Here is a 144,179-nt window from a genome sequence, read left to right as displayed (position 1 = left end):
GTGGTGCTTCATTGTTCATTTAAAGAAGGAATTAAACTGTTGACTGCTATGGAAGGAACAACAAAATACTGAGCTACTTAGAAAAAAATTGAACTACCTACCAAGTGGTATTTATCTATTTAAAAAAATCATTAAATTGGCAATTTACAAAGAAACATATTGATGAGTCAGAGCAAAATTTTATTTTAAAATGGCCCTCTAAAAGATTTAGTCCTCTGCACCACAATCTTTTTTCCTCTAAAATTATTTTAACATGAAATATCTCTCTCTTTCTCTCACACACACACGAAAATCAGCCATCACATTAAATCGCTGAATTATTTTCTACTGAGTAAAGCTAATACTTGTTCCTTCCCAGCCACTCCAGTGGCTAAAGATAACTTTTCCACTGTTCTGTGTAAGTGATGACAGTATTGGAAAGTTGTTTTCCAATGAAGCTTTTTCAAGAACAACCATTATAATTGCCTGATGTTGGAGCTAGCCTTTTATGCCACTTTATAACAAGACAACTTGCACAAAGCCCCGTTTCCTCTTTTTAATATGTCCACACAGAAGAGAGAGGTTTGGTGTATCCAGGTTATCATTGGTTTAATTAGCATGCACAGTGGTGTTAATAGCACTGTACTACTGTCTTTAAGAATGATAACAACATGGTGATAGCAGAGACCTCAGTACAGAAGAAGAAACCCAGAGTCTCATGTGTGCTTCTATAGGTCATGCTAAGTGGAGTCAGCCATAGTTTCTCCCATTCTGCTATTCCTGCTGACAAGATTAAATCTAGCATAAATAGCTACTGCTTATTCATGCTGCAATCACGCCTTCATTTATTGTACAGAGAGACCTAAAGGCTCTAGCTTAAAAAAATAATTACTTCTGCAATTCATAGTAACAAAAGTGATTAGCTCATGTGTCAAGGTGAATTATCCGCTAACAAAAAAAAGCCAACATCATATAATTAGCAATAATAGTATGAAATTAGGAAATAATAATGTGAAGGACTTTTAAAACAAGGCTAGAACAGGCAGTAAAAATTGCTTAAACAAACTACCAACATCTGTTCTACTTCATGAATTGGCTAGGTTGGGACCCCCTGTGTCTATTACAACCCTAAAACTTATAAAGTAATACTAATATACTCCAAATCAAATGAATATTTATAAACATTGAAGGGAGTCAAAGCTATTGAGACACAAATAACAGCTTAGAAGCTGAGAGCATGTTTGATTTTGCACAGAAATGGATCCCTTTTGGAACGGGTGAGAAGCTTATAGGCAAGATTATAACACAGTGTGCATACTTAGAGAAAAGAAAGAATTTTACAGGTTTTCTATGATTTATTAGTTACTTTGTAAACACTGTAATGAAAATGTATCTAGTGAGATGTTTTGTGAGTTTTATCAATCTTTGTTACAAATTATTAGATTTTTTAGAATAATATCCATGCCTCAGATATTCTATAATTAAATTAGTTCCATTAGTTAAATTTTGTACATAAATTGAATTTGAGAAATTATGAGTCAGTTGTCATGAAACAGTTTTTGATAACCACTGTATTAAGTGATTACAGTCACCAGATTCAGGTAACTCAGATGTGAACCTTTTGAGATGCGAGCAGTAGCTCCACAAAATACTGTCTTCTCTTGTAACTAGCTTGGATGGAAGTATTTTGCTAGACTGAATCAGCAGTATAAGACAGTCAGCTTGCTTGCCTAGCACTTTTATTTGCCCACCTGGCTTTACCCTTTAAATTACCTGCTTACAGGGCTGTTGCCACATTAAAGGTTCCCCTGTGGGGTCTAAGGTTGTTCTTTCCCAGAAAGCAGCACAGCTGGGTGGAAGTAGAAAGAGCCAAGAGGGGTCAGCGTGAAAAAATTGATGGTTTTCAGCCTTGTCCTTCCTACTGGTACCAGTTTTGCAACATTTTCTCCCAGAACAAATAGTATAGTGAAAAATGAAGCCTAGAGGCAGCCTTACACTTCAGGTGATTAGCATGGATGCTGTGTCACAGCTACTTTTTAACTGGCCAACATACTCCAGGTGCTCAGTTGACAATATTTGAGATCCAAAATCATTAGAGGCACTGATTGTTTCCAAGACTGCTGGCTCACAAACTAAGATGTGAGGTGTACTTTTTGTTGTGATCTCAAAGATAAATTCAGTTGCAGAAAAGGGTCTTGCAACCAGAAATGGGAAGATACAACTAGACATGCAAGAATTGAAACCACAAGGAGATGATTTCAAAAACTGCTTTGTTACACTGTACAGCATTTCTCACTTGCACTGGCACCATCTTGCTGTGCTCCTTGGGTGTTCATCCCCACTGAACCTGTTTAACTGCATACTCATTCTCTGTCTTTGGGAAAGGTAGAAGTTTTCCTCCCATATATTTTTGGCTGTGTTTCCCACAGTTCCCATAGCCTTACATTCACCTATATAACCACAGTACACTTTATTGTCAAGAGTAAAAACAGTCTGTAGAGGGCTATCTGGTGAAAGGTTGGCATCTTCTCCATTTCCCTGCATCCCTAGGTTCAAAAGCATCAATAGTGTGGAAAGGAGGAACCGGTTTCACCTCTTGTTCACCAATTTTGATAAAGCCAGCAACAACCTTTTCTTCCTTCAGAAACAGAGTGACTTTAGGACAACCCTGAAAAGCCTTTGATTGCTGTGGAAACTCCTTGAGCAACTTTCAGCACCTAGTTATAATCCACTGACTGCAGCATGTAGGTTTGCAAGGAAAAGGAAATTCACTAGTTATTTCTTTCCAGACTTAAAGGGGAGTTTGTCTTTTATATTTTACTTTCTGGAAGAAGAACGTCCCTGTTACAGTAGCGAGCTGTGCAGGCTTGCAAAACCTGTGTGTGCATTGAAAGCCCTTGCAGGGATTGGCAGTGGTACCCAAGCAGAGGGAACCTGCACATCTGTCTCTCCACCTCCTGTTGCTGCTGCAGCCAGGCACACACTGATTCGTTCAAATTACAGCAGACTATCAGCAGTGAGCCACTAATGGGATAATTTACCTCCCCCTTCATTCACCTGATATTCATAGCAGAAGCAGACAGTGAGACAATGTGGTGAAAATAAGATGAAAAAAGAAAAGCAAAGCAGAAACAGGTAAGCAAATGAAAAGTGAAATCATGACTGAGGAAAAGACTGACTCCTCTAGTATGTGTACCAAAACTTCTGATATATTTGCTGGGCTTCTGAGAGTATCAGAAGGGTATGTTGTTCCTAATTCAAACATCATTCTGAGGCTGTTCGTTTTCATATTTAGTCATATCACAGCAAAGCTAAAAGGGTGTCAATCACACTTGGTACATCTGACTGGGAGAGCGCTCTCTTCACAGCTGCATCTGGCAGAATACACTCATTTATTATATTTTTAGTAAGGCATGCTATCTTGTTCATGTGTGAGAAACTGTAATGCATCTTTCACATTTAAAGTGCCCTCTGAAGCTTTCTGCCTCTCAACCTCCTGCCTACTTTCACTGTTACTACTAAATTTTTTATATTGTCTTGAGCATCTCTGAAAGAATTGCAAATTCCAGATACAACATGATTAATTTAGCACTGACGTCTCCTACAATATAGTGTACAGCCGTCCATCCTGCTTCAGCACAACTATGTCTTATCTCAGCTCTTAGTGAAAAACTAAATTACGGCAAAGGCTGAAGTCACTCATGTGTGCTACTTTTAAAATTAATTTTTACTGACAGCACCACAGAGTCAAAAGCACGTAGTCGCATTATGAAAGCCAGAACAGAGATTAAAATATATGTGTATTTTTGTTATTCCAGGAAAGAGTCTTTTGCTCTTTCTACATTAGTCATTTTCCCAGAGGACTCCACATTCCTCCTTATTTGGGGAGTAAAAGTCAAAATATCAGTCATCTTCCCATTTGCTAAGGATTTCTGCTTCTTATTGTGTCTAACTCCTTATACTCACCATCTTCTTCGCAAGATGCAAGTGAAGTTTTATGAAGGGCAGTTTGGGTGAGGGACACGAAGGACAGTTCTGAGAAACTAACTTTTTACAGTGTCTCATTTTCAATGTATTATTTGAGAGGACTCTTCCTTGGTTTTTAAAAGCTTAAAAGTATTCAGTTCCATGTACTTAAAACAATTTTCCACCCTAAATCTTTAGAACTCTTAATGTTCAGAATTGAATTTTTTTAACCAATTTTTACTTTCTTTTCATCTTTTTGACTATTGAGAATACAATACTTCTCTCATCTTGACCTATAGCAAGTTTTTTGTTGTATGGCAAATCCCAATTCTGTATTTGTCTGGCTTTATTTTCTTTTTCTCTCCCTGGTATTGTCAGGAGCTGCTTTTCACCTTGTGATGCAGAGGTGAAAACGGAAGGAAAGAACAGTGGGGAAAGCAATGTTTTCTGTGCTGGAGCTGCTTCCCCAAACCTACACATCACTGTTCAAGCTGGTATGAAGTGCAGCAGAGGCAGGCTCTGCTATTCTTTGTTTACTACTCTCTGAAGTGGGGTGAACTATGTTGACTATTTTCCAGATCACCAGCGAGGTTTAGTTGATGCTTCTGAATCAGATCAAAGATGAAGAGAACGGGGACAAGCTCAGCAGCAGCCTTGCTCATCCAGCATTCCCTTTTAAAGCAACTAACATTAGGCAATAGCCTGACTTTTCTCACAGTGACCATACTTACAACAAGCCTTTGCAATAACTGAAGTGTGTCTCTTCCAGGATGCTACAGCAAGAACAGACCCTTTGAAAATATGTTTGAAAGCACAGAGTGATGTGCCATCAAGCTGAGCTCCTCACAATATGTGTATCAAAGGGAGCCGTTAGAACAGCAAGACTGTTGTGATGGCTTAACATAACTGCACAGACTCCCCACGCTGCAATTGCACTTGTTGAGGGACATTAAGAATTGTAACTAAAGGTAGCCCAGCATAGGAGACTGTGTATGACTCTGCTGCAGGAAAGGACTTTTAGGAAAAACTTAAGGTGTCAGAATGGTTTTGATGAATAAGAGTATCATTCTATATAATATCTAGAAAACTAGTTATAAACAAGGATTTATAATGGATCAGAAACTAGACATGACTGAAAACACACTTTTAGAAAGGCAAATTTCACAATTTAATAGGAGAATATCTTTCAAGACACATGAATTTCTTTCTGCTCTTGACAGCCTTGACAAGATCTCCACTGTAAACTTTGTCCTGTTTTGGGAAACTATATTTCAAGGCAAATGTGGGTTAAAGCAAGAAGTACAGCGATTTACAAGAATGATGAGAGATTTAGAAAGCTTTTTTAGCTCTTATAATTGGGATTGTTCAGTCTAAAAACAGTAGTTCAAGGGGGAATATGGTACAAATTTCCAGGCACATTAGAATTTACTCCCATAAATTTCTTTTCAAAGAGGGAAAAAAACCCTACCTTTTTCACATTCATGTGACTAGGAAAAGGAATGCACTGAAATTAGGAAAAATAGAATCGTGTTGCATAACAGAAGAAACTTTTAATAGTAAGGGATTTTGAAGCACTGGGATAGTCTGTGCATCAATTAAGGATTATTTCTCATTGTAGAGTATGTCAGAGAAACAGTAAACAGAAGAGATGTGAACAGAACTGATACCATACTGCAACAGTACAATGGACAAGATAACTCTCTAGGACCTTTTTCCGTCTACTTTTTATTATCTTAACAACAGTCCATGAGACAGACTGTGAAAGTTAGGTGATAAGGTTTAATATCCTGTCATGCCTCTTCCAATAGGTGTATGGACAGGTGAAAAGTGACTGGAAAGTCTACTGACAGAAAGCTTATAATGGTATTTTGGATGAGATTCTTTTGCACACATTTTGTGTGAAATGCACATCAGATTATCTCCCTGCCTCTAAGGGATAAAAAGATTATCCCAAGAACAGATGTTTTTGCCATGTATTTGAACCATAAGACATCAGGTAGCACATGCAGAGGAGCACATATCAGTAACAAAGCCCTCCATTTTTTTTAGGAAGCTTTGAACAAGAAAACACAGGTAGCTTGAAGCAATCAAGAGCCTAAAAGCCCTGTTCTTGTAAAATGCTTTTCTAGTAGGTGCCCATCCTGGCACAGCACTTGGACTTATGCTGCACTCCACGTATGGATGTCTTCCAGACCTAGACATTAAGGAAGGAAACAACTCGAGCCAGAGTTAATAGGGATAAAACCTCGTGTTATGTAGGCATGGGGCAAGAGGTGCAAAATTCACATGTTAATCTGACAACTGCAATGTATCAGGAGTACAGAGAAATCAAAACATAAGACAGAAGAACATTTTGAAAGAAGCATGAAATTTTTACTAATTAAACTTTGGGAATTCCCTGAATGACAGTACCTTTGAGAGCTGTCTCAGTGGAAGACTAAAAAACACATATTACAGAGAAAACTCACCAAAACAGAACATCAGAGCTCTTATTGAAGTAGTTCTATTAAAATGATATCTGGAAAGTATAGCTTTATCTTGTGGACTTTTTTTCTTCTATTAGCAATTATCCACGAAAATGTATCAGATTGTTTTGTAATTTTGCCAAGATATTACCAACACTATTTAGGAGCCTAATTATTCAAATGCAGTAAATTTAAAAAAATAGTCTGAGCTTCTTATTAGCTCATTAGGCCATATTTTACGCCTACTTGATTAAGACTCAGAGGCATGATCAAGTGTTTTGCCTATGGGAAGAAATTTGTTATTGTGGTTAGGATTTAGGAGACGGATGTGGTTTAACCCAGCTGGCAACTCAGCACTATACAGCCCCTCACTCACTCCCCACAGTGGGATGGGGGAGAAGATCAGAAAAGTATAAGTGAGAAAGCTTATGGTCTGAGATAAAGACAGTTTAATAGGTAAAGCAAAAGCCACACACGCAAGCAAAGCAAAGAATTCATTCACCACTGCCCATGGGCAAGCAGGTGTTCGGCCATTCCCAGGAAAGCCAGGCTCCATCATGTATAACAGTTACTTGGGAAGACAAATGCCATCACTCTGGACGTCCCATCCCCCCCCCCCTTCCTTCTTCCCTAGCTTATATGCTGATCATGACATCATATGGTCCAGGATATCCCTTTGGTCAGTTGGGATCAGCTGTCCCAGCTGTGCCCCCTCCCAGCTTCTTGTGCACCCCCCCAGCCTGCTCCTGGTGGGGTGTGTGAGGAGCAGAAAAGGCCTTGGCTCTGTGTGAGCGCTGCTCAGCAATAACAAAGACATCCCTGTGTTACCAACTCCGTTTCCAGCACAAATCCAAAACACAGCCCCTTAGTAGCTACTATGACGAAATTTAACTGTATCCCAGCAAAGAGATCTGTTTCAGTTCTTAATTCTTACTGTCCATTTGGTGGTAAAATTAAGAAATGCATAATGAAACTCAAGGGCCCACACTTAACTTTTACGTGCCTGAGGGGTCATTTTTCATGAGGAAACAGACATGCATAATTACTTTGGATGAGTGTGTTGCTGCAGCAATTATAGTTTCCATGTAGGATGTGTAACTACTGGGAAGAAGGGAAGGTATTTAAAAAAACTAAATCATAGCAAAATTAATAGGATAAGGGTGAACGACAGATTTTTTAGTCTGCCAAATAAGTGGGTAAAAAGAGACATTCAAGAAAATAAAAAAACCTTTAATTTTTCTTCAGGCTAAAACACAAAACCAAGAAATTTCCTTTCAGGTAGACTTGAAAGGATTTTTTGACTGAAAAGATTCAAATTAAGAAACCAAAATAATTCATCTTAAAAACACTGAAGCAAAAAATTTTCACTCCATAATTTATTTACTAACTGCCTCATTTTTCTATATATTTGCATCACAACTATTTGCCAAATTCACAAGGAGCTATGCTGTATATTGAACTACATTTTTTACTAGTGTTTTGCAAAGCCACAAATTAAGGTAACTTATTCCTAGATTTCTGGCCATATATTTGTTAACACTAGTGTGCACAGTTCTCATTACCTCATAAAAAAACAACTTTGTCAATCAATTTCCTTGCAAAGACTAGCTTTAAATATAGCTCCCCTGGAATTCAGTAAGGCTTAGAGTCTACGTCACTTCACCATTTTAGTAATTTGTCCTCTAACCTCTTACTCCTACACACACCTGTATGTACAGATTTCTCTATACTTCATGCATTATAGATAAATTAATGTTAAAGCAGCACATGAAAAAGCAAAAATAAGAGGAAGTTCCGAGATTTAACTGTCATATTTGAGCTTTAAAAGTAATGAAATACACAAATGAGAGGAAACTGCTACCACAAGCACCTCTTAACTTCTAGGGTGCCAGATCATTTTTAACTAGCTCTCTACAACCCCCTGCCCGTGTTCTCATTCTTCTCCCCAGGTAAACAACTACATGAGAGAAGTAGCAGTGCTTTACCCACCAAGTCTGTGATTTCACAAACTCTAAAGAAAATATTATAAACGACAAATTGTCTAGAGTGAATTAAGAATAGTATTTGCACATTTTTCTGCTTGGCTGAGCTCATATTGTTTCCTTGGGAATAAGCTATCAGTTTTTAACGTTTCCTTTGCCTTATTCCCCTAGCACAGCTTCACTCATCTTTTACATTTTCTGCCGTTTTTTCTCCATGAGAAAGAGGTGCAAGTTAATTTTGCTCTAGGGATAGATGTATGTGTAAGAAGCAAAATTTCCAAATTTCCAGTCAATGACTGGAGGCAAACAAAGGATCCTCTTTGTCCCCAGATTAAGGGACTGTTACATGCAGAGTGATGCTTTCTAGCTCTTGGTGTTTGCACCTGAAGCCTATCATGTAAAATATTGGCATCACATAGGTTGGTTGAAAGAGAAAGCTCTGCATCACTCCCCCAGCCTTCACTTGAATCCATGAAGAAATTCTGCAGTGCCCACAGAAATTGGGGTGCTGCTTCTTTCACAATGTTTATCTTCTCCTCCATAGTGCTATTACAACACATTGTACTGTAGCTCAGCAAAAACTGTTTGGTACCTCCTAAATTTCCAGAATCCTTTCACTTATGTTTTCCTTTCCCCTAATAATGGTTGTTTTGGAGGATAGAGGCACAGAGCAAAAGGTGGCAGAAACACACAGTTTGGAGGAGGGAGTGTCTTGTTACTGCAGCATGCAGGGATGTATTATTCTTTCTTAAGTGTAATATTCTGCAAAGAGCAAGGATCACATCACTCGGGAAGGCCATGACACCTTTTTGCTCTTCTGCTTCTCTCCTTATATACTTTACTAAGATTTCTCCTTTGTGGCTGATTCCTACGACCAGTGCAGCAAGGTTGTTTCCCCAAGTTCCTCCTGTCTGTACATCTTTTGTCTGGGACTGGGGATGCAAGGGTCTGCAGTCTTTTGGCCTCTTTCCCCATTCAGTGAGTCTGTTCTCACACCAGCAAAAGTATCAGCATTTTCAGGCCCAGGATAGGCAGCAGAGATATCAAGGCAGGGCCACATCAGGTCTCAGCATACTTCTAGCACAGCAAAGTGTAGAGGATGACTTTTTTGGTTGAATTTCAATCACAGGGACTGTGACTCTCACGCAAGACACCATCCCTCCATCTGAGCAACTGGAAAATAGTACACAGAGATGATTTTGCTCAGCTCATATTTTAAAAATGAGCCTGTATGTAATAGCTTTCAACTTGCTGCTGGAGGAAATGCAGGGGCCCCGAGTGGATAGGAAGGAGAAATTAAAACCACAGACTGTAGGCGCTGTGCCAGGAGAGGGTGGCCTTTCTCAGCACAGGTCCATTATCATGGCAGCAGGCTCTGAAAGCCCTCATTTCACTCCAAGCAGTAAAACATCAAGTATGGTTTGACTTTAAGGACTTCTTCACTCTGTCCTGTGCTGCAGGAATAGTCTGTGTCTTTTCACCATCTAGCAGATGCTGTGGTTTAAGGATTTTGGCCAACAGTCCTTGCGAGAAGCACGTGCTAGAATAGCAATCACCTCGTTCCCAAGTGACCTCCCCTTGTAGGTCACAAGCTACTCCACATTTCTTGCCCCAGAAATCTTCAACTCTGTAATAGGACCTGTGTGACACTAATAAAACCTCAAAAAAAATCTAATAAAACCCCCTGTGCTCTAAAAAGTTTGCCATTCAGGCTAATGACAATGCAACAGATGGAGGGAAAAGTTACACATAAGAATGATGCCAAAATGGAGCTTGCCCCATATCCACTGTAACAAACGGGCATTTCTCTGCAGGCAGCCCAGAAAGAAGCTCCACAAGCTTGAGATGGTGTAACTGTAAATGCCAATGGAAAATTTTCCATGCCTTTCAATGGGAGATGCAAGAAAAGCATAGAAATATGAATGTGACATTCAGGTTAGGGAGGAGTATAGGATGGGCATTCAGTGCTGCTCCCTCTGAAGTTGTGGTGTTGACCAAACAAAACTACACAGTGTTAAACCTGACAATTTGTCTATTAACATACCCCAAAAAAAACTTAAGGAAGAAATCAAGAGAAAAATAAGAATATTCCCATCACTTAAAACTGACACTACAAGGTACTTTCTGTAAGAATAATGGTTTGCTGAAGTACAATTATTAATTTTGCATTGTTATGTGCCTTTTTAAGAGAAAAAGAAACCCATGTGTGTCTGATGAGCAAAGAAAGCCACTTCCGTAACTGCAGACATGGAATGGTACTTTCAGTACAGTTACTACCAGATGTAAAACCAGGTGTGGTGCACAGTGGGAGGGTTACAGCAGTTAGAGTAATATGTAGTGTTTAATTTTTTAAGAAAAGTTTGTGCATTTCAAAGTGCTTTATAGTGGCTGATGTGATATATAAAGGAAATTATTTGTTTAAAATTGTCTGTGGCAAGATGATGTAGAGAATATGTGGAGGTGTCTATGAGCAGCCAGCTTTTCACAGCTCTCCCATGAAAAGATCTAGCAACCCAGAGTTTTCTATATATTCATTTAGCTTTGGCACCAAAGGTAGGTTCTCCTTGTGGAGCTTTCACCTACATTTTTTTTGTACAGACTAGATAGGGAAGCAGGACTTCAGGGGAATAGAATTTCCCTGAGCATGGACAATTGAGATGCAAATCAGGCATCCCAGTTCAGCCAGAGAGATGGGGTCCCGTCCTTTGCCTCCTGCAGCGTGCATACAACAGTTCTTGAGCTATCGCTGCCAGGTGCGGCAAGAAGCAGGGGACTAACACCTACTGACTGCCCCACCTCAGTCAACCCAAATGCCTGTGCTGGCAGCCTGCTGATTCTCCTGATTTGAGGAAGTTTTCCAAAGCCTGTTTCTACAGTTCAGCAGAAATCCCAGTCTAGCACTATAGCTAAATTAAATTTCTTTCCCTTTCTTGCCCTTACAAGCCAATTACAACACTATTCAAACACCACTTAAGCATCACGTTATACTTCTGAGGCAGCTAGTCGTCATTCCTTGTGTCAGGTGATTCGTGAAGGAACAGATGGATCAGCTGTCTAATATTTCTCACCGAGAGTGACAAAGTTATTAGACTCAACAGTTCCAACCATGCTGCTGTCATTATTGAGCATCTTCATTCCTGTCCTCCTATCACTCGTACCACTTGGCTGTGTCTCATGCATCAAGTAACTATTGACTTTATAGTCTTACTCCACAAGTACACACACAGTTTTTCTTTGTGCATAACAAAAGTTTCCAAGACCAAAGTAGCCCTGATAAGGCCAAGCTTGACTCTCCCTATGGCTTACTGGATACCCATGATCCCCTCATGGAAGAGATGTCCTGAACACCCAACAATGGGAAAACCTTCAAAGGTGGTTACATTTAGCAAACCATCTGAATTCAAACATACTATCCCCTTCTCTAGTAAACCGGGCTATTTATTTTTAAGAAATCCTAATAGGTCAGATCAGGTAATTAATTTTTAATAAAAATTATTATTATGCTTGCAAAGGAAAACTTGAAGAGCTAAGACTGAAGGCTAACAAGCCATGAAGAAAAAACAAAAAAGCACCTTTTTTGTAAGAAAAAACCCTCATGATCTATATGCCTGTGTTACAGTTTTATTTGCTTGCAATACTCAGACTTGCTAGCACAATTTCACGATCATTTCTCATGCTAATTCCTAATTAGATTAAACAGAGGACAAAGTAGCTTGCCTTGCTGCTGTTGCAGTCCTGAATGAAGTCACACCAACGTCCTCTCCAGAAGAGGTACTGATCATCCTCAGTTCCTTTCCCAAGAGCTGAAGTTCAAACTTGCTAGCATGTTTCTAGACCAGGTCCTAATTTCTAGGAAAATTTGAAAATGTCTGGATGTTACAGTAGATCTCCTGTATTTTTTTGTGTGCATTTTCATCTGTATAAGTCAATTGATTTCAGGCAACCCAAGTATGAGTAAGATTAAGGTGTGGCCTTTTGTATATGGCAATAATTGTAGAGTAGTAAAAAATATCTATCCTCAATTTACAATACAGGGATAGAAACAAAAAAAGCTAAGCAAATTATTATTTTAAATGTAAACTACTTTAACATTATTATACGATATCAGACATTGCAGCTTAGCAAACAGTGTGAGTCCACTGTGACTTTTTACTTCAGAGTGATCCCCCACAAACTTTTTCCCTTTTTATCTTTAAATTGTTAAAGAGATTCTTCAGAGTTCTACGTACTTTCCCTGCCGTTTTCTATCTGTGAAGCATGCCATGAGTGGTCATAATTTTACCCTAGAATACCAGGTCCTGCTGCAGCAACCAAGGCAGAATTATTTCAGAACATGTTATTACTATATTCTAGAAATATTTTGATGACCAAGCATCTTTCAGAATACTGTTTTGCAGGGGGAGATAATCACAACACCTTAGGCTATTTTTGGAAATAAAACACCGCCAATGACCAGGTGGCTTTAGAAGATAATCTTTGGAAAGTCCTCCCGGAATTTAATGTTCTGGGTCAGAAATCAAATCAACAAATAAAATATACGCGAGTCTTAAACCTTATTCTTCTAGGGAATCTTAACATTGCAGCTGTTTTTAGTTCTGGCTCAGCAGAATTGATTTGAAACTAAATGTTTCGTTTGCTTTTGTCAGTATTGCTTTTGCAGTGACAATAGGTATTTGATTTCAACTGCCTTTTCCCTTGTTCTTTCATGAATACCTGTCACAAGTAACTCCCCAGGTCCTTTGTTTATCTGTCTTCTCCCGATTACTGTAATGCTACATTTAGATTTTAAATGATCACCTTCCAAGCAGAGGTCAGCAGCAAAACAGAGCTTTTAATTTTCTTCTAAGATCTTTATCACTTCTTTACAAGTCAGAACTGGACGTCTTCATAAGGAATGTGCTATCTCTCACAGAAGTCATGGACTGCACATAGAGTTAGTGAGTGAAGCACTTAAGCCTATTATTAAAATCATGTAATGTGATCTGGATAATAGTCTCTTTCAGTTTCATTTTCTGTGACAAAGAAATATCTTTCAGTCTTCACTTTCAAGCTGGTTTTGCCCCAGTTTCACCAGAAGAACTCCATCCGTGCACTCTGCATCAGCAGGTGGGTCGAGTTTGCTACTAAACTAAACATTTTAAATTGAGACCCTATCTTTTCCTCCTTAGCTTCTGCCCATCACTCAATCACAAATTAAAGTGGCCACAAAAGATAGTCAAACATTTAACATATGGCTATATTTCCTCTATTTAATGCAAAAAAAATCACAAGGCAACTGTTCTTAAAAAGTCTGAATTTCTACATCTGGTTAGAGTCTCAATAGACAACAATAGAGTTCAATTGATAAAAGAGTATTTACCTGAGTGTTTAACTTCACAGGCTCATTAATCAAATAGGACAAACTTCATTCAACAAACAGGTGTTTAATTGAATAGGTTTTTTCATCCATCCAATTTATGTTAAAATACCCTGTGCTAATTAGTTCACAGTTACTCCCAAGCTGATTTACAATCAATTCATGTTCTTCACAAACATTGCCAATGTTTTTATTTGACAAGTATGCAACAAAGAAAGAAACTACAGTATTTTAAACTGACTCAAGTTATTGCCAGGATACTGTAAATGTTGAAGCAAAATACTAATCACATAATGACCAAAGAGAGCAAGAACAAGTGGAGCAAACGACACTGCTTTGTTTGCAGGGCTGGGGGGGAGGGGAACATCCTGCTGCATTGATCCCTCTCTGATACCATGCAGACTTTGTAGCGGGGGGCAAGGAAATGAGTTTAAGTGGTCTATGAGAAGAAAGGGAATCAAAAGGGATTTTGAGATCAAAGACAAACACAATAGTAGTCTTCAGTACATAAGTCTTGAACCAGCTTTGAAAGGACAGGCAGTATTGTGGAAGGCCCTGGAAAGGCTGAACCTTAGCAATCAAAGGACAAGTAAAAAAACTTGGTAGGTATATAAGGAGCACATAAAGTGACTAGCTTGTAGACACTTACATTAGAGGCAGGAGTCCTCATGGACAGATTTCCTGGCACCTTCTCCAAACACCCAGCTTGCAAAGTCCATTCTTTCTTCTTGGTTGTGGGAAGGTTCTAGGTTCTCTGCTGTGAAAAGACTCTCAGTGATGGGATATCTCTCCTGTCTCAGTTTTTAAAGGAAAGTCAATCAGCTGCTAAGAGAAAGGCCAGGTGCTATTGTGTTCTGGTTTTGAGGGCTGCATGGGTGGGCATTGTTAACTTACTGAAAATTATTTCCTGCTGAACACTGAATGAAACTCCCAGTACTTTCTTTCAAATTGGTTTTCAGCACAAGCATGTGGGAAGCAACTATTAAGTTACATGGTGATAACCTGATTGTAGATTTTTTACCAGTACTGTATTTTTGGACCTTTATTCCTTTTGTTTTTTAAGATGTCAGCCAGTGATTTAAACATGGTAGAAAAATCTATAGACAGAGAATTAATCAATTTCCTAATTGTGGGAATGCCACCAGAATCCCAGAGACATAACAAGTACCCTTAGAGGTGAATGAGCATAACAACTACATACTGAAGCGTAGTGTGCAAAAAATAAGGAATTTGAAAGCTTGTGTGGTGGGTGGGGAGGAGATAGAACACCAGAATGAGTGGGCTTTAACTTTTAGCTTGGTTTTAATTCAATTATTATGCTTTAAATATACCACAAGCAATCACTTTGAGATGTCAGCTGTCTTAGGATGTTATGTGAGCAGAGAAGGGAAACCATGTTTCTAATAACAGCTTCACCTTAAGCTATTTGGGACCCTGATCTTCAAGAATGAACATACATGATGAGGACTTCTGAACAGTAAAACGGAGTATAAAACTGAGAGACATTGTTGTATGATACTAAAGTCCTCAGCTTAACACAGGCTTTTGGAGCTGCTTTTTCAGCTCTGTAAATAAGAAATTATCTATGCCAAGAGGCAAGGAGACAAGTCTTCTTTTCAAAGGAGCAGATGGCAGAAGCATCGGAGGCATCCTACTTCTTTCTTCTTCTATGCAAATAAATATATTTTAAAATGCTGAACCTGATATGAAGTTTACTTCAATAATTAATGTAAGTGGTATGCACTTGGAGTCTAGGAATTCCCATCACTTCTGGGCAGTGTCCACAGAGAGATCTTGAAACAGAAGAATCCTGTGCCCTTCGAACTGTCACAGATTTTTTTCATACAGAATACATTCATCAGCGTATTTGTGGAGATGCTAGAAAAATGTACAATGTAAAAACAACTAAAAAAGTGTAAAAGCAACCTGTTTTATTTTGAAACCTAAGAATCCCCTCATATCTTGGCTGCTGCTTTTTCTGCCTTCTAACCCAGCTGCTCTTTGATCTGTCTCTTCCTAAGTGGATAAATATATTTTAAATTATTGCTAGCCCCAGGGAAATTGAACTGGTGTTAGATAGTAAGGAGATGCTTTTAGGAAATGTCACTAACATAGGTGGTGAAAATGGCAAGAAACTGTTGAGGACTGCAACAGCTCAGCTATCTCTGAACTGAACTTAGGGCTGAAATAAATTAGTGCAACATTCAGTGTCTTCTCTGGGATATTCAGCCACTGAAGGTCTCTGAAATTTTCTAACTGTGCCTTCTTCTCATTAGGAATCAAAGAAAAGGAACTTCCAGGGGGGCAGTTTCTCCTGTACGCAACTTTTGGTTTGAAATACATAGGCTTACCAAAGCCAATGTCTATAGAAATGTAGATTTGGAACTGTGTTCTTTACTGCCTTCTCATATCTGTAAAACAGTAACAAGCTACAACCATTCTAATCTGTTGACTAATCATGTCAATTGGGCCAGTTATACCTAATTAGTGCGAAAGTTTGAGTATAAAAGAGGTTGAACACCTCCTTGGGTTGGAGGTAGGGGGACATTTTCAGTGGCCTATGTTGGGACTTTATCCACCATGTTACAAACATTAAGAGTGGATTTCTGGTCTCTGTAGAGTGATGAAGATCTCCAGAATTGAAAGCCTAGGTAGCTTACATGGTTAAAAGGGGGACTAATGTTTCTGAAAACCAATTAAAGTACCACAAATTAGGACATGATTCCTCTGTGTCAACCACAGAGGGACCTAAAGCATCTCTGTGGATGAAATTAGTGAATCATGACAACGTCTGGAACAGCCTAGAGGTAATTTTCAGGTATGGGCAAATTGAAGGATGTCCTGAACACATCTCGCAGAGGCACCTTCACTTTCTGGGGTGCAGAAAGCTGTGGGTAGATGCCTGTCAGTGTGGAGATAGGAGGTTCTACACATCTACACAAAATTTAGTAGTTAGTGAGGCTTCACAGAAAATAGCCTTGCGTGTCCTGCTTTGGTTGTTGATTATAGAAGTGACCAGCTCAGTACTTCTTGTAGAGGTCACTTGCTTATCAAGCTACAGTCTCTCTGGTTTTGGTCTCCTCATGTACCTTTGTAAATCCTATATGTCTTTCTGCACAAGAATCAGGGGAAACAGTAAAGGTGCATTCATGTAGGGTGACATCCTTCTTGTCCTGCAGTTGTATGTAACCTGATGAGTGAGGTATATTCCTGGTATGCAGAAACAAGGCTTAAAAATCAGTCAGTCTGAGAAAATCCCCAGTATAAGAATAAAAAGTGGACACTGCCCTTGATTACGCTCTTTGAGATCAACACAGTGCTATTTCAGTAATTTAGACAGAATCTGATTAGACTGAATAAATCAAACCCTGTAAGGCGAAGTTCACCTGTCCCCAGGTGCAGACATTACTGAGCAGGCATAATAAACTTTGATCCAGTGCCTAGGAAATATCATGGCCTGTGGCGTGAGCTCTGACTCATTTTCAGAGGTACTCAGAGGGCTGGATGTGTATGGGACAAGCCAGTCAACTCTTTTCTGAGACTCACAGGACATGATTCATCTAACTTAATTTTAGATACCTAAAATGTAAATGATAACATCTAAGCCAGACACTGTAGGCTTCCTTTATAGATAATCGAGAAAGAAATAGGCACCTGTAGAGTTCAGTAATTCCGGCGTAGTTTAGATATCCACTCTGTGATAAGCTGACTCACACAGTCACTCAGGCTGCTGCTCTGCACTGGGGAGACTGACCTGATGCAGGCATCTGCACTGAGCAGCTGAAGGCACTTTAAATTTTCTGCCATGCCATGTAACCAACACAACTGAGAAAAAGTTTAGGCTGTGTTTAGATTTGCTTATGCTTCTCACTGTCCTCAAGTTTGTTATGCATTTTAAAGTTTAGCAGCCAAGGCAACTCAAGGCAGGGAATAAGCCAAGACTGCAGCTGGCCTTGCTTTTTAGGGAGCCATTAGCAGGACAGCACCGTGTTCTTATCTCCCATAGATGCCCATATTTTAGCGAGTTTTCCCAAATGCCATCCACTGCTATCTGTTTATTTCTGACTTGTTCAGATGCCAAAACACACAGCTTTCTCTACTTTTCGTTATATTGAACAGTTATGCAAAATATGCAGTAAAATTTCTGTGTCTTTTAGGGAAAAAGTTTGGTTAAATAAAAGACATTTGAGTTTAGAAACAACGTGGCTTTAATATCTTACTGAGCTTAGGTGACTAACAAAGTTAAATCATCTCACTTTCTGTAACTGAAAAACATTCAGTGACTAAAATCATACCCAGCCAGCTGGAAGCCACCTGGAACAGGTGTCCATCTATGGATTAGTTAGGTGTGGCTTTCAGCCTTAACTGTGAATCAAGCTTATGCCTTTGGATCAGTTGTATATTGACTTACAGATGCAATCCCTGCGCCTCAGAAATGGAATGGAATTTCTGAACTGGATGCAAAACACCTTCACTTGAAGGTCGTTGCTTCCCATAAGCTCTCTGGGAAGACAAAACTCTTCCTTTGTGGTATGGCCTATACACCTATCCCAATGCTTACAGGGGAAAAATAATGCAAGGGAGAGAAAATGGAGTTTGGGGGTAGGAATTTTTTAACTTTCTTTCCAAAATTTCGATTTTTTTCAAATAAGCTCATTGGATCTTAGCGTAAGGAAAGAAGGGAATAGATCCCAAATTTGAAATCTGTCAAAGCTGAAAGAGGGTTTTCATATTGAATTCAATGGACGGTTATGGTCAATCACAAATTACATCGGCTGTCCCAGTCCCAAAGGTCTGTCTCACAGCAGTTTGCACTGGAGCTTCCTCTCTGACTCTTTCTAACATTTCTAATAAACTAACACCTTTATTTTCTCATGGGAAACAGAAACCTTTGGTTAAAATACCCTTGATGATTCCTGTAAATTCATACAAAACCAGGCATTGTATGAATTACAGCATTTACTCCAATCTGCAAACTGATAGAATTTTGGAGATGTGTGGTTTTGATCAAATCAACTCCATATGCTGAACAATGCTGCCACTTCAGCAAAAAAGTGATATTGAGAAAAAAAATAATGCTAATTAGTTCATAATCTCCTCTTGCCATTTATTGTTTGGATTTGTCTGACGAATTAGCAAACTTTTCTGATACACCTTCCAATCACTACATTTGTGGTTGGTTAAAGAACTACGTGCGTATGAATAATGTATGATGATAAGGCAACACATTTTCTTTCATTCTGCAATGCTTTAGCAGCACAAATCCTGCTAAACCTTGACAGGAATGTATTACCAGTTTGTTTTGCAGGTATGTAGTTACTCAGTGAACAAATGAATACATATTGTAAATTAAGCATTTAAGCTTAATTGCACAAAAGTGGCTTTTATTTATGATATATGCTTGTAATATAAGTTACAGAGGTTATCTCTAACATATTTTATTAGCAGTTTGAAGTTGAAAGAGGAAATTATAATATTGCAGTGTTATCAGAAATGTATCTGCATAGGGTTAAAACCCCAAAAATTAAGCTCTTGAAGTTCTGACACAGGTAACAATAATTTTATACATACAATCCCAAAATGTGCTTTTTATTGTCAATAAAATATAACAATCCTTTGATATATAGGATTTATTATAGAAAATCATGTGCGGCTTTTTCTGTTTCTTACAAGAATTGAGACACTAAGCTTTTATTTCCTTGTTTCTTTAATAACATTTTGCAATTTTTTCAACGATATGTAAAAAGTCTTAAAACTATCTTAAATATAAGGTGAAAAACAGTGTTCATTTTTCATTCAGTTCTGCCATTAGTTATAAACCCCCCTATTTTCCCTGTAGGAAAAGATCACATAGATCGAGGCTGGCAGTGTGCAGGACTGTTCATTTGGTATATGAAATGTTTTATGATATAGACAGCTATGCCTCCATTCTGGAGAACTGCTATATCTTTTTGTAGGTATCTCGTTCATGCATAAAAATGAATTATTTATTTCTCTTTTAAAGCTTATTTTGGCTATCTGAAGAGCTTTCTACTGATCCATCAAGTCCTTCACCAATTTTCTAGAAAATGGATGTGGCTGGTGGTGATTCATCTTGCACGGAATAATTAACTGACATTTTCAAATGATGATCAATCTAAAGTCATATGATTGGGATTATTTGCTTAAAACATTATTTCACTTACTAGTGGCATGTGTGGTTTCTGTTATTATTTTGATATGTAGTGAAAGAATGCTTGAAATAAAGATAGCTGGAGCTGCCTGTTACAGAAAACAGGGAAAAGACCCGTATTCTGTTTGAAACCACAGGATGGTTTCACTGAGTTCATGCAATGGACTCCTGGCCATAATTAAACAGCATGTGGAATTCATAAGCTCACAAAGCTCCCCTCACAAAGCCATTGCCCTAAAATATGTAGTCTTAAATATCTTTAACGAAATCCTCAGAGCAACAAGTAACTCCCACTCCCTACAAGTGGATTATTACAGTCTTCACAGCCTTGTGGAAGTTTTAATTGAAGGGCACTACTTAAAGGGATGGTGTGGGATGACTCTAAGGTAAGATTGATCAGTACAGGCAGAATTTTATTACAAGTGTCAATTAGATTGAAAAGTGTTATAAAAAAGATCATTTGCATAGCTTTAGGGGACAAGGAGACACATTATTCTGAAATCTCCTTTGCTGATTGTTTAGTGATTCTCTAAGGGTAACAGGGAGGAAATATTCCCTCCTGCAAGTGGAGACAGTAGCCACTTTCTGACTGGCTTTGATTTAAAGCTTGTTAATGAGATATGTGCAGCTAATTAAGAGCAGGGAGAATTTAGCTATCTACCACAGTGGAGAACAGCATTTATCAGAGAGGATTAGACTACTGCCCTATGGAAGTTCTGTGCTGTGCCACCAGAAACAATTCAATTCCAGTGCTGCGGAGAAGGGCAATACAGCAAATGGCTAAAGCTGGTTGAAGATACGTTTTTCCCCCTAGAAAAATAAGGTTGCACTGGCAATGCATTCTTTTCATGAAAAACCTTATTTTTGTTAATTCAACACAGTAAGGGCAAACTCTTCCTTTTCACTCTTCTTTCCTTTGGAGAGAAGGGACAAATTAGCAGACGGAAAGCCTTGGGTGTTGCAACTACATCTTTTTTGATGCTTGAGATAGATCGTGGGAGTGTCTATAATAGCACTTAGTTGGGAGCAGAGTCATCCTTCTGAAATAAACCGTCCTGCAGTACCACACTTCCCATACTTTTGTTTCCATCACAGAAATGGAAACGTGATCACAGAATGGAGTGTGCATGAATCAGATTTCAGATTGAAACATGTCTGAAAGATGTACTCCAGGCAGGCAGCTGGTCTGCTCCAGTTGCTAGTGAGCATCCAGGCCCTGGACCAGTCTAGAAGTAATCCAAAATAAAAAGCTGTAGTAATAATAATGTTGGGATCTCAACATCAACTGTTCCGCTCTAGCTCTCTCATCTTTTTGGGCTGCACTGCTTGCTAATGTAGATATAGTATACGTGTCTCTCCGCACAGCATTGTCACTCCTGATGTGTTTCATAACCATGCAGCCAGTAGTGCACCATGACTTGCCCTGTGGCACTGAAGACACACCTGCACTGACCTCACACATTGGACCCAGGTCTTATAGAGGGTCTACTCTGTGTGGCACGGTGAAGGCCAAGTGAGATACACCACAGCACCTGCACAGATAGTAGATGCCTGTGTTTAGGCAATGCAATCCTGCTCACCAGCTGGGAATTCATCTCCAGGTTGTACACACTCAGCCTTCAGTATATAAACATAGGCGTGTGTACATAAGCTTGTTGGTTTTATTCCATTAAAGTCAATGGAAATAGATGACCTAAACATAGTGCCATTTTGAGATGTCCTGTGCACTTACCTGGCCTCCAGGTCACCTGTCCCACCAGCTACTACAGTGTAGGTATCACACATACCATAGAATAACTTAAGATGCTGAATCTCACCTTGATACAACACAGTCAGTGGAGCCTAGAGGGCCACCTAGTTCCCCTGAAAGTAGATGTAGAACACAGTTCAGTTGCCCAGACATAGGCAGTTGCTGTATAAGATACCTTAAGGTATAAAATCAACTGCACAGGGATGGTAGCTCTGACACAGGACTTATGGAAGACTCACAGCCTTCTGCAGCAGTGCACCAAGGTGAGAGACCCTAAAGTGGCTGAGATGAGGCAAGATGCCTGTGTTTAGCAATGGCCTCAGACAGAGCAGCACACTGTGGAAATGAGGATAATGCATTTTGTCATTTGCTCTGTCACTTCCCTCCTCCATATCATCCAATATTTTTTTTTTATCTTTGGGAAAAGTAATGAATATGCATTGCCAGGTAGAAATAGTGTGAAAGTGAACTATTTTGCAAAAAAAATTTACAAGAAAATATCAGATTTCTGCCTTCAGGTCTTTCTCTTCCTGTGCCTTTTCCAACAGATAAGTTCACAGCAAGACTGAAAAGTATGGTAAGAAAAAGTATGTTGCTCAGTATTGTGCGACACTGGAACTTTGCTGTGCAAGGGAAGTCTAGGCACATCTCATATTTCCTAGTCTGGAATATGCATATCGTCTCCAGGTTGTATTTCGTCTGCAGATCAGTTATAGTGTTCTTCAGGGAGATGAGTTCACTTTCTTGAGAGAAATTACAACTAGAGATCTACCTTAGAACTTTTACAATACCATGTATATTCACCTATTTACTTCATTTCAGATTTTATTTTATTAATTTTTAAGTGGGCAGATTTCAGGTTTTGGTAAATACATTGTTTGTCACAAGAAACTTTTATTATTAATATCCGCAGGTTTTAAATTGCACTTTTGGTTACTTAGCTAAACTCATACAGTAATTTCTTTGTCAAGTGAACTGAAACTCTAAAACTACATAAAAAAAATAAATTGAGAGAAATCAGAAATACTTCAGGTAGCAGAGGGACACAGTCATAAAGTGTGCTATTGCTACATACAGATCTCTCTTTTCTGCCTTTTCTAGCTAGTAAACTTACGGGTGTTAAAGCTGTTCTTGGTATTCATCCCTTAGTGCATCACTTTGCACTTTGTGCAATTAATTTTTAAACCATTTTCTTTACTGCAGTCTCCAGAGTTGTTTACTTGTTTATATAAAATATTGCAACATTTCTTTTTACTGATGTGTAATGCAACTTCATGTCACCAGCAAATGTCATTTCAGCACAGCTATATTGCTTGCCTAACTCAGACATTAAAATGTTAAATAAGTTTGATCTCAGATTTTTAGGAAAGCCCACTAAGAGCTTCCTTCCAGTCCTATAAAACTCTTTGTAACACAATCCCTTGAGCTGGCTGTATTTTATCAAATATATAATTTTTTTTTGTCTCTGTGAAAACTTACTCTTCCATCACATTTTCCCCTAGTAATGGACATATACAAAAATCAGTAGGTACTCAACAATATTTCCCCCTCTTAAGAAGCAGGAATTTATTTTGCTCTTCTCTCAAGCACGGTAACTCTTTCACTTTGACAGATTGATGAAAAATATTGTTTTGATGGCATAGCTTGTTTAGGTATCTTGTCAGCTCAGCGTGACTTGCTAGTGGTCAGACTAAACGTGCAGTTCTGAGAAACTATAATTCAGTTACACAAATTCATTTGCTGTTGTTTTTGAACATTGGCTAGGATGTAACATAGAGATTAGTGTTCAGTTTTGAGGATGTGGAAATGTGTGCCTCTGTGCATGGAAATAAGCTTTCGAATCACAGAATCGTGAAATCATAAAAACGTTGGTTGGAAGATCATCTCAGTCAACCTCCTGCTTGAAGCAGGACTATGGTCAATGCTGCGTTAGGTCAGATGTGCCTCTAGTTGGTGGTGGATACAATTTCTCATGCATTTGCTTGAGTGCTTTAACGTTCAAGGAAAGCAAAAACAAATGGGTCACGAGTAAGGGTGATGTAAAATTCAGATTTGCATTTGAATGAATATTCGCAGATCTCTTTCATATTATTCCCTCGGGCCATGAAAAGTACAGGCACAGATTACTGAGAACTCTTTAGACTGACTGATTGATATGGTTTGTATTTGCCATGTAAATGTATAATGTTTAATACTGTATCTATACAAATATAATGCTGATTGACAAACTTGCCCAGAAACAGTCATCTCCTAGGAGAAGGAAGTCATTAACATTTTAAAAAGCAAAATCCTAAAGGAAGACTGTTCAGACACTGCAAAGGAAGGTGGTACTTTGAAATGTGCAAAGGTATGAGCAGTCAATATTAAGGATTCCTTTGTTTTTATTGGAACAAAAATTCAAGGATTTTTTTTTTCAATAAAAGAAACACTTGATATGCAAACTAGAAGAATTCAAAAAGGATTGAGGAATAATTAATTTTATGATATATATTGGAACATAAAAACAGAATTCTAAATTGCATATTTAAATTTTAAAAAATGAGAAGATGTACAACATGTTAACGAAGCCTTTAGCATTTGAGCTCCACAGAGAACTATAAAGGGGAAGGACACTAGCTCTGAATATAGCCTACTTGCTCACAAGTTTCCAGAGAGCAATCCTCTAAGTCAAACAATATGCTGCTGTTCAGGGGAAAAAAGCACCATTTATTAGTTACATTTTTTTTTTTTTTTTTTTTTTTTACTCGGGTAACTTACAGCACATGAGTAAGATATCAATTGAGATAGTTACCATTTATCGTGGTGCCCTGCCTTGAAGAGTGAGAAGGTGGTTTCTATTTTAATGAGCAATTGTAAAGGAGGATGTAAGTTCACACAGCATCAGGGAGAGAATTGCTGATGACATGAGCAAGAAGTATAATGAGTTTTCTTTTTATCAACAGAATTTGCTGTATCTTCCAGATTCCTTTTCAGTCCCTGTGCACCCTCTTGTCAGAAAGGGTCCCTACACATTTCTTGATATCCTCTATCTACTTTGCCTCTGTTGATCCCTTATATCACTCTCTTACTTTGGCTTTTTGATTCCCTTCCACCTTCGTCTTTTCACTGTTTCTCTTTCCACTCATTCCTTCCTCTCCTGCCTGCTATAATGGGAGACGTCTTCTCAAAGGACAGTCAAGACATCATAAATTTTAAAACAGTGGGGTCTGTGACCATCTTTTCTAGGTTCTTGTTGAAAAAACCCAAAACAAAACAAAAGGCCAGCCTGACTGTTTTGATCAACTATATAGAATATTTTCATCTTCTTCAAAATACTGAGAAAGGATGACCAAGAGCATATGAAAAGCCATGTTTGATTCTATCTTCTGGATGATCATGAAAACCTATAACTCACTGTCATGGTTTAACCCCAGCCAACAACTAAGTACAACACAGAGAACTGGAAAAAAACAGGTAAAACCCACAGGTTGAGGTAAAAACAGTTTAATAATTGAAATGAAGTAAAAATGATGATGATGATAACAACAACAACAACAGCAGCAATAGTAAGAATGAAGAGGAGAGGGAGAAAGGGGAATGAAACCTAAGAGAAAAAAACCAAGTGACACACAACCCAACCGCTCACCACCTGCTGACCGGTGCCCAGCTGTTCCCCAAGCAGTGATCTGTGCCTTCCAGCCAACTCCCCTCAGTTCATATACTGAGCATGACATTCTATGGTATGGAATATCCCTCTGGCTAGTTCAGGTCAGCTGTTTTTGTTCTTCTCCCTCCCAGCTTCTTGTGCACCTCCTCACTGGCAAAGCATGGGAAAGTCCTTGACTGAGAGCAAGCACTACTTATCAACAACTAAAACATCAGTGTGTTATCAACATTATTCTTGTACTAAATTCAAAACACAGCCCTGCACCAGCTGCTAGGAAGAAAACTGACTCTATCCCAGCTGAAACCAGGAGTCTCAGCTATCGTTTACTGCAAGCCTTTAAAATTGCAACTTTGTGAGGCTGCAGAAGTTGGTTTCTCACTTTGCTGCAGCACATCTGAACCAGGACATGAACGCTGTGGGGCAGACCTGCAATGTATTAAACTGACTTGCTTCCTATTAACATTGTGAATGAAGAGCTCCCTGTGTGATTCCTGAGCCACGGGATGACTCACTGAAACTTGCTTTCTGCTGGAAGGGGACTTGATGATGCCTGCAAGATCCAATTCCTTTCCAGAAGCAGGAGGTGGTCCTGTGAGCCTCCCACACTAGCCCTCTGCAGGCTTGCATACAACAAGGTAACGTAGACTATATTTGAAGGCAAGCTGTCATCCTTGTAGTTCACTTGTGCCTAACCAAAAGTTGAAATGCACCAACCTGGGGAACTAGAAATGGAATTTCTAGAAGACAACTTCACCTCTTTTTCTCTCTAGGCCCTATAGCACTAGGTTTTCTGCCTCATTTCCAGTGTAATCAGTGTGATGACTTACAAATAAGACTGATAATTTCGCTTCTCAGTCTTGCCTGAGAGTCAATAAGTTTCCTGAAATCACAGCTGTCTTATCAGGAGGTCAAGTCACTGAAGGTGCAATTCTGTGTCATGATTCCTCCAGTGGCAGGGGAGGTTTCAGGGCCAGTCTATTTGCTCTTCTCCCCCACTTGCTACAAGTTATTGCATATGCAGCAGCACTTGTTCAACTGCTTGTGCAGTCATGACCTAAAACTGGTCACTGTAGTAATCCCATGTTTTACACGCCTCCCAAAAACAAGGGGGAAGATGCCAGAGACGATTTCTCAGCAATGGTGATGAGCACATGCATTCGATATTATTTGATACAATATTCTATGCCTAATGTACCAACAGATCTTGCCAGGTGCCTGCTCGTTCCAGGCTCTCACAGATACTTATTGTAAGTTTTCTGCCCCATTCCTGCTTATTCCTTCAGCCTCCCCCATCCCATTTATTTGCCCTTTCTCCCTGTTATCCTTTCATCTGATTTTAACCCACATACAGCCTCTCCTTGAATTTCAGGTCCTCCACTTTCTTGGGGAAACTAGGAACTTTTTGTGCCCTGATCTTCTCTTCGGCCATACGTGCAAGGCTGGCACTAGGGAAAAAGCAGGCAAATTGTTTTCCTGTAGGCATGGCTGAACTCTCAAAGGCAAATGAAACTTCTTCTGCCACCTGGAGATTGGTCCTTGACAGCTGGAAGCACTCCTCATATCTTGCATATGGCACACTTTTTATAGTGACATTTATTGTTATATGTAGAGCAGTTCGTAAGGATGCAAATCAGTGAAATATCCCATTGGTTTAAGGAAGTCAGAGCTCCTCAAAGGTCTGTAGGCAGGAACACGAAGTGTTTCCCAAGGCAATTTGAGCTTGGCTCCCCGTCCACTGGAGGCAGCTGGACTCTTTCCATAGGTCTACGATCAGTTGTGGCTGAGGACAAACCTTTGTTTCTCTTGGTCCATCTGCTCTGTTTATAAATACAATTACAGATGCAGTGGGGTAGTCCTGCCGTGTTTGATCACTCACTGCAAACACAGGTATTTTAAATGTGTGGCTGAAAGATACTAATCCCGTAGCAGGTCATCTTGTTTATTGTGATACACAATTATGAAAAGTTAAAAGAAATTAAAAAGTGAAGCTGCTGTTTATTCTGCAATAATGAATTGCTTAGAGAGAGAAGTATTCTTAGGAACTATTTCCTACAAGAAGCTTAGTATAGCAGCTCTAATTTTGCTTGATGTGAATTACACACACAACCATAGATATATCCAGAATATTTTAAATACAAAGTGAATACTGATTAAAATATGAAATCCATTGCTTCTTCCTTGCAGTTTCAGTCACTCACATAATCAAATTCCAAGATCTGTGTTTTTAATAGTACTGTGGCTTTTATCTCAGTCCCTCCCTCAGTGTATTGGTATTATAAATGGTTTTTAACCAGAAGATCTTAATAGATGTCATTGAATTTTGCAGAAAAATAAATTAATTTTTACCTGATTTAAGTGAGCTTTTGGTGAGTTTTATCTGTTGTGTGCAGAATACACATTTGTTTGTATTCTAGAATCATGACATTTTATAAGGTTGAAAAGTGCATAAAATTTAAATTAGTTTTTTAAAGGACAAGTTGATTTTGCATTTTTGCTTGCTGCCTTAGAATATTGTGCTCATTTCTGTGAGGCAGATATTCAAACAGCTCTTCCCTAATAAGGTAAAAGTTGTAGAAAACATGCATTTGAGATTTTGTAATTAAGTACTCAATTTGAGCACACTTACAAATGCCAGAGGTAATGATTCGTTGAAGTTTATTGTTCATAGTAATCTTTTCATACTACAAAAAAGGCAAGTAATACTGTGACCAAACAAAATTAGAACCATAAATCAGATTAGCCCTTTGCTTAGTTTTTCACCAAACCACCAGTTCAATAAATCACTCTGCATGGCCTATACATTATGCTTACTGCTTTTCCTGTATCTACATCAGCACTACAGTGTGCCATAAAATGTTATTTGATATATGCAAAGCGAGTCAATGGATATTGTAAAAAGAAAAAAAAAAAAAAAAAGAGAGAGAATTCCTCTTTAATTAAATGCAGTACTGTTTCCAGAGGATATCTGGTTGGAGAATACAAACTGGCTGTAGCCGTGAAGCAGGAGCATGTGGTAAACTTCTGCAGCATTGTGCTCCTACAGACATGGTCAGTGACTGGCTGCTATCCTGTTTTGAAATGTGAATGTTAAATTGTGTGATTCCTTTAGGTACACCTGAAATGACAGATCTACATTTTCTTTTGAAGTTTTGTATATGTGGTATGTTCCTATCTCTCGCTAGTGGAGCTGGTCCATGACTGTACTCCCTCTCTTCCATTCAGCAGTCTTTCACCAATGAGCAGCACACTTGCATTTCCCCCAGCCTTGCAACATAGTCTTGCACAAATTCCCACATGTTCCAGTTCACACCTTTTGCCAAAACGCAGTAAGTCTGAGCATGCATTTTCATGGTATGGTCTAGAGACAGCAGGAGTGTGAGTCAGCCTGACTCACAACATTCAGAGAGCTTAAGTGGTACTGGAAGTAGTGTTATTGCATTCAAAAGCAAGGAAAATCTGCTTTCTATTCCCTGTGCTTCTAACAGTGAAAAAACTGCAAAGACCTCAAATTTGACTGGCGATAAGGAGAGTTGATAAATGAGTGCTGAGTGTCTTTTAACCATCCCAAGGTAATAGTAATGGATAAACAAATAAAAATTGGTCCTTGATGCATTGTTGATTAGATCCCTTGTCTTCTGACTCTGTTTCTATGCTTTTTATGTTATCTATTCAGTATCTGTCTCTAAACAGTTGGAAACAGTAGTAGACACAACCTAAGTACAAACTGGAACGGCGAGCACCTTGGTGTTTTCAATTAACATTCCTATCTTTTGAAGCTGAGACATTAAAACTGCTTAGCACAGAATATTTTTTTATATGTACTGGTTTTTATGTGAAAATACATTTCTGCTGAAATCAAAACTCTTCTTGGGAAGTGTTTCTGGCATAACTTTGGTTGGAAAGGTACCAAGGTAGAGCTTGAGACTATAAGGTAGCTAAGTACTTGCAGGCTAGCTAATATTAGTGATATTAGCTATAGTTCACTATTAGCTATCAGTACTATCCATAATAGTGGTAAATTGTTTATCTAGATCAAAGGAGATCCTTATTCTGCATTTGTCAAAACACAGACATACATGGTGATTTTGCATGTCTTAGCTTAAGGTTTTTGGATTACAGAGAACTTTGTCTCATGTGCTTTTTGTGAATAGATCTAGTTTTCATTCTGCATACAATTTTTAATCAAATAATCCTAGAAATACCTGACAAAATGCAGCCTGTGTTTTCCTGTAAACTTTATCTGTAAAGTGCGCCAAAAAAGAGGCATAATAGATAGTAATGAAAAATGAAAAATATTTTCCTTCTTTCTGATAAGCCTTTTGATTACTGAAGATATTTATAACTGGAGATTAGAGTATCAAACAGCTCGAATACCTTCTTTTTCACAAGATGTGTTTAACTACACTACTTTGTTAACTACACCAGTTTTATAACTAAGCTGCACAGCTTCTCCCTGAACCAGTCAGTAGTGTCCCCTTTCTCTTGCAGATGAGGTAGCCCAGAACCCATTCACTCTTGGCTCGGTTCTGGCTGGGAACAGAAGCCAAGCCTGTGAAACAGCTGACCTGTGTGTCATGGGGAGTCACGTTGCCTTCAGTTGGGCATGCTAAATCTTGGTACTATTGATAACTTTTTCTTTTTTAACCATTAGATTTCAGAGAGTCCAAAGTGAAGCCTGAACATATTTTTCTATCTTGCAGTAGCTTCCCATAAATCAATCACTTAAAGGCTACATAAGCAAAAACGACAGCTGTCCTCTGGTATTCTTTGCTGAAGTGGAAAAGCTGAACCTATCAACAAGTCATCACTTGTATTACATTATTTCAACCTTTGTAATATAATACATAATATAAATGCTTATTTATAAGACACTTAGTTGGTGCTTACTTGGGCAACTTGTATTCGTTGACAAATAGTGATTCATCCAAACTGATTTTTGTAGTCCCTTAGTACCTTTGTGACCAGAAGGTGACTCAGTCCATTTGAGATTTGAAATTAATCTTTTTTAAAGAGATATCACTTGGTCACTCTTCAGGACACAAATTTGCTGGCATAGGTTTTGTGTGCTAAAGTCACTGCCATGATTGAGATGTTTGCCACAATGCTGCTCTGTACACAGATTCACCAGGGATGTCAATCTCACTCCTTTCTCTAGTGCTAAACTTTTGCTTTAAAAATCAGGGGTTCATATGCAGGTTATTTCTTAATATAGTATAGTATTTAATAATATTATACACTGAGAGCCTCAAAGTATGTGAGCTATGAAACTAGCAACTCTCTCTCTCTCTCTCTCTCTCTCCTCTTGCTTCTCCCTCCTCTCTGTTCCTCGGCTGCTCTCTCTTCACTGGCTCTCAACCACTTAACAGAACCAGCCACAGCTGCACCTTATCTACATCAGGCAACCCGCCGCCCCTGAAGCCAGCCCACAGCTGTATGTTATCAATGTTAATTAACCCACAGCTGTATGTTATCAATGTTAATTAACCCAGCTTCATGCCTCTGCAGTACCATATAGCAGATTTTTAGTAGCATTTTATTTAGCTAGTATTATAATTAACTTCTTGATTTTTTCATGTATTTATATAAGGCAAAAGACTATCAATTATATATTCCCAAGGAAAAAAAATAACGTGAATATTGTTAGTGAAATAATTTTAAAAACATGAGATCTTGTTGTCTAATATTACCTAGATTCTCAGGTACTTGATTTTATCTCTCAGTCAGCCAACATGAGCCAAAAAGTGGCCTAAAGGCTTAGATGTTCCAGTGGTTACTCCAGCACAATCTAATCTGTGACCTCTATCACTTTGGGTTTTTTAATGTCCTTATAAAAACATAGTACATTTAAGTATGCTTAAAGTGCTACTGGCTATAATTAAAGTTCTGTCAGCCTTTCTATTATAAATCCCTCTTTTCAAGGTTTAATATCTCAGCGGTTTCAATTCCCACTGGGCTAAACTTGATACAGAAGCTGTCAGCACGAATGCAAAACCCTCCTACCTTCAAAAATATTTTCAATTCATAATGTTGCTATTTTTTATTGAGTCCTACAGTCTCCAAAAGTATTTCTGATTAGCTCTCCTCCCAAAGTCTCTCACACTATCTTTCCTCATCTTACATAAATCAAGAAATAAATGTCTCCTAACTTCCAAATACAGAAATACACTGACGGAGTTTCCTTTTTCCTTATTCTCAGCTACAGGTTGAGTGCAGCTTCTACACATATTGAAAACTGCCGACCTTAGGTTAGATCCTCAGACTCTTCCGGACTGCATCTGCTAGGATGTGGAAAGCAAAAGTTAATTACCTTGGCCATAATGCAGTGTACCTTGTCTCTAACTTTCCCATCTTTATTTCTTAACACTGGACCACATTCACTAAATCTTTGATTAGAGAGAAGTAGGTGACTTTTGGAGAAGTTAGCAGATACCCTGTTTAATGAATATCCTCAGTCTGGGGATGAGTCTAGAGCTGCTCAGTACCACTCTGCCTGACCATCTTCTACTTCAGTAATGCAAGTTTTATTTCTAGATAAGAAGGAGAATGACCATTCTGGGTCTCCAGTATTAGGAAAATAATATCTTTAAAGCTGAAGACTCATGTACCTTGGAACTGGCCTAAACCAGAAAGAAAATAATTGTCAGTGCTTTGATGGTCTTTTAATTTTATTGACGGCCACATTTCAAGTTGTTATGGAGTATTACAGAAAAAAGTATTGGTGTTTCCCCTATTTCTTTCCAAAGAAATGTGTTCATTCTCTTTTAGGTTCACCCACCTATACAGACTCTCAAACAAGTGACACCTTAATCAAAAAATATTTTGTTAGGACTTCTTGATCTTTCTCATTCTGGGTCTATTATTATTATATACCTGAACAGCAACTCCACTTTACCCCTCTCTCCTCCTCCCCTCTAGGCTTGTGACCATGGCAAATTTCTGGAAGTAGAGGCTATTTATGGGACAAAAGACCTCAGAAGAAGGACAGTGGTCATCCCATTTTGGGTAACTGCTTAAACTTTGGGCTGCTACAAGAAAGGACCATCTGGTGGTCAAAATGAAGGAGGTCATTTCAGGGTTTGGAGCTCAGTTTCACAATCAAAAAGAATAGCTTAATCCGCGACATAGGTATCACATATTCAGATTTTGAAACATATTATTTTTGTTGAGTGTTTACAATTGGCTGCCCTTGGCATGCCTTGAGGCATGAGTCCTGCTGCTCTGAACCCCATTCTAAGCAGCATGTCCAGACACACACTGATGCACAAGAATTCATGGCTATCTGCACAAACTTAAGTTTTAACACTGAAGAAAAAAAAAACACCTCTTGGCACAAATCTATATATGCGCATACATATACTTGTGAATACTCCTTGATATACAGATACATATTTATATACATACACTTTGAAATATACTTTGCCTTTGAGTTTGTTTACACTGTGGCAGATTGGAAAAGGGAAAACTGAGATATTGTCAAAATAACTCAGATACTACTGTTTTATCAGCAAAAGCAGGAAAAAAAATGACAAGCTGTTCAACACTGAAGCTCTCTGTCAGGTCTGAAATAGATGCCAGTGCTAAATACCACCTGGGAACAAAGGAGATGGCTATTTTGGTTCCTTATTAGCATCCTCACTTCTCTACAGAAGCCACCTGCTTTTTCTTTCATGTTTGTCGTGGGTTAATCCTGGATAACAGCCAAACTCCCACCCAGCTGCTCACTCACTCTGCCTCCTCTGTAGGACAGGGGAGAACACAGGATGAGAAACCTTGTGGGTTGAGTTGAAAAATGAGACATTGCTTCCCAGTTACTGTTGTGGGCAAAACGGACTCAACTTGGGGATATTTAAGTTACTGTAAAATACAGTGTTTGAGTAGTGGGAAACAAGACAAACATTAAAGTAAAACCCTTCCTTCCCCCTTTCCCAGGTTCAACTTCACTCCTGACTCCCCTACCCACCTCCCTGTGCAGCACAGGGGGCTGGGGAGTGCAGGGAGATTGCGGTCAGTATGTAGCAGCTTGTGTCTGCCAGTCCTTCCCTCCAACACTTTTCCTCTGCTCCAGCTTGGGCTTTCCACAGGCTGCAGTTATTTCCTTCCTACAAGCCTTTCCTTTCCTCATGTCTCTGTGCCACTGCAGGCACAATGCTTGCAGAACCCAAGAACTCCAGACTTCTTGGAAAAGTGCTTCTAGCTTCTAGCATGCAGCAACAACACCTATCTATGACATTCCCGTTACCATGCAGTTTTAAGCAGGAACCAAGACAACCATGATGGAGTAAAACAACACAAATACCTTTCTTATACACCACAAGGTGCAGACATGCATTGTTATTGCTACAGTTAGGTTTCTAATGCAAACTGATTTACAGATTAAAAAATGGGCAATTGATTTTACTCTGCTTAACCTGGTTATGGTTTCATTAACACATATAGCTGGAAAGAGCCATATTTCAATTGAAAATTGTAATTTAGGTAGAGATGCATTGAGAAATCTTTGAGAAGGGATCGTTTTCTAAATGCTTGGGCAAAATATATGTGGCAAATAAATTATGTATTTTCACACATAAAAGCAAAATGTCAGTGGAAGCGTTCAAAAAGTCTACACAATGACCTATATGTAACTAGAATTACTCTTAACACTAAACCTTTAATACTGCAACATGGGTTACCCTGTCAGTTTAGTCCTTTATCTGCTTTGGCTAGAAAGCATTGAGCGCTCTAAGCATGTAAGTGGAATGTATCAATAGTGATGTAAGGACTTAACAGTCTAAGTAATAGCTCTGTTTGCAAAGGGAATAAAGACATCAGTGGGGAGTGGTCTATAGCTCTACTCTGAACTGACTCATCCTCTGGGATTTCACTTTTCTCGCTGTCACTTTCTGTATTATTTTTTTAATTACTGTGACATTAAATAACACAACAAATAGCAAGAATTACAAAGAAAGTAATCGGATATGCTTTTGTCATGTTATCATGTTTCTTTTTTTGTGACTGTTAGATCTGATAAGTACCCACAACTTTGTCTAAAACTATAGACTGAAATGAAAAGACTGCTTCTTTGCAAAACTGCTTCACTGCAAATCAGGATATCTGATGCCCTTTTTACAAATTATAAGTCACGGGCCAAAATCAAGTATGTAGTATGTAGTAGTATACATTATCTTTTTGAAAAATGATAGGATATTTGGTTGGAAGCCAAAGATACTAGACATTCCTGAGTAAGAATTGCAACACTAGCCTTATACGTGGAGCTCAAATTAGCTAGGGAGTAGCAGTGGTAAGAGAAAAAGATGCAAGAGTTGAAAAGATGTATGCACCATAAAATAGTAAGGAGTAAAAATGAGTCAGAGAGACGGTCAGGACAGTTAGAACTAACCCTTCATAAATCTCAAATAAAATATGCAATCAAGAAAAGTTCAGTGTCCTACTTTTGTGAAAGAAAAGTTGAATGCAAAGTGTTGCTTTTGGTCTCGTTTGAGTACAGCCCAGTGCCAGAATACATAGGCACTTTGTCTGCTCAGAAGCCTCCAGCTGTTGTGCTTTTCAGTTTGGTTCACTTGAGCTCTTTTGTCATTCAGGTGCACTGCCTTATTGAACTAAATCCCCATGTATCTGAAGTCACTGAAAAGAGGCTACATTTGTAGGCAGTCTAACTGTGCTTGTTATTGTTTGTGACTTGAAGTGGGTTCATAAGATGGTGGAATAAAATATTAATGAAAATGTGTTGGAAATGTGTTAAAGCAACCATTTCTGAAATATCTGAAAAGAGAGCTTTTTTTTCTTTTTTTTTTTTTGAGGGGAATGAAGCACTTCATTTTTAGTTTTGAAATATATTTATATACATATAAATATAAATACACACACAAACAAGTGCAGCTCCTTCTAAACAGTGATACTTTTTAATGTATCCATAGAAATCCAGCTACAATCACTGAACTTTATTTTAAACTATCTCATTTTATTTACTGGAAAGATTAATTTTCTGGTCTGCAAATAATTTAATAAGTATCATAATATGTGGTAGGAAAGTGCTGTACCAAACACACTGGATTTTTGTAAATCTCTTTCATATTGGCAAGATCTAACAAAGATGCATACTCCTATTACAGGGTTTACACAATGATAAATATTTTTAGATTGATTTCAGCAGAAGTACTCAGAGACAACTCTTGCATGAGTCTCGAGAGGATCTAGTTTAGCATTAATTTTGTACAAATGAAAAAATACAACAAATGTAATAAAATTTGAGCATTTAATCTGTTTACCTTTTAACCTTTATGAAATAGTAGACCTTGCATTTTCAGGGTAATAAATGATTTGCAGGAATTCTTCCCTAATGTAAATCTAAGGGGGTTTTGCTTCTAACAATTGATTCTACTTTAGTAATTTTGAATCTCTCTCAAACAAATGATGGAAAGAGGAGTAACATGAAGGAAAATGATCGAATGATTACACAAAGATTATTGTGCAACTAGTTTTTCTATGACTTGCAAATATAAATGTGTTAAACTAGAATAATGCACATCAAAGGGCCCTAGAGCTCATCTCTATCTAGCTTTCTTGTTTCAGCTCAGCTCTAAAAATTTGTCTCCTATAAGATAAAATACACAGTAAGGTAGGCACATGCCAGCTCATATAAAAGCTAGCAGGAGAAGCTCTTGTTTTGTTTTGTGGTGCTTTCGGATTTGAATGAAGTTAGCTGGTATCCAGTAAATGTGATATTTCTCCCATACTGTCTCTTCTCCTATCTGTGTTTTCACAGTGCAATCTTCATTTACTAGAAAATACAGCAGAAAGTTGTTTTGGCGGAAGCAGGCGATGAGGCCAAGAATTTCTATTTTGAGCTTGGATCTGAACTTAGATGTGTTCCCTAGTTCACCTCGTATCCACATTATTAAATGCTTTAACCAAGGTTGTGTAATGCATGTCTGGGCTCTCAGCACCCTTAGGAGCTGAGAAAAGCTAGAGTAAAGCTACAGTTGTTAACTTTATTCTTTCTGTAGCATAACTAGATCAACGTGAAGTCATGGGCTCTGTTCTTTTAAGAAATGGAACAAAGAATAAAGTTTTCAGTTCTCCTCTGGGACAGCTTTTGAGTTGTTGGGGACAGATGAATTAGCATTCAACAGCTGAGGTAAAGTTATCAGCTGAGATTGTTTGCTTTATCAGAGCTCTTCACTGAGCTGTGCCTTTTCCGTGGGCACATACGATCAGTGTGTAAAGGACATCGATGCACCTCATCCCCTTTGATGTTTTGGTATCTGTACTTTAGATTTGGCTGAAGAGGCCCTGATGTTATAACAGTCCTATAAGTAAGTGTGAGACATTAAAGCATGAGCTTATATTGTCTGTATAGAAATTTATGGTGATTAGGATTTCTATAGGGAATACAGTTTGTAGAACTGTGCTTCTAATGTTTCATTTCCACCTGCTAATCCTGTGTGGTGTAGGAAGCTCAAATAGTGCTCTGCTTGATTCCCATGTAAGTTGAAAGGTGCTCTTAAATCTTACAATCATGCATGGTTTCCATATAATTGTTTACATTGGGTTTATCACCATGTTGGCACAGAGTGTGTCCAGAAGACCACTGTGCTGATAATTCTAGATCAGATATTTAGTAGTTACGAAGGTTTTTGAAAGGTTCCAGATAAGACATGGTAAGAGATAATAAACTGAAAATACAACAGTCTTCCCATATCCTCTGAAGGCAATTTGATTTTTCAAATTATGTTTGTGGTAACATTGAAAGCATAAAGAGACTGATGCGGTTTAACACTGTTGCTAGAAATCATAAATGATTTTTGATGTTCAGACTCTGTGGGAAAGAATCAGTCAACTTGTTTTGTTTGCCATAAGGTCATGGTAAAGTGTTGTAAGGCTCACAAAATTAAATATAGCAGTGAATAAGCAACGGAGTAATTTCTTCTGTGCTTCCAGAAATTAAAAATGGTTTCTTTTCACCAGCCTAATTTTTACCGTCCATCTGTTCACTTGAATGTGTCTCTGACAGACAGTGCTTCATAGCTTCATAGTGCTGCATTTTTCTGAGATGCTCAAGGAAACTGCAGCTGCAATTTTTATTGTAAACTGCAGTGAAGCGCAAGTATTGGGTTACTAATGAAACTGCACACAATTTGCTAAGGTGTAAAGAGGCAAGAAGCACAAGTAAATGTGAAGTTTTCTGGACACAAAGTCTCTCTTCCTGAGTTAATTAAGAGAGTAATAAAAGCATGAGAACATGTTTTAAACAGGAAGCAAAGGAAAACCATAAAAGTTCAAAGGAAAAAAAAGACATATTATCAGCAGTAAGAGATGAAAGGGCTCAGGACACTTTTTTAACCAGGTAAACTCTTTATAGAGCCGAACCAGCTTTCACTGCACAAAAATTTTCTGAAGGCAGAAGATATTTCTCCCTAAACCAAAAGATAGAGTTCTCCATGTGATATTTACATTTCACGATACTGTTGGACTCTAGGGTGCAACAGAAACAAGGATCTTATGAAAAGCTGAACACATATCATGAAGTAAAATCCCAGATGTAAATTTGTTTTTCAGTTAGGAAAATCACAGAAACGTTCTGTCATACAACATGACTGAACAATTTTGCATTGCATTTCACATAAGAATAAATAAAAGATCTAGTAGTATGAGGTGTCTGATAGTTTTTTGCCAAAATATTTTGCAACTCCTTTCAACTTTTGTCCTAGTTGCCGGCTGGGGTTCAATCACGACAAGTTTATATTAAATGCTTATGTTCTGTTGCTATTAATTACCCATGGTCTGAAAATTAGGAAAAATATGTTATCAGCATAAAATTCCTTATCCTCTGAAAATCAGAACAATAACTAACATATGGTGCCTTGAATACTGATCTTTCATCATATCCTACTGCAAAACCTTGGTGTCTCACATGAGCTCTCTGATTCCTGTTTCTCTAGACCGATAGATCTTCCTCAGAGAAAGCAGCAGTAGACAGAAGGATTCGGGTGCTTTTTCATATATATTTTTTAATTATTATTATTTAATGTTCTTACCTCACACTTGCTACAATTTTGAGACTATGAGTACAAAAGCAAATTATCACAGTGTTAGTAAGTGTGATTATAACACATCCACTTTTCCATGATGCATGGCTTACATACATTCTTTGACTCGTATAAGTAAGCAGTGAGGTGCTACACCTTTAGCTTGGTGAGCTGTGCTTACTGTTGAGTAAAGTTACAAACACATGAAGTTACCATGAGGTAGCTGGTGCATCGACAAACGTTTGCATCCTAGTATTTCTCATTGGTTCATTACGTGTGTGCACACACACTAGAGAGATTTCTGCCACTGCTCATTTCAAACTGACTAACCAGTCAAAGATTCAGGATCTTTCAGGTTCTTTCAGGTTGTTCTTGTTGAGGTGATTAATCTTAGAGCCATATTTTTCCTTATCACAATTCTATTCATTTGATTTCCTACATGGAAAGAAACAGCAAACTGCAGCTCATAACTTTAAATTTATTTTGGCTAACAACCTCCAAAAAGATTTCTCTGTAGGCTTTTTCTCCTAGGGTTTTCCCACACTCTCTGGACCCATGATCCATTTCAGCATGCTTCTTTCAGCCTCTGAATCAATCCCTTTGTGTCTGCTTCAACATGTGAATCCCAGCAGGCCTGGTGACATGGACTGTAGGCAGATACGAGAGGGGGAAGCAATCAGTGACATGAATCTGTCTCTAGCAGCTGTTTTCAATGAAGATGAGTCTTCATGACCCCAAAATGTCAGAGAAAGAGCAGGTCAGTGGAGAGGCTACCGGCTCGTTTAGCCCCATGGCTTGACTAAAATGCTGTGCAGATGTTTCCCTGACCCAGAGACAGGCATATCCACTGCCGCGGGGATGCTGCAGCAGCAGTATGTGTTAGCCATGGACTGCTGAGGGGTCTGTGGGCTTAGTGAGGGCAGAGTGAATTTCTTTCACTTGCTGGTGGCTTGAAAAGCCACTGTGCAGGCCTAAGGAGAATAGGCGTTTTGCATTTAAAAAACAGGGAAGGAATTATGAGTTTTAGCATACTTTTGACCATTCTGTTCAAAATGAGTTAATTAAACTCCAGAGATGAGGAAGACCTATTGAAACATTGGGAACATTGACCTTTTCCTTTGACTGTCACCTTATTTAAATAATTCCAGGTTTAATTAACTGACTTGGAATGAATTGATAAAGGGTTACTGTCACTTACAATTTCTCCTTTTTGAAATCCACCAGTTCTGTGCAATTGCTGTAGCATCCTATGTTCACACTAATTATTAAAGAGAATAGTTTTAAAAGTTGGATTTTTACTTTTAAATATCTAATAATTGGCTTATAAATACAACCTGAAACATTTAATAGGATAAATCATACATAACATATACATAAACACACATATACATACAAATATATGATGGTCTCTAACATTTATCTACATCAGTCATTCTTAAAAAGTTAGGTTTTTTCCTGAAGTTTTCCATAAATATACAGATAAGGTGTTGTCATTGGTATTTTTTCTCATGATTTATAATGAAGTCCCAGCTTCTCGAGCCAGGTAAGAATCCTAGCTCAAGATCTTGTGAGTTGAGAAGTACCTTTAAAATACCTGAAACAAGAATTCATTTATGTTGATCAAGATAGTTTTTATGCTGAGGTTACAACTTCATCAGAAAAAAAGGAGTGGTTTTCATTTTAACTTTCCTATTCTAATATGCTCACAGTAGTCTTTAGCTGGGAAGCCAAGCAATGACTGAGAAATGGGAAATTAATTTCTCTTGGACAGGTGGGGGAATATCTTTCCAGAACACATGAATGATGCAGCCTTGAGATATCGTACTCTGAGACAGGCACACCTCTGCTGGCAAAAAAACCTCTAGGGTAGTGGTAGCAGCACAATTACACTTCTTCTAGTTTAATATAGTTCACTTTCTTATTGAGAGACTGTAAAGTGCTGTTAAGCTGGTTTCATTGGTATAAATAACATTCACAAGCCAACTGTTCACAGGTAGGGATCCTGGTATTGTACAATGCCAAAGTGCTCATACTGCAGATTTGGCCTAAGGTACCAAACTAAGCAATACATCATTAAGTCATCTGTTACTGAAATCCACAGTAGCAACTCTGTGGAGTGCCTTAGTCTGAATCTCTAAGGTCAAGCAGCATCTTCATTTTGTGAGTCATAGATGGGATCATCACGAAAGATGTATCTAGAGGCAACACCCAAAAAATCCAAAGCTTGTAGCTACTGCTAAAGATGGATGGTCCATTTAGAGTAAAGTCCTGTGGCCTTTTGCGAAAATGTACGGCACACACCTCTCCCCATATTAATGGTAGACATACTCTTGGGATGCCTGTTAACTCAAGGAGGTTGAAGGTTGCAAAAATGGTTCTTATCCATATACAAGACATGTACAGAAAGCCAGATCTGAATGTGTCATATCTATTACATTTTCACGGAGTGTACTGCTTGTGTAGTGATGTGAACTGGGCCCTTTCAAGACAAATTCAACAGAAAGCACTCTATACGTCTTTCTGTGCTTCATCTGAGCTGCTATAAAAAAATAGGACCTCTCCCTGGCCCTAGAGCCAAGTGGCATCAACTGGACATCACATCAGCTGCTGCAAGAGATATCAGAGCTGGATGTCACTCACAGTGCTCAGAGCTAGCACCCTTCAGAACAGACTGACCATGTCCACATTATACAGCTCTTGGCTCCTCATGATGCCCCTTGGGCCATAAACCAGAATATTTGTTTACGTATTGATTTATTTTCAGTACAGGGCACCAGAGTTACTGTGAAGGCTGTGCTGCAGCCCACAGACAAAATGAAAGTGAGGAGCATGAAACTGAGGGTAAGTGGGACACACCGGGGTGTCAGAAAGTGCAAAGCCTGCTAAAATATTGTGGTAGGAAGATAAAGGGAATTAAACAGATCCAGCCTTGTCCAAGTTGCCCTTTGAGGTTTATTTCTAGAGTAAACTATTCCCCAAATTGTGGTTAGAAGACAATTACTCTGAGTAGTTGAAAACACATCTGGAAGGCATGTGACAGCATGGGCAGCTAGGGCTGAGTGCCCCTGTCCCTCTGTTCTGGGCCCTTTTTTGTTCAGCTGTACTGGCAAAGCTTACCAGCCCAGTAGTCAAGATTTCCAAAATCCTTTAAACAATCCTCCTCACTTTCTTTCCTTTTCTTGCTCTCTTTGAACATATGTATATGATTATGTGTACATACATATATGTTTAATACTATATATAAGTAATACCATATATGTGCATACAATTACATATGTATGTGTTGATGTATATGCATGCATATGTGTGTAATTTGCTAGATTACTTTGAACTGTCAAATAAAGGTGCTTGTGTTTATTATTCATGACTCAGAAAGGCAAAGAAATAGCCTAAGGAAGAGCAAAGAGAAATTCAGAGCTTACGGAAAACACATCTCAATTTTATAGATGGGGATTTCAAAACATACTACTTGCTTTATAGTATATCCATATCATGGACCATCAATTACAATAGTCAGGAAAGTGATACTGCAGCTTAATGACATAGCACATTATTATCTGACCTAAAGAGCTGTGAGACATAACCTCCATCAAACCTGCTATTATTATCACTTTGTAGTTTCTGATCACGCAGAATGGATTCTCTGCCTCCTTGTATAACTTGCAGGGATTATTTTGTAATTTTCTGGTGTCATTTGCTGTACCTCATCATTTGCCTGATGAAAGAAAACAGAAAACCAACTTCATTAAACAGTAAATAAAACTCAGGATGAAGACAAAACATCTAGCATGATGGCTGGTAATTAGTTTCTTGTTACAAATGCATGTTTTGAAAGAATGGCTTAATGGTTAGGGTTTGGGTTGGGGTTTTGGGGTTTTTTTTCCACTTTCTCTCTAATATTTTTCTCGATGTGAATACTGATGGGGTTTGAGGTTATAAGAACTTCCATTCTGCATCTTTGGACAGCATTGCAAATAATATTCTGTTTTATTCTTTGCTGCAGTGCTTAGCGCCTTTCGTGGCAATGCATTCAGAGAATGTGTTTATGTACAGTACAGATTAAGTCCTGATCGTGACAGGGATTTATGACTCTTGGAATGGGATGTAGTTGCCTAAATATAGGTGTTCAATAGCATACTATGTGCACAAGGTGTCTTTCTTGACCTCCACACACTAGTCTTATAGGTCCTATGTCATGTTTGATAGCTTAGGTGCCTATCTTGACCACTTGAAATAGCAGACTGCTGGTTTTTGGTTCCTAATCACTCCTCATGAGTATACCTCCTCATTCTTAAAATGAGGAAAGTAAAGCTTCTTCCTTAATGCAATGTTATATACAAAGCTCTGACCTACTTGGAACAAAAGGAGCTGTGCTGGACAGTGAGATCAGCTGCCTCACAAGTCTGAACTCAAAGAGGAGATCCCCTGGCTATTAATAGCTGCATTACGAAGTCCACCTGAGTTGGCCAGAATCATGGGAGATCAGCTGCAATATTAGCTGACAGCCAAACTGCACAGATTAATTGTAAAATTGTGAAACGAAGAGAAAGATAGTACTGGAGTTAATTCTGCCATGAAGATACATTCACGACTGGCCGGTGCTGATTCCTTTTCAAGCAGACCTACACTGAAGGTTTGGGAAAGAGCAGACTATTCATTCCCATGTCCTTGACTCCGGTGTCAAACCTCTTCTTCTGTTCTTATGTCTCTTCCCTCTGCCCCAAGGGTAGTAAGACATTTCAGCATTTTCAGCTGTATTTTATGATTGTCTCTTCCTTGCTACAAACCAAAGTGTTCAAAGGCACAGCAGCAGGCAAAAGGCTGCAGGAAAGCACAATACCTGAAGCAGCTGCAGTGCTGTTAAAGCTGTACAAAACTTTGCTTTTTGGGTTTGACAGAAAAAATGAGGACTCTAAAATGTTATTTTCGGTCTGTATTGTATCACATTTATATATACTCCATTTTTCCTGGCCAGAGGAACCTCTTTGCTGCAGTACTTTTTCTCAAATTGAAGTAGTACATACATCTATAAATAAAGGGTTTAGATAATTTTAAGGAAGATCTTCACTCTCAGATGCTTCTTGGACAGGAACAGCACTGCCAGCAGGAGATGAGATTCCCAATGGGTTCCTGGTGACCTGCCCTCATTAACCAAGTCATAAAATACTGTGATGGGGGGATCAGAGTCTCTCCTGCAGAGACAGTTCTGTTCTGATGACTAATTAGTCATTCACCAGGAGGGAGCTGAGGCACCCAGCCTTCCGCGCAAGCATCCCAAGAATTAGGCTGGTATGTTCATTCTTATTCTTTTGGATCCCCCAGTCAAACTGTTGGTAAACAGGATCCTTTCTCTGCAAAAATTTTCTTTCTGGGTTTTTACTCATCCTTTCACCCTTTTAAAAGGATACAAATTATATTTTTACATTCATCAACCAGTACATAGGTAACAGATTCCTTAGATTACAAAAATAAGTGACTTTAACTTTCATTGCACTCATCAGTGCATTATTATTACTATTACTATTATTATTATTGATACCATTTTTACTATTGTTTATATTTGCACCAAGTTAATTTCATCTCAGGAATAAGTATGAGAAGACTAAGGCCCAAAGCTTTCCAATGAACTTTAATGATGCTGTATAATTTTTGCCTATTTTGTGGCCATCTTGTTCCAATTCTTTATGTAAGAACTGTCAGTGCCTGCTGTGCTCCCGTTGGCAGCTTGCTTATATAAGTCCTAACTTCTATAGAAGCTCCTAAGTAGCCTGATAGAGTTTTCATATGCTTGATCTTCAACCAAAATCCTTTTTTTTTTTATTGTGATCTCTTTACTTCTGATCAAGCTGAGCAGTGAGTGAGATAAGGAAGTTCTCCTTTTTCCTCCTGGGTGACCTGTATTCCACTTTTGCAGGAACTTGGGTGATTTTTTTTTATTTTGTCAGGAAGAGGTATTCTTCCACTGTTACTTGGCACTGGCATGCACTGGGTCACACAGCAGTGACTGCTGGTGTGCATTAGGCAGTACACAGAACTAGTTAAACTGGATGACTCTGGGGTTTAGTAGATCAATTGCCATTTTCATTTGGGACAGCACTTGAAATCCTAATGAGAATAACAACACTTGTAATTAGAAGTCTACAAAATCTTCTAAAATAATCACTTAAATTTAAAATGTAAATCCGGCTGTAATTAATTAGTCTATTTAGAATAAAGCTTTCTAATTAACAAATGTAAATTGGGAATTTTCTGTAGATTTCATAAGGACAAAAGTATTTCTCCTGGGAGCTGAAAGGAGACGTTTCCATGTGAATGCATATTAAACCCTGGTGGCTCACACCTCTGCACAAGCCTGTGGCAGTAAGAGGGGCTGTCTGTGAGGGGGTCGTATTAACACCAGAGTCATAGGGATTTTCTGAAGACCTGTAATACAAAATTTTACTTTTTAAATAGGAATGTTTTGAACTAAAGGTTATGTTTTTCAAACCTGAAAAACTGACAGACCTAAAACTGAGTTCCCTGATAAAGGTACAACATCCTGAAGTAATACTGAGTTGAACTCTGATCAGAACAGATGACTGGCCATCACCTTTCTACTGAATCCAGTGATCGATTATAGAAGTTTTAAAAAACCAAAACATCCTCAGGAAATTTAAACTTTTGAAATCAGATTTCATTACACATCAGGATCACAGACAGAATAAGACCTAACAAACCCAAAGTGATTTTGGAAGTTAGTACATACCAGAACCCTGAAATTCTACTTGGAGTTTAATATATATTTATATTTCTTTTTCTATTGAATCCTATTTAAATCTTCCAGTCACATTTCAGATACAGTGAGTCAGTGGTTACCCTGTTTCATTCCAACACAGACAGGACAATTGAATCTGCAGGCTGCCAAGGTATACGCTACATGGCTGAGAAGCAGGGTAAATTATGTGTAGCTCCATGCTGCCATGGCCAGCATAGAAGCAATGGACTGGTCAGTACAGTCAATGTTCATCTCCTACATACAATCAGCTGAACAGCTTTTCAGATTCCTCTGACTGTGACTTGGTCCCAGCTGACCTCAATAAGAGCTTAAATACCCAACTCTCATTGAAAACATGCCTTTTAGATACCTAAACGTGTCTAAATGTAGATGTCAGGATCTGCAGCCACATCCCAGTATCTCTGACTGTCCATGAAATAATGCCAACATGAGAAAGATACAAAGCCCTAAATCTCCAAACTGAAATACATATGAAAAGTTTTCCTCCTATGGGTTTTAGCATCAGTATGAGTGCTTCGTTCCTGCAGATGTTTATGATTGAACAATTTAGGAAAAAAGAGGGGAAAAGGGAAGAAGAGAGGGAAGAAGAGAGGGAAGAAGGAAGAGGCGGGGAGAGAGAATGCCAACAAAATTTTTTCAACTAGTATGATGATTATGCACTATCTATGATGATAATACTGTTCTGGTTGGGTTGCCATGTGTCATTTAATAAATACTTTTCCCTGTTCATTTGAGTTAGTCAGCAGCTGCCTTTCAGATTCAGATAATGATTCCCAGTTGTTACTGGCTAGAAACCAATTAAAACAGTTCTATAGATATAGTGGTACATCCCCCATTATTGTTACCCTTAGTTCTGGCATGTCAGCCTGCTAATTAATACATAGCTTTAAAGTTGTATTATCCTAGTGATTCCAGCATGGTATAATAAATAGATACACATCAGGCAGAGAGGTCAAAAAAGGTAAATGAAAGCATCTTTCATTGAAGAAAATGCGTGTAAGTTTGAATATGGGCCTCATTTTAGCTCTTTCAAGCAGATGGACATTTTTGCTTTTCCTTGTACAATGGGAACATACCACAATATTTCTTATATTATGTCCAACAGTATAGTTTTTGTCTCGTGACTGAATGCTATTGCAGGGGTCTTACGTTAATTCTTTAAAAATAAGTCACAATGTAGAAAATATTACTCATTTTAAATATTGTTTAATTGGGGCTTCTGCAGTGTAAGAAATTTAGTTTGAACATATTGGAAGTATGATTGTAGTGTGTCTGCAAGCCTCAAAAATTCCCACACGAAAAGCAAAGATTAATTGCACAGTATTTACACCTTTTCATTGATAACTAACACTATAAAACTGTATAAATTGCAATTTGTTTCTTTTTCCCACAATCCTGTTGGCATTTAAGGGATGTTCCTCAATTAGTTGAACTGTGTTTCCTCTTGCTTGCTAAGCACTTTTGGTCAAACAAGGAATGGCAGAGGTCCACAATTAGATCAAAAGATCAATCCTAATGTACCATTTTCTCCTCACCCTCCTGCTTTAATAAAGTGGCTGCAGTTCTCCAGGGGACAACTCAAAATCCGAGTACTGATATTTCTAAATTAGCTGAGTCTGTGACCTTGCTAGTAATTGTGTTAGTTTATCAATGTTCAACACAATTTATTACTCTCCAATATGTACCAAAACGTTTATCTCTCAACACTAACAATATTAAAAATCTAAACAATCTGTTGAGAAACAAAGGACTATTCAATTAAAAAAATGCATAATGAAGTGGAAAACACTGCATTGATGGGTAAGAGGATTAATCTAGTAACTAGTCATAAGCGAAATAAGAAAAAGTAGTATTTATGCTTTATTACATTTAGGGCACTTTTTAAATCTCAAACAATCAGATCATTTAAATAAAACCTTTCTTTTTCTTTCATTCGTTCTTTCTTTCTTTTTTTTTCTTTTCTTTTTCTTTTAAAACCAGGAATGAGCTACAGCTTTTATATATCACTGAAAATATTACCCAGGCTCCAATGAGAAAAATGAAGACTGATAAAATCTTATCTAAGCATTTAAAAGTCATTTGGACACATTGATCAAAACTCACTCTGAAATTAAACATATTAAATTTAGATGGAGGAAAAAAGGCATTAAGTTGATGGAACCCAATTTTTGTATGAAGCAAACAAATGGCATCATTTCACCAACCTTCTCATCTTGATCACATTGCTATGCATTATTTAAAATATGCACTTGATTTGGGTAGTTAATAAGCTATCTGTAAACTTGGAGTAAATTTGATTGTGGGCAGTGCTCTTCTAGTTCCTACAGAAAGGTTATTGATTTGGTTTTATTTATGTGAGTTGTGAGTTTGTGGCATGGTGCCACCAACCATGAATCTGTGTAACTATCTCTGCTCATGGTGAGATAAGAACAATAAAGAGCAGAAATGCACAGAGTGTATGTGATCTTTTAAATGATGCCATTCACTTAGAGCTATCAGCAGCTCAGCAATTCTGTTCACCAGTAGCAAGCATACACAATTCTGCTGTTATGGGCATTGAATCTCCTTTCTTTTGGGGGTTTCAACTGAACCCCCACATCAAACAGAAGAAAACAGCTAAAATTTGCCCTAATACACAGTTAAAATGGTGGAAAGAGACAATGTGGTATTCTAATTTCTAAGTAAAGAAATGCTGGTTGTCCTGAAAACTTTCAAACTTCTGCATTCCTCTTAACATCAGTCATCTTTATTTACTTTGATAAGTACTTTGACCAGCACTTTGTCTTTTTAGGTTCACTGGGGCTATGCTGGCATTAGAAGTGTGGAACAATAGGGGCAGACACACAGGGAAAAATGTTGCAAGTGACTACCTGCAGCAACATCCACACATTTTGGGGTAGAAGGTGACTTTGGACTAGCTCTGTTCTCATCCTGAGAGTTGCCCGCCTCAGCTGTCAAAAGGTGGTTCCTGAAGAACAGCTTGGGGTTCAGCTCCATCTGAAAAATATGTGGTTCCCTGAGGCCACACCACAGTATGAACCAAGACAAGTGAGGATGACCAGGGAGTTCACTTCAACAACACATTCCTGATCTGACCTAAAAGAGTATCACAGCCAATGAAACCTCGTAAGAGATGAGTTTTGCTAAATATTACCATGAAATCCCTCAAACCCACTTTGAATGAAAATGTAAACCATGTACCATGTAAACTTTCCAAAGAACAAAGACGTTTTTTTGCAGTCTTCCTGATGTTTTCACAGGAAACCCAACATCTGAAGAATGTTTTAAAAGTGGTATTTTATCTATGTATTTATTATCAGATTGAAGACCAGGTTCATAGAACGAGGGTAACAGTTCTCCATATTCACACAAAATCATAGAATCATTTAGGCTGGAAAAGACCTTTAAGATCATCGACTCCAACTGTTAACGTGGCACTCTCAAGTCCACAACTAAACCATGTCCCTAAGTGCCACATCTACATGTCTCTTAAATTCCTCCAAGGACGGTGACTCCACCACTTCCCTGGGCAGCCTGTTCCAGTGCTTGACAACTGATTGTGTACTTGCCTATTTCTGCCAGAAATTGCAGGGAGAAAAGTGTGATAAGGAGCAATGGTGGACATACATGCCAGTTTTGAGTTTTACTGTCAACTCAGATAGATCTGAATCCACTTCCAAACCATTTAGTAAAAATATATATTTTAGTTGTAATGGCATAGGACTAATCTGTAAAATGAAATTAACATCAGCTAACTTTAGGTTTCTAAGATGGGCAGCATGAGCTGAACCCCAGAGGTGCTCATTTCCCTTAATGGACTGTAACACGATCCTATATGATTGGTTTAGATGTCAATAAATAGATTTTAAATAATGAGATGAATCCTATACTACAGGGAAGTGGGAGAACCTTCACAACAGGCATGGTTATTCTTACCTATAATGTGTTGCCTCAGAGCTTTTTGTGTTCATCAGTTCAAATACATGTTCTTCGTTACTCATACTATTTGAAAATGGAATTTATTTTGGAGAATACTGATTTTTTTAATATGTAGCTTTATTATATAAATAAAATTTGTGCAATTCCAGGGTGCTTCAATATATTGTTTTACACGTGTACTAGGGAAAATCCTTATTTTTACTCAGAATCCTTATATTTACTCAGTATGTATCTTATTTCTGTGACTGAAAATAATTTCTTAGTCTAGAACTTCACCTGTTAACAGTGTGGCACACAGCCTCCTTCATGCATCGTCTGTTTCTGCTGCATCATGTTGCTCTGGCTTAAGATCAGGGTTTTTCTCTGCTGTTTGGAGTCTGTTGGTCACCTTAGGTTGCTGTGAATGGATATAATAGGACATGACACATTTGAGACACATGACATTTCAGAAACACACTGAATTCGTATGTGTTGTGGTATTTTTTTAAGATAAAAGCCTTATGCTCTGTTTTTTCAAACTATTATTTACTTGCATTGCCATTCTTACTGATCTTAGAATCACAGAAGTGTTTGAGTTGGAAGGGACTTTAAAGATCACCTAGTTCCAACACCCCTGCCATGGGCAAGGACAGATTTCACTAGATCATGTTGCTCAAAGCCCCATCCAACCTGATTTTGAACACTTCCAGGAAAGGGACATCCTCAACTTCTCTGGGCAACCTGTTCCAGTGTCTCACCACCCTCACAGTAAAGAATTTCTTCCCAATATCTAATCTAAATCTACCCTCTTTCAGCTTAAAGCCATTCCCCCTTATCCTGTCAGCACATGTCCTTGTAAAAAGTCCCTCTCCACCTTTCCTGTAGGCCCCCTTTAGGTGCTGGCAGGCTGCTATAAGGTCTCCCCGGAGCCTTCTCTTCTCCAGGCTGAACAATCCCAACTCTCTCAGCCTATCTTTATGGGAGAGGTGCTCTGGCCCTCTGAACATCTCAAACCTGAAATTCTGGAAGGAAAACCTAAGATTATTTTTGAAGGCTAACAGTAGCCTATGGCTACTCCTCCACTCCTTTCCTCCATTTTGCAATCCATGCAGAGCAACAGATCTCTTTGAAGGCGATACAGACAAGGAACTCGGATATCCCTGTGTCCCTCCTTCATCTTCTCCGCTCCACTGTGCATGACTGGAAAAGTTCTGGTTATCCCTGACAGACATTGGAGAGGATTGATTGTGTTCATTGTGTCCCCAGTCAGCATTTCAGTCGTGGATTGATAGATTTTGGGATGCTATGTATTGTGAATCACTTAATCACAGGTGCTAGTTCTGTGTTTCCCTCTGGTCCTTGTCTGCAAGAATCACAGTTTCTCTCATTACCCTCCACTCATGTCAGATCTTCTGGATGTGGCTCATTGAGACTTAAATGTATTTCAGATTTCACAGCTGGATTTGCTGAAAGCATGTAGTGGGGGGATGACTTGGAAGTCAATAACAGTTTCACAGTTGACTTCACTTGAAAGAGAGCTCAAGCCAAAGCTCAGTGCTGTTGAAAACTGTACCGTACATGTTTCAGTTCCCCTACTCTTTCTTCATGAACTTAATTTTTAAAACAGTTTTCCTTCTTCCTCTGGGAAGACACTATCTACTATCTCCACGAAACATTATAACAAAACAATTTAAAAAATAATGATGCCTGTGTCCTTTTATAACCACTTCAGTTTATAAATGATTTCTGCTATCTCTTGAAGTCTGTACTGTCTCATAATGTCTTGTCATTGGTTTATTTCATTACTTCCCTGAGTGTATAACAATATATATTAATATAATGAAATTCATACTTTGGAGTGCTGACTACTGAGCTATTTGGAAATCAAACCAATATGCAATCTTAATGAATCAGGTATTTAAGAAAAATCCTTGATACATGAAAATACCAGTGCAAGATTCATCTACATGGTTTCTAACATCAGACTAAAAGCAAGAAGACATGCAACATTCATTTTCTTCTCATAGAACTAAAAGCACAATAATGGTACTTCAGTGGCATTAGTGATTAAATTAATACTGGCTGGAAGTAGTGTTACTTTTTGCGTTAACTAATAAATAGCTAAACATAGTTCAGGTACATTCACATTCCTTCCATCCCAAAGAAAATGTTATGTCATAGCCTTTAAGTTTGTTTTATTGGTCTCCTGAGACACAGTAGGAAGAGCCTGAACACTGCCTGAGCCAAAGTGCCTGGGAAATCCTGCAGGTAAGTGCTCTGTGCTGCTGTCTGCTGCTCAAATGGTGGAATGAGACTGAAACAGCAGAGTTCATGCTTGTGGTGACTACACAAGCTTCTCTCCTCCTCAACCCCCTGGCAGCTCTTGCCCCATGATTAAGCTGTTAAATTTCAGATAATGTTTTTGATGTGGAGGTTACAGCTGTTACTATTTAACTGAAAAGTAATTGGATTAATTACCTAATATATTTGAAACTTAACAAATTACTTAACATATTTGAGTAGCTCACCACAGCTGAACCTGTCTGAAGTCTGGGTGGCAAAACCAAGGCCAGGGAAGGACCAAAGTTCTTTGACAGGCTGGGGGGCTGTGTGCTCGCTTCAGGCTCAATGTGCCCACAGGACTCAACCTCCTGCACTATGCTGACGTCTGGCATCTGGCACCTTCGTGACACAGGACACAAATTTTTCACTGAATTGGAAGAGACGAGCTGAAAGACCCAAAGTCGAACTTCCCTTTTATTCAGTTCAAAGTCACCATGCCAGATAGAAGGGTTCAGCCTGAGCAGAGAGGCAGCTTTACCTTGCCCCAGGTGGGAACACAGACTCAGATCTAATGGATGAAATCACTGAGGCTTTTGGACTGGTCCAGGCTAAGAAAGAAATGGTATAGGTTATGGCAGAGTTTCTCTTAAACAGAATTAGGCAACATTCCCCCTCCTTGAAATGGAGATGAACCTATCTGAGAGGATTCGTGAGCTCTAGGGCTTCACTATGTCCCAAGACCAAAATCTGAGATACACGTGTGAATGTAAAAGGAAGATGAATAGGCCTGAGGTGCCAAGCGCGGTGGCTGAAGATCTGTTTATAGTCCAGTTGTCTATGTATCTGTCAGAACAGATCCATTGTCCAGTTCACCCATTATTTTCCAGATACTGCTTTTAAATGCAGCCTTTGTGCAGGAGGTTCACCTTTTTATTTCTATAAATTTAAGAAAAATCCTTGATACATGAAAAATCCTTGATACATGCTGGTTCAAATGCCCAACTACAGGATCTGTTATCTACTCCCTAGTCCAGTGACTTTATACTTATATATAAAATATGAGGTAGGACAATCTGAAGAGGTCAAACTGAAAGAAAATATCTGAAAATATGCCATACCAGTGCATACAGTGCTCCCTTAGAAAGGAGGGGGAGTTTGGATTAAAATTACTGCTTCTGGTCAGAGGAAGAATATGAATTTGACCATCCCTGAACTACAGAATAGGTTAGTATCATTTAAGCTTGGTTTTCTTTCAAAATGACCAATTTGTTGCTTCAGCCAAATTGAGAGCTCAGGATTATAAATAAGGAATAGAAATAGATCTCTCTCTTCACCTTAGAATTAAGCATGAATTTTTCATGACTGATGCATCCTTCAGTATTTCCTCTTAACTGTTTTAGTTCTCCCCCTTTTTCATGCAACAGTCTTCCTCAAATTTCCCCTTAAACTCTGTATTTGGAGCAGAGCAGTCAAAATCAGTGGTGCAAATATCAACAGGTGCAAATGCTGACAGGTGCCTAGATGTCAGACTTAGCTCCTACATTATTATTATTTTTCAGATGGAGAGTGGGATTCAACAAAACTTTTAGCAACCAAAACGCTGTCAAGGCAAAATACAGGAACTCTAGGAGGAATCTCTGTTCAGAAGACAAAATCTTACCCATTACTGTGATGATCAAACTTTTCATAAGTGGTCACTAAACAAGAGATTTCAAATGGAGTTATAACTTCCCCACCCCCACCGCCCCTCCCTGATGTCCTATCTGAGCCGTTATGCAACAGGTTGCAGTAAGGCTGGAAACTCCCAGTCACTTCTGTGACAACTGGAGCTGTACTTTGGGCCTGTCCAACACCAAAATGCCAAGCCCTCAGGAAAAAAAAATAAATCAAATAATTGTGCATCTCTGACCGGCCCATTCAAATCAGGAGAAATTTGAACCTAAGATTTTTTTGTTTCATTCCTTTTCTGTCTCTGAAATGGGAGCGTGAATGGGGTCTTCTTATAAGGGCATTGTGAGGTGGCATTCATTAACATTTGATGACAATAGTGATGGAAAACATGACGACAATGATAGCTCTACCCTTAAAAAAGTGTTTGAAACATGAAAAGCAATTTTTTAAACTCATTTTTAGCCCATTGCTACATTCAGGAAAGTTCGATATCCTTAACATGCATCCATTTGCTGAAATGTGTTATTGAAGGGTGTTACGAGCAGTTGCTGTGCTCCACTCAAGAAGAGGTGGCAATTTGGCATCATAGAGTTACGTCAGAGAAGAGTGATAGATTGTAATTGCTTCATGTTTGCCTTTGTGTTTCGATACCATCAGGTGAGAGGTGTTGGTGGTGGGCGCAGCATAGCTGTCATTAAATATAACCAGGCTGAATGCTTGATGAAGTGTGGGGTGGTAGCTGAAGAAAAGCTAAAGCAGACTAAGCATGTGGAGGCAGACCTTTAAAAACAGTCTTGATGTAAATGAGGAGAGGCTTTGTTAGCAGATCAGCAGATTGCAGAACTGTTCAATCCCCAAACAGTTTGCAAGGAAAGCATTTCATGCTATGCTACTGTAGCATGATAATTTTTAACCTATGGTTTTATAGCTGAAGCTGTGATATTATGTGTGTATATATGTACTCATACAGGCAAACCTTGTGTAAAGAGATTAATGGAAACAACAATAAATATGTTTTCAACATCATGCAGCTGGCAAAAAATGAGGATTGTATCCAGAAATGCATTAGGTCTACACAAATAGATTAATTTTTGGAGCATTTATTGTTATTATTATTATTGTTATTATTTTTATTTCTAAGCCTTGCGAGACTTCACATTCTTTCAGATAAAAACATGCGTATCAGCTTTGCAGTTTGATTGCCTTATGGGCATAAAGCTTTGCATATTTACTGCCCATGAATCATACAAGTATGTGAAATCCAGTGAAGATTCAATTTTTCCTGCTAGATGCACCTCTAGCCGTTTAATTAAAATATGTATTATTAATAAAACTAGATTTAAGTCATATTTTTTACTGAATATGACTGAAACATTAAGGGCAAATTGTTTCATACTTTCATAGTAATTTGCTTTTAATGTTTTGTGCCTTAATCAAGGTAATCCTAGGATAAGGTTTGTAGTGCTTGTGACTTCATGATGTTTAAGTTACTGAAAACAGATTTAAGAGTCTTCCAAGACAAAGTCACATTTACTTATGAAATTAGCTCCAAATCTCTGCTGTATAGGGAACCCTAAGTAACAGCAAAATGCAATAAAACATACCTATTTAGAAAACTGTGCTTGGTGCACAGATTGCAGTCTATTATTAAATTAATTTTCACTAAATATGAGTCAGGTTATTGCTTTATTCCAACCACTGTGAAGCCTTCAGATATCACAGCTACCCTGTTCACCTAACTGTTCTACCATTTCATGGAAAATTTCCCTGGCTCTCCTGTAGTGTATTGTACATAGCAATAGTGATAGCTGCGGTGTAACTCATTTACACATACCTCTTGGTAAGGGATCAATAATACTCTGATTCATCTTATCTTGCTTACCATTTAATTCTGCATACGTCTGGCTTTGTCTAATGAAGCTTTTGGTTGTAACATGCTTATTAATTACTGTTAAGAAATATTTTCATTTTTAATTTTAACCCTTGAGTTATATCATAAACCTAATGGAAGTGTGAACAGTGGGAATTTGAGAGGATATCTTCCCTGAGAAGGCTGTAAAATGTAATTTAAACAAATCACTCAATTGCGATAAAGAAATCATCTAGATATGAAAGTCTTAAGTGTATTTGTCAATCAAAAGCAGTGATTAAGTGAATAAGGGGAAGAATTTATATATTTTATATTCAATTAACTCTTTTTTTTTGTCCTGTGAAAGATCACCATATCCCTCTGCACAAGTCTGTTGGAAACCATGGTTTATTATTTCACTGCGTATTGCTCAAATTAATACACATCAGTAAGTTTCCTTGACATTACAGGTGTACATAACACTTTGACAGCTGAGAAAAAACACAGGGAAATCTGCGAGAGGTCTCCAGAGAGGAAACTACAGCTCTGTCATGAGACCAACCTCCAGAGAACTCATGAAAACGATGAGAGATAAGATTCCCATTTCATCTTAATTTAGCACCAAATGTTAATACTATTGGGAAAACAAAAGTAAATGTTTGCGGCAAAAATACAACCAATTTTTAGAAGTCAAGTACAGGAAAATCCTTTGTATTCTGAAGTATGCCTTTGTCACACAGATATCTGCATATAGAAAGTACACCTTATACTTTTCATATATTAATGTGTTGCTGATTTTCATAATTACTGTCTTTACTATGACCATTTAAAGGTCATTTGACAACATGGGATATGCCAAATAAAAATAACATATATTAGTATAAGAAATAAAAATAATTTTAAAAATCTTGACTAATGACTTTTACTAAAAGCACAGTTTGCTAAAATATCCACTTAGTAAAATCAGAACAAAATGACACATGCATTTTCTTTTTCTTTGCCTACTTGGTTTTTGAACCTTCAAGAGTCTCAAAGTTTTCTATACAAATGTATAATTAGGAGAATATTTATTTTTAGAAAAGGAAAATCAAGATTTCCATCTAATGACTTCTGAAACTGGGACTTTAAGAAAAACTGTCATGAGAATGACAATAACATTTTAAGAACAGCAATGCTGGCCTGGCTGCCAGATCTCTGGTTGAACACTTATTTCCATAAAGGAAAAGAGAGTATGCACTCTATATAGATGAAATATTATAAAATTACAGGTACCACAAAGACAAAATGTATTCAGGAGTACCAATTTGATTTGTTATTGGCAAATTGTTCTTTCCTCTGGGGAGCAACACAGTAAAAAAGCAAGACACAGTCTTGGAAATTTAAAACTGTGATGCAAATTCATCATAATCAGAAGTGGTATTATAATGATACATAGCTGCTATATAACTGTATAGCTGTGTACACTGTTATCTTAACATTACCAAAACACATTTGACATATTTTGTAAAATAATAATACTGACATGTTCTCTCAACTGAATTGTTTATAATAATATACAGATAATCTGTTACTTTTGCATTATATACTGCATAAATACCATACCCACTACATAAATTTCATAAATAATATTCTGAAATACATACTCTAAATTCAGAAGACATTTAGTTTGTCATATTTGTCTTTTCTGGTTTGTTTGAATGATTAAGTTGATCTCTCATGAATGCTAGAGGACGGTGAAAGTTAAACTCACATGCCTAACACCTTTTAGGAAATTTTAAAATAAATCTTTCATAAACATTCATTTCAGAAATTTGTTCTCATACAGTTTTGCAAAGAAAACTCCTGTTCCGTTTTTACTTCTTATTGTAAAAACTAGTCTTTAAAATGGAGTTATTTGCTTAGAGTACAGAAATGACATATTCCTCATTCACCAATCACCCCTGAAAACCTGCATTGCTGTTTTAGTAGTAGTAAATAAATTCAAAATTGGATCAACTGACAAATACTTGTGATATGTTTGAGAACGTTGGTTAAACAAACAAATAAAAAAGTTAAATTCATTATATACATTGTTTTGTAATGAATTATTCATCTAAGCCTACTTTGTACCTGATTTGTCATTGTTTGAATTAGTGTAGGAACTTCAGACCTTTGGTGCAAAGCAGTAAAAATGTTATTTTTATCCAATGCAGCCTTGAAAATGCAAAGGAGTAAGAGAGATATCCATGACATTAAAATAATTTATGCCATTGCAGTCACACCTATCAGACAATGATTTTCTTTTCTATTGATTTCTTGCACTGGTTTAGAAGAGGTATTTCAGTTGTCCCTGCAGTCCACATTTTCCATTGCCAAATATGCATAAGAATTTTATCTCTTATATCAAGATTTTTCCCTAGCAGTAGAACTGAAAATACAATGCTATTCTACTGAATATGAGTAAGGCACAATTATGAAGTCAAATTAGTGTTTATAACATAATGCATTGATTTCGCCTATTGATTTTGTTCCAGATTTTGGAAATTCTTTCATCTCAGCACTGCTATTTTACAACAGATCTTATTGCTATGGTCCTGTTTTCTGGTGCAAGTATGATATGTGAAAGAACAGATCCTACTTATCTGTGTAATTAGTCATTCTGTTATCTGGAACCTTAGAACAAATGAACTCTTAAAGTTTAGTTTTCTGATTAAAGGTATGTGCACAGTATATTTCACCTTTAATACGACTGTCAGATCAGCAAATCTGTTTAATACTTGCTGTTTTCCCCCTTAATAATACTCCAATGCTACTGTAAAGAAAACTCATGTTTGAAGTTTAATTTCTGTTTCTACAGTATTTAACCTAACTACATGGGAAAATGTTATTAGGAGCTACCACAGCAAAGAATAACTGAAAATACTAAAATGGCACTGATGTATGTGAATAATGATGAGTACTTCCCCAAATGTTATTTATTTTTTAATATCTGTTAATAGCTGATATAGAAGGTGAGCGACAGTCGGACAGACAGACAGCAAGTTCAGTTTGGCAAAAGAACTTGGACAGGATTCATCTAACCAACCACAGATACCTGCACCTGAAAAGTTCTTCCTAGAGCCAATGGAAAGAAAGAAAAAAGACACTTCCAGCGTGAGATTCATTTCATCCTAAAGTAGATATCTAGCTTAGGTCAGATGAGAAATAGCCTAGAATAACTCAGACACTTCTTTGTAAACACCTACATAGTTGACACGTAGAGCCAGATGGAAACAATATCCTCCCTTCTGTTCATCAGGATAGTAAAAATGTCTTTATTTCATTAAATGTTTTTATATATCCTCTTTCACCCTGAAAAAGAGAAAATCAGTCAGTTTCTCTCACCACAGTCATTCACCTCTGGAAAGGTAAGAAAGAGCGGCTGCAGAGAAAGTCTTTGCTGGGACTGAGAAAAGTCTGTCTTATGAAGGAGGAGCAGATCTCTCCTGTGGTTTGTTTTTGCTGCAATAGTCCCTGCAGCTCGTTTCCCTTTAAGCAGTGCACTGTTTAGAGGACCGACCGCACCACTAAGTTGGCTGGCCAGAGGGATTATACCATAGGTCGCAGGGGTAAAGTGGTATTGGTTATTCACGTTTAGCAAATGGAAGGCATTTGCCTGTTGCTAAAGAGGTGTCTGCTGTTTTTACTGATCACAATGGTATTGGCACGTAGTGCACAAATCAATACACACACTATTCCTCCTTGTACAGCAAATTTTATTGCACTGCTGGTATTTTTGACCTCTTGGAGTGAACTCAATGCTTTTGGTGGGCCCATGGGGCAAGCGTATTTGTAAAGTGCTTCACTAATTCACTGTGGGAACAACTTTCTGCTCTAATAGAACATACTTTTAGTAAAATCAAAGAGTCTCCACTCCAAACATACACACATAAAAGAAAACATATTGTTCCGTCAATAATGGAACTAATGAGTTTATTTTCCATTGGATTGTCTCCTGTGTACCCCATACCTTTCTACTACAATAATCTTCTGTCCAGGTGACACTTTCACCATAACACCTTATCTGTCCCTCATACCATGACAGCTCTAGAATGATCTCAGGTGCTCACCTTGCCCAGCCCACTCACCAAAGTACTCTGTGAATTATCTCACAACCCCTGCTGCAGAGCAGAAGATAGCATCCCTGAGCTGTTTGTCTGAAGCGCACATTCATGCTTGTTCACTGACCAAAAAGTAAAGTATGTGAGGCTTTGCCTGTTCCTTTGTTGGAGGATTCCTCCATTATATCTACCTCTTCTTTCCCACTGTGTGAAAAACATATTCTTTGCATGTTTTTTACATATTTGGACTTAGATTCAAATGTCAGAGGCCAACTGAAGGGCAAATTTTAGATGAATATCTAATTTAGAGAGTCCTCCTGGGAAAACAGACAGGGCAATGGGACAGAGCTCTGGGACATTTGTCTGGTTACCACCTTTTCATCTTTTCTTACCATTCTTTTCTGTAGAACTTCTTCAGCACCTATATCTTCCCCGTTGCTGACTCAAGAGGAACAGCTTTCCATGGGCTAACAGACCATATGATGGTTTACTCTTAAGACACTGAGTACAACAATTTCAAGAACTAGTCACTAGGGCTATACTTGTCTTTATTTAGGCTGTAGCATCATGGAATCTCCATGAAGTCAAGCATGTTCATTGATGGGATTTGTCTGATCAGAGATAGGTATCTACCACAGAGATACATGCATATGAGATAGTCACTGTAGGCTTCCCATATGTGGAAATAAATCAGCGTAATTAGTTTTATTCTAATGCCAGCAATGAAACTTATTGATGTATGCCATGGTTTAACCCCAGCTGGTAACTAAGTACCATGCAGCCGCTTGCTCATTCCCCCCTCACCCACAGGGATGGGGAGGAGAATTGGAAAGCCAAAACACAGCACTGCACTAGCTGCTAAGAAAATTAACTCCATCCCAGCCGAAACCAGGACATGTATGAAGGCCTGAAAGTACCTTTTATATACTACTGACTCTGAAGCACCTCTATAAGTCACTTATAAATTAAGATGGCATGACTTCAAACCTGAATGCCTCCAGTTCTTGGATAGGCAGCCTAAACTGAGCCTGAGCCACATGAATTTCATTTGTCTTTGTAGCAGGTGACACTGGGGAACTCTTAGGAAGAAACCCCAGCCAATTTTTCTGACCAGTATTGGTGAGGTACCATCTCTGACCTCGAAAACACTAGTGAGAAGCAGAATCACAGAATTGCACAATCATTTAGGTTGGAAGGGAGCTCACAAGAACATCTAGTCCAAACCCCCTGCTCAAACAGGGTCACTTAGACCAGGTCGCTCAAGACTGTGTCCAGTCAGGTTGTGAGTGTCTTTACAGATGGATACTTCACAACATCCCTGGGGAACCTGTGCCAGTGTTCGACCATCCTTACAGTAAAGAAGTGCTTTCTTGCATTCTCACATATCTGTCTCACAATTCTGTCTGTCAAATGAAACTAAGAAAAACAGTTCTACTTCATAGGCTTTAAAGGCTTTGTGAGTTAATTCAGAACTATAATAATGGTAATTGATATACATATATAGAAATATATACATTTAAATATATCTGAAATGTATATGAATAAACATACATATACAATCTACCTCTTTAGGTGTCATGGTTTACATATATTATCTTAGAAAACTTCGTCCTACTTTAAATCTCAAAGACCAATACTTAGCTTAGCTTAGCTTAAGTGAAACCCAGGCCTTCCTGTATTTCTCTGAAAGTGATTAAAATGCATGTAAAATATTTCCTGTTGATAAACTGTATCCAAAATGACTAAGTATTTAGGATCTAAGGTACCACAGAGAATGAGTATTTGATAACTGAGCTGACACTGTCCAAAATACATATAATATTGCAAATGAAGATCATTAGCAGCTCTGTTTTGAATCTATGCAAATTGTCTTGTATCAATGTACTGTAATGAACTACTCAGCACTGACTGTCACATAGTTCCGCATATTTAACCATATTATGTCTCCCATTTTGATCCCGATCCTTTTTTGATCCCTTTATTTGGGGCTTGTGAGTCTATGTTTGGAGTACAGGTATTGCTTGGCAGAGTCAAGGAAAAGGCACATCAAAGGAAATTCCGGTTACTTATAAGGAAGAAATTCTTCACTATGAGCTTGTGTAATCTGCGTCCTTGGAGATACTCAAAACTTGCCTGGAAAAGAGCCATGAGTAACCTGCTGTAACTTTAAAGCTGGCAGTGCTCTGAGAGAGGGGCTGGGCTAGATAACTTGTAGTGGTACTGTAAATATAAATTATTCTGTGAATTTATACAGGGGAAGGAAGGAATTAGGGACAAAATACATCCCCATCCTCCCTTGTTTTCACCTGCTTCAAATTCTCTTGATTCCCTTCCAGTACAAAGGCAGCTGTTTCCAGTGCAAGTGCGCAGGTAAAGGGCTTCATGCAACAGGAATGGTCCTGGCTGAGAGGTATGGCCGGGTGTAGCAGAACTTTTGCCCTCTAACAGGGTCGTAGGAACCCCAACAAATAGGTCAGTAGCTTATGTTACTGCTGGCTTCCAGATTAAGCCTATGCAGATACTGTTGATAGTGGTACCCTGGCAACCCCTTGGCCCTTTGCAAGCACAATGGTTTATGGCAACAAATTGAGCTGTGAATTTTATCAGCTAGTCCTAAATAACTTTGCTATAAGAAATCTCCAACCACCCAAGAAAGACTATAGAAAGCAGTGGAGAATACAGAAATAAATGTGTATGTACATATATATATATTTAACTATATATCTGTACCCAACTAAAGATGAAGGCTGGAGTCCACACAGGTGAGTGGACTGCCCAGACTAATGCTGGACAAAACCCTTGCTTGACCATTTGTGACAGTACTGAGCTGAAGTTTCTGTCTTGCAATACTTCTTTGAAAGCAAGAGAAAGAAAAACGCTCAGTAAAGGAAGGATGACAACTACAGCATTTGATCTGCAGACTCTGGGCTAGCAGACCTCATAGAAGATTTTAGCACTGTTCAGTTATCTCTGATTAGTCTTACAGGAGAACTGATGTGGTCACAATGGTCAGGGAGAAATAGGTACTCTAAATGTCCTTGTGTCTCTGCTGCAGCGTGCAGCATAGATCATAACAGTTATAACATGCTATGTTAACGTGTACTATGTTAGTACATCCTAAATGTTAATTAATTAGAAGAAAAGAAAGAAAACAAAGAAATTTTAATCTGAGAAAATTATTTTTTTTCTAGGGGAAATACAAACAAGCAGCAGACATCTGTTTATTATTGGTTCAATGGTTCAGAATTTGCTGCTGAAGAGATGACATTAATAGAATTCCCTGGGACAAGGAAACTTACATTGTCATTGAATCCATGCGTTGTTGCAGAAAAACAGATGCGCAAACAGCTAAGGGTGAGGGAAACGGTTCTGTGACTCCAAAAAAGAAAGAAAAAATGATAGTTCCAAGTCTTTAGATGTCCATTCAGAGGCTGGCCATATGTCACATTAACATGTGACTGTAACAGGTTGCTTTAATAGTGCAAAGAACGAGGTGCGCCTCCTTCCTAAGGATTTTTCTGTGTTCACTGGGTCCTGAGCATCCTCTGCCACGGTTTCTAGATTTCCTGTTCTTCATGTGGCCACAATTTATGGTGTTTCCAGGAATAATTTGTACCAAAGATGTGTCCAGCCCACTTTGATACTCTGGTAATCTGCCAATAGATGAAGGTTTGATTCTATTAGTCACTGCAAACATTGCAGCAGTCACACGTTAGTGTTACCGCGCTCATGTCTGGACCAAATAGCTGCAGCCATAAAGCCTTTACTTTTCATTGTATTTGGTCATGTCTGACGTTTGCGGGTTTTTGCTTTCCCCATTGTAGCTAAGTATTACTCAAAATTAAATTAACTTTGCGGTTGGTTGGTTGTTTTATTTTTAGAATAACCACAGTAGAAATTCCTTTCCTGTTAGATGTGTTGATATGCAAAACTGATGACTATAAGGTCGTCTGCTCTTTTGAGGTCATCGGAGCCTCCAAACCAAGAAAGCAGGGGTTCAGTTCTGCAAAATGTGGGAAATGGCTCACTTCCAGATAATTTTATATTCATCACAGGAATGTTTAAAGCCTTCCCTGCTGAATAAGCCCTTATATCCAGTTGTGTCACTGGATATAGCACTGATCTGCAGTCCAGGCCAGGATTCCCATCTTCAAGGAGATTAAATTTCCTCCCACAAGAGTGCAGGGACCATTGAACATTGAACATATGGACATTCCAACATTTTGGTCTTCTTTTGTTTTCCTCCATTACGAGGTGTAAACACAGGCATAAAACCCCCTAAAGTTATTTTCAAATAAAAATTCTGAAAACTGAGAGGGTTCACTGCCGCAGTGGAAATACATCAGGTTAAGGCCATTTTTAGATTCCTCACAGCAACAGCTGGACAGCCTTTAAAATAAATAAATAGAAAGTTGTCCTAAAAAGAGAATTTTAAGTATAAAATCATCACTTTGTTATCAGAGAATGGCAAATCCCACTAGCAAATGCCCAGCTTTATATTTCTTTAATAGTTAGAAGTACTGCAAAGCCTGAACTGGGTCAAACTGCTTTTAACCTGGCTGAAAAAATCTAAGGATGGGATTGTTCAATTCTATCAATTCTTCATTTCCTATTACCAGAAATCCTGTTTGGGGGTTTCAATATATGAAAGGTAAAAAGATCAGAAGGCAACACAGAAGCAGGTAAATATTGACAGATCCAAAGCACATAACAGTGTCCTACTGAGAGTAAAAACAACTGCCTCTGCTGCTCAGGGACCAAGTCAATCCTATGGATGGGAGCTGTCAGGGTAAAACTTTTGCTGTTTTCTCATTTTTTGCTGTATAAATGTGTCCCTTCTATTAGATTTCTTTATCCCTTTTAGCCTTTCTAAACGACAATTAAGTCTGCCTACCCTATCAATAGCAGGTAATTTATTTGTTTCTACAGTTTAGCCTGACCTTCATTGATTTTATTGGAGTAATTTGCTGGAAATGATTTTTTAATGTTAGATTTATTACAGAGCACTTCATTGTCCGATAAATGAAGTAAATTGTATTTTACAAGTAGCAAAATGAAAGAACTGCTGAAATTTGAATGAGTTTTTTACAAGCGTATTAGCTCAAAAGGTCCCTTATGCATCTCTTGTATGGACCTCAGTCTGCAGACAAGAGATTTTATTCTGGGCTTGTGTATGCTAGTTTCCCTAACACACAATCCTGAACTGCACAGAAACAGACCTGGTTTCTGTGAGAAGCAGTACTGTAGGGTCACTGGCCATCCATGGTGAGGGACTGTGCCCTCCCTGCTCATCCTGACTTGTGCTGTGTGCACTCTCATTCAATTCAATGGGGCTGATACTCCGTAAGAGGAAACATGTTGAAAATGATCCTTTTACTTCGTTGACGTATTACTCTTTTTATTGTCTGTATTCCTCAGTTTTAAAACCTCTTGCTTGCTCTGTTTTAACCAGCTGCAGTTGGGAGCAGGATTTGTGACTTGCTCACCTTTCAGATCTGTTTTCTGTAGTGGTTCAATTGCTCTGCATAGAGACACTGCAAACTGTCCTGGACAACAGTAAGTTGTGAATGACCACTTCTATGTCTCAGCATAGCTTTAGGTCAGATTCTCACCTGAGTATGACAGAGACATAACTTTCCACTGCATTCAGATTAAAACAACAGGATTTGTTATGTTGTGTGTACTTAATCTTTCAAGCCTTTTTGTGCACACAAAGTGTTGCCACACTATTCTATACCAAGCAAAGTTCATTTTCAGAAGCTTCCTCTGAGGCACTGGATCTCTGTGCTGTCTCAATAAGGGCTCTGCCTTCAAGGCATGATTGCAGCCTTGCAGGATGATGAGCAATACTGGCATATCCTGCACTCCTGCATAACACCTTCCTCCCACTACCATCATTGCATTGTGGAGCTAACATATAACATTTGCTGCCACTGTGGTGTTCATGCCACTTGAGTAATATCGGTGTACACACAGTTTTTATCTGCCCTTTCTACTTAAATTGCAAGATCTTCAGCACATGGATTATCTGCTATTTTCTATCTGTGAATGCTTAAAACACTGGACACACTTAGAAAGTGAAGGAACACCTCTCACTTTTTTTGTGCGCACCCTACCATAATACATGATCAACAACAGGAATAACATTAATAACAATAATAATACAGTAAGAAAAACTGCAATTATAATGGCTTGCATGAACAGGGAAGGCATCCCTTTGCTAAATTTACACGGTTTTGTTTGTTTGTAAGTTCACATTTTTTCAGGGCAGATGGCAAAAGTTAGAGTTGTAAAAGCTGTATTTAGACACCTAAATAAAAATGTTACGACTGTCAAAGTCACCATTCATGTTAAGAGAACCCACTGTTCAGATGCCACTTAGTCAGGGTACTGAGTGCCCTAACCACTAATTTTTCTGCAATGGCCAAAGATGCCATTAACAGTTTAAATGGCTCTTTAGGCAGGTGCCTCTGAGACCCTTATGTGGCACTTCAGAAGAGGGATTCCTCTATGTACCATACTACACCTTCTTTGTTCACCTGTCTCTGAAGCCAGTGTAATTCCCCTCAAATGAGAAACCGATGGGCAATCATTTTACAGAAAGAAATCAAATCAAATGGGTTGCAACTGAGGGAAATGCTGTGCTAGTGAGAGCTGGTGTTTCTCTGTGCTTCTACAAAGGAGTGCATGAAAAATTAAATCTTGGGTTTCAATTGAGAATAAGGGATTCAGGTCTGTGCTGTTCTCTATCTGAGCAAGGACTGTGAAACAGCATCCCAACGGAATGTGTTAATCATTGGAGTGACAAAAGTGTTCCTAATGTAGGAAAGGAAAACCAGCTGGTTTTTTGGATGTCTTGGTGCTCTGGGCATGCATGCCTCAGTTTAAGTGACTGATCTCCATGTGCTCCTTTGCACTTCTCCCCAAGATAGATTGGACATCTTTCTACTTACATGTCTTCAGAGGATCCTTGGTGTGAGTACCTAACTGCCCGTGTGCCTCCTACCTGGCTGCCTGACCCATAAAACTCAACTTATTTCCAACATCCTGGTCTGCTGGTCTATTGATCTATCTAGAAGCAACGTGCGCTCGGTACTTTTGAAAATAAAGTGACTAAAATGTTAAGTCTGACTTTAGTATAACTTTTGGCACCTAGATCTGAATGGTTTTAGGTTTTGTGGGTATTCGTAGGCAAGTCATACCAAAAACCCCACAACCGTATGAGGAATAGCTGTGCAATAGGCAGTCTCTTTTGTTATTTAAACAGCATTTTAAGTAACTTCCACAAAATATATGCCAGTGGTCTCACTTTATTTCATACTGTGTATTTTTTGAAGATTACACCAGCATGTGAAGCAAAACTTAAAAATACAAACCCATGAAAAATGTTTGAATACAAAACCTAGAGTGCTTTCCTTTTAAATTTCCTAGCTTGTTTCTTGTCTCTGTTTCTGCCACCATTATTGATATAAGGAATCCATCAACATATTTTTATGGATGATTAAGAAAGGCTGACCTTTCCTTTGCAGGTACAAATAGGTAGTTATTCAGAGGCTGTAAATGAATGACAAGATAATTCTATCCATTTAATATTGAAGTGATGTTGATAGTATCATTCTTCTCATGTTTGAAACGGGAAAGTACAGAGACCTTTCTCCCTCACTCTGTTCTGCTTTATGTGATGGATTTTCTCTCTGACTAATCGCTGTCACATTAACCTGCACTATTTCATCCTTCAGAGCTGTCAAGATAATGACGATAATCGAAGTGGCTCATTGTAGGTAAAGGAAATTATATGAGCAAAGTAATATCATAAAACAGTGTTTAAATATTTTAATTTCATTTGTCAGGGCTGCCCCAACACTTCATTACACATATAACCATCTCTCATCAGTAGAATTAGTGCATTATTCATTACTGTTAATTATTTTCACATAATGGCTGCCCTGATATATTTAACCTCCACATTATATCTCAGATAATGGGCCTGTAAAATTGAATTGTGTGAAGAGCGGAGTTCTAAAGCTCATTTGCAGAACATCAAAGAACAAAGAAGAGGAAAAGAATTCTAAATGGGACATTTCACCCAGCTGGGGCCAAACATTTGTTTCTGTCTGATTTGCATACAGAAAATAGGTGGTTCAGAAGTGGTTTAACATTGTACATGCTGTCTGCTCCTATTACATAGCCAATTAGAATTTGTTAATGTCCCGAGTGTTTGCGACAACTTACCAGCCAATCTATTGTCTGAATGGCAGTGAGCTGGAGAGTTAACAGAAGAAAGTAGACCTTTATGAAGGACAGACCATGGAATCATATGGCATATTAAGATGTCACCTGTGGTTAATACTTCTTTTGACAAACGTCTGTATTGTAGAAATAAATTAACAAAACCTGCTGCTCAGGACTGAGAAGATCCAAGTCTGTGAAATTCCAATAGCGCTCTATTAATTACTTGGGTTTCCCTGGACCAAATTTTCTGATTCTGTCTGTCATGTAGGATGTGAAAATGGTGAAGGAGGAGAATGCAGCATCCTGAACAAGACACTGTGTACAGCAAGCTGTGTCAGTGGACCTGGTGGACTCAATCCCACCAAGCACGTAAATAATGCATAGTCACCCAGCTATCTCCAGTGGTGATTTGCTGTGCTGGGGCTGGTGTATTTGCACTGATATTTCAGAGGATAGGAAATGTGAGACTTCTTTTCTCTGCTTTGCCAGGTGCTTTGAATATGTACCGCAATAAAACAAAGTCAGTAAAGGTATGGGACTTTGGTGTGATTTAGCTTTTGAGGAACCAGCTGAATTACTAGAAATAACTTCAGCTCTAAGTAGCAGTTTAAAGTCCACTGTATGGACCACTCCAACAGCATGGATTTAACTGAATAGACACATATTTTTTTTTCCATTTGGAGGCTTATCCATTATTTACAGATTTCAGTGGACCTGAAAAGACATTGAAATAAAACACTTAACGGAAAGAACATTTATCAACAGTTCAACATGTTATAAGGACTACAGCCAGGTCAGTAAAAACCAGACTTTTTAAACAGATGTGGAAATTTTCTTAAAACTTTAGTCTCGGAGTGTTCTCTGTAAGGTCCCCTGTAGCTATATGAAACATTTTTTACTTTTGTCAAAATTTCATAGAACAGCTTTTCTGATATTCACACACAATATATATCTTTGTTCTGTTTCACATCTACAGTACATTTTATGGATATTTTAAAAAAATGCTTCAGACCTCTCTCAACTATTCTGTAGGAATAACTTCTGGCTGATGATGGGACTATGAGCTCAGAGGTGACTCAGCCAATCAGAAGTCAAAAAATGTTTAATGAGTAGCAACACAATTCACTCGAGGTCATTAACATACTTTAGTCTTATTGGCTAAAAAGTCATATTTCAGAGGAATGATAAATGTCTTTTTGCTAAGTGGCAGTAGGGTTTTGGCCATATCATTAAATATTTATACAACATATACATAAATCTTCCTTCACTTGGCATCATCTGGGATTCATTTGGAAGAGACCCATTTATTTCACTTTGTAATGTTTTAAGTTTGTTGCAGGCTTCAGCCTCAGCATCCAAACTCTAGATATAAAGTAGTTAGAAAGAAAAGGAAAACCACATTTGCATGGGCCCGGTTTAGAAAGACAAGTCTTCTCTCCTTAATCTTTCCATTTTCAGAGTATACTTTTCATGCATTACAGTAATTTATATGTTAGAGAAGCTGTGTGAACAAAACCTGATTATGGTCTCTGCTTTCTAAACCATTTTTTATTTCATAGGATATTTTCAGGGTGCCATGGAATATGGATAAAAAGAAACACCAGAGAAACCACTAAATGAGCGAAGTAATTTCTCCATATCTAAACAGATTATATGGACTTTTGTCCAAGACATGAGGCATACTTGGGTTTCTCACAGGCATTCATTTGGGTACTCCCAAATAAGAATAGACTGATAGGAGTAGTCTGTCTTTCTACTCCTGCCCTGTCAGAATTTTTTCTTTCCTGAAGCAGCTACTACTAGGTGGTTAAATGTGTCTTCTATCTGAATTTCACTCCAAGAAAAATCTCAGTTTCAAAGCCCTCTACTCAGATTAACTTTTCTCCGTGTTCCCTGTATGCTGTATTGATGAGACAAATACTTAAGTCTTGACAGAAATGCAACTCTGTGATAGGAGAACCCTGCTGTACTATGCTATTTATCTTTTGACTGGAAAAAAACCCTAAGGGGTGGATGACAAAATCCAAGGAAATCCTTAAAAAGGGGAAGATGCCTCAAGAAATATACAGGTCAACAGAACTAAAATAACCTGTGATTTTTGTCTACAATGTCTTTGTATCCTGGATACCCATCACGTACCAGCTTCTTCTCAGTAGTATAGCGGAGCACAAGTAAGAGACTGAGCTTTTCCTCTATAGCAAAATGAATATAAAGCCAAGGATGAAAAATGATGGCATCAAGAGTGCTCTTTAGGCTTGCTGATATGCTATAAATGATTAGTTTCAAGAAGGGCCAGGTCTGCTGGTTGTTGAGGTGTGTTGCATAAAGCCCAGTGGTCTCAATGTTTTTAGAAGTGAGATAATCTTTTTCTCTGGAGGTGGAGTTATTAGGAAATTTTGCATTGTTGAGAGTAATACACAAGTGTGACACATCACAATTGCTAGCAAAAGTTAATCTTACAATAATATTTTTCCTATCATACATACTGATGTATATGCACACACATACACACACACAAAAAAAACAACCCCAAGGTTGCTGTTTTTGTTATATTGTGTTGAAATTTAGATACTAATTGAGGAGAAAGAAGTGTGACTGGGATGTAAAGGGTACAGGATTTCAGTTGTTGCCTGGGGAATATTTCCTTCCAGTTAATGCTGCTGAAGGATGGCTATCTGTTTTGAAATCTGTGCTTCCAAAGTCAAGGATTACAAGGTCATATTAGACACTAAGGAAGACACTCTACTGTGTTTCAACTCCATAACTATTAGCTTTTACATGTTGGCAGCCTCAGGTAGGATTCTTGTTATAACATAAGCTAACATTATTTCAGAACTATACTTTGCCTAAGACATGCTGTTTGCAAGAAAGATCCACGGTTTTACAAGGGCCTATCACTTTGAATGTAGTTAAGTGTGCTAAATATTTTGAAAGTATAAATCAGCTCTTTCAGAATAATGAGTATATGCAAATATGTTATGCACCAGAAAACAGGAACTATTGTATAGACTTCTACTACTACTTGGATAAGTTATGTCCTTTGAATATTTGCAGAATACTGCAAAACTTTTTGTAAAGGGTTTCTAAGAAGCAGGTGCCAGTGTACATTTAAAAGCAAGGACTAGAATTGCATTTGAGTGGTGATGATATGTGTCACCTCATGTAGTGGAGATTTTTTAACTAGTTTTCAGTAGAATACAATTTTTCTGAGATGGACATCAGAATTTTTGCATAAAGTCCTAGATACTCCTTCCAGTGTCTGTCTATATATATGTCTGTCCAATCTTTTTGTCATCACTACAAGATATTTTTGCAAATTCCTCTTTTTCTGTGATGGATTAGTGAGTTATAAAAATATGTGTGGAATAATTGAATGCATAGATTTTGTAGTTGGCTATACTATATATGGCATACTATTAATGAAACGACCCAGAAGAAGGGTCTGAACATAGGAAACTGTTGTGTTAGAGATGGACATCTCAAGGCCCTGTGGCCCTATGGCAACAGCATTCTGCTGCTAGAGGCTAAATCCTCCTCTTCACATTGCACACTCAGCAGGTAAAATGCATAAGCAGCACTGAGAGAAGGTATAATGATCCTCAAATACATCCAAGAAAGTGAACAACAGAGTCAGGCTCCCTCCAGATGTTTGTCTCTTCTATACCCCTATTTACACAGGACCTCAGCTACCACAGGAAGAGTTCACAGCAGATCCCACAGGTGGCCTGCCCTGTTCTCAAGCTGTTCATCTCACTGAGGCCCCACCAAGCCATAGTCTGCAGCTTTGAACCTTTTCCTGAGTAAGTCCTATCATCATGTGCCAATCATACAAAAGAAAGGCAGCACAATGAGTATGGTTTAGTTTCCTGAGTATTATGCAAAGAAAAGATCCAGAATTAATTACACTATTTCCAGAGGGGGACAGGAGTCTGGATATAGTCTAAACTGGACCCAGAGCGCAGAACTCTCCCAGTCTATTCAACATAGCAGGAATGGAGCTGCAGGTGCTCTACACTCCCAGGCTGTGTGATCTACGTTAGCTGTTTCTGTTAGTCAGTGTGCATCCTGTCACAAAACCAAGATTTGTGAAGTTGTTACATGTAGAGGAATGAAGCTGGGTTAATTAACATTGATAACACACAGCTGTGGGCTGGCTTCAGGGGAGGTGGGTTGGCTGATGTAGATAAGGTGCAGCTGTGGCTGCTTCTGTTAAGTGGTTGAGAGGCAATGGAGAGAGAGCAGCCGAGGAAGAAGCAGAGGGAGGAAGAAGCAAGAGGAGAGAGACTGTGTGCACCCTGGATGAGGAGGTACTAGAAGAAAGCAGCAGAGGGACTGGTGTGAAGAGTATGATGGTATGTGATGGTAAAAGACCTTGTTGTAGCTGGCTACTTTGGAGAGTGCTGTGACAGTTACAGGCTCATGTCTGCCAATTGTTAATCACAAGGACAATTATTGTGACCAAATTTCTTCCTCAGAGGAAGGGGACAAACTTCAAATATGACAGAGAAGTGAGATTGTTCTTCAAACTTTACATTTCAGTGTAGTGAAGACCATACTTACTACAGATCTTTCAAAATCCAGTTGAAAGAAACCTATCACTCCTATCTCTTCTAAACAAAGACTTTCAGAACAGGAAAATCGTAGAGAATTTTGTATCAGATACCTTGAAAACCACATAGAAAAAAAAGAAATCTTCAGGGGATGGCTCTGCTTTGTAACCTGAGAAAACCTAAAGAGGTTCAGAGCCAGTAGTAAATGTGCAACCTCTAAATGTCATCTGGAACTCAAAAAATCTTTTAACTATCATTTAAAGGGCCTGGTAGAAACATTTTAAAATTATATTTCTGTTTTATTTTTCTCCAAGAAAAGCCTTAGCAATTCTATTATCTTCCCACGTTTCAATTGCAAATTTAGGTAAGGAACAAATTACCTCACTGAGGCACGTTAATTCAGATTGCATATAGCTCTCAGATTGTTTTAAACAATAAGGTTTATATAATTTAAGATAAGGAGTGTACTGTGTATTCCTGAGGTACACGTACATCCTTCCTGTTACATGCACATCCTACTAACTGTCCAGACAAAAGATGTCCTAAGGCTACCTCTTCAGACAGTGAAGTACTTGCTGACAGCTCTGGGCTTTAAGACAAATTAAAATAAGCCAATTTTTCAGTCTCTAGGTCTAATAAGGCTTCTGGCTTTCAGTTCTGTCAATGACTATGAGTAAAGTTCCCTGACAAGAGAGAAGACAGGGTGTTTAGTTTTCTGATGAGGGTGATTTTAAGGTAAAGACCGATTCTGCAATTCTTATTTCAGCTCTCATCAGTAAGAATCTCCTATCATTAGAAAAGCAGGAACAAAACGTTTTCAAGTCCTACTGCTCCATTCCGACTGTTCAGCTCCCTTTTCACTACTGCTCTGTGGGCTGAGTGTTATTTGAGGGCGTGATGAGCGCCTAAATATATATATAACATAGCTCTTGGGTCTCTCAGAGTTTAATTTGGTGACATCTATGTGTAGTTGTATTTATCACACACAAATTTCATACGTGTTCTTTTACACTGTGTCTGTTTTGTTCAGAGCTTCAAAATATTACTTCAAGTTCGTGTTCTTCCAGTGATGCACATCCTCATGCCCTCAGCCACTCACACGTTCATTCCTGAATGCTTCCATTTTAGAAGTTGTAGGCTGCTAAGTCATCAAACCAAAGAACCCTGTAAGCAACTGGGACAAAACTACACTTGAAGTCTGGAAAAGTAATTGAGAAAAAGATTATATTTTTCTTTTGGTGCCAGAGCTGTTTACATTATTTTTTTATATTACTGAAAATTTGCATATAACTTGTAACAGAACTTAAGATGGAATTTGCTCCTCGTTTTTTAATGCCCTGAAAAGCACAGAAACTAAATTTAGACTTTGCACAACACATAGAAAACTTATTTTTTAGGACAAAGAATAAAATTTCCAATGAGGACATAATGCAACCATTTAATGATGTACATAGTACAGTAGATCAAAGATCAAGTCTTAATTTAGAAGTTGGTGAATGGCTTGTTATGATATTTCAAATTAATAATGAAAAAAAAAAAAAACAAAGAAATGAGAAGGTGCTCATGAGAAATGAAAAATTATCACCTGCAGAAGCTTGTTATTGTCTATGAGGAAGAAAGAAAAAAGTGCATAAAAATGTAGAGCTAATTTTTATGGAAAATATTAAAACTATGTTCATTTATAATTTTCAAATCATTACCTGCCAAATTGTGAGGTTAATTCCTTCCTTGGTACAGATGCTTAAAATACAGATAGTGATCGAGTATGTGTGTGTGTGTGTGTCATGGCTGGTATGAACAAATTATCGAAGGTAGTCAATAAATTCCTAGAATCATCTTTAAAATACAATGGAATAACAAGTTTTGCAAATATTTGGTTAGTTTTTTTTTTCCCTAAAAGTACCTTTCCAGATTTTCAGGTTTCATTCTTGTATGGGATCCAATGAGAAACCATGTGGCTTATTTTCACATTAGTGAAGGTCCCCTCTCTACAAACAGTGCTGGCCAACAAAGAGGGCAGGCAATGATCACCCATCCTCTGACAGATTAAAGGCATGTCTATATTGTTATTTTAGGCTGGATTGCCAGTGCATTTATGGAGCAAATTTTCCAGTCATTCCCACGTATCATGCTTTGGTTCACTTTGCCAAAAAATCTCAGAGAACGTGAGCTGGGTTCTTCTTGGATGAAACAAACCTGAAGTTTTGAAAGTGGTCTGAGATAACCCTTGAAACATGCAGTATGGATGTCAAGGTCTCAGTGATGTTTCATCCTACAAACCTGTTCCTGTAGTTCTTGCTAAACAGAGGGAGCAGAAGCCAATTTGCACTATAGATCTGTACCATGAAGATTTAGGTTTGCACGTAGACCAAGTGGGAAACCTCATGCAAAATTAAGTTAGATAATTATGGTGAAAATGTAGCTGAAGAATTTAGAATGCAATGTAAAAGACAGAAAGCTTCGCCTTTCTTTTGTAACTAACTGAAAAAGGGAATGCTTTTATGGTAACTTTAATCAGTGTTTTCCTATCTTCACTGGCTATGGCTCTATATTCTGTACAGCTTTCTTGATTTCTGAAAACTCTTCCCTGATATCATCTTTTTTGATTCTCCACCAGCTTCTGTACAAAGGGTAAAGGTCTCACCCTTAGATGTTCCTTATGCTCACTCATCCAGTAACAAACTGGTGCACACTTCTAAACATCCATGAGAAAAATTATTGTCTATTTCTTTCTTGCTATATAACTGGTTTTTAGTAATTTAAAATGTTTGTGGTTGTAATACAAACACATACACGTATGAATTTTTAAATTGGTTTTACAGACAGCAGATTGGACTTAAAGAATTCTGCAAAAATTGCTGAGGAAAACCAAACCAAGAGGATAATTTTTTACAAGTTAATTTTCTTGTCAGAAAATCCATACATTTTTGTGTTCAGTCCTGTCCCTTGGTATAGAACTTTTATGAGGAGAAAAATCTTCCCATCAACTCTACCGCTGTAGAGAGATCCTGGTTTGGGAAACTACTCATATTCAGAAAAGCATCAAGATAATTTCACATCTGCAAAAATTAAGACTATATTTATATACCTGATTTTGTTGTTAGTGATCTCATTTAATAGGGTTAGGTCTTCAAGTCAGACAAGCTGTATTACAATATGTTCCTAATAGCTCCATACATTTATGGAGCTTCATAAATTGTTTTTAAGTAAAGCAGGCCTAAATAATTCAAGCATTGCCATGAACATTAATATTGGCAAGATCAGTAAAAGCATCTCTCTTTAACAAAGTGTCAGTGGAAACCATATTTGTTGCAAATTTTGTTGATCTGAGAATAAAAGAAAAATGAATTGCAGATGTTTAGCAGATGTGTCTCTCATATAAGGTGCAGCAAGAGTAAGTTCCTCTTTCAAGTACGGTAGCAATCCAGCAATATTCCCTCACTTCAGCCTATACGGGCTTGAATTCGTATGAAAATCATCTTTGTGAGTGTGACAAGAGGGTATAATTCTAAATTTAAATATATCCTCTATTTATAATCTCCCTTGTTTCATTGTCCCATAGGGCACTGCAATAGTGATTTATTTTCGTTACACTTTTTTGACCTAAGAATAACCTCTGTTGTAAATCATAGCCTCTGTGGGTATATGGATGCCAAGGAAGCTGGCTTGCACAAAGTCATACATTTGATGAGTGACAGGAACAAAACTCTTCTTTGTCTATCATGTGCTTTAAAAAGCATTAAATAATGCTTCTTTTAATGTCGAGTTACATCACATGGAGGTCAGCGATGTACCCAGGTATATCGTCTACAGTTCAAGCCCAGTCTATAAGCAAGTATTTAGAGAAGCAGACATCCTTAAAGAGATGCTTGAGTTACCTGTATGGTCAAAGAAGCACGTGCTTTCGAAGCCCTCCATAGGGAGATCCTGTCTGCACATGACAGCTGTCTAAACACCAGTACCGCAGCCACCACCAGTACCAGAAGCTGCATAGTGGCAAACTCTTTTAGTAGTTCCTCTAACTGGCCAGTTTTTCTTGACAGCTTAAAAACAAGTCTTGGATTCGTAGCATACAGAGAACTATCATTTCCTCACCTCATGCATACAACTAGAGATTAATATTCTCTGACAAGAGAAGTACCAGGCAAACTGCTTTCCCTACCCTCCTGCCCTGTGCCTCACACCCCTTATTGCTATTAACAATATTAGACGTGCTCTAGGTGGCTCTACAGGAGTAATATCAGAGAAAATTGAATGCAAAACTTTTTATTTTCCTGAACAACTTCATTTTGGAATTGATTCCTTTGGTGTAAGAAGTCTGCACTTGCTGAATTGTCTTATGTCTTCCAGCTGATGGAGCACACAGGAAGAAGGCATAAAATTTGTAGGGCTTTAATTGAATTACAAATTTTAATGTGAGGATATTACGTGTGGTTTTTCTCTTTTTTTCAGAAGGAGACACACTGACTATGGTATGCTGCATGGTGAAGGAAAATAAGTTGTTTCTAGCTCAGTTTTGTGTGAGTGTATGGAGAGCTTTGTTTTTCATTCTTTGACAAGAGCTTCTATTTCAGCAGGTAGCCATTAGTTCAGTACTTTTAGGCTTAAATTCAAATATTTACATGGTTAATGTGACATAGAAGCAGCTATTTTATTTAAAAAACTGAATACTAATAAACCAGTGTTGTTTTCTGAAAGATTTGATACTAAAATTTTGATAAAGAGATTCATTCTAAAAATGTCCTGATCAGCCTCTGATACATAGAGCATTTAATAGGTAAAATGTATTTGCATGTGGACAAATAGGAACATCAGTCAATTCCAAATGGATATCTTGCCTCAGAAGTCATCAAAGATTTTGGCTCTGATCCTGGGAAATCCTTCCACTCACCCTGTTTCCTTCATCCTATAATGTCATGTTCCCTGTTAAACTTTTCCCTACTTGTTAGTCATTGCTGACAGCAACACTGGTGGTAGACAAAACTCCTGAGTTTGTTGCCACAGCATGCTTCGCTGTTCTGCTGCTAGACATTTAACATAACCCATACAACCCACTTCTCCATGTGTGGATGTCCCGGCATGTGCAACATGCACTGTGCTGTGCCATTCCCCATTTGCAATGTTGAGTTTGGAAGTGCCCTCAGGGTTTCTCTGAATTATCCACTTCTGGCTATGTCTCTTACTTTATTGACATGGCATCACCATGCCAATAAAGCTACATATGGCCCCTTGGTGTGTCTTTCTACAAAATGTAGAATAGACTAGACTAGAGTGTTTAAGTCAGAAGGGACCTACAGTGATCATCTAGTCCAACTGCCTGACCATTGCAGGGCTGACCAAAAATTAAAACATATTATTAAGAGCATTGCCCAAATACCTCTTAAACAGTGATAGTCTTGTGGCATCGACTGCCTCTCTAGGAAGCCTGTTCCAGTGTCTGACCACCGTGTTGGTAAAGAAATGCTTCCGAATGTCCAGTCTGAACCCCTTCTGGTGCAGCTTTGAACCATTCCCATGCATCCTAGATACCCAGGAGAAGAGCTCAGCACCTCCCTCCCCACTCCCCCTCCTCAGGAAGCTGCAGAGAACAATGAGGTCACCCCTCGGACTCCTTTTCTCCAAACTATACAAGCCCAAAGCCCTTAGCCACTCCCCATGGGACATGTCTTTCAGCCCTTCACCAGCTTTGTTGCTCTCCTCTGGACACATTCAAGGACTTTCACATCCTTCTTATATTGTGGGGCCCAGAAATGCACACAGCACACCAGGTGAGGCTGCACCAGCGCTGAACACAGCAGGATAATCACCTCTCTGACCGGCTGGTTGTGCTCTGTTTGATGCACCCCAGGATGTGGTTTGCCTCCTTGGCTGCCAGGGCACACTGCTGGCTCGCACTGAGCCTGCTGTCGACCAGCACCCCCAGACCCCTTTCTTCAGCCACCTCTCCCCCAGTTTATACTTGTACCCAGCGTTACTCCACCCTAGGTGCAGAATCTGGCATGTCAACTTGTTGAATTTCATCTCATTAACCATTACCCTATGTTCCAATCTATCTAGATCCCTCTGCAAGGCCTCCTGTTGCTCAAGAGAGTCAACAGCACCTCCCAGTCTGAGATCATCAGCAAGTTTACTAGGGGTGCATTCAACTCCTGCATCCAGATCATTGATAAATATATTGAACAGGACCAGCCCTAAAACTGAACCCTGAGGAACTGCTGGTGACCAGTCCCCAGCCAGATGTAGCCCCATTCACTGCAACTCTTTGAGCTCTGCCCTTCAGCCAGTACTTCACCCAGCGCACCATAAACCCACTCATCCCACAGCTGGACAACCTGGCCAGAAGAATGCTGTGAGGGACAGTATCAAAGCCTTAATAAAATCCAGAACAACTACATCCACCGCCATCCCTTCACCCACTAGGTGGGTGACCTTATCATAGAAGGGTATCAAAGTAGTTGAACAGGCTTTTCCTTTTGTGAACCCGTGTTGACTATGCCTGGTAATTGCCTTATTCTTTAAATGCTTTTCAGTAGTACCCAGTAAAATCTCCATAATTTTTTCCAGGAACTGAAGTTACGCTAGTAGGTCTGTAGTTCCCTGGGTCTTCCTTCATGCCCTTTTTGTAGGTTGGAATAACATTGGCTAGCTTCCAGTCAGCAGGGACCTGCCCAGACTCTGAAGGTCTTTGGTAGATGATTGAGAAGGGTCCTACCGTAATATCCACTAGTTCCTTCAGCACTTTGGGATGAATCCCATCAGGCCCCATGGACCTGTGAATATTCAGCTGATACAGCTGGTCCTTTCCAATTTCAGTGTCCAGAAATGGAAAGTCACTGCTCTCACACTTGTGGTCATACTGACCAAGCTCAGTGTGATTTGATCACCAGCCCCCATTTATTTATAGTCCGATGCCATTTGTGTCCCTTGTCAGTCACCACACAGCCACAGCTAACACCTGAGCAGCATACCCTAACTCCCACCTTGCTGCAAAAGCAGACCTACTCTGCTACACTGGTTTCAAAGAAGCTCTAGCAATACCAAAAGCCATATGCAGAACCATATAGGCCAAGAAAGGCTGAACAGATTAGTTTTTATTTGAATGCAGAATTCCCCATAGAAACTTGCTACCCCATTGCACCCATTGCTCCACATCCACTTTCTCCTCCTCTCTGAGTTGCAACAATTAACTAAGACAGTTGTCCTTGTAGCATACCCTGATTAGTCTGGTCCATGAACATGAAAGAAACACTGTACAGAGATACTTTGTACATGAAAGTACATGTACAAATGTATGGTGCATTTGTATGTATGTGCATACATGTACGTACATACATACATGTATGTACCATACAAATGTATGGTACATGTACATGAAAGTACATGTACAAATGGGGTGCTACCCCATCGCACCCATTGCTCCACATCCACTTTCTCCTCCTCTCTGAGCTGCAACAAGTAACTAACTCAGTTATCCTTGTAGCATGCCCTGATTAGTCTGGTCCATGAACATGAAAGATACACTGTACAGGATTGTTGATTGCCCTGTGGGAACAGGGAGCATGGAACATGCTTGGGTCCATGTCCCACAACACAGACATCTCTCAGCCCTGGCACCTGCTGATTTCTGCCATGTTCTGGTAGAAAATTGGCTCAAGCTCCTGCAGGTCAACAGGCTAGCTGGGAAGGTCCCGCACCTGGGCTCCTGAGGTGATATTTCTTTGTGTGGAGTGCTGCCTTCTGAGAAAGAGTTTCTCTTTGCTTTCTCCTCTCTCTTCTCTGTGGCGTGAACAGGCAAGCCAATTCAAGGTTGAAGGCGACAAATTGTACATGTAGGATTGGCACTAGTCTCACACTGGACCTAACTGGCTGCGCCGTGTGGCTATTTTGTGTGTGGGTGGACATTGATGCTGGCTCCCCGAGGGGTGCCCAGCAGAGTGGTGCTTCCAGATCAGAACTCCCCCTGCCTGCTGTATAGTCATCCTCTTCCTACAAAAGGATTTTGCAGTTATCTCAGACTTCAACCTCATCTTCCCTTCTTGGGAGGACTGAGCTTGGGCTCGAGAAGTACGAAATGATTCCTGTCTAAGTTTATCTGGCTTAAATATTGCAAGTAAATGTCACCATTGAAAAGGATACCACCATGCTGAGCTGAGAATTTGGACTTCAGAATAATCTGAGCATTACTTCCCTGGTGCTTGGAGTTGTTTGGAATCAAAGACTTCCAGAACAAAGAGATGATTTTGGGCCATATTCAGCACTTTGGAAATAAAATGTGCAATACTGGTATGTGCCTTGCCTCGAGATGCAGTGCTGGTACTGAAGAGAATGTATGGCTTCTTAAAGTCACCCTGCCACGCACACACAGAGAACAGACAGGCACCCTGAAGTCTCTTTCCAAGAGTGGCTTCTCTGGAAGAAAACATTGAAGGTACTGGAGCTAAAAAAAGTAGATTAAGTCTCCCCAGAAAATAAAATCTATGTATTTGGGAAAAAAGAACAAATCCCACTTCTCCATCACAACTTTTACCATTTATATTTGTATGTAGTATACATATGATATATGAATATGTAAAAAGCATATTTGTATTTTTTATTTATATATGAGTGTATGCATATGGTAAAAGTCATGATAGTGAAGTAGGATTTATTCTTTCTTGCCAAATAGACAGAGATATAGATATATGGTAAAATAAAATAATTCTAAAATATTTGCTGATTGGAAAGAAGGAGAAGGAGAAATAATACATCTTCTATATATGCTTGATAATACTGGGAGGTACTCAGATTGGAGTGATAGGGGCTGTATAAGTGACACCAATGAATAAATTATACTTACACATAAAATGATGGGAATTTGGAATACATTGTTAAAGTAGTTTGGGAAATCACTGAACAATTTGTGTGAGTTGCTTTGCGTTCTGCCACTGGAGCCATCTGTCTGTTGAATGACAGCTTTTCTGGTAAACATAAACTATGTTGCTAGTGCAAATGTATGTGCTAACAATGAAAGTAAATGTCTTCAACAGAATAGATTCTATTCCCTTTAAATTCATATCACTCGTGGCCCTATTATCATTGCAAAGCAAAAATACCCGTCACATTTCAATACTTACATGGCAGAATTCTTTATTTATGTAATTGTTAGACATCACTTGAGTCTTTCTGAACTAAGTAAATGATGTCATGATTAAGATAAGAATATCTTCAAATTCACAACCGACTGAAACTTTAACTCCTTGCTGATGCATGAGTTCATCCTGAAAAACTAAGTATGGAGATAATCCCTAATTTGAAATATATATGATATGAAATACATATTTTGCAGGCTTATTCTATTAATTAGTCTGTTTAACTTTTTCACTTGCCTTTAGTACTACCAATAAGAGTTCAATGCACTTAGTCAGTCCTTGAGTTCTAGGTTCTTACGGATCTGTGTAATTAATAATACATTATTTGTAGTAAAATCAATTTGATAAATTATGTTTGATCATTGCCTTTCTACACAGCTGGTTTTAAAACGGTTTGTAATTTTACAGAAGTGTGTACCTTTAATACTGAATCTTTAAAAGTGTTTTGAAAACAATTGTAACTTCATCGGTATTTCACAAACTATATTCATCTACAATTTTGTCATTATTTATTTATCCATACCACTATGTGATCATGCACTGATAACACTGTTGTTTTCTCAGGTGAAAGACTATTACACTGACAATAAACAAGAGCAAAGAGTAAAAAGTATAATTCTTCTAAAGAGAAGGAATTTGTATCATAGAGGAAGGCTGGCAGGTTTTCAGATGTTTTTGGATATTTAAAATAGTTATCTTCAATTTGTCAGATCTTTCTTCAGTACCGGTAAAATAATCCACTATGACCTAATATCTGATTTTTTTATATATTATTATTGCCATTTGATAGGTTTCCAGGTTTAGCTGATAGTAATTGTTAGAAATCCCCTCTATTTGAAACCAGATGTCCATCATTACCTTCTTCAAAGCCTTGTTCAAAGTGCAATGAATTTAAGGAAAACGGTAAAATGATCCTAGAGCAAAGTACTGCACAGCTGTAACGAGGGGTTACCTGCATGTCAGTGACTCAGCATGACTGATGCCGGGTACCTGTTGATTTCCAGGGATGAACACAACATCAGACAGTGAGCCAGTATTTGTTACCTACCTGACATCAATCCCAGTACTTCCCAAGCTGCTTTACAGCTTAAAATGCTGTGTATTAAGGTTCACATTCTCAAGGGAAAATGAAGTACTCACATGCCTTTTTCAAGTGTCTAAATCTAACATGGGAAAACAGTGGCAACAATGACACTCAAACCTGCTCCTAAAAGCATAGAAATCTGAAATTTCTGTAGCTGGATGCGTAAGCTTAAGTCTTGGCACTGTTATGCTGTATTGGTCCCCTTCTTTCAGCCTCTTATTTAGGTCCTTCTGGGAGTCATAAAACAAGAGCTTGCTTGCATGAAGTGCAGGAATAGGCAGCTAAGCCTCTGCCCTCTCCACACATACATACAGGAGAAGGAAATTTTTCTACCTTTTCCCCTCATAGCTTTGCCATTAGGATAGTCTAGTAGGATTCGGGCTGTCCTGTTGCAGAGGATGCTGTCATGTCAGAAAGCAGATGAAGACGGATGTTTAGACGAGTGGTTAGGAAACTCAGGTAGAAGGCTGTACTGGTTCCCCCTCTGTGTGGAGGACTGTTTGTTTTACACAAAGTGAAACAGCTTAACAAGAAGACTGAGAGCTTCCAGATTCAGTATAACTGTTGTTAGCTGATGAAAGCATTCTTCATGCAGGTGGGAGACATGGTTTATGGTCCCTCAGGCAGAGATGGCGGGAACTTAATGCAGTGCCGTTAATGCTCGAGTCACTCAGGAGCTGGTCCCAAAGGGTATTGAGGCATTCAAGTAACTTAGCCAAAGATAATACCTACAAGAGGAGAAAAGACACCATCAAAGACTAAGACTTTCTGGTTTTCTGACAAAAGGGGTTGAGGAAGCTACTGGGTTAGAGCTCATGGATGATGGGAAATGTCAGTCTTCCTAAGTCCACAATTGTTCTGGATTTAATGCTGACCTTCTTTTATTATTTTCCCTCTTTTAAGAGATTGAATTTGAGAATGTGGTTTGGACCCATCTTCCTCTCTACCTTCAATTCACTGACATTTTAAATAGGTCTTAAATGTTGACTCTGAAGAAAAATTTTCTCATAGAATATATCCCAGTTCTCTGTTCTAGTCCATCTACCCTTGCTTTATTTTCCACAAAGCAGGGCCGTAAACTTGGTTAGCCTTACACTTTGTTTTCTCCAGGACCATGTTGGTTTACAGCAGGTATACCAAAACTGAAGAAGGGAACTATGGGAAACTCCAATTTGTTATTTATTTATAAACTTGACATTACATATTATGCAAAATTAAAATCTCAAGCTTGTTCTTGCCCCAGTTATTTTGAGAACAGTCTCTTCAGAGCTTTAACAGCCCTTTGCCATAGATGGCACAAATGTATGCACTTCTCAACTGCCGAAATGTTTTCACTTTTGGCTGTGGCACTAATTCATTAATTTTATTTATCAGCTCATTCTAATAGAGGGGAATTCAGCACCTGAGCTGGTTAAGTTTCAGAGGAGGCACTGTGCAGTACTTTTTCGCATCTGAGGTATGGCTGTAACAGACATGGGAAGAAAGGATGGGGGCATGAAGCACCACGAGGCACAGGTTTGTGTTTAACTGTGCAGTCATCCTTCAATCTTACATTTATTATGGCTAAGTGTAGGGCAGCCCTAGTTCAGACATTGGCAGATGTCACCTACAGAGGAAGCAAAAAGTAAAATAAGGATGGAACTACTGGAAGAATATTTGACTCTGGCAGGAGAGTGGTTTTCCATTTGATAATTACAGGTACAAGTGCTAACCTAGCAAACTGCCATAATTTAGTTTCTACTAAATTGACCTTCCTTCTGGACTTTGCCAGAAGGCTTGATTCATTAAAGCTCATTGAGTTATTAGAAGTATTCAGCTGAAAATTACTACAGGAGTACAAAATATTCATGGCAGGCTGAATCATACCTTCAAAAGTGAACCCTAGTAACTCAGAAGAGATTCAGTCCAGCTCTTCTCGTCCATAAGTGTGTATGTCGGACTTCTGTGTTGGAGGGCCTAGAAATATCTTGTAAGAATTTTTGCTGTTTAATTCTGAGGATATTTTTGATGCCTAAATTATTTTCTCTTCCTACTTAAAGTAAGTTTCAACTTCAGTAGTTTACCATAAACCGAGCAGAATGTCTTGTACTTTCTTTAATCATTAGACTCAAAGATTGCTCTACAGAAATGATTCCTTTTAAGCTTTCATAAACATTTACTGTAGAATCTCACTTCTTAAAAATATCTAAGCATATCGCTGCATGTGGCTCTACATTCTTATTAAATCAAGTGTGTCGTCTTGTGCTACTGCCACCTCAGAGATACAGGAGACAGTGCTCTGGAATTGCCAAGGGACGTAAGAATGTGGCCATTATATTTTCTACAGGATGTTAAATGATTAATATTTGTAAATTAATGCATTTAAATTATATGTGCATGAGACACTCCATGTCTTGCAAATACATCTGAGAGACCCATTTGAAAAAAAATGCACCTGACAACTTCTCTTTTGCTATTGGAGTCTATTTGGGCTGGTCAAGCGAAAAAGAAACAGTGGCATGTAAGAATTATAATATACAAGATATAGCGTATTTCTGGGCAATTATAACATGCCTAGGAAGGTGTTGCAAGGCATAAGGCTGAAAGGCCAAATGACTTTACCCACTTGAGAAATGCAATAATTCCCTGGAAATGCACCGCCTGGAGTATATTATTACTGTTATGAAATAGAATTCATGAATAGAAAGAAGGAAAATGGTGAGGAGGAGGACAGGCCTATCCGTGCATGTACCAGCTAGTATTAAAGTGGGTATGACATCAGTCACAGCCAATCAAACAGGCGCAGTAATGTCCAAAGTACTACAGACATTTCATAATTAAGTAATGAGACATGACAGGGTGTGAATTGTGCTGTATTAATTCTCGCCGAGTGTGTTGTTGTAAGGCAAGTAAATGAAGGCTGGATGCCATCGGTGCAGCCAACTGTGAATTAATCCTTTCCCATTCTCAAAATGGAACCTCTTATTGTGGTTTTATAAAATGTTAATTTCTAAAATATTTATATTGTTAATTAAATGATGAGTTTCTAAGCCATGACGGCAATCAGAACCGCTACTCTTGACTCAGATCCCCCATAGTCAGTCAAACCAGCTGTTTTCTATTGTCCATTTGCTAATGTATTCTAATATCCTGCCTTCTAATGCCTACTGTCATATCTGCATTCATCTGCATATAAGAAGCGTCTAGATATGCCAGTAATGGTTAGTGAAGTCCTTTGAGCATATAAAGTGCTATGGAAGTGCTAAATATGGCTTTTGTTTACTATTCAAAGAAAACACTAATGTAGTGGGGGATGCTGTGCATGTCCCTTGTCAGTCAGGACTTTGTTCTGTTCACTGTGATTGGGAGCAGTGTTTTTTAATACTAAAAATAAAGCTTTTGGGGTTTGTGCCTTTGCAAAATTAGGGCATTCATTTTTCTTTGTTAGTAAGTGACTCCCAGTCAGACCCCACTTAAAATATCAGTTTTCTATAGTATTTCTTTATGGTACTCTACACTGGTCATTAATTTAGTATAGACCATTTTTTTGGTGATATGAGACTGGCTCAGGGACCTAGTGCTGCTGCTTTACATTTCCAGTAAAGGTTTTGGCTTTGGTTTCAATACGAAACAATTCACACTTGGTAAGCTCATGGAATCTACATTCCTGAACGGGCTGAAGAAGATTTATCACTAGACCAGGGGCCCTCAAACTATGTCCCGCGGGCCGGATACGGCCCCCCAGGGTCCTCAATCCGCCCCCCCATATTTACAGAATCCCCCGTCCCCCCCGTTCCCCCCCCCCCCCGCCAGGGGTTGGGGAGGAAACCAAGCAGCCGCAGATGACTGCCTGCCACTTCATCCGCGCGCCGGCCCCCTGTTTAAAAAGTTTGAGGACCCCTGCACTAGAGGCATCCTTAAAAGTACAGCATGGTTGGTTGCTATATAAAATCATTTAAAAAGATGCCTAGGCAAGCAAGGAAATCCACCTGGGCGTTTGTCTGTGATTGCTGTTCTGCTGTTACAGCTAGAAACGCTCATTAGCTTTAAAAATCCCTGGAGTGCTACTGAAGGGGCAGAGGTGGCACTGTGACATTAATGCATGGGGCTGGATGTCACTGTGACCTGTGAAATGTCCACACCACAAACTGTCAGGGCTAGAGATTACTAACAGTGAGAAAACCTGAAACTTCATTTCTGCAGAGAAATTGCAGAGATGAGTTTCAGGATGTTTGTTTTGGAGATCCACATGAAGGTAAAAACACCTAGGCAATGTCACCAGAACACTGCACCAGCTAGCCAATAGATGACATGCTTTTCTGATCCTAACACCAGTTATTTAGTTTCATGAGCAAAGATATGAAGAAGTTTCTTTGCTGAACATTAAGCAAACGTACTATTTCAAAATGTTAATAGAAATAACATTTCTACATGTCGTTCATTCCCAAGACCTTCGTACACTTAATTTGTCTTTGATAGTCATTTTTGGAGAGATCAATTAATTTAATAGCATGTAGTAATCCAAATACATAATCAAAACTGGAAACAACAAAAGGTATTGTCCATATTTGAAACTGCCCATGTAATTACAGGTAGAAAAACTGTAATTACCTTGACTGGAATTGTTATTCATTATTGACATCATCACAGGATTTGAGCCAGGTCATTTATCAATGATGTTCCTGCAGAGAGAAGAAATATTATTCTTATTATTGTATATTGTAATCACACACTTGACATGCAGTACTTGGCTCCTAGCATTTTACAAAGTCTAGATTTATTTGTACTTTGAAAGAAAAATGTTTTCTTTTTCTCCCAGACACCTTTTAACTTTCTTTCCAAAATCAAAAGATGATTGAAATTTTAGAAGTGCCTCATTCTGAATGGTGTTGAGAGCTGTCCTTGGAGTAAGGAACACAGCAGTGTTCAGGTAAACGTTCAGTAGTACATCATATTGAAAATTATATATTACGTGTATATAAATGTACAAACATGTCCATACACAACCCAAAGATATATAGATAATGTTATTAAAATAAAAGGATATATTACACTAATTTTTTTGAGTAACTCTTCTCAGCCCAGCGTGTTGCAGGACCTGCCTTCATCTACTCACTTTGCAAGAGCAGGGAGCAATTCTGTCTGGAATCAGACAGTCATGAATCAAGGCAATGTGGGAATTCTCAATATTTGGGTGGCTTGGACCCTGTCAGCATCTGGGTGAAAACTACTAGTTCCCTTGTCTGCTGTGTTTTTTAAGTATGCACTTTGCAACTAAGACTTGAGCACACTGCCAATGTCAGGTCATTCTGGTCCAAACCTTTTAGCTTCCATCATTTAACCTTCTGGGCAAATGAAGTCAGGCTGATGTCTTGGAATCTGGAACAGTAGACACAATTTATATTTTAACTGTGAATTATTTTATGTGTGGCATAAAGGCACCTTTTAGTAATGCACATGGAGTAAATTATTTAAACAAATAAATTATAATAAATAAAATTAAGAAATCTGTAAATATGCATGACCCCACAAGTAGCTCCAGACTAATATGTACTTACTATATATATTTTGGTTTGCTCTATAGGCTTCTCAAGCTTTCATACTTTCCTTACCTTGGTTTTCAGCAGGTTTTCGGGCAGGGTGTAAAAGACTGCTAAGGAAAACAATACTTGGGTTTTTTTATGGTAGATTTGCACTAAGTTGATTGGTTATTAAAGTGCAAAAAACAACAACATCTCGTTTCACCTATTATCAAGTGCTTGATGAATGTATTTTTGTTTCCTCCCTGGAAACAAAGCCTTAGAAACACTTATTTTCTGTTCAAATTCTTGTTTATCACAATAAAAAGTAAATATTTTCCTTTCCTTAGTGATTCTTGCTTTCCAAAGTTCACAGCTCGAGTCTGTTGTCCATATGCAGGACTTTAGTGGCATTTAAAATACACATGGTTTCAGCTTTGATTCCCAAAGAGTGATCCAAAAGCCTAAACATAGGTGTCTAATACCATTCAGATGCCTTAGGATATCCTGCCTGGCATCCAGCTGCTGCTTCAGAAGGGCTCTGGTCTCCCACAGACCGTGTGTTGTCTCTGCCAGTCTCACACAGATGCTGTGAATACCCCAGGATGTTTAAAATTGTGCAAAACGACTATGCTCAGGCACCTGCACTGCTCCCCCTCATGTTCCCTGCTCACAGCAAGCTTTCCTGGAGCAAGCAGCATAGTTTATGTTCATGTTTCTGTATTTCTAAATGCCCCATGTAGGGGCAATCCATGACTATTCAAAAGCATTTGACAGCCCGTTGTCTTGCCATGAATACTTACATCATTCTATCTATTGCACAATACAGTATGAAAACTCATATTCTCATCTCTTTAAACAATCAAAACATACTTGTAGATTAATTTTAATGCACATATTTTTTCCATTTGAATACATCGTGATTAAAAGTTCACGACCTTGATTATATTATGCAATTTGAGAAATCGCCAACAATTTCCATGGTGATTAAATATTCCACTTTGTAATTATTTTGTAACTTTTGTTCTGCTCTTTGCTCACTCCAAAAATTATCATAAAATTTTGAAAGATGTCCTCAGTGCAGAATATGTCCATAAAATATTAAATATTCAATTTTCCTCTATCATGGCTTGAAAAATTCATAATTACATGATGATCCACATAATAACTCATTCTGAAAAGTCATATATGGCACTCCCCCTGTGACTGAGTTAATAATTTACTGCTGTGTGGGATTTTCACTCTGCACTGTTAGTCTTGGGAACATTTATTAAGCAAATGTTCATTTGCAAAGATCAGAATGTGAATGAAGAGGGTAAGAATTTAATGAGGAGTGACAGACAGGTGAACTGATTCCATATAGTTCTTTACTGCAGAAGAAAGCAGATAGCTTTATCTTTCATAGCCTCGATAGACACATGAAATGAAATATAGAAGACAGGGGGCAAAAGGAAAAAAAAAAGTACTTCCTAGAAGGGCCAATGGAAGGATAAATCAGAGAAACTCATGAACATGATTCAGACCAGTTGAAATGGCTGCTCATGTTCTGTACCTTTGGACTTATATAGCAGCAATATTCAGACTTCTAGGTTTTGAGATCTTTGCCCAATTTTGGCAATAGAGTACTTTCAGCATTAAAGAAAAAAAATCAAATCCAAGAGTAAGGCATCAGCTTATCTGACAGCAATATACTCCTGGAGAAGCAAGACAAATTTTTAATTTTTGTTTCAAAATACATTGTAGTTTATGATTACCCTTTATAATTTTCAGAATAAGAAACATAGACAATATAATGCAGGTACAATAAGTACCACGACTTAATCAACATTTTTTTTAGTAAATAATGAAAAGGTTTGCTAAACATTAACTGTGTAACTCATTTATAGGATTTTCAGGTGTTGTCTAATCAAACATACACTAAATAATATTGATTCAGGGTTTTCTTTGTAAAAGAAATCCAAGAAAAAATGAAATGCCACAGGAAGTTTTTATAATTGATTCAGAATTCAGTTTTGCAAAATACTGAGCATGTTGTTCCTGATACAGCAAAAAGCTAATACAGTTATCCAAGACTTATGAAATTTTCTCTTGCTTAAAGGCAGGTAAGTACAAATTTTAGTGTTTTACTGACTAAGGGACATTTCATTAAACATGCCATGACTTCAACAAGACTAAACAAGTCTTTCTCAATCTGTCACCACTGGTATGCTCAAGGATATAGTATACAGCTATACTTTCCAAAGGTTTCTCAATATAAGGCCCCGAATATTAGAATTTATACTTTTACACTCAAAAAAAGATTGTTGTGTCATATCCCCTAACTGAAATCCAGCAAAACTGGAATTTCCAGTTGGTTTACATGATTAATTTACTTTCATTCCAATATGGATGTTTTTCAGTGGATTTTTCTTCTCCATGAAAATTTAAATTTCCTAAAATATTTTTGGCCTCTAGAGCCCTGAAATATCACTTCTGAAAACTGCAACATTTATTGCTAAGATCATTGCCAAGATGAAAACAACTCTCTTGAAGATGACAATTATTCTTTCAGTGTGTCATCCTTCTTTTTTTATTTCTTTTTGGCTGTGGTGGATGATTATGTAATCATGGTGCACAGTGAATTTCTTTTTTGAAAAAAAAGGAATGGTACAACAAGGGACATGTGGGGAAAAAACAATGTAAAATATAACTTTCTGAAAAAGGTGCAAAAATTTATTTTTGTTTAAAATTTACATATTTTGAAAGAGAAATTTCAAACAGTGGGTGTCAGCATAATTTTCCTGGGTATATATTTCCCTGGATATAAAAGTTTCATCTGAGGATGACTGAATTTGTTTTGGCACTTGATTTGATTACAGATTTTAATTTTCAAAAGTCAGTCCATGACTATGTCAGACATGAGACAGAGGCTTTGGCCTAAATTTTTGATGCAGAATCCCAACTTCCATCCTCTATTAGTGGACAGTTATCTGAGAAACTTAAAAATAAACAATCAGACACAGAAAAGATTTGGTTTAGTCACTCAATGCAATGACTCTCACCTACACTTAAAAATGTAGGAATTTTTAAAGAGAAATTAAGAAACGCCTATTTCTCTCAACAGGCCAGGCAAAAAGCTGACAGAGAAGCTCCGGTATAGATTTCTGCACCTTTTATATAAGCATAGAGTCAAATTAATCCAATCTCAGTGACAAGAGCATAGAAATTAAGAGGGTTTGAAGAGCAGGTCAAAGAGAGGGTTTGTGAAATGCATATCCTTCGTTTCTCCTTCAAGGGTATGTAATATGAGGAAGTAATGAAGATGACTGACTGAAGCAGCAGTAAAAATGACCGGGAGAAGGAACATAAATGATTGCGAAAACTGGCAGAGGTAAAGGTAACTATGTCATGGAAATTATTTACATGCAATTTCTTAATTAAGTTGTCTAGATATGGAACCCTTTGTTTTCAGGTTATTCCCAGTGTTTTCAAGGGTCAGTTTAGAAGGATCTGATTTAACAACCTCATTTTTGATATGGCTCTGAAAATAAGAGACTGTGGACAAGGTTTTTTAACTGAAATTTCTGGGATGTATTCAAAGAGGATGAATTGGGATATCATAAAGGGAGAATGAGGTCACACTGAGAACTGAAGAAAAAAATCCAATTAAATTCAATCACACAGACTCAAGACATATAAAAAGATTTTTTCCTAGAGCTTATTGGTTAGGTATGAAAGAGATGGGAAAGACCTATTCACTGACTGCAAGAAAAGAAACTCATTTGACCAAAGACAGATGTATACCATTGCAGTCAACTGAGAAAAATAGGCAGCAGTTTTATGGCACAGTCTGTTTCATCCTGAAATGAAATGGCAAGATTAGTGATTCCTTAGTGCCTGTTCATCTAAATCAACCATAAAAAACAACCCTAGGTTGACTAGTTAGATATATCTGTGTGAGATTGATTTCATCTGAGGGAACTATGAGCCACAAAGGTGATGGGGCCATGAAAAAAAAAACACCAAAAATCCTTAGGTATGTTTGTTGTTGTATTCCTCAATACAGATAAAAGAGTGTCAATGCCTTTTTACAAAAGACAAGTAGAAGTTTGTCTGCAATAGCCTGGACTGCTTTGCTTATTTATTTTCTGGAAAGAGTAAGTTCAGACGGGAAGAGGTATAGCAAAGAGTTACTATCACAGATGAATGGGGAGTCTACTTTGTATTAACATTGGGTTTCATTAGAGGTTAACAAACACTTTTTAAAGGAAAGTATAACATTTCTGAAAAAAGTATCATTATCATAATTTCAACAAAGAAAAAGTGGGTGAGAAGGGAGTTAAGAATGCCAACCCTGGTTGAGGGGGACAAGTTTCTACCCCCAATCCTTTAAGTGAGGTCCTGGTGAGAGGTGACTGGTGGTAATGCCAATTCCTTCACCCAGGTCCAGCTCTCATTGTAGTGGCCCCATATCTTAAAAGCAACAATATTCCTTGCTTCAAGATCCATATTACATACCAGCCAGGGAATCCTAACCTCTCCTATGCTGAAGTCTCTCTGTTACCAGCCAGAACTCATTCACATTTGTCCCATTATCACCATTATGACAGAGAATGGCTTGTACCAAATTTGCACTCCTAGAACATTTTATAGCGATAGAAAATAATAACACATCCATGAAGAAATAAGCAAATGGCTGCAAAAGAATAATGGGTAGAAGTTGTGGAAAAATGATTGTTTGATGTCATAAATACCTAGTAATGGAACTCAGTGATCCAAGAGTCCTCATCCAGCCCCATCTCTTCCATATTTGTTTTAAATGTAACTCTTACATACATGCATAAGTGTTACTGAGGCAGACATGGTTGTTGTAAGAATCTGGGATTAAAGGAAACCACCAGCATTTTTAAAATGTAATTTACATTTCTGATAGCTTTGATGGGTAAACATTAAAAAAGTTGACTGATTTTGATGTACCTTATTTGAAGACTCTAAACTAACTTGTTTGGGGAGGCTCTCCAGACATAAGCTCTTCTTCAGCAGGTCCTTTTTCCTCAGCTGTTTGAATCTATGAAGAAGGTTAAAGCTAGTTGAGTCTCATGGTTTATGTATTTTGAAATAATTTTGGTTATTTGCTTTAGATCTACTTTCAATTCAGCTTTACTGAAAGGAGATTGCTTTTTTTGTGCACAAGATAGGGATGAGAAAGAAGAAAGAATTGTGTTTAATCCTGAAACTTTGTCATAGGTACTTTGTGTGAAGTAGAGCAAGGACCTACTCTTCTTTCTTCTGCAGACTGGGAGCAATAGTAGCTACCAACCCCTGTGTGAGTGCTAAGCGCTAGCTTCTATTATGGGAACACAGTTATTCAGACTAGCTAGGCATCCTGCCCCCTGCATGATAAAAATTGTACCATCCAGCAATCAGTGCAATTCAGTCTTTTGCTGCAGGGCCTGGGATTCAGCTCCCGTTTAAGATACCTGAGTTTAGGTGTCTGTGAAGGCGTCTGCCTGCAAGCTAAGTGGCTAACCCCCATCACAGTCAAAGGACATCCAAAGCTTGGTTCAGCCGCCTGAAAACAGGTGTTTACAGAGGAGGTAACTACGAGGCAGGTCTATGGCAGACTTGTAGCTTTCTGGAGCAGCAGCTGAAGGCCATGCCTTGGGGCATTTCAGCTAACAGCATGTGCCTGTATGAGGCCAAGCCAGTAAGTCAGAGGAGTCTGCAGGACTGTTCAGCCCCCACTAAAGTAACACTCTGTATTTGCTCTGCAAACCCTCTCCCCAGATCTTATCAACTGCAGAGGCTAGATTTCCATGCTCGGCTAGCATACATTCACCCACACACAGGCTTCTAAATGCAGAGGTCCTAATTTTGACCTGAATCTTGCCCCTCAGACCCAATTCAGCTGCTTCATTATAGGTGTCTGTATAAAGACGTTTCAAGCGGACTCCACTGGAGGTGCCCCAGGATACCTTATCTGGTGTCCAGCTTCCATCAGCAAGTCCCATGATCTCCCATAAACGCTGTATCAGGTTTACAACCTCCATGCAGGTAACTCAAGGTTTGATACTTTAGGTTGTGTGAAATGGCAATACATTTCTAAATTTAGATAATTGAGTCCTAAGTGTTTCTTCGGTGTATTTTAGAGGAAAGGGGCAGGGGGTGGTGGGAGCTCAGAAGGGAAAACAACCTGAATGTCAGGTGTTATAAACAATGAAAATAAGGACTTGGAATAATTCCAAACATTCTCAATTTTTAATTTTTTGCTTTACTTCATTATCATTAAAATGGCATATTTCCAAGAGATGCCAGTGTTGAATGTTTTATTTTCTAGATCATGGCTTAAATGGTACACATTTGTGTCAAAGAACACTGCAGGCTCTGTGTTTTGTGGAAAAAATATTTTCTCTAAACTGCTTTAAATTGCTGCTTTCAAAAGGTTGTTTCATTATGCCATTCATGTACTTAAGTAGTACAAAAGAACAGCAACCGGTCAGATCTCCCTAGTAGGGACAAAATCAGTTCAGCTGCTTTTATTCCACCTTATAAATGGCTTAGCACAAAGACTCCCTTCCAGAACTTAATGCTTTGGGCTTTCTGCACGTAGTAGCGGATGGTGCCCTAGGGCCAGAGTTCAGAACATCACTATTGAGCTTTAAACTCCACTGGGCCAAAAGGAAAAAGGAAAATGTCGCTATTTGCATTTGACAGCTCCAATTGTTTGTTAAATGTGGGGAAAAACTGGGAGAAGTAGGAAAGATAGGCCTGTTGATTATATTGGGATATTTATTGTTTCTATTGTGGCATTTTGCAATGACATATACAAACAGAAGTTTTGTTGAGGCTTATTGGAAGTTTTGATTGCATCTGTTGTAGATATAAGAGTATCTGGAACTTGTGCATAAGAATGAAAGAAACATTTCAAGACTCATTAGAATAATAATTAAAAAAAACCACCATTGCTGTTAAAAGGACAGTAAGAGCAATAAACTATGTAGTATAGTTAGGCTTGAAGTGTTCATAACCTAGATAGCAAAACAAATTCCCATATAAACTGCCCTTATATTACTGAAGCCACACAGAATTTTCCAAGATATTTGTCAAGTTAGTTGTTGACAGTGTTATGATTCCCATGATGCTATAATGATAACCAACATATGGATATACTAAGGATATTTCTGAAGTACTTAATCAATGGATTTAGATTACAAATTCATGTGAAAATTACATAGCTGAAGGGAAAACATATTTAGTGAGAAGGGCAGATTGTTCCTTTAGAAATGTCCTCTGACCTCTGCTCTGTAGTTTTTTTCTACCACACCACATAAGGAATCTATTATCAGTGTGGGAGATGGCAAACATTTAGAAAGTTTATTTGATAATAAGTACTAAAGCATGGTATAACTTTTCCTTTCTTAGATGCAGTGTCACAGTAATTCCAAGAAGAATTTTAGCAGTTATCATGAGACTATTTAGACTAGCTAACTAAAGAAAAAGTATCTAATTGGCCTATCTTTATTGTTGGTTTAATCTAACAAGCTACAAGCCATATAATTTAAAATTACAGTCCACTTTCAAGCTCATAACTCACTTTATTTAAAACAATGAATAACATAAAATCATCACTGAGGTCCTAAATTTCCTTGCAAATAGTAGCTAAATAAAAAACATTGCTAAATACATTAATAAAAGAATGAAGGAGATCAAATATCATTCAGAACACATGGGCATGATTAATGAAAAAGCTGCACTCAAATGTTTTCAATCACCTAATAAAAATATTCACGATGATGAAAAACTGTCAGTTAGTTCTGAGGTATAGTAAAGAAATTCTTCAGATTAGATTGCACTAGATGACTATCTGATGAGATAAACCCTGTTTTCCTTTGATCTTCTGATAATGCCAACACATACTTTTGAGGGGTCGGGCAAGAAACACACAGAGGATCCTCACTTGCCAAAATCAATAACATCCATTTCCATGACTGAGACAGAAATGCTGGTTAATAACAGAAATATGCTCACTGGAGGCTGGAGGAACACTTGTCTGTGCCTAGTTCAGTATACCAGAGTGACTGCTGAAGAATGATTCAGCTTAGTACAACTCCTACGTCTAGCACTGTCACACTTGGTCTCTATATCTGCCAAATCCAGTAAAGGTCGGTTATGCAAGTCAGCCCTGCCTGAGGGCTCGTCTGTCTTGAACATTCAAACTTCCAAAACAATTCTATTGTTTTCTTTCATGAATCTGTATTTGTGTTTTGGGTTTTTTTCAATTTTCCTTTTTGCCTCATTCTTCTTCATCTCCTTTTTAGCTTGTAACGTCTCCTTGGTACATGCGGGTCCAAACTTATCTTAATATGCAATGCAGACCCAAATCCATGCATTTAATTTATTGAGTTATGTGATTTCCCTTTGCATACAAATATTTGTTTTCTGTATTAAGCATGAAAGAAGTTTGGCAGCGGGGTGAAATCTCAAAAACAGACACCTTGTCTGATATGCTAGTTTTAAAGAGCCTTGAGCAGGGTTCTGTCAGATTACCACAAGTAAAAAGAAATTATGATTATGTGGAAAAATTCTCCTTACTATGAATATCACAAAATAAGACTTGATAGAGTTAACAAACACCTGAGAGCTATTGGCCTGCATTATTTCACTTAATCCTCTTGTACATATTTTTTAAGAAGTAGAGCTTAAGGATGTGATCACTTACTACCTTTTCCAAGAAGCCCAGCGTCATTCTGTGCAGTGTGACAGTGCTCCATTAATAAAGAGCTGTCTGGTGCTTTTTCTTCTCCTAAGGCCACATCCATGGCTCAGAAAATAGAAATCCAAATTTTCTTGTGAGCTTTCTTACATTGCTAATCCACACATGGTAGCATACTTTGGAAATGCGTTAATTGGTATTTGTAAATTGTTCTCTGAATGGAGGGATGTTTTACCAAAGGACAGTTGATTAAAGTGTCCACTAATCTGAGATGCCTAGGATCTGCTGTTTTTAAACATCTAGCCTTTTACCATGCTGTAATTTCTAAGTACAGTGATATTTGGTTGTAACTATGAATAACCATCTATTATACAGATCAGGCATCTTTCCTTTCTTCCTTTCCTTACTCCAGCACTTTCCACTTCTCCTGCTTCAGACTTTGACCCAAACATTGGTGTCAGGTTCTCTTGTCCCTTCCTCAGTTTCTAATACCTGTCACTTTCCCCAGTCAGGTCTAGCTCTTCATTTGAGCGCTGGCTCCTTCTCAGATGCACTTCCCCTGCATTAGTTGTGTTCATTCTCCCTGATTTACCAGTTTTTCTCTGCCTCCAGCTCTTGGCCAACCTGTTCCCCCACCTCCCTTTGATTCAACATTGTGTTTTCCTCTAAACATTCTAGATGTCTTGCCTGAACAGTCTTAGCTTCAGTCATCCAGCTCTTAAACAAGTCACTTTGTAAAGCAGCTTCTTATAACTCTTGCTTCCTTTGTTTGATGTAGATTAGTAGAGCTTCCTGCAATGGTAGCAGGTTCTCAAAGAAACTCTGAAGAGGTCTGAGCTGGGAATTTCTACTGCAGCTTTCCAAAAATTTATAAAATGACCAGATGGGAATAGATAATCACATAGAGTACCAGAGGCTCATTAACATTGCCTAACTACATGTCTTTCCCAGCTTTGTTCTTAGAAACTCTCAAGACCTTCACCAGAGGGGAACAAAAAAAAAACAAAAAAAAAACCCACACCAAAAAAAAAACCCAAAACAACAAAGACAAAAAGCTCTGGTCTTGACCTAAATGTTCACTGCTTACAAATACATTTAGATTGAACAGTTAGACACTGGCAAACTTTGCTCTAACAAAGAATGAGCCCTTGCAAGAACGTGAAGTCACTTTTCTGGTTTAGGGGCAACAGACCCTGACTGCAAACACTGTTAGGCCCTACCTCAGGGACTAAAAGTTGGACAAACTAAGTATATGAGATTAGAAAGGGAAGGGAATCAATTAGTGTAGAATAGAATATTTCACTTGGAAGGGACCTACCACAACCATTTACTTCAACTGCAATTAGATTTATTGGAGGAACTGTTAGACTGAGATGTCAAGGATGACAAGAAGACATGTACAATATTAGCTGGTTGATTTTACTGCAGAAAAACACTGTATCCACCTCCCTAGCTGTGAACAGTCTCAATGGCCTTGGGATTGCAACACAGGGACAACATGGCAAGAGGGAAATCGCAGCTTTTATGCAGTATAGAGCTAACTTCCAGGGGAACATGATGAACATCTTCAAAGCAAACCATATGGAGCATGTAGGTCAACTGCCACATAAACTCCTGCTGTCATAAGGACAAATTCAGACCCCCGGGCAGGTCATGGTCCAGGAAAGGACAATTCTGTAGCACTCTGTTCTCTGCCGAACTCCCTTGAGTAAATCTGATTTACTCAGGCTTGGCACTGAGGCCAGAATCAGATCACCACTGTACAATAAACAGTGCTCTTAAATGATTCAGGTTTTATTTCAAGGATTCTCTTTCCAGGAGTAATACTAAGTTAGTCATACATTTATGACTAACAACATACAAAACTGAATAAATTTCTTCAGCGTAACAGGATAAAGCAGTTCTGGTGAGCTAGAAGCCAGTTATTAGCTACAGAATATCAACATAAATTTGTGGATGTAATGGTTGATAATGTTGATTATGTACATTATAGCGAAATATATCTTTTGAAGAGGGCAGGAAAATAATTTATGTATGTCATTGTGGAGATATATTTAGCAACTCTCTAAGTATATTTATCTTGGAATTTTCAGGGAAAGTTTTTATTACGCAAACAAATATATTATTTAGACAAAAAAATAATTTCTAGTACATTTGTGGTTTGCTTGAAGTTTTCATACACTTAAAATTTTAGTTTTGGAATTCTGGAGTTTTGCAAAATTAACGACAATTAAGAGATTTGTGATTAAGATGAGTTTTAAGTATTCAGTTTTTGAAAAAAAGACATATTGCCTATTCAAAAATGTAATTCTTCCAGCTGTGGATTTGGCTCTGCCTTCTACAATTCATATGATTATAGGTGTAGATCATAGAACTGTTTCTAAGAAATTTACTCCCAGAACAGGTTATTGGAGACTCCCTACCCCTTTTTCTTCTTGCAAACAACCCATCTTCTTATTTCTGGAATGATTGAGGCAGAGTTCCAGCAGAGAGCAGCCCCACTCACCCTAAAACTAATTGTAATTCATTTCTTGATCTTCAAAGGAAGAAGAAGTCCTACAGAAAAAATAGTAAGAAGAAATAATTGTAAACAAATTATTGATTATTAAAATCTCTCTAATTAATGACCTGTTAATATGTTTCTCTCTATATTAACTCCCAAATAGGTAGAAATAAATTCAGTGTTTAAGGCTGGTTAAGTAATTGAGGTCAGAAAATGTATACACAAGTGGTAAAGATCAATACCCTATATACAGTGGATAAACACTAAAGTTTATACCTGTAATAGAAACATAACATATGTATAAATTGGATACTGATATGTATATAACATATATTTATATAGATGCATATGTGCAACTGCATATATATGTTCACATACATATAAATATTTCACCAAGCATTTTATATAGAATATTGCCATAAAATAATCTATGCCTCCAAAAGGAAAATATTTTGTAAGATATGTAAACTGCAGTCAAGGCTGCATTGAACGACTCAAAAATTATTTGGTTAAAGGGTAAATACACCTTGTACCTTATAATGAAAATCTTATAGGTAGGGGTGGAGATTAACACTGCAGGCTGTCTGCAGAATATTAATAAAACTCAATATATTTTCTAAAAGGTGTAATTTATATTTTGTGGAAATGAGCCTCTTTTCTAATAAAATTCTTCTGTCCTTTATTCTGTTCATATAATTTTTCTATAAATCATCCTGTAGGAATTTTTTCTAAATATTCATTTCAGAGAGAACCTATTTAAATAAGCCCTCTTAGCAAGATAGTTCAGAATTAAAATTACACCATGAGCAATACTTTATCCAATATGCTTCCTTCTATAGAATTTCTTTGTGTCTAAACCAATATTTTGTAGAATTACATTATGTTAAAATAGCTGATCTGAGGTGATGCTTCTAGTATATAAATACTATGTAAAAAAAAAAAATCAACAAATTATCTTTAACCATTTTAATTTAACCAGTCTCTGAACCTGTGCGAAAGTAGATGATTTTCTTCCCACATCTACATATATAGTGAAAAAAACCTAAGGGCATTGCACTCAGTTTCACCACAACGAAAGGATAAGAAAGGAGAAAAGTGCTGCTGGTTACACTTTATTTTCCTGGATTTGCAGTAAACTAGAACATTATGCTCTTTGTAGTCATGTAGAAATAAAGTCTGTGATGTCGCTGGAATTCTTGGGGAGGTTCGATCAAACAAATGGGTAAATTGTATTTTCAGAGAAAAAGGCTGGAACCAAAACAAAAGAGAAAACCTGGCACCATTTCCTAGATGGAAAAAACTTATATTCCAATTCTAGGCCATAATTCGTAGTGTCTTCTCAATTCTTAGGTTAGGTATTTGCCTGAAGAAGGAGAGGACTTGCATGCATACGTAAGTGCTTTTCTGAAGGATTCACTGATGAACTGAATTATTTTCATTGACAGATGGAAAACAAATAGTAAATGAAGGTTAAAATTCCAGAAGTGGGCACATAGTTTTCTTTTCTTATATAAGTTCATACTTCCACAGCGTATAAAAGAAGTGCACAAAAATAAAGGTCACATTTATGGAAGAAATGACAGTTTTTCCCATGTTACACATAAGTCTTACCAAAGAACATATTCATTTGGAAACTGAATATAGTAATGCTGTATATGCATCACTTCATATTTACAAAAACCTGTTACATCTTGCATGGAAACTGACATGCATAAAAACAGGCAAGCACATGTTTCACTACACAGTCTGCAGTATAGACCAACATTTCTGCTGAAGCTAGATATGGCCAACTATAATGTCGGTGCTAGGCAATATGTTATATTTATATCTACTTTACTACATAGAATAACACTTAGCAATATATAGTAGTATATAATGATACACACACACATATACATGTGTGTACACACATATTACTTCTAGAGATTATACTAGATAGAAACAGCTCACTACAGTCACTTCTACTCTATGAGGGGAAATGTTCACCTATTCCCGTACTTAGTGCCTGTAAGAATGGCCAATAAAGGAAGAAATGTGATAGTTAGTGGCTATGCGTCAAACGGAGATTAAGCATTTAAAATATATCAGAAGAATAAATAACTCTACAAACTCTTATTTGACAAACAAAGAACACCTGGACCCCCAGAATTCACATCAAGTGTGGGGGGGTGTTTGTCCTTACTGTAGAAAGCCCAAATATTTTTGATATCCAACCCCTTCTGAGTAGTGTTACATTCTGGGCAGTGTTCCTGCATGTAATTAATTTTACAGTGCTTGAAAACATCTCCACCTGTCAGACTAAAATCTGACCCTATTAACTCTAATTTCCCATCATCTTGCTCTCGCATTATGAAATAGGGCAAATAGATATGGCCCACATTCTTTCTCTATACCTTTCTTTATTTTATTGACTTTTAATACATAGTCTCATTGTCTCTAAAGAAAAACTTATATTTTCACATTTTTTTTCTGAGTTTATCATCAAAAGATCCTTTTCTGAACCTTTTCTAAGGTGCTACACTTTTGCTGCTACCAGAAACAACCTGACTACATTGGGCTGGTAGGTTTGACCTAGGACACATGGGGTGTGCATGCAAGAACTGGAGGCTGGACAGGGTACATTGGGGCATCTCAAATGACTCTAGATATCCCTGTTTAAGCAACTGAATCCAAAATATAGAGGTTCAATTCAGTTGCCATCACATAGGAATCTGGCTACGTTTCAGATGCCATAAAAATATCTCACAGGTACACATAGCACTGGCAGATATAACATAAAATCTGCAGATTTTTCCTTCTCTGGAGTGGCAGTTTGAGGTGAAGTGGAAAATTTCAGGTGTCTCAAACATCATTGGATGTCAATGTATTGACAACTAAATTGAGCCAAGAATCCCACCTCTAATTTAAAATCAGATAAATTCTGAGTGGCTTAATTTAATTTCCTTCCAGTATACTTTTCTCCTTAGCACACCATCCTGCTGATTTTTTGCATCAGAAACTTTAATCTTCTGCTTCCTTCTCTTATGACCATAAAGACAGGAAACCATGACCACATAACCTTCATGAGAAATTGATCAAAATATAGTGAAGATCACAATGGGTAACATTGTTCTTGTGGGAAGCATGAAATGCTTTAAAAATTACATTAAAGAGTATCTCATAATGCACAGTATGCACTATTTCGACAAATAATTTCTACACACAAATATTTCATCCTATCATTAGTTTTGGCAATGTCCAGCAGCAACCTGTTCTTGGAGTTTTTTTTTTCATTTTCATCCTTGTATACAATTGAAACAACTATGGCTTTGATATGCTTAACATGAAAGAAAGTATTTTTTTCTAGGAAATATTTTAACAATCCATTAAGTTGTATAACTTTTCAGTGACTCAATATTCCTGTATGTTTTAAAACTCAGTGTATCCTTCAGCTTTTTTGACTGGCCCTGAATTTTCAATTTGGCAATTTTTGGCTTTTTTATTGAGTGTTTCTCCTTGCTATATCATTTCAGTTTAAATAACAATACTTGGGTTGTTAGCTCAAAGTTATTATCTTATTCTTCAAGGACAAGTGGGGAAAAGAATCTGAATTTTGAAATTTGTATTAACATTTTTAATTCATTTTCCATAATGGATTAGAGAGTCTTGTGAAAAAAAGTTGTACGCTTGCATTTTCTTTCAGGCCTCTATTTACATCGGGTAGTATTCACCATTATCGCTCCTAGTACAGTAATTTGTCTGCCACAAATACTATGCCCTTTAATAATTTCCTTCCTGGAAGACGTCTTAATAAGGTGTTGAGTGTATGATGAAATACTTCAGGAGCTGCTTAACCTATATTCCAAAAGGTAGCTGTAAAAAGGTAGCTTTAGTTTTTCCCATGTCTTTGGAAAACTGCCAAATCCTACCAGCATGCCTAACTTCCTGAAGAAAGTAAACCTTAACAACTCAGTCAATATTTCCTCTGTACAAAGCAGAAATGTTCCTGCTTCACTCTTTCTTTCAGGGACATGTTATGCGTAGAAAAGCAAAATTATCTAAGAAAGTCAATAAAGAAATAATTCAATTGCTTGGCTTTTCAGGTGACTGGAAAAGACTTTCAAATGCCTTGCTTCTGTTTGTTCAGCTTCCTTTGTTAGGCTTGGCTATGTTCAGAATATTAAAGAAAAAAAAAAAAGTAAAAAAAATTTAGACAGTTCACCGAAACACCTGTGTTGGGAGCACTAATACTTGGGGTGCTCCATATAGTCAGTATGCATGCAACCTATGCAACCTATTTCACTAATCCACTTTTTTATATTTGTGGTTCAGCTTCGTAAGACTGTTTGGCCTCAGGTCCTCCTAGTTCTTATCCATTCCCTGTGACGGACTTCCACTATCTCGGACTTAGCCTTTATTCTGCAGGATGAGGTACAACAGCTGAAATACAGTCATGTATCACCACCTCGCTTGCACCTCAGGCATATTTAGCTCTCCCACACTTCTCATGCCCTATGTAGGTGCAGTGTCACCAATACACTAAGGGAACTAAAAAACAGCAGCAGACCAAGTTTATGCAACTGAATCCACCTCTATGTTGAATCTGTATCTGTCTTTTGACATATAATAAACCATTTAAAACATTTTTCCCCCAAGGTAATTTGACTGTCCTTCAACAATTACTGCAGTCATCCTGACTTTATGCAACTTTGTTTGGCGTGCTACATATTTATTCACCTTTTTTTGTTTTTCCATTGCTCTGAGCACTGTCATGTCTTGGGATCATACCAGATGCCATATCCATCACCCCATACCTTACCTCTGTGCTATGTTTTTTCTCTCATCTTTTCTTGCATTATTTTGCCATTATACTTGTTTCTCTGCGCATTTTGCTTTTAATTTCATTGCTGTTTCTTCTGTCTGGTAACACAAATTACACATACTGCCCCAGCCAATACTGCACTTTTTTTTGAGCAATCTTTCATGGCACCATTTTTGTTCTGGTTACTTCTGAGAGGAAGAGAACAGAAAGGGACTACTGCATACCATCTTTGGAAAATATGAAGGAAGCTCAATCTTCTCACAGCTTTGAAAGGTACTTGAAGGAACAGAACCCAGAGAATCCTGGGGAAGAAAAATTAATTTTTATAACAATGTGCAATTAAAGTATTTTTCCTCTTAAACAGCCTAAGAGGTAAGCGCTATTACCAAACATCATCTGCTGTTGAAAGATGAAGATAGATGCTTCTAGAAATAGCTCATCTTGAGCAGCTGCAGCTCAGTTCAGTTGCCCATGTGTAACTCGGATGCCCAGGGATGCTCACCTGGCCACCAGGTGCCATTTCAAAAGGACCTGTGTCTCCCCTAGCTCCTGCCTAACCAGCCTGCTGCAGGTGACTCTGAGTTGTAGAGCATTTCAAACATCGACTGCCTGTGTTGGTAACCCTGTTGTGTGCTCTGTATATGGTGAGTCCACTCCCTGGAAGTACTAATTCCTCTTTATTTACTGTAAGGAGGCTTAAATAATCACACCAGATTGATAAAAACTAGTAAGGCTGGCATGTGCTTTCAGCCAGTGGAACTGATCCCCACGGGAGCCATCAGACTTAAAGGCAGCCCTAATTTTTAGAAGGATTAGAATTATTTTAGAGCATTTAAAAAACACACTTAACTCTTGGAAGGGATTAAAACCTTTTTGTTGCAAGGTCTAAGATGAGTTTTAGGCACTGGGAGTAAGAGATGCACTCTCTGACTAGGTCAGTTTCTAGTCCAGTACAGCTCACTGACACTTCTGACAAGCACGTGGATTTTTTTTTCCCACAGCCCAAGATAGAATTGCTTTGTGATTCAGCCTTTAATTACTTTTTTCCCCTCTAAGACCCATCAATAAAGGGGGGGGGGGGGGGGGTGGCGCATAAAAAAAGGAAAAAAGAAAAATAAAGGTGAGGTGGGAGGGTTTGTTTGTGCTTTTGTGCTTTTGTTTGTGCTGGTGTTTGCTTCTCTGATGTACCTGATGTACTAGCTTCTGGAGTTCCAGAAAAGCTTGATGTGCCCTGTTCAAGCACCTAAATACAAATGTCCTTAATGTCCTTTTAAAACCTGTGTTCCTATTTTTTCCTGCTGGAGCTGGGAAGTGCAGTTCTTTGAACTTCATCTACTTCAGCTACTTGCTAATAAAATGGGGATGTTGGGTTTTTTGGAAGATCTACATCCAAATCTGGTCTGCCTAGATTATAGGAGGTGTTACACCTCCCGTAAACCTATTTTTTCACTATTTCTGTAGGGTGTGCCCCTCCCCAAGGGCTTCCCCTAAAACATACGTAGTCCTTATTCAGTCTCATATTCTCTCTGAGAAAACCATCCAAATGCATATACATGTTCTTTTCTGAATACAAGGGAGCACATTAACCTTTTGAAACAGAAACTTTAATAGGAAGATATTTACCAATTTAGCATTTTGCATGCTTCTTATGATATTTATGTAACTGATATTCAACTTTTTACTAATTTTATAACTACTGTTTTGCATGGTTTCTTTTATCTCACTGACATCTTTTACACACTGATAGATTTTTGTTCTTCTCTGATTTTACTCCCTTTTAATGTTCGACTTTATATTTTGAAACACTTGCTGGTTTTCCTTCTGCAAAACCTTTCCTCTTTTACTTTGCAAAATACAAAATGCAGCTAGTGTAGTTTTATTCTGATTTTATATTAAGCATAAATAAGTGTTAGATTTGTGTCATGAAAGACATAAACTACACTTGTATAATCTCTATCAAGGAACACATTAGAATAGAATAAAAACAATCCAGCACCATTTGCTGTCTACTTCATAGGCATATATTTAATTAAGTTATGCTGCTCCTAAAACTCAAAAAGCTTAATCTTTTTCTGTACTTAAATTAAACTCCCTGTGCTCTACAATGACCAAAACAAATAATCTATGACCTACAAACAAGACACTTGCATTCCCTAAAGATTTACTTCATCTTCTCCTCTAGGTTATACATCTTTGAACCTCTCTTTTCTGTAACGACCTTCTGGTGCTCATTAGCATGCTGATTACCATTAACACAGCTATAATGCAGCAATTTTCTTGGTGTATGTCGAGGAGAAATGCTCATCTGAATGCAGTCAAGGGACAAAATTAACTGCATAAATCTACAGCACAAACTGGATCTCATCCAACCTTACACGAGTCTTCCTCCCTCTGCTATGTGTGACATCATCATCTTGCTCCCCACTGATGGCTTAATAAGTAACCCCAGGTTCCACACTATTTAATTTACCCCTTCTCTAAATTTTATTTTCAGTGATAGCTGACCACCTTGCTGTGTTTTCTCTTAATGTTTACCTTTATTTTTTCTTCTGTGTCTTCTAATGAGTCCTCAAGTTACATATACATTTATTAAACAAAGGTTATACTAATGTATGCATATGTATATATGTATATACCTGTGTGTCACTACTTTCATATTTTGTGAAATTATTTATGGGACAATGAAGTAGGATATTTTCTAGCAAATATATTTACAGACCTAAGATTCTGGCTGATATGCATGTTCTGATTGTAAGATAATTATTCCATAAATACTGGCCTAAATATGTTGTTTACCTTGAGTCTGACAGAAAAACTTTTCCCAGGAAAACTAGACCAGCTTCATAACTTGTTTCAAAATGATGAAAACAAACACAACATCTGATAATTCTTCACAGGGTGGTGTGGTGAACCATAGTGGACTGCAGAGAGAAAAGGATTCAGGCAACGAAACTTATTTAATTCAATCAAAGGCACAGTTTTTTTCTAATTACTGTAATAAATAATAGTAAAGCTCCACAGTTCTCTATATTTACATAGATCTTACTTTAACTCAATTATCCTGAACTAGTCTAATTTGGAATGAGGGGATTTAATTCTGAAAGTGGAAACATACAACTAAGAAACAAACTGGCTTTGGGTATAAGGAGATAGTCAAAAAAAGGAAAACTGGGGCAAGAAAAAGGATAACTGGCAAATGAAGAGGTAACTAAGAAGAAGGTTAGGAAGAAGAACTGAATCAGGTTAAAGACCTGAACGAATGCAAATCAGATGGGAAGGAGAGAACAAGAAGAAATAATCCTACTGAAGGGTGCCATGGTCCTGGCACCATTTGTGTTCAGAGAGAGGAAGTTGTTGGAGACTCAGCCTTTCTTGTCAACCTGAGGCTCAGGTTCCCTGGGGCAGAGAAAGAAAAGGCTCTCATCCTGGCAGTGAATAAACGATTTGGCTGGGGTATGCATCCAGGTCTGGGAAACAAGTAGTTGCCTAAGCCTCGTGATTAACGTATTGCTAGAGTGATTAGTGGGGAAGAAAGACATCACCAAGGAGAGTATCTGTAACTTACAGGTGTAAATCAAAAGTCTCAGCCCCTTCCCTCCCTGTGCAGGGCAAGCCCTCCTCTCTGTTCCCACACTCGCAGGGGCTGCACTGCACTCCCATGTTTTGCTGGGGAAGGAGAGAAGCCAGGTAGAAGACAAGGAGGAGAAAGCAAAGCATAACTTCAGCAATGCAGTAGTGTCACCTCCTGATAAGCCTCTATTGCCTTCTGCTGTGTGTCTTTTGCATCATGACACTCTTGTGGTATTAATACAACTTCTGTGAGTGGGGACCATAATTCACACACATTTAATAGACTCCTTAGGGCAGGATCAGTTATAAGTGCACCGATCCTGGCAGAGGTTTGTTCAACCTGTTCTTAACTTCCATTGATGGAGCTCTTATGGCCTCCCTAGGCAACTTAATCTACCACTTTACAGCTAGAAATGTTTCCCAGATGTCTAACTGGATTCTCATTAATTTAAAACCATTAATCCTGACCCCTTTCAACATCTTTTAGATAGTATAAAAATATTACTTTGTGTCTCCTCATTTTTCTCTCTACTTCACAATTCAGTTTTTCCAGTCAATGTTTCTACTCATCTACCTAGAATATCAACAGTCAAGGGAAAAACAGGCAGAATTTTTTTCAAAAAATGGTTAAATAAACACCACTGAAGTTTTGTGGCATGAATTCTATCTAGGAAGTGCAGAAGCATAAGCTGGCCTATGTGCCAGCTAAAGGTAAAGCAGAGGAGTGGATATCTTCAGAAAGGTCAGAGTATTCCAAATGAGGATTAGAACAGTGAGTAAGCATGTTTTTCTACTAGGGAAACTCGTAAGAGTTTCAGTTAGGAAATCTTTACTTTCATAGCAGTAGTCTAGGGGGGTGGGGAGGGAGGGCGAATAATCCCAAAAGAAAGAATGAAAACAATTTTCAACCTCTTAAGAATCCAAACATCTTTAAGACCGTTATTCTTTGCCAAATTACATTGAAACCAACAACACAGAATCATAGACAATGGTCAATGGATTCAGAAATTACCTGCGAGTCAAAGATATACAGCCAAAGGAACACACATGGGCATACACCCAGTTTCTTTAAGAAATTATCATCACCCTTCCCTAAACGAGAGGGAAATGAAGGTCCACTGACTCTACATGTCTGCCGCAGAGACATCTGCATCCACCTTAGTCATGGTGGGCTCTCATAGTTGATGGAGAGAAACAGACTTGTTTGGGATGTGATTTCTCTCACTTGTTTTCATGGCCTACACTGCGGTGTCATAAATCATTCTCTCCTTAAAAATACCTCTTCCTTTGCAGGAACAGAAAGGGAAGGTCAGTCAGCAAGCTCCAGTGTGGATGTCTGAAGCATGTGAGGTTGTGTGAACATCCTGTAAACCATGTATTTAGGCTGCCTTAGTGCCCACACATCAGGCAAAGTCAGAAGAAAAGCCCTGACTCTTAGGTTGTATTTAAACCTTTGCTTAGTTCATCACTGTGTTGGAGGAATCACCCTTACATCCATACCCATGAGACAAAAAACTCTTCAGTGTTAATTTTGCTGCTTTTTGAGACATTCATACAAGAAAAGTATCAATGCAGTGACAACCATATCTTTGGAAATGAGGTAACTGTCTATGTCATCATTTAAGGCTTATGTAATGTTAATCTTGTAATTATTAGCATCTTATTAAATCCATCCATTTTTTATTTTCAGTATATGAAGAAAATGTCTTTATTAAGCTCTCTCCAATGATGTCTAGACAAATCTCTAATTGTGCTTTCCCTAGTAGTTACTAAAAATATCTTTCTGACCAGCTGACAGAATTATCTGTTTACCCTTCTTCTTTTGCTTAGTGAACTGTTAATTTCAGGGTTTTATTGGAATAGGGAGCTCATTGCAGTTTCTCTTTTATTTTGATGCAAATTCTTCTGATTATAAAGAGCTCATCTGCTATAAAAAAAGTGTATTGAAGAAGATGCAGTAACAAGAAGGGTGGGGCTCTCTGCTAATTGTAGCACAGAAACAAAACTAGAAAAAAATGGAATATTTCTGCCAAATTTGTTAGCTTGTCATTCTTAACAAGAAGTAAGTGTGAATAGCTTATTTTCTCTGCCTGATGACTGACAGTAGCCAGCAGGTAATAAATTCCCTGTTGTGGCTAATAACACTGACAAAGAAAACAATAATTAGTTTAGAGAGATGTATGAAAAATCAGAGATCAATATCATATCAAGTCATCTAGAAATTAAAGTCCTTTAAGCAGTTTCCAAACACAGAATGGGGCAACAGGAGGAGGATGCTGTGGTGATGAATTGTACACCATGCTGTCAGTTAGATGAGAAGGTTACAGAGTAATCTTTTATTCTCAAGATCTCACAGAAGTATAGGATGTCTACAGCTCAGGAGTTACACCTATGGTAAGGGTTGTAGGGATTGGTTCCCAACAATTCTTGCTGTATAGCTGGCCATGTAGCACTGCTGTATATCAAAACAAAGCTGAAGGATCCACAGCAGCCTTATTTACACCTTAAATTCCAAGGGATGGAAATTCAGTGGAAGGCTGGACCAGAGTGCAGCTCACAAAAAGGGACTATAGGCAGTCATGGAAACTGGGATGTGCTGTAGACTGAACCATGTCCTTCACTGTGAACTCACTTGTCTTTCTGCTGAATTTTTTGCTCTCCAAATAAATTTTTTAACATGGAGCTCTGGATACTGTGATCCTATGTGTTCCCTAATTTTAGATAGCTAGATAAAACACTATGAAATGGAGGGGGATGTCAAAAGTTCAGGGGCAAGCTGAGCATTAGGATCAAAAGAGGGGGAGGAAAATGCAGTCATACTTTACTTTTACAATAAGAAAAACAAACACTAGTGCACATGCGGTAACAGGGAGAAAAAGGCACTGCTAATGGCAATCAGCTTGTCCTTCTGGTCCAAAGAAACCTAATTATTACATTTGGAAAAAGCTGTATAATACTCTGGAGGGACCCAGTTACAGCAAGCTCAGCAAAAGTGTCTGCTGAGTAAATGCTGGCAGCTTTTCTGTCAGCATGAGTGCTGAGTGAATCTGGGGATACACTATTATCGACACCAGAAGGCAAATTCAGCAAAAGACTTGGGTACATTGTCCCAAAAGTGGATGGTGATTGAGATAAGCCTACAGAAACCACAGAAGCTTCTGGCCAAACCACAAGAATGCTTATTGTGCCATAAAATTTATTTGGGGGATTCAAGTCTGTTGCCTGGTCACGGCTGAGCATCCAGGCGTCATAAAGCCATTGAGACTTCACCAGCTGAGATTCCTCTGCTTAAGTCCCTTGCTGGGCTTTACGTGTTAGATGCTGGATCACATCTTGTACAGAGCAGCAACCCTGAAATCTGCAGTCACAAGCACTCTATCATAAAATGTACATATGTCCCTTTCATATAATAAAAAAATTCTTACAGTACTACTTCAGAAACTGGAAGATCTTAGTTTAACCTGAGCTTGGCTTTACAGTGCACAGCCTTACATCCTGTATGCCTGGGACATACAGGGAAGGGAGAGCACAGGTCTTCTTCAGTCATGCTGTTAAAATGTCCTACTCTGCAGAAAAGTTTTCAGTGTTTTGTAGAAAAGGAATAAAGGGGAAGAAGGAAGAAAGGAACAGTAAGAACATGATGCTGTTGCCTAATTATTACCCCTGGAAGTACAGTGGGCTATTTCATCCTCCTGGAACATGAGCTTCCCAGAAGATGTAATACTTACTCTCTTTATCTCAATTAGACTATGCAAGAGGCAATTATCAGGCTGGGCAAACTGTGGTAGTTCTGACATAAGTAACTTCTTGTCCATGAGCTGATTTCTGGTTTTACCTCAATATTATTAGATATTGGGGGTGGGGAGGGGTGGGGTGTGTGTATGTGTGTGTGTGTGTGATCATCATAATTGAAGAAATAAATCACTTTCAGAGGTAGATAAATTGGATCTAAGGGTCTTTGCTTTTGTCTGCCCCTTTTTGCCATCTGGAATATGGTATCATATGAATGACAGCAGCTGCCTTGACCAGTACTGGGGTACAGCTGGATTGTGATGCAGAAAAAAAATGTTCTTCAGTTTCTAGGACTGAGTGCCTTCACCCCTGTTAGCCCTCCCCAAGCTGCATCTCAGCCTGCACAGTTCTATCTCCAGACTATCACTCCATTCCGAAACAGATCCCTGAAGGGATGTCTTTAGTGTTTTTGTTTCCTTCATCTCATGCAGACCTTCACCAAGTGAGGACTTCTGCGCCCTGGTGAACTGTCAATGTAAAGTGGGACAAGTCAGCAGTTCCGTAGAACAATATCAGTGCTGTGCATTGATCTTGTACATATGTACCTTACAAAATATGTTGCCTTTCTCTCGTTGCCTTTTTTTTCTGCTCAGCAAAAACAAATCTCAGCCTTTTTTATTATTATTCTGATGAAGACATACACACTTAAGACCTCATAATTTATTAACCATTTGTTTAATTTCCTTCAAATCTGGTGAGAAATTCTACCTCAGATTCAGACCTCATATGACACTATGAAGCAGATATATATTTTATATAATATATATTTAAATTACATTTGAACATGAGAATCAAAATCAGACATGCATACTGGAAATGAATTGCAATTTTAAATATGGATAAGCTATTGTTTCTCCGTGATCTTATGTTTGTTTACAAGTATCAAAGGATTAGGTGCTTGTGAAATATATGAGATTCAAAGTACAAATTTTTTAAATATAATGCAAGTAAAAAGGAGTTGCTATGAACTGAATATACATGAAGATCTAGGAACTGAAGAAAATTGATAAAGGAAGCAAAAATGCACAATGGAAATCTGTGATGAGTATAATTAAAGATAATAGAAAGGAATTTCTGAAATGAATCAACAAAACATAACCTGAAAAGAATTAGTTGGATGGTACTATACAGTGTGAGTAGTAACACGGAAAAGGCAGGAACATTCAATAAGCGAGGTTTTTTGTAGATGAGAAAAAGCCACATGATATAGCCTCTTTAGAGAATGATGAAACACTTTCCAGCCAAAAGCAATTCAGTTAAAACAGAGATACAAGAATTAATCAAAAATAAATCAACAGGTGCCTTGCATACAAGAAATTTACCAGGTTTCTAAAAGATGAGTTCCCTGTGCCATATGTGCTCTCTTTTCAACAGCTCTTAAACCACTTTGAAGCTTAAAATTCAGAGAGGAAAACCTAAAGTATGTAGCTGAAAAAATAATGGACTTATTGTCTTGTGCAAAATAACAGATTATATGGAACTTCATTAACAAAGAATTAAAGCACAATAATATAATTAACATCAATATGAGCTCTTGGAAATTTGGTCTTGATACTGTAATGCGATTAGAAGTTTAGTTACTAAAGGTAATTGTGTGAATATAATACACAAACTCCTGTGAGACACTTGACTTGGTGACTCATGACATTTTGATTATGAAATTAGAACAATATATTATATAGCACCAATTAAACAGATTAAAAACAGGCTAATTGATAGCTCTCCAGATGTAATTGTAAATGACTAATCATTGTTGACTTGGTACATTTCTAGCTACATTCCAGTGGGTTTAGTTCTATTTAACATTTTTGTCAATGACCTGGAATAAAATATGAAATCATCACTAATAAAATTTTCAGATGACATAAAGATGGAGGGAGCAGCCAATAATGAACAGGAAAGATCACTGATGTAGAGTGATATGAATCCTTTCTGGTCTCAACCTTAACGCAAGAAAATGGTGTGTATTTGAGCACAAGTATGCAGAAAAAGCAGCCAAATTTTAATTATCACAGTGGGGTTAATTAATGACTGAGGTGAGGCATGGTTTGTGGCTCATGTTATATGGAAAGGAAACAGTTCATATGACCCTGTCATAAGAGGGTACAACTAGGCATCTTGTCAAGCAGCAGGCAGCATAGACGTGCAATGTGCAAGTCTTGGTCATCTCTGATAAAGCATCAGAAACCTTTGTTCTGACAGTGATGAATATGTGTAACCATCACTGGTGGAATCCAGTTATCTGCTGTCATGAACAAAAAGCAGCATTTATCCATCTCGTATGATTACATATGTAAAACTGAAATGAACATTCTCCTGAAACACATCACTCCTGTGATTTATCTGAGGTTAAAAAGAATGGACAGAGAAGCTGGTCTTCTCTGTTAACATGCTTACTAGGTCAACATATGGGAGTTACTTTGATCTTGGCTCATGCAAGTTATCAGGAAAAAGAAGCCTCTTATTAAAATTTCATGTCTTATAATTAATGATCCCTTTCATAAAATTGCCTCTAATATCTTTGAATCTTAGACAGACTGAGTCTACCTGCAGGGAGAATTTTCTTTGCAGAGATGCATGGAAGATCATAAATTGCCCTGTTTTAGTAATTTATTGGGTCTTTGAGGGGCTGAAACTTCCTTTTTCTAAAGAGCAGAATTCAAAAGAAATTTCCTGCTGTAATGAAATTAAATGTGTAAATGTTAAAGATCTACAACAGAATTAAGTATTTTATATACAATGTCTCCCAAAGAAACTTTGGATCTAAGGAATTTTTTTTTTAAGGTTTATTGTTTAAGATGCGCACACACACCCATGAAAGATACACAGCTTTCTGTGTATCATAGCGTTCTGGTTAAGTTCAAACTTACAGTATCAGTTGACTATCCAAAAATTACCAGACAGTAGTTATGAGAAGAAATCAAATTAAGTAGTTCATGCAGTATTTATGAGCAGCTAGGAAACATGCTCACTGAAACTGTATCTGTTAGAAAGGTGCTGTGAAACACAAAGCACCCACTGCTGACCAGGCAGGAAGCTGGCACAGGATGCAGCCACCCCAAGCAGACACCTGAGCAGTGCCCGGACATTAGGAGCCCAACAGAACCATCTGAAGGTCCAAGCCAAGTTTCCTATGCTGTCAGTGAAGCAGGGGCTTGGATATAGCATGTCGAATAAGCACTCAGGATCTTTCACCACAGGATTTCTAAAGCAACCTTCTTTGTCCCTTTACCTGTAGAATGTATAATAATTGTTGAGTCTCTGCAAAATTAATGAGCAGCCTTCAAAGAGACATCTGCTTCATTTACAAATATTAGGTACCTAGGTTTCACAACCAATTATAATGTGGCTTAAACAATTTTTCTAGTGACTTTTGATTTGCTAAATGTAAAATCTGGGTAGAAATCAGGTGTCAATTCCATGCTGTCTGGATCCCCCGTGCATTCACAAGTCTGAAATACCTTTCTCCTGACAGGCTCTGCTGCTGGCTTTCATATTCATAAAATCTCTTCAGAAATCTCAGAAATTGCTACTTTGGGGCAGATCTAAAGTATTTATGACAATTTACAGCCTAAACTCTCCTTTTTCACTGTTGTGTTTTGGGTTTTTTAAAAATTAGATTAAATTATTATTAACTCTAAGCCTATTGCAGCTTCAGATAAAGTAAGGTTCCCCTTTCCCACTTTTGACTCACTGGCCAAATTATACTAGTACTGCTTTTCATTTCTGGTTATTTAGAAGGCAGAGATCAAAATACTCTTTTTTTTTTTTTTTTTTTTTTTCTTTCTTTTCCTTACATCTGTGTACAGTCTAACTACTGGTGCTCTCAGATTCAAGGAGACTTTCCACTGTTAGTCCTCAAAGGCAGCCAGAATTATTATTCCAGTTATTTTTCAGTATTCCTGCAAAGCAAAGCCTTCTTAGAACTTTTTCTTGTGCTTCTAAACATACAATGGCTTGTGAAGAATTTATTCAGCTCAAACAAGACCGAGTGCATCCTAAAAATTACTGTTGTTATTGATACATTGTTTTGCATTGTGTAATTGAATTTGGTGGTTGCGAAAGCCTTGGAGATTGAAATCTTTTGCTTATGTATTCTTGAAAAGAGTGCTGGAAGTGCAAGTTTGCCCAGCTAGCCTGAGTGGTGGGCCTCAGGAGAGGCATGCTGCAGGTCTCAAAAGAGACAGTGGTATTCAGATCCAGCAGATTCCTCGGTTTTATGAAATTAAATGCAGAAATCACAACAGAAACTCATATTAATTCTTTCCAGTATTAAGGGTCTAACTTAAAGACATAGCTTAGTTCACACAGTTACAGGAGGGGAAGGTGGGCTACTGCAGGAGGTCATAGGCAGTCAACGCCTCTGTTGACCTCCGTTGCCTTCTCTGCGGGCCATCTGGACATCTCACTTACATGCCTGACATTGTATCTCCTACCTTCCGTGTTAGAGTGCATCACAACCCTCTTCTGGGTTGTCATGAGGAGCAACTTTCAGCTACTGCTGAGATGGGCAGAAGACACTATGGCCCACTAGTAGTCCCTTGGGCCATCTGGTCCACAAGAGTTAGTTTAAGCTCCACACTGACCTTTTCATTCAGACTGCAAGTTTCTCAGAGGTGTATCAAAGCTGGTAGCTGAAGTTGCAAACTAATCACTTGCATGTAGTGCATACTGCTGCAGGCAGCGGGGTGATAAATTGTCCAATTTTACTAAGCAAGGTTGCTTGGATGAAAGAGACTCACAATAAGGGTATGTGCAGCTGTCTTTGTTACGGACTAAACAATAACAGGCATTGTTCTAATACTTTTTTGTTTTGATTTTTAATTGTCAGTCTTTCTCAAAAAGGAAAAACACCTTCAGTGAAAAGATTTTAAAAGCTGTAATTTATATAAATATTTCAGATAATTTTTGAAGTAACAGCTGTCATGAAAGGCTGTATTTCCATTTGTTTACAAAAATAGGAAATCATTACCATTTTGATGTCCCCTGAGAACTGAAAAATACATATATAAACACAGAGCAGATTAACAGGGAGAACGAGTGTGTGTCCTTGTATTCACAATGGCTGAGTTGCCCCCACTGCAGCTGGGAGCCATAAGTTTATACTTTTACATTGGCCTCCATAATCTCACATTCGTATTTTAATTATTTAATATTTTAATTTTCTCTCAAAGCAAATAGCTGGAGCTGTACGTTCCTTTCTAATCTATGGCTATGTACCCTCACATTCAGGTATCCACAGTATTTGCGGATAGTCTAATATCTTTTTTTCCTTTTTCATAAATGTATTTATTCCTCATGTCAAAATTGTTTTCACAGATGCAAAACTTCCATAATGTATAGTTTAGCTTAGTTGTAATAAGACAACAAAATTATTTGTGTTAAAGCCCCAGATGTGTATTACTGACTGTTGCAGGACATGCTGGCATATGCAGTATCAAACTTCAGTGAGCAACCTCTCATAAAAGTTGCAGATGAAGTAGATGGGCTTCATTTCAGGTTTGACTGAGATCTAGCTTTTTATTCAAAACAGTACATGACAGTGAGTGAAATTTCTTTTACCTCTTTTATGGACATGTAAAAACTAGATATGTGGTCTAACTAGACATTTTGTCTGCTTTTAAATTCATTGTGGATAGAGTTATCCACTGAGGACTGTTTCTATCATTCCCCACTTACCAACTACTATCGGACTGATTCATTTTCAGGGAAGCTGGTGTCAGAAAGATGGTGCAAGGCCAATACAATTCTTTGTACTTTTTGGTTCCACAAAATCCCTCATGTTTCACTGAAACAAAACATTATGCAAATATAATCTTAGCCACACACTCATTGCATTTGAGCTCCAGGGAGAAGTCTGCAGCATCAGTAAAGTTTTTAAGTCTGTCTAAGCTGCTGATGCTACTGCCACACTGATGGGACCCTGGCAGCTAGCCTTGTTATGATGGCACTGCAATCAAATGTACACATGCCAGCCTTGTGCCTGTACTTGCATCAGTACCTGAGGTAGTGTGATTACGGTGATGACTGCAGCACCACAAAGCTCAGGGCAACCTAAATGCCAGAAATTTGCCCAAGGCTGATTTGGACTCCCTTCTGCCGTAACTACATGACTCGTGGCACAAGAACCAGCTCAGGGACCTTCTACAGTAACTTCAGTGATAATTTTTGTCATGATATAGACATACCTTAGGTGTCATTTAAAGGGTCATAGATGACAAATATACCTTGTGGTAACAAGGATTTGAATTTTGATTTCTGAATCTGTAGGAGTCACTGCTATGCCATGTATTCAGTGAGGACCAGATCTGGAAGAAGATTGCAATGTCATGATGTTCAGTAATGCCATGCTTACTTTTCATATGCCAGCTCTCTGTGCAGTACTTAACAAAATCAAGTTATGCTCCAAAGTTTTTTCATAATGGAGTGGGAAATGCTCAGTGTCTAAGATTAGGACTTACAACAGCATATGAATAAGTGGTGGAAAATTATTAGGTGGAAAAAAAGGGGAAGAGTTCAATGCCTAAAATAGCCAAGGGGAAGCATAAAAGGGAAAGAAGTATTTGAAATCATCTCCTTTCCTGGAGTTATGCACCCATACCAAGAAGTGATTGAGGGTACCTAGACCCACTCTTACTCCCTACCCTGAATTGCGTATTTCCCATAGGGGAACAATAGCTGTCTGGCTTTTTTCTTCTAAGAGCAAACGGGAGGAACCTTCAACCTATGATGGTTGAGGCACTCACCCCAGACAGGTTCTGTGACCTCTTCAGCTCCTGACCAGCTCTTAGCTCCTACAGAAGGTGTTACTTCGTCTAGCCAAGTGTGCAAGATTCAGAAACATTTCAAATGGATGTCAGTCTGAGCTCAGATGTAAGGCACCATGAATCTGTCACCAGTGATAATGGCATCAAAGTAAAATAAGGGGAGAAGATTAAGTTTCTCCAGACTGCCATGCCTGCAGCTTTTTATACCATGATTCTTGATGCATAACACATACACAGCCACTGGGCCACAGAGGCCCATTTTGTTTGTTCCCTTTCATAAATTTATACCTCACCAAGAGAGAAAAATAGAGAGGAAGCTCTCCTGGTCTCAGAAGAAAGTAAAAGCTGCAGAAGCAATGGGCAGGATCTGGACCAGCTGACCCCTTAGTAAATGTTTCACAACTGCTGTCAGTGAAGTGCATGCACTGCAGTTCCTCTTATAGTCACTGGAGAGAGACAGTTCTCTTTGAAAGTACCCAAGACTCTGAACCACCTGGACTGGTTTTACCTTGCTCCAAATAGAGGAATAATGGAACCATTGCATTTTTCCATAAGTTTTTGGGGTTTTTTTATGGACTTTGTACCAGATTAACATCCTTAGGAACCCACATCCACGATGTTCTTGCTATTTACATCCTGAGATGTTAATAACAAGAGGTTTCCCACCCAAAATAAGTAAGACACCTTACAGCTGAAACACAGAATTTAACTGTTGCTTAGACTGATTTTGCAGCAGCATGAGAACATGACATAGAAACATCAAACAACGAGCGATATCAGGGAATGTTTAAGACAGAAAATTGTGCAGAGGAGCATATGGAACAACTGAAAATATGCATTTACCTACTGATATATTCCAGACACGAGGCTTTTAGCTGCAATCTTCACCTTTGTGACTCTATTAAAAAATGCACACTGACTCAGTTGAAGTTGTTGAGTTTTTGGGCAATGTCTAGAGTAGGTGGGAAGAGGGAACCAATACAGCAAAGATGACAAAAGGTTGGAAAAATGCATTGAGGTAATTTGAGAAGGTAAATGAGGATAAAAAATGCTAGTATGTCAAGGAAGAGAACAGCTAACCTGTGGGGAAGGAGAGCAGTGCATGGGGAAAGGAAAGGAAAAGGGAGGGTGGAAGGGTGAGCCAAGCTGAACGAGGCATTTGTATATGATAGCAGTGTGACCTACAGGCTGGAGTGGTAGTTTGGGAAGCTCTGCCTACGAATATATGCAACTTCAGAGGATTTGTCATATGTCCCCAGACCAGTCTGGCTTAATATTTCAGGCTGAAGGATCTACTTTGATCACGAGTAGGGACTTTGGTTTTGCCCTGAGTTTCTTTTGGCACCTGAAACCTCTTCACATTAACATAGAACTGAGGCTGAAGTCTCTTGCTTTAAAAAATGAAATCTCATAAAACAGGAAAATCTGTTTTGTGATATTGAAATCACCGTCAAGGCACAGTTTGCTGTGGAAGAAAACTTTTCTGTGAGACGAGTTCTGAATAACATTGTTGTAGGAAACTAACATTGAGGATTAGTGCTTGTCCAGAATGTGCTTTCTTTTTAATTTTTTTTTTTAAGTATTTGTTTCAGAATATTTTTTAAAAGACAGGTCCTTACAAACAAACCAACCAGACATTGTCCCACATTTAAATACTTTAGATAGAAACTTGCATAGTTTTCAGTTTGGAAGTTTCAGTTTTTCTTGGGAAACTGGTCTAAAGTAAAACAAGAAGAATGTTCTTTCACTTCTACGTTAGTCTGCAGGATAATTTAAGCATAAAAAATGCAGCGATACCGCTAAGCCTTTTCAAGTGGTTTAAATAAGCCTAATGCATAGATGTTATTAAAAGTATATGATCTCTACAGATAAATAAAGTTTGAAAGGGTACATTATTCACAGACAGGAGGCCTGAAGAAAGCATGTCTAAAGTTGGTCAATAGTCTCTCAATCTATATAGATTTTCTACTATTCGTGCATCGCACCTATAGTTTCTGTTAGAGAAATAAATTTTTCTGTGGTGCTGATAACATGAAAGGAAACAAACAATTGGACTATATAGCCTGTGTATATTTACAACTATTCTTCCCATGAATACGAGCATTGAAATATCATTTTACTGAAATTCTATTAAATGTGGCCTTGGTGCTTTAAAACATACACCGAGTCCGCTACATGCACTATTTTATGGAAAATGATTTCAATAAATTGGGGCAAACTCTGGTCATGTTTAGACTAGGGTAAATTCAAAGTATGTTCAGGAAAGGGACATACTAACAGCAAACAAAATTTTACTTGATTTTAAAAAAAGAAGTATTTCAAACTAGCAGTTGAAAATGACAGAAGGAAAGAAAACACAGTCTGATGTAACGGGACATATAAAATGTTACATTCTATAAGAAAATATTAGCAAATTAACACACAGGGTGTGCTGATTTACCATGTGTTAGAATACCAGACAAGTTACAATTTCTTGTGTCCTGATGTGTTTTGCTATGATAAAGGGTTGGTAAGGCTGGTAGGAAAAACTTTACATGTTGTATATAAACTGCACAACCTTTGCTGTATCAACTTTATGCTCCAATAAACAAGACAATAATGACAAATTATCAAAGCAGTCCTCAGATGTGACCCTCAATTGGAAGAGCAGCAATTTAATGAAGACAAAAGCTAGGTGAAAGCTGCTAATATCATTTACTGATAAACAGATTTTCTCAAGAGGCTCCTAGCTCAATCCCCTGAGGCCCCATAAACCTGCATAATTCCATTTAAAATATTGTGCAATTCACTAAATTAGTCTTTGAACATCCTTACTATCCAATTACGAAGCCCCAGCATGGACAGAATAATGAAATTTTTCAAACTGTGGAATGCATGTGGTCTTAACAAACTTATGACAAACCGTGAAATTAGCTTTCAGTTTTGAAGCCAGTGTAGACTATTTTTAATGCTTCAAGTCAGAGATAAAACAATAAAACACTATTGCAGTGGTTAAGCAGGATGTAAAAAAAAAAAATAAATCTTTGACTTACACTGAATTCTCAACACAGCCTACCTTCAGGAAAAAAAAATCATAAGAACTTGAATGATGTTTTTGCATTTGCAAGCTATTTGGCCTGCTTAAGTTCTGGTAAAAGCTTTACTGAATAAAGGGTACAAAATACCTCCTGGACAGTTTTATCTTCCAGGCAGGCAGAAAAAGTCGAGAGTTTCGGAAGTGAAATTTATTTCTGTTCAAGCATTGCAAGCTGTATTATTAAAGTCATTTGTCATGGTTTGAATATTTCTGCCTGATTCACCATTAAATTGGCCTTCTAATTACCAACTTTGTCATGAAAAGCAGTTGGGCTGCTTCATTCACCAGAAAACTTCAATCCCTTAATAATAGCTTAGTTCAAATTTAAAATGGATAGGGTAGACTTTACAAAAAAACCCAAAAAGTTGAAACTGAAACAGAATCCATTAATGATAGTTTCAAATGCTACCCAGAGAATATTTAGAATTTATTTTTGATGAAAGATTTATTAATTTGGATGGTAAATATTTTACCATTTAAAAATGCAAATTCATTTATTTTGAATGTATATACAAAACAAATGAACCCATGTAACTTAGGGCAGTGAATACTCAGACAAAAACCTTGTGGTCCCAATTCCTAATGAACTAGAGGATCGGGACAATTGTACAGAAGTGATAGTGCAATCATTTGTCAGATTTGTGCATCCATTTAGAGTGATCATGCATGTTGATGTTGTAACTGCACTTATAAATGGTTAGGCAGGTATCAAACTGAGTTCACATACCATATACTCCTGAAACTCTGATAGCAACGTTCTGTATGCAATTGTGAATGACCTTCTCTGATAGCTGTGGCATGCCAGGCACTTCTCCTTGTGGTTCTGTACAGTGAGCTCTCAGCCCCACAGGAGTTAATTTTATATGCCAAATCATATTTAAAGAGTTTTTTAAAGGTAAGTGTGGGCTTTATTATATAGATTACACTATATGATAAACATTTTCTCTCTCCTATGTGACAAGTATTTTAATCACATGAGTCAGGTCACATACACATATAATATATAGCCTATTATTTACATGCAGTCTACGTCTATATATATCCATCTATACATTTCTTTTAAGATTCCAGTTATTACTAATCTATCTCAAAGAATTAGGAAGATGAGGATTAGTGCCTTTTTCTGTAAAACAGATATTGATCCCTACTTTAATTTACAAAGTCTGGAAATCTTATTAGTGTAGGACTTTATTCAAGACTTGGTAAAAGATCAGGTGAAAAACCTTCCCAGCATACACAAACAAAGGTGTAAGACTTTGTTAGCTCTATCTAAACCCAGGCTGGGATATCATGTTGACCTTGTCTTCTAAGGGAAAGATGGCCTTTGCTTAAAACAAACATACTTTAGCAGCAGTTAAGATGATTTAGGTCCTTAAAAGTCAGACCCACCTATTAGGTTGCTCAGATTTTTAACACTGTATCCTTCTTTGAGAACTGAGGAAGGTCTGCCGACCAAATTAAAAAAAAAAAAAAAAATATGAGCATGACTATCAGAAAAGCTGATAGGATGAGGAACCAAAAGGCAAACTCTAAGGATTTTCTACCTTTATCACCCACAACTGTTATTGACAACATAATGATGTGTCTAAGGTAGCTGAGCAACAGGAACCAGCAGAAGACAGGGAGGAACACGTACTAAATAAGAAAATATGAAGATAGCAATACATTGAACAGCCCTATGTTATTTCTTTCTGTATTTCCTTTAACAAGTGTGTTTGGGGTCAATGTGCTTATGAAGCACAATGCACTCCCTTTCCTGGAACAACAGTTGCAAGTGAAATGAACGTGGGAAGGAAACACAAAGGTGTTCAGGATCTTGGTCAAAAAAAGTCAATCTTCAGGTTAATGAAATTTGTGAAATGAGAAAGCCTGAGAGTACAGCTTCCAGGCCAGGATGCATAATAATCCACTGGCTAGAGCCCTGGTGTGCTACAAGAAACCTTAGGTCCTTCTGCAGACTGTCTCAAAAGCCTAAATGAAGCCTAAAAGAGCCTGGGATTAAACATTTTGCTTTGGCTACAGCTGTACAGGGTCCTGAATCCAGGTATGTCCTCAGCTACAGATTATGAATCCAGATCTACTCATGACAAAAGTGTCATAGTTACCAACAGTTTCTGTAAAATCCTTGTGTTTCAATAAGAAAAATGTATTTAACTGCACGATACTTTCTCAGAGGATATTCTCACTGACTGCTGTACATGACCCAGGGGATTATGTGAAGGAAATTGGCACAGATTACAAGAAATTACAAATAAGTGAATGATAAATTTGGAGTGCTAGCATGAGAGAGAGTGGATATAGGGATGTGGTAGAAGATGACAGTGAGATACACCAATAAATAGACAAGGATCCTACATGTCTGAGAACAGACAAAGGATTCAGCCTTCTGGGTTTCTGTCTGTCCTCGCCCAATATAATCATCCTTCATAGTCCTTTTCCCCTGTCCCACTGCATGTCTGTGAAATGCAGCAGGAATTGTAGTTTCGTAACTCTACGAAAGTTGCTTTTCTGCTTTTCAGAGTGAAGTAGCTCAAGTTAATTGCTTCTGGGTTGCCTATGTGACTGTGTTTGAAGCTGTCATTTGCCACTTTGTGTCTCAGCCTCCCCGCTAGGGAGGGCAGTTGGTCTTCTCTGAACTAGGGTCAGCACAGGAATCCACACAGGGGTGACAACTGGGTAGTTTGGGCTGCAGTTCAGCTTTGAGACCTCAGCTGGTACAACAACATAAACAGAGCCAAAGAAACCAGTACCTCTGCCAGCAAACCATAAACTGAGACTGTAACTGCACAACATAGCTTCCTGAAGGCATAGGTTACCAGGTGGCCAGAGAACACCTACATTTTGTCACCTGAAATACAGACATCTGGAGAAAAATCAGGGACTGCATCATCTTGCAGAAAAATTTTTCATAGCTGTTGTTTTGAGGTGTAGTGTTTGGGGTTTTTTTATTGTGGCAAAAGTATCATATCGGTATCCTGGAGGAGATATGCTTGAGGTCTGTACTACAGAGAAAAGGGGAAGATCAAGGGAAGAAAGAAACACAGAAGAAAGAAAACAGACACAAAGATCTTTCTGGTAGGGATGCTGTCTTTGTACAATGTCAGCACAATGGTATCCTGACTATTATCTAGATATCAGCCTAATGCAAATGATAAATTAAAATTATAACTAATAAGAAGACAATGGTAGAAGGAAGACATTCTCAGAAATAAAACACATTGCCATGATTGTAAAAGATTAACATTTTTCTTATTAAATGATGAGCTTGCTTTTTAATATCTGCATTATAATAGACTATACTATGAATCTCTTTATCATACCTAAAGCACTGTTAATTCATCTTTCATGAATACATTAGAAGAGAGGGTTTTCCCATAGGCAAACACATCACACATATTTGCAAATGTCTTACATAATGATGCAAACACTATGCATAGAGAGTAGCTGTATTATGGTGAAAGGGAGAAACGGCACACGCACAAAAAAGACTTTCATTCAATTTCATTAAATACTTAAACCGACAAAATAAAGTCCAATTTGCTGTATATAAATCTTGCAGGCAAGGAAAAGGCTGCTGCTTAAATTTATTCTTTAGTTTAAATTCAGCTATTCATAATAAGGAGTTGACAACTGTAGATAGAACAAATCATTTGTTCACACATCAATTGCATTTGTTCTTAAAATAAAACACTGCTCATTTTGCAGTTATATCTACCAGCAAATTCCTAAATATCTTCTTATTTGGGAAACAGTGCATGCACTATACTCTGCTTTAAAAAATCTTATTGATATACTACAGTATGGAAATGAAATTGGAAATCACAGCCACAGACACAAAATAAATAGTAGTCATTTTATTTAGCTTGTTACCATCTAGTCTAGTCCAAGAATATTACCTTAACAGCAGACTCTGAATTCATGAAGAGTTACATAAGGGCCCTGTTGTCAAACATAAAAACAACCCATTTAGTGCCTGGTTTGCATCTACAAAGGAAGTTTTCTTTCATTATCCACCAGTCCCCAGATCTTATTATAGCCATTGTTTAATTTGTGCTCTGTTTTACAAAGGACACTTGTACAGGCCTCATGGGGCTGCTGATAGAAGCCTGGCTGTCTCCTTCCCTTGTGTCAATTCTTTTGTGAACCTTTATAATTAGCCACTTAACAAATTGAGGAAAATGAATCTGTGGTTGTGAAGTGCTCACTGGTGCTAAGTCAACCATGTGACGGTCAGGGCTGATACCTAAGAAGCCATGGCGCTCAGCTGTCCAAAGGGTTAACAAAACCCCATTATGGTAGGTTAATACATAGAAATGAGGTATGTGATCACCAGGAGAACCTAGGAGAGTTAGAATAATTTTCTTTAGTTGAAATACATCTAATTCTTGGAAAAAGAAGGACTTCAACTCCAGTGTTTTCCTGGGAGGAAGTCACCAAATTATACAACAGTGAGTCACGTATTTTGGCTTACAGCTGATGCTGGCCAACTCCCAGTGTTTTATCTATGGAACTTTACAGGCAGAACGTCAACTCAGCAGTTGTCTCTTGCAGGAAAAAATGTGTCCCAGCTTTTAGCACGTCACATTTCCCATATTCTTGTAAGATACACCATAGTTAATTTTCTGACATTAACTTGAATAAGTAATGCTCTTTCTAACAAAAATATAGCCTGTGCTCATACACACTTTTCCCCCTACAAAATACTATTTTATTTACTTTTGCAAAATATTTCAGTCTTTCAATCGAAAAACAATATCTTATTTCAGTTTTTAATAACCAAAACCTGACTTTTATTATCTGTGTTTGACTGATATATTTTTTCCCAGTGCAAACATAATTTCTTTAAAAAACAAGTAGATTTTTTTTGGTCAAAAAACTTTTTTCACTAGGACTTTTAAAATTGGATTACTGCTTATTGGCTCTATTGTCAATTACAGTAAAAGGATTTTAGGGGTTAATTTCATATGCATATATATATATATACACACACACATACACTTACCTGTGTTAATACATATCTGCAGATACCCACCCAGAGTTCACCATTCTTACAGCTATTAACGTACACAAAGGTGTGAAAACTTATTTACATGAAGCATGTTTTACTTACTGCAGAAGCAACCTTTGAACCAGGAGCAGGAATCAGAATCTTGCCTGTTCTCAGGTGAGTGATTTAACTACTGAGCCCAATTAGTCGTGACATCTTCTTCCCGTGTAGTGGGAGGACACCAGTAAGGGAAGGGAAACAACCCCTCCCCCCTTACCCCAAACAGATGGTTGCTCATTGATTAGGGCATCCCTTGAGAGGTAGGAACGGTGGGTTTGAATCTCTGCCAATGGAAGGGGAATTCTGAAAAGGAAAGCTGTACTGTGACGATATTTTGCAAGAAAAAGTGCTTTTTGAAAGGAATATAATGCCATTATCTGAATCTGGAAAGATGATTTCAGCGTGTGAATTCAGGCTGATGCTAGCTCTTCACTGGGCAGGACCCCTGAGCTGCTAGGATATAAAACACATTCCTCTCCTACGCATTTCAGATGAGCCAGCCAGGACAATGTGACCCCCCATAAATTTGCTCTGGTGACTGTTGTTCTGATCACACTGCCACAATGATGTAACTAATGCTGTTCAGGTACTCGGGGAGGGGTTCAAATCCAGAACATGGCTCTCTGGATTTTACTTCAAGCTTTTATATTTCTGAATTTTACATTTCCAAAATTATTCCTAAACTATGAGAAAGCTCACCAGCAGTGAATTCAGTTGTGGAAGGACTCATGTTTCCCTGTATGTACTGGGTTAATATGGGCAGCCCCAACACAATATATGCAGATTTTAAGAGCAAGCTCTATATTTGAGTAAGATGGTGAAGAAAGTATCTCTCTTCAGAGGTCCATCTGGAGCAGACAGAGATGTAAATCTTCCTAAGATCACGTTTGTCTTCATTGAGTAGGTAGAAAGAAAAGAAGTACTTTTCCCACCCAGTGGTTAGTGATGCCAAGTAGTTTTTCAAGACGATGGAGCACACTTCCCACTGTCAAGGCAAACTCTAACCTTCATGACTGCACAGCTCAGTGGCTGCAGTGTGTTGTTACAGTAGACACTTGATTCCTGAATACTTGCAGCACAAGACTAGGGGCTGTGCATGTCATATAAAAGCTGGCACATAACAAGGTATGCAGCATTGTAGCACTCTTCCAGCCTCTCGATGCACGCTGCCGTAGCTTTACCACCTGTCATGAGAGTCTTCCTTGTTCCATATCAGCCAGGCAGCCCTTACAGGAAAGAGGTTGGAAAATGCTTAAAAAACAGATGCAGTGCAGTATATACCTTTCCTAACGTGAAAGGAACGTTGGTGCACAGAGGAAACACATAGATGAGACTGTGGACATGGTGGGGTTGGCTGTGGTAGAATAGACACCCAGACAGGCTTTGTCACCGGTTACATCAGTGTAACCTGATGGAAACAGCTTTCATGCTGAAGGTGTGAAACCAAGAAGCCAAGGTGAGGAAAATACTACTCATGGCTGTAGACATGGTATGGACATTTGAGGATGGGTGCAGAATGTGAAGTGAAAGGGAGATGAAAAATAAGACCCACCTGCCCCATCATCAGTGGTACACATGCCAGTGAGCTACACGGGATATAGTAGGTCCCTGTCTTAACAAAAATCCTGCCTTACAACCCCCTTCTGGAACAGTCTTTACTGTAAGTGCTTCCCACTTCTTTTATCTTCTGAGTCATAAACTCCTCCGAGGCTAATGAGGGAGATAGCAGTATTATTTTCTCTGAATGTGGTATGTACCTACATTTTCTAGCTTGATATTATTCAACCTGACTACAGAGAATTAAATCAAAGAGGCTGCTAGGGAAAAACCAAGCGAGAAACAAAACAATGACAGAGATGAGCTATCTCCAGAGAAATGCCAAGCGACAGGGAAGAAGGCAGGGAGTTATTAACTGTGAGACAGGCACCTGATTCTCTCCAGTCAGGCTAACAGGTGTATTTTCCCTGACCAAAGCCTCAGAGAAAAAGAAAATTAAATTGTTTAGAAGAGAAATAAATCCCTGGCTAAAGAAGGGTGGTGTGGGGAGTATTTCATTGTAAGGAAGTGCTGCAGGGAGGCAGGGAAAGTAGGGGAAGCAGGAACCGCCTGTATCTCACAGGCTAGGAAAGGGGTGTCCACTCTGAAAAAAAAGTTGTCAAAACTCACAGAAAGAAGCAAGATTCAGAAATAGGTCTTCTTGCTGTTTTATCTCCCTTCTCAGAATGCTGTGTACTCTGTAATGAATAAATAATGTTCTGTTTTGAAGAAGGGGCCTTGCAGGTGCCAAATAAGGCTGGATTTGCTGCTTCTTCACAGGTGGGCTGCAGCCCAGTGGTCTAGTTCTAGGGACCTTGCAAGTATATCTAAAGAGGGCTGTGAATCCCCTCACTAGCAGGATGCGTTTGGGAGAGACGAAAAGGGCCTAAAATATATCTCGCTATAATAGTGATAGCCATAGTCTGGACTGCTGGAAGTTGTACCATTTTGCTTCTCTCAGATTCTGTTGTGGACCTAAGAGAAACAGATGCCATATATGCTGGGTACAGTGGGGTTTTCTGTTTTAAGAGTACCACAAACAGGGAAGCAGAAAAACTAATGGCTCAGTATCCCACCTGCTTTGGAAATAACTGAAGAACTCATCCTGGAGACTTGCAATGATTTGGGGCCCTGGAAGATGAAAGATATTTTAATGAGAGTTCATTAGGGCTGTGAATGTTCATTGACCTGATAAGCACTTTCACTTCTAAATAACTATTGAAATCCACTGTGAATCAGTAATAACCGAAAGTGTCTGCTGACTTAGTGCCATCTATAGCCTAGAAGATACATAGACATCATAGGGGCCATTTCTACACTTACATATTGGAAGCCTCAACAATGAAACTATGATTAAAGGAAGAGAATAGTAACATATGATTCTTAAAGATAGTCTCACTACAGGAAAAGCAAGGTGTTTTACAAGGATGACATGCTGAAGCTTCCTCTGTTACAAAAACCATCACACTTACTCTGTGACTAGAGAATATGTGTACGACTTTGATTCTCAACCTGTCAGGTCACATAAACACTGAATTCCCTTCTAAAAGAAATAAATACGCACACACATACACACACAAAATAACTACACACATACACACAACCTAACTGTATCGTTTTCCTTTCCCCATCTAATTGTTCCATTATTGTGTTATATTGACTTATATCTCTTCTACGCATGCATCATACAAGTAACTTAAAATTTACTCTGTGTTATTAATTCCCCTTGGCAAGTTGAAATTTTAAATAAAACGGCCAGAATATATGATCATGATAAATTGAAACAAATTAGATGTATTACTCTATGTAGGAGGCAGTATTGACCTATTCTAAAATGCATTATTGGACTGATTTTAAAACAGAAGAATCACAGCAATTGATTAGCAGCTGTTGGAATGCATCTTACATCAATACGTAAGTGTATTTTCAACAGTTTTCAGTGTGCTGTTACAAGAACTCGTCTGCAGCCTAAATTTTGCTCCCCAATCCCCCATCTAGCTTTAATATGTTTATCTGCTAATATTGAGCTGCAAAGGGGCAAATTCTCTGGACTCTGTCCTACTGTCCGTGCTCCTGGCATAAATCACTTAGAAGGAAATGGGATTATTCAGGATCCACACTAGCTAATCAAGAGATGACGATCATCCTTTGTGCTTCCTTTCAGAAGGACCTCTGCTATATTGGGTAAGATTATCTTACAGTGATATCCTTTAGAAATAACTTCAAAAAGTCAAGCAAAAAGCAGGAGGAAACTTGAGCTTTTTCTCACTGCCCAGTTACATCTGCTTTGCAATCTATACTGTCTGTGGGACTACTCACGTTAGAAAGAAACACTTCAAACCACAAAGCTACTCAAAAAGGAACAAATAATCAAAATCTGTATTTGAGAGGGACTTTTTTTTCCCAGTATCAGGAATAAAAACATTTAGAATATTATTTATTAAAGCGCAAGGTAACAGCAACTGCAATCAGTGTTTATTAATCTCTTTATGTAGTTGATTTAATGGCCCTTTATATGTGCTTATAGTCTGTAATAAACACACAATGATTTATATCAGTCTCTATCTAATTTCTATCAGTGAAAGAGCAAAAGTTGTGTTGCCTATAAGGATAAAATAGAAAAAATTAATTGATTAAAGATTTGGTTAAAGATGCTTTTTAAAGCATCTGTGCTATAACAGCATGAATAAAGGCATAACATTTGAATACACTGGTTTTGGTTTAATTTCACAGCTTTTTACATACAACTAAAATCTCTGTGTGTGTGTACATCTGTACAGACTCATTTTAAATATGCAATAAAAGGCATTTTTCACCTAGAATGAATTGTATTTGTCATTTGGTACAAAGCCCCTTTCAGAGAAATTGTTGATTTTTCTCAGAGGCTCCTATACTTCTCATTCCTTTTGTATTATTTCAATCAGCAATGGATATACATCTTTGTTAGCCTAATTTGGGGGCCTACAGAGCAGGAAGAAGGAAAGCACAAAGGAACACACATGACATATTGGTCTATTTGCTACCTCTTTTAAGCTCAATGCATACTAATGAAAGTGATCCAAACTATTCTTCTCCACTCCTCACTTAACAAGCATAATAATAAATGAATATTTAAACTAGCTGCAAATATATTAAGTGGAAACAAATAGGTTTCATTTGTAACAAGTGCACACAGGTTAATTAACAAGAAGGAGCTTTTGTGTTGAAACAAGGCTCCCTGATGCTGTACATGCAGGTGCCGTTAAGGGCCAATTGAGCTCTATAGGATAATTATGAAGTACCATTGTGCTCTACCGTTTGTTAACAAAGTGCTGCCTGCAATTTGCCTAAACCTATAAACCATCATCTGTGATCCTCAGCAGCAATTAAGTGACAAACATCTTCTCATCGGAGACTTGGGAAAACAAAAGAGACATGATAGCATTTAAGGAGCCAGATGGATATTTCAGAATGTCAACCCTGACAGCCTCCCTTTCAACAACAAAATATAAACCAGGAGCCTGCTAGGTACCATGCTGAGGGGGAGAAGCCACATCCAAATTATTAAGAGGAGGGCAGTGTTAATAGTCATAGGGATGCTCATTTGAACAGCTCTTAGTGGGGAAGGCCTTGGACTAGCAAACAAGCACAAGATAAAATCCTTTCCCCTCTCAAAACAGCTGTGGCTGCAGCTCTGTAGAGTCTGGATTGGGTTTTTTTCTCTTTTAATTCTTCCTTCTAAGGTCTTATCTTCACAGAAGATGAGTTTCTTCCTGTGAATAAAAGCGTAAAAATTCTTTTTTCTAAGAAGAGGACAAACCAACAGCCAGAATTTTCTCAAGGGCATAAGTTACTAATTAGTTCTGCAAAAATAGCCTATATTAGGAAAAATGATAGATCAGCACAAAGAGGCATTTTAAAACAAGAGATCTACTCCTGCTGTAAAATAATTGATCCAGAAGTTTTGAGGCTGTAATCTTTAAAATGCTTCTGTAAGCTCAGCAATAATTCCAGAAGCTATAAACTTTATAAAGGCTTAGTTGAATTAGTTCAATTAATTGCCTGGTTGGGAGACCCTCCAAAACTTGAGAAAGCTCTTGTTTTCATAGATAAGGATCTTCTGGGCATTTTGTTGCCTACATTAAATTATGTTGTCTAGCTGATCTGTGTAATTGGTAGAGCTAAAAGGCTATTCAGTAACATGAAAAAAAAAATTATAAATGTATGAGTTTCACTAGCTAGTCTACATTTTTTTCCCCCTATTGCCAAAACAACAGCATTTACAAATGTTTTCAGTAACCATTTTGAAGCTACAGCTGAGTGTGTTTTAATATACCATCAGGTCAACAGCTCTCTTGAAAGAAAAAATCAACCCAGGGCCAAACAGTCAGACAGGCCTAATTAAGTACTTCAGGAGCAGGAGAAGCGCTCAGATAACTACAGCTGACTTGACCCTTTGCTTTGTACTTCACTGGGTTCCTGTATACCTTTGCCACTTTCCTCTGGATTTATGCTTTTATGAATTATTTAAAAACGGCAACTTCAGATCTACAATTAGTTTTCAAGGAAACAGATGTGAGAAAATAATCACAACTTAAACAGCTTAAAAACGGCTCTGATCTTGACAGAATGCAAAATGCCAGGTTTCCAGGCCTGCAGAATTCATCACTTGGCAAAAGTGTCATTAATCCCTGCGTGCTTTCTGGCCTTTCCTTACGGTGATCTGTCAAATGTCATGGATCACCTGGAAATCTCAAAATCATGACAGAGTATTTTTTTCTTTAACGTGACAAAAAATAGCAAATTATTTCAGGTTAAGAAAAAAAGATGAGATAAAACAAAGATAATCCACATAGGCATGCTTTAGCTTTGTATAGCATTGCACCCTGTTAGCTCATTTATGAGGGAAAACCAATGATGAAGTATCCTGTCATGCTGGGGATTTTGTATTTGTTTTCCACTGTGTATTTTTTTAACTGTAACTAATACAAGACTGACTAAATCTAGAGTACCGAGTTCTTATGCTACCTCCAGTGGCATATTCAATGACCCAAGAGTCATGAGTTGATTCCTCCTTTCCCTCCTGAAAATTTTTCTCCTTTACCTTAAGAGAAGTCCTGCACAAGGCTTGAAGAGGCATCCTGCAGCCTTTTTTTAGGCAAATTGATGAAGGCCTGCTTCCAGCTTCACGAATGTCACTGGGTAGCTTTCCGTCAGTAACAACGCACCACCACCTAACTCCCTTGGCACAGTAACACTTTGTTTTCATTTAGAAACACTTGTATTTCAGAGCACGTATAGAGAAAAAAACCAACCCCATGTACAAGGAGAGATATACCAATGGAAGTGAAGGTTGGAGCCACTGGCCTCACACTGAGAGGCATGCAATGTCTGAGACTGTGCAATCTGGGGACAGCAGAAACTAAATCCTTGAAAAAAATAACTTAATATATTTCACTCTCTTCTTTTTGGGAGACCAGGACATGCTGCTATTATTAAGATGCATTTAGAGTGTCATTTTGCCACTAAAATATCAGATCAAACAAAGAATGTGAGGTTAAGTGAACATGTCTTATCTAATTTCTACTTTCTGAGCAGAACTGACACTTTACATCCCTTTTTTTATCTGTTTATTCTTTGCATTTCATTCTGATTGTGTGTTCTTAAAAACAGGCACATTGTGATTCATGATACTGGTGGGTTTAAGCCAACTATAGTCTTCTCAATCTTTTGTTTGATACCAGGTAAGTGGAAATAAAGCACTCCAGGGCAAGTCTGCAAAGCCTGATTTCTGTATTCAAAATCATAACAAAGATGTATTTGCTGGGAAGTTCTGACTATCATTACGATTCTTCATCTTACATGATCTTGCAGATACTCTTTTTCCAAGAAAATTCTAGGCAGATCTTCAGGTGACCTGGCTTTGTACTAATGCAAGGCTGAGCTCTAAAAATTTAAGATTGCATATACCTATGCAACAATCTCCAGTTACCTCAGCAAACCTCTCTACCCTGGCTAAGGACATGCAAAAAATGTATAACACTGAGTTACCGTCATTCATATGTAAACGTCTCTTACCAAAGTATTCAAAATTTAGAATAAACTCTACCAGATTCAATTTTATCCTGAGCAGGAAATATCTTTGTGTGTGCAAATTTCACCCGAATTATAAGAGCTACAATTATTTCTTCACTGATGTTTTTTTCTGGAACCATGCGTGAAGGAGTTATTCATGACTATGTGCTTTAGTAAGAACAATTTTAAAAGTCTAATGAAAGTGGTAAATGAGTTATTTAAACATCTTTTCTGTATTTAGTTTGCTATTCTACTCAAATAATTCATTAATTGCTAGTTATGCAAATTCCTTTCTGTACTTACAGTATTTTTTTCCACTGAATAGGATTTTTTTAAATATCTACCATTATTGTTTTATTCTCCACTGGCTAGACCTTTTAGAATATTATATCCTGTTAATTTATAAACACATGGATTGTCACAGCCCATATAAAATAACTTTCAAACACTGTGAAAGAAAAATACTGCTTACAACTTGAGGCTTTTAACCTAATTAGCATAACTAAGCATAAAAAATAAATGATCAGAGACTATAACATGAAAAATAATTGAAAACAATGGCTATGTTTTAGAACTGTGCAAATCAGACCAATGGTTTGTCTTACATTATTAAGGTCCGAAGAAGAAGGATGGTAAATAAATGGGAAATAAGTATTGTAAAGATGTGTTTTGGGAACTTACATTGAGAGTATGCAATCCAAATTACCCAAGTGGATTTAAATATTTGAGTTTTATTTAGATCTCCTGCCTGTATTGGCTAGGAGGGGAGTTAATAACAATCCATTCACGCAGTCCTTACCCATAAGAGTAGAGGGCTGAAGGCAGCACTTCTAGAAAGCGATGTGGAAGTCAATTAGTGGTAACATGCATAGGTACAGTGTTTCCCTAGGGGGTCCTAACTTACCTCAAAAAGCAGCAATGATAGCAGAAAAGGTGATCAAGACTGACAGGAACTTTTTTTAAACTGACTGGTTGATATAAGCATAAGAACAGGTAGAATTTGAGGAGCCTGGAAGCATGGAAAAAAGGTACTCAAGGAGAAAGAAAGATCCACAGGGGCTTGCATTGTAGGTCCAATCTGGCCTCTGTTTAAAAGGATGCATAGAGAATCTCTCCTGCCACGTAATCCACCACACTGAAATAGGAAGAAGGAGTATTTGTCCCCAGGAAGTTTTCCAAATAATTTAGCCTTAGAATTTCTGCTCTGGGAACTGGGAACAAAATCTGTACCACAGTCTACTGTGTCTCAGAGTTACTTAGCAGGACACATAATTCAAACTGATGTGATTTTTTAAAGTAATTTGCCTTGGCAAAAAAAAACCAAACCCAAAAACAAAACAACATTTATTTCTAGAAAAACTACAGCATCTGTTCTTCCTTGTTTTTTCTACCGAATGACACTTACTAGTTGAGCTAGAGAATAGCTATGGAAAATTAGGCAGGTAAAATGGAATTTACCCAACTTGGAGTTTGAAGAATATTTTATATTTAATATTTATCCGGGGATTAGTAGAGCAGGATTGCCATATTGCAGAACCGTAGGCAGTTCTTCCAGTTTAGTAGACTGGCATATAAGAAACAGATACTATGCCAAAGTTCAGCTCAGTAAGCATCCCCAGTACATCAGTGGAACTGGAAAAAGCAAAAAAAAAAAGAAGTATCCCATTTCTTTGTCCCTCCCAAGAAACGAAATGCCTTACATTGTACTGTCCTCTATGTAGCAATGATAGAAGGCAGTTGTCTGGAAGCAGTCACTAAAGGACATTTATAAAAAGGAAAAAGGAAAGAGCTTAGCACTCGTGGCAAGTCTTCCCGTGCCTACAAAACAAGTTTTGCGTAAACGGGTGATGAATGGATCGGTCCGCAAACACAAGGGGCTGTCATCTGTGTGACGGCCAGGAGGTGGCATAATCTCTACGTTGATTGAGGCCTGTCAGCTCGGTTGCTCAGCACAGAAAAAAAACGGTTTTATTTGTAAGCGGAGATGCTGGCGGTGTTCTCGGGTTGCAGAGGATCAGACCTGCTGTTCGTGCCGGCCACGGGTCTGTCTTCTCCGGCGGTTCCGTGTCACATCGCCACGAAAGTCACTTGTTGGCTTTATGCAGCTTTAGCAATGTCATATATTTGAGTTGGAGCGTTAATGCTTGAACACCTTGTGTTATTTTTCCCTTCGTTTTCTAGTACTTAGGTTAATGGTGGGGTTTTTTCCTCCCAGGGGAAAATAATTAACACTGCCTTTCATTGCTGAGTCGTGCTGCCTTTTAGGCATTATGGACCTGATCCTGGGCCTCTGAAGTTGACAGGAAATTTGCATAACTGCCCTCTAAGTAGTAGAGTCACTAGATATCAATTTATTCCACTTTGTATAATTCAAATATAGGGATATTTTGTGAGGGAGCTGCCAAGCTATCCGTTACATACAGGCTATGTTATCCTGTTAAACGAAGAGGTCTCATCTCAGGGTAACAAGGCTGTTAACTTTCTCAGTTCTCAAGTATTCCCAGAAAATTTCAGGACTGATTCATAAAACCCACCACACACTCATAGCGCTTTCTTCATTTATCTTTGGAAGTTTTGCATGAAGGGTGCTATTTAAAATAAATGTAGTTGACTGCTCAATAGCCCAGTCTATTTCCTATAGAAACAGGGAACTTCCACTGCTTGATCACCTTTCAATGAAATATTGGATTATCTTTATGTCAGAGAAACTTAGTGCAGGGAATGGCTACTTCATTTTGTCTTTGAATTCGATTTCTGTAACTCCACTTCTGTGATGTGATAAGCACGTATGCTTTCCTACAACACTTCTAAAAGGAAAGAGAATTCAACATGGTAATGCAGTTTCAGAGATAATCTACAGCAAGAGGAGTTTGGATCGTTCCTCTATATTTTTCTTCTTTCTTTTTTTTTTTTTTTTTCAATCCAGTAAAGGAGTTAGAAAGATGCCTCTTTGAGTTTCAGCATTTTCATTTTCAGAAAGTATTACGTCTTCAGCCCAAAACAGAAGCTTGTGTGACTTTCATTGGCACTTAGACTTTCTGCCCTGGCCATTGGCATTGCTCAGGTCTGCCTGAGAGCAGGCAGGGAGCCTCAAGCACGTGGGGACAGAGGAAAGGCAGCGCAAGGGGTGCAGCAAAGCCCAGTGCTGCTCTGTAACATCCTTGGCTTTAATTAGACCTGCACAGGCACTGCTGGAGAACTTCCCTGCACTGAGTTCAGCAGAGAGCCAAGCCTGGGACTGAAATGTCTTCAAATGCAGGAAAAAATGGTAATTTACTGCTGCTGTTCATAGCAATGGAAGAAAGTTATCAAAGAGGTTTAGAGGAACATCTGCTTTGCTTTTTCTCCACTTGGCTAGCAGGTAGCACAGGCAGTGATCACCAGTATTACTGTTTGTTACCTGTACAGACTAGATGCAGACCTGACACAATGCTACCACAGACACTAACCAAACAGAGGCTGCTTCACAGGGTTTATACTGGAAATTTGAATGACATTTTACCAGTTCTTGAGCTGCCCTGGATCCTCAATTTTTCTTTAGAAACATAGGATACAAAAGTCTCCTCTGAAAAAAAAACCAAACACAAGCCATTTAACAGATGTTTCTAAGAGTTTCTAGTATGGCTTGTTTTCTTGCAGTTATTTATCAAAAAGGGTGGGCAGGGTGGGAAGAAAATGAATTAGAGCAGGGGTCCTTAAACAACGGCCCACAGGCCAGATATGGCCCCCCAGAGTCCTCAGTCCAGCCCCCGGTATTTACAGAAGCCCCCCGCCCGAGTATGGGGGGAGAAACCAAGCAGCCACCGATGACTGCCTGCCACTTCATCCGCGTGCCGGCCCCCTGTTTAAAAAGTTTGAGGACCCCTGACTTAGAGGTTTTGTCTGCATTTTTTCATGTTGCAGAACTAAAAAACACATGGCTTCATTTTAAATTTAAATGTTAGTTAACATATCCATCAAAACAATTGGCAATTACATATATGGTGTGCTTTAAGCAACTCTGCTAATAGAATGGCATGTTGAAAGATAGCAAAAAATTTACTTCTAGTCTTCAGATAGCCTCAAATACAAACCTAACAAGATTAATTAAATTTAACCATGGAAAGAAAAACAGGTGAAAATTCAGGTGATTTACTTTAGATCTTAAATCAGATTGAAGTACTCAGTATAAGCCAGCAGTGTGTCCAGGGGGCAAGAAGGCCAACAGCATCCTGGCTTGTGTCAGAAACAGTGTGGCCAGCAGGATAAGGGAAGTGATCGTCCCCCTGCACTCAGCACTGGTGGGGCTGTACCTCGAATGCTGTGTGCAGGTTTGGGCCCCTCACTGCAAGAAATTGAGGTGCTGGAGCGTGTCCAGAGAAGGGCAATGAAGCTGGTGAAGGGTCTGGAGCACAAGTCTTGTGAGGAGCAGCTGAGGGAACTGGCGTTGTTTAGCCTGGGAAAAAGAAGGCTCAGGGGTGACCTTATTGCTCTCTGCAACTACTTAAAGAGAGGTTGTGGTGGGGTGGGTGAAGGTCTCTTCTCCCAAGTAACAAGTGATAGGATGAGAGGAAATGGCCTCAAGTTGCACTAGGGGAAGTTTATGTTGGATATTCGGAAAAATTTCATCCCAGAGGGAAAGTGTTGTCAAGCATTGGAACAGGCTGCCCAGGGCAGTGGTTGAGTACCCATCCTTGGAGGTATTTAAAAGATGTATAGATGTGGTGCTTAAGGACCTGGTTTAGTGGTGGACTTGGCACTGCTAGGTTAATGGTTGGACCTGATGATCTTCAGGCATTTTCCAACCTAAATAATTCTATGATTCTATGAAAATCAGGTAGAGATATTGACTTAAGGTATTTTAAAATTGCCTTACAAAATTATTCTACACACTCATTTTTACAGCCACTGGATCTATTAGAGATCCAAAAAAGAAAAAGGTAAAATAACTTGATTGTAAATATGCAAAAATCAGTCTGAAATTTCTGTTTTGAAATTGTATTGCCTACCATATGAGCCCTTTAAAAAAAAAAAAAAGCACAAGAGCTTCTACATAATGTAAAAGCCTAGGTGAGTTACACACTTTCAGACCTCTTTCTCACTCACTCAATTTGAAAAAATCTTGCATTTATATCTTGTAAAGTTTCTTTTTCTCTCTGCAGCCTGTTGAGAGGGACTGTTTGAAAGTATGAGGCACTAAGTCAGATAATCAGAAGTCCTTTATCTTCAGCTCTGCTTGGCTTAATTGGAGTAAAGTACCATTTTTTTCCCCCTATAATCCCTCAAGCAACTCCATGTGGAAAACATCTCTTGTGCTTTGTGAATAAATCTTGAGGGTTCAAACTGTGAAGTGAAAGAAATTGGACATTTTTTATTTAAAAAAAAAAAAAAAGAAAAGAAAAAGAAAAAGAGGGGAAAAAAACAGATAAGAAACCAGATTAACTAAATGAAGCTGAGGAATGAACTGAACAGAGTCTTTTCTGTCTGTCCCTTGGAAAATTCAGGTTCCTTCTCTCCCTTTTGTTTTAACACAAAATTCAAACTGCTGCTGAGAACCCCCCTCACTGAAATTACTGGATGAAAATTTCTGTGAAATGTTTGGTTTCAGTAAAACAGGTTTTCAAAATGTTTCAATGAATAAATATCAGGACTGATACTGTCTTGTGGTAGCATCTCCAAATTCACTACAATCCTTGTTGAAAGCACTTAAATGTCAGCTATGCAGATGTATAACTCTGGAATTACTGGCAAACTTCAGACTAGGTAGATGCTATTTTATCGTTATTGCCAGAAAATGAGCTAGATTTTTAACCAAATAAGATGTAAGATATAATTGACAGGTCTCTCTCCTCTCGTTACCCTACTTTTTATGTCAGACCAATAGTGTGAGAAAGGTGAAGATCTTGATAGTAGATGGAGTTCTGTTTAACAACTGGTGCTGAATTAAGTATGCCAAGGAATAATTACTTTAAGAAAATATACTACTTTACCTTTTCTTTTTATCTGAAGATATTTAGGCAAGATCTCCATGCACTGCAAAGTTAAACTAATTTAAGCCTCATAGATCAACTAAACCCTCTCTCTGAGCCTGCCTCCTCAAAACTGGCTGGCTCTTTTCTGTGCTGTCCGTTTTCTCACTAGAAATTTTATTTCGTATGTATGTATACACTGTGCAATTAGTATAATCTCCTAATCTCCAGGTTGATTAACACAATTTAACATAAATAAAAATAAGAACAATCAATACAGAAAATAATTGTTCCTTGCAAATGTACAGTTGTCAAACATCTTGCTTCTAGAAAGCTGGAGTTAATACATTTTCCTAATGATGAAATTATTGAGCTATGCTGAGCCAGTGAAGCAATGATCCTCATGCAACAGATGAAGTCTCGCATCTTTGCACAGCCAAAAAACAGCTCTCAACAGAGACATGCTTTCTCTTCCTCTTATCACTTCTAAATCCAGACCTGAAGATTGTTAGGGGCACCCTTAACCAGTTGCTGCTGCTGGGACAAAGGTGAATAACCCAGACCAAAACCAGCTAGAAATCCCCTGCATGTGGTGCATCTCTTAGCAAGCAGATCTGAACCTGCCACAGAAGGTGGTGTTTCTGAGCAGCTTTCAAGGTTGCCCCATATCAAGTGCATTGCAGCAGTCGCATCAGGAGGTACCAAAAGCACAGACCCTCTGGGACTGCTCATCAAGACAGGAAAGTTCCTATTATCTGGCTGCCTGGGGCAACCAAAGCCCCACTTAATTACTGCCCTTCAGACAAGGTGGAGACCTGCATTTAAAAACTATGTGTGCACTGAGTGAGCAGCACATAAAGCTGAAATGGAAAGCTGGCTCCCTGCCTCAGAATTTCCAAGTACATGTCCTTGAAGAGCAGAAAACTATCAGGGGAGGCTGCCATCCTGCCTGCTATTTTTCTAACTTTGTCTCCTTGGTGCAGACAGCCAGTCACCATTGAGATGCTGTTTCAGAAAGTGGGGATATGGCTAGCTCACCAAAATGTGAGCCATTCATATCTTCCTCTCCAAGAACAAATTTCTGGCCCATAATGTCTTTGAATAAGGCACAATTCTTGTTTTTCTCCTAAGCTATTATAATTGTATCTCTATGACTTGATCGCTTGGCAAAATATTCCAAGCTGGCACTAGGCAGTCTGTCCTCAGCTTAGGTAAAGAACTATAAGGTGATGTCACAGCATGTTGTCAATCAATCAGGAATACCAAATTCTTGTCAGTACAACAGTATTATTTCCAAGGAGACTTAATTTTGACTTGTACATGTTCCTTATACTCTACAGCATCAATGTATTTTTCAACTAATAAGGAAGTGCCAGTTACCAGAATGCGATTTTACACAATGAATGAAAAGCTCTATTTTTAGCACTGCTGTAATGTGTTGACTGTATGACTACAATTTCCCATATCGCTGCTCCTTCATAGAGGTACGGATTAGGCAACAAGAAAGAAAAGTCAGGAGATGATTCTGAGATCCCTGTCATGGTATTATCCTTCCCATCCCCCTGCACCTCTGTTACACGCTAGAGGTGAACCAGAATTAATGAGTTAAGAATGGCCTCACACACTCAGAAAATTCCCATCCTCAAAGATCCAGCTAAGAGCTTTAACATCTTGCTCTGGGCTTATGAAGCTGTATGCAATGATGGCAACTGGCAATGTTGAATTTTGAAACTTGAGCGACACCACTATGAATCTGGACAAGAAATTAAAGGGAAAAGGGCATCCATCTAGGTGTGGTATGGTTACACTGTCCACTTCCTCTTTGTTAGAGACTGTCTTAAATTATTAAAGTTAATCTCTCTTTTTTCTTATGAAACAATGACTTTTGTGTAATACTACTGACTTCCATATTAAGATTTTTCATGGTTCACCATTGATTTGGGGAGGAAAGAGTTTGACTAAGACAAAATACAAGATACTCGTCAGACAAAACTCTCTTTGCCATGGAAGGGAAACATTCAAACATACACAACAGACATATACAATAATTTTGGGGACAGTAATTACGATGTACAATTTCTTCTGAGAAATCAGAAAACACCATTATTATGTACGTGATGCAGACACTCACACAAATATGAGAAGTGAAGTTTTGGAAGGGATGTTTTGATGTATTATAAAGTGGGATTCACAATTTTACAATGCTTCCAGCATACAAGCCTCGCAAAAAAGCTTTTCTTGGGCAATAAAAAACAAACATTTCCTCCTCCTAAATAATTAGTGACATTTGAAAGTGAAGATGAGTTGTCAAAACTGCTCTATTCTTTGAGAAGAGTATAGGAAAGCATTTATTTATCTCTGTACTACACAGTTGGTTTTCTGTGCAATTTGAAATTGCAGTGATATTGCTTTAGTTATCCCCTACAAACGAGCATTAATTATTCCTCAGTTTTCTGATTTAACATTGCTTCTCCACGTGTACCACAAAAAGGACAAGCACAGCGGGATTTTACTCTCAGTTCCACCTTTGTAATGCATGTGTCTCCTTACTGCATGTGCCTACTCCTTGATTTAAACACTTCTTTTCTTCTCTGTTAAGAGGCATAGGAACACAAAGTCTAAGGTGGTTATTGTTTTCAACTCAGCATGTCAGCAGCTGAAAGTATGTGCTGTGGCCCCAATCCAGCAAAGCACTGGGACAGATGTGCAGGGCACAGCACACAGGTTCACTGTGTGTAGGATTACTTCTATGTTTGCACTTAAGGAGTCTCTCAAAGGCTTTAGTAGAGTACAGCTATCAGCAGCAGACAAGGCATAAGTTAGATGTTCCCATGTTTTTCATGTTGTAATGAACATAGGCTGCTATAAAGCCCTTGTCTCTGGTTTTCGTCCTTCAAAGAGGATCTGTTACCATCTTCTGATATCAAAGTAAGTACCAAAGAAGAAGACAGAGAGATCTGAGAAGACAGACACCTACAATAACTAGAAATCATTCTGCTAACAAGAATAAGACAACTTCCCTGATTTAACCTAATATCACAGAAAAATCGCAACAGAAAAGAAATACTGAGTAGTTCTTCAAAATATGTGTCAGGTTTTATTTTACTAGACGTATGTGATATAGCAAAAGTTATATTAACAGAAACACATATGTCTGTTGTAAGGGGTGATTCTCTTTCCTTCCAGCTATGTCTTGAACTGTCTGCATGTCTGGGATTCATCTCACCAGACATGCGCTTCCACAAGCCTGACCTCCCAGGACTCTGGGGTAAACCTGTGGAGCACACGGTGGGTCTGACGTGTGATTCCTTTCCTCCTAATACAAACATGCACAGCAGCACAGATGAACTGCAGTTTAGGAGTGCATATTTTCTTCCATTGATGTGCTCATATGTAGGCATCATTATAGGCATCTATACATTAAATGATGAATTAAGCAACCCTAGTTTATTAGTCTGGCAAAAATGGGAGTTTGGATTTTTTTTAAAAAAAAAAACAGAAGCCATTGTGGGCTTAGCTATTTTTTATGAAGAGTGATGTGACTAGAGTAAACCTGCGTTGTTTATAGTCTTTTGCTTCAATTTATTGTATGTAACAACGTTATAACAAAAGTTAAAATCACAGCAAGCAAACCTCAGAAATTAGTTGTAACTACAGGACACGCAAAGAATATATAATTGTCTGACAAAAGACAGATGATTTATTGTATTTCCTTGAGTTATTGATAACCTTTAACTCATCAATAATGAGTGGGAGAAATGATGTATTCAGAGAATGACTCTATGTTCTGTTTATGCAACAGCGTTTGATGATGAATGTGTTGCAGGGAGGAACGGCTGGGCATTCAGAGCTAGGGAAGTTTTTGTGAAGGACTTTGCGGTCACCAGAAGGGAATAATACCACCCCACACATTTTTTTAAATTGAATCTCTTCTGATTTTCTTTTCCGGAACAGGTGTCAATTTTTGGCTGCCAGTGAGTGGCAAGTAAAGCCCACAGAAGTTCTCTGAAACTATAGAAATGGATCAGCACGAGAGTAGCTTCAGTAGGAGAAAATGTGTTTAACTTTGAAAGACATTTGTGCTCTGGTTCTGTGCATTCAGGACTGTATTCATCCTGGGAAATATAGTTTGAACTACCATAAGAAAAAAACCATCCTTGATAGTAGAGTTTTCTGTCATAAAGAACTGGTTCACTGACACAAAAAAACCCTCAACCACCCCACCACCATCACCACCACCACACAAAAACCTTTCCTGGAAGTGAGCTAATTAACGCACTTGCTTCAACAGAGCAAAATCATTTCATTTTGATCTCTCTAAATTTTCCAATTAAATATTTCCACAGAATTTCAGACTACATTTTTCTGAGTGTCTGATTTCCTTGGAAATTATTTAAATTCCATCTCTCATTTGAGCTGGAAAAAGAAAGAAACCGAAATATAGTAATTCCTTGTAGGATAATTCTGTAATTTCAACTATTACTAATGATTGACAGGATTTCTTCTTATGGAATTAGATTAGAAGGTATTTTAAGAGCAAGAAGAATTTCTAGCGAAGGAAAGAACCAGAACAAAATAACATATATTTTGAATAAAAATTTTTATTGATTAGGAAATAATCAATCATCATAAAATTATCTGTCCCTGCTGGGTTTTATGATCTTCTTTCAACAGAGCACATGCATTCATGCTTGGGATCCTCTTGGAGCATTTAAATGAAGAATATGCACAATTCCTTAATGAAATAAAGACCCTTCTGTCTGAAGTGTAGAAGACTGTGTAGAAGACTTACATCTGGCTGATGTAAGCACAGTATCATATAATTCCTATTGTATAAGTATCTAAAGAAAGAAAATAAATAGCCTAGGAAAAAAAATTGAATTTATTAGGAATTAAACCATTTTAGAGAAAGAGGTGTAAGGGTATAGAAACAGTCCCACATGACAAGTTGCCTTTAGAAATAAAAATAGGAGTACTATAAT

The 144,179-nt window shown here is 38.2% G+C and overlaps 1 long non-coding RNA gene across 2 annotated transcripts; it reads right to left on the bottom strand.

Annotated features, from left to right (window-relative positions):
• Window positions 1-47,055: 47,055 nt before the first annotated feature.
• On the bottom strand, window positions 47,056-139,366 carry LOC308058529. Of its 2 annotated transcripts, XR_013925860.1 has the most exons (4): window positions 86,504-139,366; window positions 82,247-82,641; window positions 62,219-62,572; window positions 47,056-49,455 (listed from the first exon to the last, which is right to left on the bottom strand). It is a non-coding gene; the product is annotated as an uncharacterized lncRNA (long non-coding RNA). The 2 variants fall into 2 exon arrangements; XR_013925861.1 differs by lacking the exons at window positions 47,056-49,455; window positions 62,219-62,572 and having other exon boundaries at window positions 71,691-82,641; window positions 86,504-86,574; window positions 87,213-139,366.
• Window positions 139,367-144,179: the final 4,813 nt, after the last annotated feature.

This window comes from Falco punctatus, assembly GCF_963210335.1.
Source record: "Falco punctatus genome assembly, chromosome: 2".
In the NCBI taxonomy this organism is placed as follows: domain Eukaryota; kingdom Metazoa; phylum Chordata; class Aves; order Falconiformes; family Falconidae; genus Falco; species Falco punctatus.
The sequence above is the reverse complement of the archived record's forward strand: the minus strand, read 5'-3'. Positions and strand labels throughout refer to the sequence as shown.